This window comes from Brachionichthys hirsutus, chromosome 1 (genome assembly GCF_040956055.1).
Source record: "Brachionichthys hirsutus isolate HB-005 chromosome 1, CSIRO-AGI_Bhir_v1, whole genome shotgun sequence".
Classification (NCBI taxonomy): domain Eukaryota; kingdom Metazoa; phylum Chordata; class Actinopteri; order Lophiiformes; family Brachionichthyidae; genus Brachionichthys; species Brachionichthys hirsutus.
This window is the reverse complement of record NC_090897.1, coordinates 13,709,106-13,853,284: the sequence shown is the minus strand read 5'-3', so window position 1 is coordinate 13,853,284 and position 144,179 is coordinate 13,709,106. Positions and strand designations below refer to the sequence as shown.

Below are 144,179 nucleotides of genomic sequence, written 5' to 3'. Positions count from 1 at the left end.
AAATGTATTCAAATGTGATGAAGAAATGTACAATCATGACAACGGAGACATGAACGTAACAGGATCAGTATCGGTGGTGTCGCGTTTCTAAAATCATAGAATCCTATCAAATATGTTTTAAAAAAACATTTTAAAGATGTTGAATAAATTATTTTCTTTTTTTACTGTATAGTACAGTCCATTGTTCTTGGGTCATGTGACTGCAGCACCCTGTGTGTGCGTGTGAGCAGCGAATGGATCTCAGGGAAGTTGTGTGTAAAAGTTAACAGGAGGGAACATGCGATGACATTTTAAGCCTGATTTTTAACAACACATCCAACTTCTGACTGATTTTGCTGATCAGTGAAAAGTTTCCATCGTCAACATAAACAGCCTAATTTGAGCCGCCCGTCTTTTTTTTTTTTGTTGAATTTTTTTATGAACTAATATAAAACTCTTTAATACAAACTATTGCTGCTGAACAGAACATGAATACTGCTATTTGTATAAGCAAAGAAATATCTGAGATCAGGATTGGACCAAAGAGAAAATAAAAAGCGGTCATTTTGAGTAATTTTTTTATTGATCTTTTTGAATATGAAGGCGTCTTCTTTGGACAATCATTCCAAAAGATGTGGCAGGATCAAACCAAGCCGTGTTTGAACGGGTTCGGAGGGTGAATCGAGCTGAAGCTGAAGCTGTTCGTGCGCCACGCGGCTATTTAAGTATTCCACGTTACTGCAGGAATGAAAGGAGAGTAACGCGTTACCTTTCCCCAGCGCGAACACCGGTTGCCACCCAGCAGTGACGACGTATAGGGCTGAGGAGGCTCGGCTGTTAGACTGCAGCACGGTGCGCAGTGACTGTCTGCGTCCACTGGGGGAGGACCGCGCACCGCCTGCGTGCGCTGCGGTGCACGAACGGCTCCCTCACCGAGGCGCTCCATCATCACACACACACACACACACAGAATGGGAAGGATCGCGGAGGAGAGGTAGGGGCGACAGCGGGAGACGCACAGACGTGTGATGCCCACTCTCCACCATGGGGCCGCTTCGCCTCGTCTGTGGGAAGGGAAACTTTTACGCACGCACCCTCGCATCTTTTCGCCGTGGTCGTGGGGAGCTGGCTTTGGTGCCGTAACGCTGCTGGCGCACCTGCTTCCCCCCCCCCCCCCAGTGATTATTGGCGGCAGCGTGTCAGGAGCGATGCAGCAGGACTAAAGTGGAAATAGATCCTGTTGAATCGAGACAAGACGTCGAGACGCAGCGAAGTCTCCTCAGGTGCGTCAGGCCACGGATGGATACGCTGGATTATGGTCGCTGGTTGGATTTGTTACATTGCCCTCAAAAAAATCAAGAGGGAATTTGGGCAAAAACGATGAACTGCATCCTCACGTAGCCTTCCTCCTACTCCTCCTCCTCCTCCTCCTCCTCCTCAGTAGATCTGCTTGTGAGGAGGCTGAGACGATTTGGTTTGCCCCCCCCCCCTCCCTTTCACACGTAAGTATGAATGTCAGAATGAAGGGAGGTGATTTTAGGGGGAATTATTTCGTGCGTAATGTCTGATGTGGACCTAATTTCCATAAATTACATTCCCTCCCGATGTACTCTCATCAATACTGTGCTAAACAACAGTAACACTAATAATAAGGAGGACATTTATATGCCAGTCAAGTTGCACCACCCTTCTGCCGGAGAAGACGCGCCGCATCCAGTAAAACAACGGATACTAATCGCGTCTCCATCGCGGCTTCCTCTTCTCTCTTTCTTGCAGCTCCGGAGCGCGCCAGAGGAACAAAGTCATCCAGATTCACCGGAGCTCCGCAATAAAACAACAAAGATCCATTTTATATGTCATCATATAAAATGGCAACCAGAAATGACCACGGAGGACCGGGAGACGCGGTTGCGGGGACATTAACCACCTGATGGGCTCCGGGAAACCGGAGGGCGGCCCGTTCTGTGGTCGCTTGTTGACTTGCTGATTTATAATGCTGAGCAAATACAGGGAGCTGCAAGTTGGACACGGCGCGTCTGCGTAAAAGGCGGTGCGTCCAGCCCTCACGTGCGTATTTTGGTTACAATAATGACGTCATGAAACGTCGGCGGCCTGTTCCTGAACGTGAAGACCGGACAGTCAGGATATCTGATCATGCAACGACATGGAGCCAAACATGGACCGAACCGAGCCGTGCGTTTGATTCCTGCATTATGATTGGTTGATTGATCGACGCCTCTCTCTCTCTCTCTCTTGACCTGCAACCTTTGGCTCTCCGGCCTTGAGGCCGTTTCTGTGGAGCCCTCGGAACCAACTCACTGACTCTAAATGGAGTTCGCCATGGTGGGCGCGGACGGCGGGTGCTCCAGCCACCTGCCTTACGCGTATGCCCAGGCTCGTGCGCGGGAGCGAGAGCGCGAGAGGGAGCGCCAGGCTGCCCAATCCAGGGCGGCTGCGGCGGCGGCGGCCGCTGCCGAGGGGGGGCCCGGTGTGGAGGTCGGAGGTGGAGGAGGAGGAGTCGGGGTGCCCACCTCCACCTCCAGCGCGCATCTCCATAACAACCGCCAGCATCAGTCTCGCGCCGCCTCTTCCTCCTCCTCCTCCGCCGCCGCCTCCTCCTCTTCCTCCTCCTCCTCCTCCTCCTCTCAGGAGCCCGAGCAGCAACAGAGAGTTCTCAGAGAGCGGAGAAAGCAGCGCGGCGGGCGCTGGAGACGCAGCCGGACGACTCTGGGCGGAGAGCTGCGCCATTCGGAGCTGGCGCTGCTCGGATCGGAGGAGAACATCATGATAGAGGAGGAGGAGGAGGAGGAGGAGGAGGGGGAAGAGGAGGAAGAGGGGGGTGGACGCGGGAGCAAGAGGTCGAGTTTCCTCTGCAGCGCGGAGGATGAGGAGGAGACCGTGCGTCCTCAATCCGGGTACGCGCACGCGTACAGCGAGTGCGGCTGCTGCGAACGGGTCGTCATCAACGTGTCGGGTCTGAAGTTCGAAACCCAGCTGAAGACCCTCGCCCAGTTCCCGGACACCCTCCTGGGAGACCCCGAAAAGCGAATCCGGTACTTCGATCCGCTCAGGAACGAATACTTCTTCGACCGGAACCGGCCGAGCTTCGACGCCATCCTGTACTTCTACCAGTCGGGGGGGCGGCTGAAGAGGCCGGTCAACGTCCCGTTCGACATCTTCTCCGAGGAGGTGAAGTTCTACGAGCTCGGGGAGGAGGCCATCCTCAAGTTCCGGGAGGACGAGGGCTTCGTGAAGGAGGACGACAAGCCGCTCCCGGAGGACGAGTTCAAGCGGCAGATCTGGCTCCTGTTCGAGTATCCCGAGAGTTCGAGTCCCGCCCGGGGCATCGCGGTCGTGTCCGTCCTGGTCATCGTCATTTCTATCGTCATCTTCTGCCTGGAGACGCTGCCGGAGTTCAGGGACGAGAAGGAGTACCTGCAGCCGAGCCAGAACTCCACGCAGCCGGACGCGGGCTTCACGCCCTTCAACGACCCCTTCTTCATCGTGGAGACGGTCTGCATCATCTGGTTCTCCTTTGAAATCGTCGTGCGCTTCTTCGCGAGTCCCAGCAAGACGGCCTTCTTTAAGAACATCATGAACTCCATCGACATCGTGTCCATTTTGCCTTACTTCATCACGCTGGGCACGGACCTGGCGCAGCACCAGGGCAACGGGCAGCAGGCGATGAGCTTCGCCATCCTGCGGATAATCCGCCTGGTCAGGGTGTTCCGCATCTTCAAGCTGTCCCGCCACTCCAAGGGGCTCCAGATCCTGGGCCACACGCTGCGCGCCAGCATGCGGGAGCTGGCGCTGCTCATCTTCTTCCTGGTCATCGGCGTCATCCTCTTCTCCAGCGCGGTGTACTTCGCCGAGGCCGACGAGCCCACCTCGCAGTTTACGAGCATCCCCGACGCGTTCTGGTGGGCCGTGGTCACCATGACGACGGTGGGCTACGGCGACATGAAGCCCATCACTGTCGGTGGGAAGATAGTGGGCTCCCTGTGCGCCATCGCGGGCGTGTTGACCATCGCGCTCCCGGTGCCGGTCATCGTGTCGAACTTTAACTACTTCTACCACCGGGAGACGGACAACGACGACCAGGCGCCCGCGGTGGAGAGCGCGCCGCCGGGATGCCCGTACTTCCCGGACTTCTTAAGGAAATTCAAGGGTTCGCCTTCCGGCTCGACGCTGGGAGACAAAGCGGAGTATATGGAGATGGAGGAGGGGGTCACGGAGTCGCTGTGCGCGCTGGACAAGAGCCCCCGTAAAGGAAACGGGACCGACATCAGCAGGAGAAACAGCACGAACTCAAAGTCCATCCAGACCGACGTGTGATCAGAAGTCCCTTCATCCGTTTCTTTTCTCTCTCAAGGAATAATATGCCCTTATTACGATCTGTCCAAGAGCAGGTGGTCCCACTAATCACGCGCGCGCGCGCACACGCACACACAAAATCACGCGCGTGCTCGTCAAATGGCAAGTTCAAATTATAACTCTCTACTTGCCATCACAGCAGTTTCTAAAAGAATCCCCTCTGCGCTATCACGCAAAGGAACAATTATGACCAATATGTTGTCTTGCAGGCTGATTGATAAATCGAACCTGCGCGGGTTTTTCCCGAATCGGACAAATCTCAGATCAATATTCGTCATGAATCATGGTTATGCATTCGCACTTTATGAGTTTCATCTGTCAGCAACAGGAAAGTGTAGGAGAGATGGTTTTTGCTGTTATGCAATAAAGTTCATATTTAGTTACACTAACTAGAAGCCGCGCTGCGTTTGGCTGATCTCTTTATTTATTCAGCATCTTAGTCATCCTGAGTAACTTCCTCAAAGGGAGCGAGCTTAAGGGTATTAATAACCTCTTTCATACGCTGCCAGTAAAAACAGGGCGCCATTAAAGGTCCAACTAATATCGGCAAAAAGCTTATTGATACAACATAGCATTTAACATTCATCAAACAAACCAGGGCTAAAATTATTTCTATAACATCTGCATAAATATGCCCCCGCCCCCCCAACAGGCCAAAAAGCCTTGTGTTGTTGCGCCTCTGTTAGAGCAAAGCACAGGAATCACCAGATACATCTGGCTGGAGAGATGACTTTCCCTGCCAGGTTTTGTATGCCCCCCCCCCCCCCCCCCAGGTTAAACCACCTCAAAACGACAGTATCCCTTTACATGGACGCAGATGGAAAGCTACAGCAAAAACGACTCTCTTTTGGAATTTCCTTGGAGGGGAGTCTGAGCAACGTCATCCCTCGTCCGCCGGACTTCGTGCACAAGATCTTTTATTGTTTTTAGTTTTTTTTGTCAAGACGACAATGATTATCTCCGAGCTCAGAGAATCTCCAGGATGTGGACGTCTTCCAAGGTATGTGCAGTCTAGATGTTGTGCGTGACGCTGATTATTATCCAGTGAGGATTAAAACTATACTTTTGATGCTTTGACAGTGAGCCAAATGTTCCCGAATTCCATATATCAGAAATATAATGAATACAACAACACAGACCATATGTAGATGTACAGTATTTCTAACATTATTCCACCAAGGCATTTATTTTTAACACGTGGTTGCTCCCAAGACGAGAGAATAACGCATCATTACGCGTGCGCAATAGTGCATAAAACGTTGTCGATGAACGCTGGCCGAATGTGGCGCACATTCCAACATGCCATGTGATCATCTTATGGCCCTCCTCTGCAAATATTATGGCACTCTGATGTCTAATGTCCAACATTCCTGTTATGAATAGCCGAGAGGTGACATCTGAATGAGCAGGCTGAGAACTTAAGCCGAGTTCACACAAAGGACTATGTCGTGATTTTGTGAATGACACAATGATTTTAGAACACCTTTGAAAGCTTTGCTAGACCATCCTGACTACAAAAAGACACTTGTCTCTGCTGTCCAGTCAGTCGTCTGAGAAGCAACAGCAGGAGGAGAGGGTGACGAATGAAGCCAGAATACATTCTTTCCCTACATTTGTCATGCTAACCCATCGTTTGTCAAATGTCTTTGAAAGTCTTTGATCCCCCTTTATCAAAACATTTATCAATTTATTTTGTGTTATTTGAGTTGAATGTTTGAGCTTTTGTTTACTCTGTTTGTCATCTGCTGAAGGGCAAAGTGAGTCTGTGCTTATCTTAGAGGAAATATAGTTCCTATTTGTCAACTATGAAACTTATACAACAATTATGTGAAAACTTAAAGCCTCCAGTGAACAAACACTGAGAAACAAAAGTCGGCGATCACTTCTGTACAGCAAGTAAACTTTTGTAAGTTAAAATATTTGTAGAGTCATACATTTTGGATCAGTGATTGAGGGGTGAATTTTTGCAAGTTAAAAAAAAAGGCTACTTGTTTTATTTGTTTATTTTTTGTGTGTAAAAAACATACTGGGCAGGAAAAGCAGATATATTTTGTGTCTTAAATATAAATTGTAAAGTTTGTCCCACATGATTTCAAGATGGAAACCCAAAGTAAACACTATTTAATCCAAAGACAAATGGAAGAATGTGAATGTTTGTGGATTTTTGTATTCATTCTCATGGGAAAATATTTCTTTACAGTTTTTTGCTATGTTTTCTGATTAACTTTATTTTTTTAAAAAAAGGTAATTAGAGGTCCTGTGTACTGTATTTGTAAATAGGCAAACCATTATCACCATCAATTAATATTTGCTTTCATTGAATTGATCAATAATTACCATCAGTCACTGCCTCTCAGCATTCCTCTACACATAAACACATCAGCATGCTGCACTGTGTCCTCAGAAGAACTACACATACAACATATTTTAAACACCTGCACCCACCCACACACACACACACACACACACTCAGCCCAATCCTGGGTCGATACCTCACATTTCACACTTACATAATGTGGTTTATGGCAAGAGGCGCAATCCGAAACGTTTTTCAAGCAAAGTGTGTGGGTCAGTTATATTCTTAGGCCTGTAGCTCCTGAGCGGATGGTGAAAACAGCCTGTGTCATCCTCAGCCACGCGACAGATCTGAATGGTTTCGACTGCTCACATGGTCACGTGCGCAGCGAGTCTTTGTAGAGCAGATTTAGACCATATGTTCGGCCCATGTGTCAAAGTGAGAGCTATTTATGGTTATTTCTCAAAAAAGAACTCCATGCCTGTCAAAGGACATGAAGGCGCGGGGAAGAAATAAATAAAGTGAGTGTGCAGCACACGATGTCCCACTCGGTTGTGTAATAATAGGAAGAACAGACTCCATCAATAGACAGCCAATCACCAGTGATGTTGCTGAGCTTGCTATCCTGTTGACACCAAACATTTAGCCAGGTTTAACCTCTACACAGCGTGACATTTGTGCGTTGACGCTATAAGTGTAACATGAAGACGTCAGGGTCTTTCGGCATGCTGGTCAGGTGAAATAAAGAGTTTGGAGATGCTCTAGTCCATTGTAGATTCTCTCTCACGGAGCTGGTGAGGTGCTTTTGTCAATATTCATGTTGCATGTGGTCTAAATAGCCGTCGGATTAAAACTAACTGATTTACAGTAATAATTCACAGCTATAGGACTACGCTCTTGTGGATGGTAAATGATTAATGGCGACTACAAGTCTCCACTCTGGTACACGGTGGGCTTCAGACAGCAGAGAGCCACAAGATATAATATTTGTTGTGCAGTGAGCTCCAATGGCTTCAGAAGCCTCGGGTGTTTCATATGACAATTTTCATTACGCATTTGTTAGGGAATAAACAAGCAAAACAACAACAACAACAACAATCAGTGAGCGTTAGGTGAGGAGACTAGTGGTCGACGTAAAGAATGTTAAGTACAGTAAATTATATGTGATAATTGCACAAAAAAGATCGCGTCCCGGAGGAATCTGGCCTGAGCAGCAGAAATATATCCACATTTATACAGATATATTTCCATCTCGGCATCCAGTGGTTGGTGGTCACTGATGAACCTGATGAGGATGATGAAGTCGGTGAATCTGGAAGAATGCGTGGTGAGGGGGGGGAAGCGTAGGTCACGCCAAACAGCAGCACGGAAGAGGGAGCGGAACAAAGCGAGTGACATTTAAAGAGAGCAGCAGCAAGATACAGTAGGCTGACAAAGACTGTGCTGATGGATGGGTGCGACAGAAGAGCATGGCAATGGAGGTTTACCACAAGTGTGGTAAACCTGACGCTATGCTACAGCGCTTCATTTATTTGTCTGCACATATGATTGTAAGCAGGATAACTTGAAACGTGTTGAAAGGATGTCAAAACGTGGGCCTGTGTGAGAAAAGTCATAATCATGCCGAGCGAATCAGGAGCAGAGTCGGACTCATCATGGTCTGCTGTAGTAGAAGTTGCTACTTGGCTGAGGTATACCGGTAGTATTTAATGAATAGTGCATCTTTAATCCAACATGTGTCCCCCCCTGGTGATGAAACTAATGACACAATCATTGCTGGCATGCCTATAGCAGACCTGACCTCCCCACTTCCACAAGCTTTCTTCAAATCTTCCTCTAAATGCAGTGTTTTTTTTTTTTATTGCCTTGGATGCTTTCTGGTTATTCCACGAGAATATCCTGTCTCTGCAGTGGCCTCCTTCTTCAGATCTGGTAAACTAATCACTGCTGGTCGATGAATAATGATTTTGCTACCAGTGGGTGAAGCACAAGAAAAATACCTCAGACCTCTGTTAAAAAAATAAATAAATTCCAGTGTACTGTGAAATATGGAAACGTTTCTGCCGTGTTCGCTTTAATCTGTATTGTGTGAGATCATTGCACTCAAGCAAGGGCTTGTTTGTAACAGATGCTCCAGCTGTGCTGAAGAAGGCTCTCGAAATAAATCTATTTTAGTAAAGATACAGCACAATGACACGAGAGGCAGAACACCCCCAGACTAGAACGTCAGACTGGCCAGACCCTTTTTTTTTTTTACCAGTAATCAGGCTTTCCATTGTGATTCTCACACCGGCATCCACATTCACAAATGTTTCCCTGAATCACGCCGCTCATACCACCCTGTCCACATTTTATTTGACAGTTGTCTTGTCTGGAACAAACCAGTTCTGCATAATGGCAGCTAAAGTTGTGCGGACCACATTTGGCCAAACGTCACAGTTGACCCTGCTGACAAATGGTTGATTTAGCTGCTCTGAAAAGGACTCCTGACCGCAGCCGAGACACACACACTAACATCCACTAATACCTGTTCAGAGTCACAGCGGTTGAGCGTTCATCAACATCTGCTGGCTGAGGGACGGGGAACGCTTTGGACAGGTTGTCAGATCGCTACAGAGCTAACGTAATGACAGACACACTTACAGTCATCTTCATTCCGTAGGGGCGTTTGGAGTTTAGCGCACCTGACCTTCATGTCTTTGGACAGAAGCATTCAGGCAGTGCCGTTGCACATGACAACCACGCAGTGGTTATGACAACGCATCACCCCCCCCCCCCCCCCACACACACACACACACACCTCAACAATGCAACAATCGAGCAGTCGGCCCGACCTTCATGAAGGTTGTCAAAAATATTTGTTGAAACTGTTGTGGAGAATTAATCCATTTATCTCAATGGTGGAACACAGTGAATAGAAACAACTGTCGCCAAAGCAAAATGCAGTATTTATAGTACTTAAAAAAAGAAAAGAAGAACTAATCTCATTTATTAGAGAAATCTCTGCAAAGTTTTTTGTTTAGTCTTTTTGTTATGGTTGGATCTCTTTTATTAAATCAACTTTTTATCCCGACATAAAAATAATGGGAGTATAGTCATTAGCACATCCTTTTATAATAATTCAAGAGCTTTGCCAACCATATAGCAACAATAATACGTTCCGTTTGACTTTTATCTTTGTGGTTTCCGTGGTAACGTATTTTTTTGGTGAATCTGAAGGGTGGCCACTTTTTCTGAAGCATATCTGGTAAACTATTCGAGCACTCCCGAACATAATGCATCCAATAAATAGTGCTTTTTTAAATACTGAACTTTTCCACTAAAATCTTATAAATTCCCAGGTGGTTTTTGTTCTGCCTCTGAAAGTTGCTCATATCCTCAATAGCTTATACACAAAACTATATTCACTACTCAAGCCTCATCAAAGGAATAGAGGACATGTCATACTGATTCATTTGTTGGGCACTTCTTTGTGTGTGTGTGTGTGTGTGCGGGCGGGGGGATATGTCATCTTCCGATGACTCTTGTTTTTAATCTGGAACCCTCATTACTTCCATGTTCATCCCATTCCCAAACATAAAATATGTCAGTTTAGTCAGTGACTCGAAAGTCCAGTAAGTAAGAGAGAGAAAGGTCTGTGTCAAAGCAAGGTTGCAGCGCTCTGCTGAATCAGACAGGGGAGTTGCAATCAGGAGCTCTGAGTTTGAGGTCTGTGTGAAACCAAAAGTCAAAGTTGACGTGTTTGTGAGTTGCATAACTCTGTTATTTTAGCCATGACCGTGAAGCGCTGCATATGCTAAACTGGCTCAGGAACACTAGAGGGGTAAATAAAGCCTGTCTTATTCCAAGCTGCTGAATCTGAGGAATTGGGACTGAAACTGTTTCCAGTGTTTGCTGGCTGTCTGGTCCTTTGCTGATTTTTCCGTGCTTTGTGGTCAGCTCCAGTAGATCCCTGGACCAGTGTGGATCCGGTGGGACGTTCGGTTCGGTAACCTGCACGCAAACATGCCTTTTCTGCTTGTGTGGCTTCCAGACAGGAAAACATTGTGGTCAAAATGTCTGCGGGGGTACGTCTCACGTCAGTCTCCTTGCTTCTTCACAAATACATATTCCTGCCGTGAATGAGCATTATAACTTAGTGACCTGATCTCTTTATGCAGAATGCTAAACAGCAACTCATTGCTCATTTCTGATGCTTGTTCCATGTGAAGCTGAGGAGACACTCAAAACGGAAATGTGGACTGGGTTTTTTTTTTTTTATCTTAAAGGAGCGTGGTAACAACCATGCCAATAAATGTTAAGTACATCCTCTCAACATTTAGAAACATGGCGAAGGTATAAGAAAAATGGATCCAATAACCCAAAATAAGTCAAAATAAGAAACGGTGTGTCGGATTTTTTAATATTTTCTCAACACATTACCGCTTCCTATATTAAATATTTACATTTTAAGAATTGAAGGTTTTGGATTGTCTTCCGGTTTTTCCACTGATCCAGGCATTTTTCTGATACATGTTCCGTAATGTAAAACTATTAATCGAGGAATGTTAGACAGAGTGGGCCAACTTAATAATGCCTAATGTGTTTTAGAAAAAGTATATGTATTGCTTTAAGAAGACTGATTGTATTAAATAATTGACTCACTGTCTGGCCTCAGCAATTAAAACCATTTTTTTTGGAAGTAAACCAAAGCGACACTAAAAGTGGACTTTCACGAGGGCAGAATTTGCCTCATGTCATTAATCAGGCCTGATAAAGGGCTGCCAGCAAACTGCAGTGATAACACACACGACAGCTGCTGATGTATTTCCAATAAGGGAAGCTAACTCAAATCACATCGCTGTGAATTTGGGTTAGGGTTTGGGTTATGAATGATTGTCTGTCTGTGTGTGGCCCTGCGATGAACTGGCGGCTTGTCCAGGGTGTACCCCGCCTCTCTCCTGTAGACTGTTGGGATAGGCTCCAGCACGACCCGCGTACCGGGAATGGACAAAAGCGGTTCGGAAGCTGAATGAATGAATGTTTCAACGTGAACTCCTTTCATTAAGCTCGTCTCGCTAACTATATTCCCACATTTTGGAGTTGGGAGGAAGTCGGGAACCCGCAGAGAACCCACGCAGGGTTTTTATGGGCTTTTTCCTCACCTGCTTCGAGGGTCTCAGGGTAGAAAGCGTCACTCTGACAGTTTGTAAAGCCCTCAGAGGCAAATTGTCATTTGTGAATTTGGGCTGTACAAATAAAACTTGATTGATTAAACATCTAAAATCCAAAGAGATTCCTCTCATTATAGTATATAATTAGCATAACATAACATAACAGAATTTCCCTCTGGGATTAATAAATGACAAATATCCAGAACACATCAGTAACTGAGTATGTTACAGATTACATTAAATAACATGATGAACAGTAGCACAACTACTCTGCATCGTTACTTCTCCATGTGGCAGCTAGTCCTGGATGCTGTCAGACTTTAGGCGCCGTCATCCTTCACCCCTTTCTTCTGTCAGAGAAAAGTGAAATATGTCTGACAGCACAAACAACAGGGCTCGAATCCTGCTTGAAAAGAAAAATGTTTTCTTTCTTCAGTGGGAAGAGGCTGTTTAAAAGTCAATTTGACAACTTGCCCTTTCACTGTCCAATTAACTGTTCCACTGTAACGCCTTACTTCGTTCAGGCCGTCATGGGATTTGAAAAGACTGTAACTAACAATTTTTCACAGTAGCAATATTTTCATAGCCCGATCTTACAAAAACAGCTAATGCAGATACCGTGGGATCACAGGCCCAGTGTAAAGTTAAACCGGGCCCTCCATTTCCACGCAGCGCTTATATAAGGTGTCCGTTCAACAGCAGCAACCTGGTTCGTTGCTCCTTCGTTATAACTGGCTGCGGTAAATCCCACAGTATCACAGGCTTTATTGCTTCATCCGAGACGTGTAGACTGCATTGCTAATTGCACACATAACTCAGTCGACATAAAAAAATAAAAAAAATCAACTGCTACTGTATTCATACAGTATTGCTGCATACTTATAAAAAACACACACAAAAAAAAATCAGCAGAAACTTCATGTTTTGGATTTCAAAAGGATGCAGAGTTTGTTTTATCACTTCTGAATTCATGGAAATAATGGAAATAGATTACAAAATCAATAATAATCAGTCGAAACGCTTTGTACACGAAGGCAAGGGTACGACGAGTCAAAATGTTGATGAAGTTTGCTGTCACACAAACACAATCTGGGGCAGCAGGGGATTACAGATTTGTTATGGCGCTGGGAAAGGTAAGCATTTCAAAGATTTGTCCCATCAAGTTTAGGCTTTTTCTCCCTCATTTTCCAGAGTGCTACCTAAAAACCACACAGCCTGCAGATTTTCATGAACACGGTGGAGATTTGATTAAATGGAGCAACTGGTCAGCCGGAAAAAAAAAACGTTTTCTCTGCAGCTCCTCGTGAAGAAGGGCTGGTGAGCAGAGGATGGCCGTCCCTCTGGCCCAGCAAACTTTGAGCAGCCTCAGATGTGGCTCATGCTGTAGGAAATCCACTCAGGACTTGATCGCCATTCATGCATTTCAGTTTGTTATCTGGCTCTCGAAAGACTTTTACTTTTACTTTGAGATTCTTGGTTGTGTCTGTATGCAGCGGTGTTCCCCCTAGGTTTGTTGGTCGGGGGGGCAGACTGGTCCAGAGGTCGCCATCAGCGGCGATGAAGGCGTATTTCTTAGTTTACACCAATAACTGTTTTCAGTGAATCAGGAGTGCGTTATTCACATATTCTATTTCTATAGAGAAAAGAACAACATTTTCTCAGACAGCCAAGATGAGTCAAAGCCGGCCTTCCTGTGCTGGTTGGCGGCTGCAGCCGTGTCTGTGGCTCAGGGCAGGGCGAGCTTCTATTAGCAGGTTCATTTTGGCAAGTGGTTTGAGTCATAGCAACATGTTTGAAAAACGCAGGTACTTGGGTTTCACGTTCAGTTGGGATGCTGTTCAGCAGGACTCATTTAGGATGTGCAACTGAATACGTGTGTTTTTCTATGTGCTCTTGACTAACATTTAATGCTCAATGCTGATAGGTAATAGCCGGTTATATAAGGGCCACGTGTGCAGTCAACAACTATTACAGGCAGACCGCTTCAAGTTTCACCCCGTGGTCAGTCTCAGCCGGCACGGACATGGAAAACACAACTCCGAGAGGAGGGCGGATGAGGGGGCGTCTCCTCCCGTACCTCCCGTATCGATCACGCCGGCCCGGCAGTAAAGCTACCTCGACTTTTGACCTAGTGTTGGAAAATGGCTGCCTCATGACCAGACCCCCCCCCCCCCCCCCCAGTCCTCATCTCCCACTCATCCTCCCTGCTCTTCTGCTTCGGAGCTACGAGATGCTTTTATGTGGAATGACTAACGCTATAGCGCTGAAGGGCCTGGGGTAGAGCTCACTCTGTCTGTGCACGCATTTGTGTGTGTGCACGTGAACGCTGCACTCAACCAATCAGCATGCAATGGCGGGGCTCGCTTACATGAATATGAGTCAACTTTGTAGTCCGCAAAGATTGAGACATACACGCACGCGCGCAAGTTATCTCCGTCCATGTATTTGTGTGTGTGAGTCCGACTGGGTTCTGTGAGTTCACTCGCATTGAAGGAAAGCAAGGCCAGATGAGAGCAGGAGGCGAGACCGACGTGGGTATCTTTGTTATTTGCCCTTTTTATAGCAGAAGAGTCAGGAAATGACGTTAGACTGTCGTCCATTGATGACAACAGAGATCTAGAACAGAAGTAATAAAAAATGAGGGGCTGCTTGCATACACACTTTAAAGAGGTATCTTGTGTCATTCAGGATATGTTGTTTTTTAAAGTCCTTTTTAGTGTTCATCTTGTCACTGAAACATCAGTCAAATGAAAACACGCCTCAGTGTTAACATCTTAACTCCATGTTTTGTTTTACCTCTGCCGAGCAGGTCATGTTTTTGGGCCTTTAACCTCCTGAGTCCTGAACTCTATTGCATGGCATGCATGTTTAATTTATCTTGGCTATGTGGGGTGATTGGGACCTGATGAGTCTAAAACTATTATTATTATCAATATATTATATAAGTTATTATTAATATCGTATTATTTAGTCATTACGTAGGTACTGAGAAAAATGATGGCAACATTAAGAACATTCATTTCAACTTTTGATAGAACAAATAGTCACAAGTTACTGAGGAATGATCTGCAGAACTCTTTATTTGGTGCCAGAATTTGGTATTGGGGTCTGGACGACCTCACGATGTCCACATAAGTGGACACAAGGTCCCAGGAGGTTAAGGTGTTCTATTTGGGTGATTGCAGAAAACCTGCCAGCGGATTATGATGTGAAACTGTCTACTAATATCGAGTCTAAGCGTCTGGACAGCGGTGGGACTGCGTCTGGACAGCGGTGGGACTGCGTCTGGACAGCGGTGGGACAGCGTTGACTCAAGCCCCTGGGTCTCAAAAAGCCTGATTGTGTCTCTGACACCGGATGAAAGTTAACTTTGGCTGCACATTAGCTTCCTTTAAGGTCAGAAATGCAGTCATTTTTTCTTATTTTCTGCGCTGGCATAGGTAAAATGAATCCCTCTGGGGTAAATACATGTAGCCTGTTTAACCACACTGTTTAATTGTGTGTGTTTCTAGTTAGATTTAGCTGACACTAGCAAATATGTGATGTATGAAAAGTAGAAGCATAAACATTTTCAGAATTTTGAATCATATACAATTTGACTTTGATTTCGTTTATTTAGCTAATCCTTGATCAATTTGACATCAGCTATTGATTAGGCAGAAGGCCAGTGCAGACCTACAGTACTCCTCCTGTGAGGAGTGATGTTTTTATACATTTGCTAGTTGATTTTGTAAATTCCGTGAAAGGATAAATAGGATGTGGGAATAATTCCACCAGTGGGCCGCTGATTTGCTCCGACCTTTGAGGATGAAAAACATCTTTTATGTTCATGAGACTTTGCCGTTTGATTTCCTTGGGCCAGATCCATGCTTCTATTTTGGAAGGCTTTCAATGACGTCTGTTGGACGACGCAACGAAACCACAACGTCTTCTTTCAGGATTTTTTGTTTTACTCCTCAGATCACTGACAGTAAATCCTTTCACCCTGGTTGGATTTCTGCCTTTTCATGAGACGCTAGACTTTGCAGTTGGCTACTTAACTGACCACAGCACTGACGGAAGATTCCATTTAATTATTGCTGTTGAATAGCGGCGGATTTTTCCTGCAGCTGCATTCTCTCTGTGTCGGCCATGGAGCTTCTCTCTCCGCACTCAAAAGGAAGCATCCACATAAGAGCAGCTGAAAATAGCCGAGCAAGTGGAGGATTTGGCTTAAACAGTAGATAACCGACCCACTAATCCATTAGAACAAGTTAAAGGTTTTGTTTTACAGTTTTTCTCAGTTGTCTACACACGTTTCCTGAAAGAATACCTCATGTTGCCAGACCTCTACACACATGTCCAAAAACACACACACAAAATGCTAAATGCTACAAATCCCCTGTTCAAATGACACACAGACGATTGAACACTGATGTGCTGAATGGAAAACACGACCATCAATGGAACCCACTGGTATGAATGGCTATCAGGAGATTACAGTGTTGCCTGTGCAGCTCCGTGTTACACCAACTCCTGCTGCAAGGTGTCACAGTATGTCCTCCTCCGCCTCTCCGATCTCTGATCTCTTCAATGTTGCCATCCATTGCTCTCCAAACCAGGCGTCCATCTCTCAGCATTTTATTGCTGAAACTCTGATTGCAAATTGTACTGCAGGATTTTTAAATAGGAGTTGGAAATAGGAGTGTTGCCATTTGAATGGCTGTGTGTTCCACGTGGACACACAGATCGTCTATACATGAAGATTGTGCAAACTACAGAAAATTGTGTGTAGTGATCTGAAAAATGTGTGCTGTGCTATTGAGAATTGAGTGAAAAGCAGGAATTGTGCTTGTGGTTCTGCAGAATTGCTTTATGGAGTCGATGCATGAGTTAGAGGTTTCAGTGATTGTGTTTCAAGTTTGGATTTTTCTGTGTAGGCAACACTGAAAAACATTGACCATCATGAGTTCACTCTAATCTCTTCTTCATTATTGTTATTGATTAATAATATTAAATGTCTTAGCAGTATTTAGGAGTGGGTGAAGGAATAAGTATGCATATGCTATAAAGAAAGAAAAAAAGAAAGAAAGAAAGGTTCTTGTGTGAATAAAGGAGTACCTGAAGATCAGCTTGTGAATGAGCATGAAAGAAAGAAGTCAGTGAATGAATGACTGAGTGTGAATGAATAGATGAGACAAAGAATGAACGAGTCAAACGGCGATGAAGGAGTTAATGAGTAAGCCTGAAATGATTTAATATGAACAAATGAATTCAGCAACATTACAAACAATATTTTATTTTTGTCTATTGTCTCCTAAGGAATCAAATACTCAAATTCTACTTGATAAAACATAACATTGCTCACATAAGTATGCATGGCCCATTTTCTTACTGGGCCATCAGAACCCAGCCAGAACTAGCTGAAATGTTTCTTGACACACCGAGCTGTGTGTGTTTTATTTTTTTTCCTTGTGGTGCAGTGTGTCAGCGTGCGGGGAAAGACGCGTTATTAGTAATCTTGGTGTTTGCCTCTGCGTTTCCTGCGAGCTAATTGGAGCCCTCCCCCGTGTCTCAGCTGGAAAAATGAACGTCTGTGGTTAAAAATAGGTGCAGCCTTTCCTGCTGTGCCAGGGACTGGATTCACTTCCAGAAGTCACCACGGTGGCTCTGCTTGTTAATTCTAGCGAAGGTTCTATCTCTCGTGCACTCATGCATAAACACAAAATAAAGGCATAGAATTAAATAGGGTGGGTAATTCCATCCCTGTAACACTAGATTTGACTCAATGTTCGAACCCTAGACTGACGATGAGTAATAAACCAGACTTCACTCGCATTTTTTACTGTTGCATCACCTTCTGCCATATTAAACCACGAGTAGCATTTTACCAGATGCACCTGTTTCCATGAGCAACAACCAAGTAAAGCGGGATTACATGAGCCTTTGTGTGACAGAGAAGCTGATTTTGGTTCCCTTTACTTTTCCTACTGCATCCCATGACAAACTAATCGCTGCAAAAGCACACATTTTAACAAAACAGTTCAGTTAAGCTCATCCAGATATGCAGAAGGCAGAGAGAGATTATTACTTTTATTGATCCTGAGGGAAATGTTGGGGTTTGGATGTTCCTTACTAACATTTCATCCTCCCAAAATGAGCTGTTCCTTGAATCGTAAACATGCTTTTATTTTGTTTATGTGACAATTGCAGTCTTCCCGGCCACACCCTTTTCCTCACGAGATCTGGCAGATGAAGCCTGGAAGTTATGCGTTTTCCATGTTACAAGCAACAAAGTCCAAAAACCAGTATATGTTTGTTTGTTAGGGCTGACTGAGGAGAAGTCCAGTTTTGCACCTGGTCCAGTTTGTGTGCATCACCCGCTGATATCCATGCTTTAACCAGGTTTCTTGGTATTTAATAATAATAATAACAATAATGATAATAAATCTTATTTATAACACACTTTATATTCCACAGAATCTCAAAGTGCCACATGGTAAAACAAAACAAGATAAAAAAAACAAAGTAAGCATCATATAAAAACAGAAATAGGCCAGGCATAAAAAATATATATTTATCATTTATTTTATTCATTTATTTACTTATTTTTTTGTTGTTGCTCACAGTAAATAGATGAAAGTGGCACTCGGGATAATTAAGCAGTGTGGTGACAAGCTAGGGTACATAAGCTTTATTTTCCTCCATGTGCGGGTTCAGGAACCTCAGGGGCCAGGCCTTCAGATGGAACTTCCAGTTATCGTATGAAGTTGTTCAGTATTGGCAGAGTTTTGCAGTTTTTGTTTCTCTTTTCACTTTTTTGTTCCGTTGTTGTCAAGCCTCCCACCCCGAACGCAGCAGGCTCTCCCCGTGGGTGCCAGACGTGATCAAGCGGCCGCCTGCAATGTTGTTCCTTCCTTGCATTCCCATATATTATGTTGATAAGTCTCCCTTAGGATGAGATGGAGGACAGCATATGACATAAGAAAGTATGTAATCATTGCTATAGCAACAAGGACTGGAATCTCTGATAGCGGTTTTTTGTCTACGGAAAACACTATCCTCAACATCTTGTGGTTCCCTGTGTGACCATCTGTTTGTGTTTAGTGAATGTGAGTGTAAGATAATAAATTAAACATTTGAAATTCTGCACTTGATTCAATGTGTCACCCTCAGTTCGGAAAATGTCTGTTTTGAGGCGGAGATGTTTGCCAAACAGAAGAACTAGAAGAAAAAGGCTTGATTTTCATATGTGACCCAACGTCCTGAATCTTCAGGAGTAAAACTCAACGTCCGCAGAGCAAAGGAGAAGCTCATGATATCGGTTACAGTTCTGGGACTTGGCTGTCATTCTGCATGATGTCTTTAAGTGGATCAGTGTAACAGCTGGGAAGCAGGTTTAATCGGAGTACGGGCCTGAATTATGCATTATATTGTGAATATTGCACCGTGTCTATTTAAATGCACTGCTTACCCTGTCCTGTCACCGAACACTGTTCCTGTTGCTCAGATGTCACATGGAGGAGAAAAGAACATATAAGATAAAGATAGCAAAAAAAAAAAAAATAGCACATTTTTATTTTTTTATTTATCTGTGCTGAGCTTTATGTTTAATTTAATGGGCTGTTTATTTTCTGGGCTGGTTCATTGTGTATTGTAGGCTGATTATTTTGTATTTCCGTCAGCCTGACCTGTTTACTCAGCAGCAGTTCATCTCCCAGTGTCCTCATGCATTTGATTTGTATTTATTTGTTTCCGATTAATGTGAGAAGTGATGTCTTATTGTTTGCTGCAGCACATTCTGTTTGAGCACAAATCTACAAAATTAGGCCTTCTGTAACATTTGACCGTCAACATGTTAAATCCACCTGCTTGTCTGCCTCAATTCTCCACGTATTGAGGTCTGATAATATGCACGCGTAATTGGAGCAGCTTATCTGAAATGCTAGTGAGTCTCAGATCACATTAAAGAAGCCAAACAGAAGCAACATGGCTCAGTGAAGCAATGAATGCAGAATTAGAATGGTCTTGTATTCAAAATGTGTGAATAAAAGCGTTTCACTTAAATGCATCCACTGCGTGGTCTGGTCACATGACCACATGAGTGGAAGCACTCTAATTGTAGCATTGGTAGCTTTTTTTTTTTTTAGCTTAGCTCTCAAAACCACACACACACACACACACACACACACACACACACATACATACATACACTGGATTTGCCTGACACTGAAATTCAGACCAAATCTACATACACCAACCATCTCTGTGAGGTAGTTTGCAGACAGAGGAGCAGCTGTGGGGATTTAAATGAGATGTTACCGGCTACATCAGAATCAAAATGCTAATTATCTCTGCAGGTACCCTGATCTTGTGATATTTTCTGTCATGGATGAGTGTTAGTTCGGTCCCAGAAGGCTGAGAATCCAGAGACAAATCAAATGAACTATTGCTTCCACCACAACGAACCTCCTCCTGTCAATGCGGTTGGACACAATTTGTGCAACTACAGTTTGGTCTAATGTTGGAAATGCATTGTCTTGACTTTTGCAGATGTATAGGCTGTTGGAAACGGTTGTTAGTGTTGTGTTAATTCTGAGGCAATATGAGTGCATGTGTGGAGGACCCAGGAAACAAATCTAAATGTTCATTTTTTATTTTATTTTAAGAACAGAATGAAGAACAACATTGATTAGATACGAGTGACTGTATGTATTTTTATTGATATTTGGTAGAGTCAGATAAATAAGGGGCTCTTTACTCAACAAATCAAGCAAATACCTTATTATTATATTAGATGCTGTCATATTTTAGAATTTCATATCATAAAATAGAAACGACTGAAATATTGAATAATGTTTGCAGCAACCAAATAAGTCCTTGTTAATGTTTCGTTCTTGTAAACCTTGTAATCAGTGATTTATTCTCCAGTAACGACATTTGAGTCCAGACTAAGGAAACTATTCTCTAATCGATTCAGTAATCATGTTTATCTCTATCCTGCCGTCAACCTCAAGTGTCTAATCAAGCCACATTGGAGCAAACCGAAAAGAGACCTTTGATCATCCTTAATTTCTTGTTGAGGCAGTCTTCACATTTTCTATCTTGTTTGTGGCATCCAGACGTTTCAGCTTCCTCAACCTGACGCCAACCAAGTTGTTCCTTTCTGCTTTAACGGCAAGAGAAAATTACCACCTTCTGTCCGGCTTGCCAAAACCTGCAAAAAGAAGGTGGCAGAGCATCAAAAAATTACAAACAAATCTATTTCTATGATTTAGACGCCCTTAAGCATCTGAAACATCTCTTCATACATCTCCTGCACACCCTGCCGTGTGAAGTATTCCTCTTCGGTCTCGTAAGCAAAAGTGAGAATATGGGTTTCAAAGTTCGTGTAGTTTACCTAATTGAAAGTGAAAGATGTTATCAAAATATAATTGGCATTTATTGGGATATAAAATACAGTCTTATTTCTAGAACTGTAGCAGCACATTAGTAATCCCTTTACCATCCACCCGTGTTTATATACATCCCGTCCTTTTGAACCATCAAACAGTCTATTGAGTTTCTGTAGCCTCTCCTGGCAATGTGATAGTTTGTGAGGAGAATGGTGATCTTACTTCATCTTGCACTGCAACCCCCCCGGGTAATGATTTTGTCGATGCTACAGCACTGTACCAGAGCTGGAATATAAGACGATGCTGCAATATTAACATTAAGCACCGTCCTCTTCTACTGCAATGATCTAATGCCGAGCTCCATTTTACCCCCTGACCCCCTTTTCCTTCTTGCACCAGTAGCTTTTCCATACTGCAGAGGTAAAGTGCGTCCTCTTGTGGCATGCAATACAAAGATTATATGTCACTGCATTTTTAATTGGTTAAAATCTTGACAGCAGTTCATCAATTAGTGATCAGACATTAACATCCCCAGTGAGAAGAGAGGGCTGGGCCGCTGTGGAATCATACACCCGGTCGCTGCTGCTGTTCTTTTCCAAAAGGAAATCCAGCACATCCAAATATTTACACAAATCATTGAAGTGAAGTGGGATAGGAGTACCGGTAAAAGCATCTTCCGTTTGCTCCACATTGGTGGGTTTAGTTGCATTAAATTTAATGTAGCTTGCAGATTTAAAATAAATAAACCAAACAAGTGCCCTTTGTTTCTGCGGTGGAGCAGCCAGCTTCATTATCACAGGTCCCCCCCCTGTCATTCTGGGGTTTCACAGTAAGCCTGTCAGAATTACAGCAGGACAGAATCTGGTTTATTTATGCGTGCGCAGTCAAGCCAAACAAACTCGCATTGCTTTAATAAAGAAGTGACTCAATTATTGGATTGCTTCCATTTAGGCCGCGAGCAGCCGCAATCTGAGTTGACGCTGCACGCATGCAGGGGTTGCTTCCACACAACAGCAGGACACGGTTGTGTTGTTACCTTGCTGCTGGAAGTGTGCAGCCTGTCGCCTGCTGCGCCATCTAATTTTAGAATTCCTGTCATGTTTTAAACTGATCAGATGATAACGAATACAATCACTGTTGTCTTGTTTCAGTATAACAAATATACTCCATTTCCCGTGGCATCTACAAAATTAAATGCTTGATCAGTTTCACTCCTTAATGCCAAGTCGAAGCAGACGGTGTATGTTCCTATTCTATACTGAAGCTCTGATCTACGGATGCTGGTGCTAGATTAAGTGCATGTTAAGACAATTTTAAATCTGCTTCATGATGGATGGCTCACAGTACAAACAGCTAAATTTTAAAGGTTAAACATACCGACAGTACATCAAATTGCTAAATTCTTATATTTTGAAGGAGCCCAGGTTACTAAATGTGCAATTCTTTCTGATCAGACAAAAAATATACAAAATACATTTTAGTGTTGATTATTATTACTGTGAATGTCAGAAGTCAGATGTAACAATGAGGCAGATATTGTCTTAGAAAGTTCAAGACCCTTCAAGGAATCAAATGAATTAGAGAGCCTACAGAGGAGGGAGAGGTTGACGCAGTAAAAAAAAGAAGAAGCAGGAGGTGTTCTGAAAAAAATAACCTTTACATTTGAATCAAAGAGGCTTTTTTGAAATAAGAGCAGAAGGAGATCTGCAATAGTTCAAAGAAACTGAGGTGTTTGTGAGGACCCGCATCTCTCATGAAAGAAGCCCAGTGTCTTCAGTCCAGATACAGTTTGAGGCTTGCACTGGAAAAAAACCAAAAACAAATGAAAGGATTATAAGAAGGCGGCCTAACCAGAACAGAGCCATTGAAGAGGTGTGCAGAAAAACACTGAAGGATAACTGATTGTCCTCTACTCACACAATGCAGGACCTATTCCCAGCTGACACAATAAAGATCCCTTATCTGAAAAGAGCTTAACAGAACCTCAGCGTGACACTCAGAACACAGCGACACTGAAGAGTGAACAAAGTGTTCAGCTATGAACCCAAACAGAATACTGCCGTCACCAAAAGCATCTTTATTGCCATTTAAAGCAGTGAATAGATTAAAAGAGATCACAGCATCGTCATCAGTCGCATCATTAGCATCAAGGTGACCAAGATGGCGCCTCCTACGGTCACCCTGGTGCTATCGTACGCTCCGTTTTGTTAGTTTTTTCACCTCAATTGTGCGTCGCGTGCTCTTACACCCGTGAATAGCTACTGAACTTCAGGCCAGCTACTCCCACAGAGATTTTAACATTTTTTTTGTAGTTATTTGTTTCTGCTGCGGAATTAGTAAATCTTTTGGCAAAAAAAGTGAGTGAGACGCCGGAGAAGAAGTTCGGCCGCCGGCGTTCTGGTACGCCTTCGCAGGTGCGGATCACGCACACCCATTCCTGGAATATTTCTCGCTAATTTCCGCTCCCTCAGCAACAAGATGGACGAGGTGACAAGAAATAAGGAATTTTCCTCCTCTTGTGTTTTGTGCTTTATGGAGACTTGGCTTTGCAGACAGATCCCGGACAGCGTGCTACACCTGGAGGGTTTCCGGCTCCTCCACAAGGATCATGACTCGGTGCTCGCCGGCAAAACGAAAGGTGGAGAAGTTTGTTTCTATATTAATAACGGCTGGTGCACCGACGCGACTGTGATCTCCCACCACTGTTCTCCTGCTCTGGAATACTTCTTCATGAACTGTAAACCATTCTACGCCCCGCGTGAGTTCGCTTCATTCATCCTGGCAGCTGTTTACATCCCGCCAGCCGTCAACATGCACGAAGCTCAACGTGCGCGCTTGCGGAAAATATTTAATGTTTGGAGCGGACTTTCCCCAGATTCTCTTGTTATTGTTCTTGGTGATTTTAACAAGGGACATCTGAGCCAGGAACTTCCCAAAATGCCCCAATGCTCACCAGGGTGAGTTGTGCTAATGACAAGCCCTGGTTCACCTCGTAGCTCAATCAGATTAGACGAGCGAAAGAGGCAGCACGCAGGAGTGGGGACAAGGTCAGCTACAAGGAGACGAAATACAGGTTTAGCAGGGAGCTGAAGAATGCTAAATCAGCATATTCACACAGACCAGCAGCAGTACGGAGAGGCCGAAGGGCCATTACCAACTGCAAGCCCAAAGCCCCTCGAGCTCTGAATGACCTGCCGCCTGCTCAGTGTTTGAATATGCATTACTGCCTCTTAAATCGCTCAGCCCCCCCCCCCAACGTGGAGGACACTCCAATCAAGTCTTCCACGGACACTCCCCCCACCCAGACCCTCTGCATCCAGGGGCAAGATGTGCACAGACAGTTCATGAAGCTGAACCGGGGGGCTGGACAATGTTTCCCCCTCCACCCTGAAACACTGTGAGCTGACTACTGTCTTCGCGGACATGTTTAACACCTCCCTGGAGTCTTATGTGCCAGCCAGCTTCAAATCCTCCACCATTTTTCTTGTCCCCAAGAAGCCAAGGATCACAGGAATTAATGACTACAGACGGGTGATTCTGATGTAGTCATGAAGTCTTTTGAGCAACTGGTCCTCCACCACCCTAAGACCCTCACCGCCCACTCCTGGACCCGCTTGTGGATCCATGTGGATATCGCCAGTTTACTTCATTTAAAAGTTAAAGAGCCCAAAATTGTTAGAAGTTGCTGCTAAAATTAAAATCCCCCTCCAGGTTATAGATGTGTTAATTTGCTCATTTCAGCTTCAAAATTGTGTCACATTATACAATAACAAAACAATTCACAGTGAAACTAACTTCCACAGATTTAATACCCATGCCCTGTGCTGTGCTCTTGATTATTATTACTTCACTGCCCAGCCAGGTTGAGAGAAAATGTGTTTCTGTACCAGTCGGATGCGAGGAATGAACACATTAATTACAAGCATAAAAGTCCTCCACCGGATCAGGGATGGCATTCTTAGAAAGAGCCAAACACAGTTTCAGAAACATAAACATATCATTAAGTCCGAACCTCAGAGCGGCATTGCTCTTTTCTTGATTTTCTTGAGAAAACAAACAAATCAAGATGTCTGAGGAAGGCATGATTTAGGTCAGACAGGAATGGAACCGAAACTAATTTAGCAGTTTCACCAGACTTGTGGTCCATGGGAAGACTTACATGCAGCACCACAGTAACCATGTGAAAGTTGCCTAGCATCAACGTCCAGCTTCTCCTGGTTGAGTGTGTTGGAATTTGAGCTTCTCTCCACATTTACTAGCTTTGATGGTTAAAATCACTGCAATACAGAAGAATCAGAGCTGCTTCTTGCCTCTGCAGAACAACTACCGGTAGTCTGACTGACTAGACTGCTCTACATGTGTCTTTATCTATTTCATTTCATTTTCTCACCGCTTATTCCGCTATCGGGTCACGGGCCAAGCTGGAGCCAATCCCAGCAGTCAATGGGCGAGAGGCAGGGGACACCCTGGACAAGCCGCCAGTTCATCGCAGGGCAACACAGAGACAGACAACCAGCCACACACACACTCACACCTACGGGCAATTTAGTGTCACCAATCAGCCTAGGCTGCATGTCTTTGGAGGTGGGAGGAAGCCGGAGAACCCGGAGAGAACCCACGCAGACACGGGGAGAACATGCAAACTCCACACAGAACGGCCACAAGCCGGAGACGAACCCGCGACCATCTCGCTGTGAGGCAACAGTGCTTACCACTGCGCCACCGAGCCGCCACGTCTTTATCTATTATTTACTTAATTTTTAATGTACACGTCTGTGACATTGATGTATTTATTTGTCTATTAATCAATTAGTAAATAATACTAACACTGATTTTACTTTGAAAGAATAAGTATATATTTTTTTGTCCATTACCGTGTCGTGGGTCGTATTGGAACTTATCCCAGCAGTCAACAGCTGAGAGGCGGGGTACACCCTGGACAAGCCGCCAGTTTATTGCAGGGTAACACACAGACAGACAATTCACACACACACACACACACACACACACACACACACACTCACACCTATGGGCAATTTAGTGTCACCAATTCACCTAATTTGCATGTTTTTGGTGTTGGGAGGAGGCCAGAACCCGCAAACTCCTCAGAAAGGCCGCAAGTCGGATTCAAACCTGCAACCTTCTTGCTGTGAGGCAACAGCTCTTGCTGCACCACCGTGCAGCCCCAAAAACATTTCACGAAACTGTTTCAATCGTCCGTAGTGTGTGAGTGAGTGAAAACCTGTCTGAGTACCTGAGGCTCATCAGGGAGCAGCAGTTCAACAATGTAGCTGGAAGCTGCAGCATGACATGCTTTAAAAGCGATCGGAAGAGTCTTCACATCCATTCTAAACCTGAAAGGTAACCAATGGCGTGATGCTAAAACAGGGCTGACATGCTCTTGTAATCTGCAGTTTGATAACAGCAGAGCAGCTGTATTTTGTTCCTGCTGAATGCCTCAGACAGTTTAATGGCTCTGCCCTGAATACAGAGTTACAGGAGTCTAAACGGGACACAACAAAGACATGGATGATCTTCTCCAGATTGGGCCAAGAGAGGAAAGCATCTTTTAAAATTTGAAATGAGCCAGTTCAACTTAACACAATTATCTGCTTGCTTTAAAGCATATTGGACAACTGCAATTGTGCATAAAATGGGGTTCTGAGTGGGCCATTAGAGCAGTTTACGCCTGTTAAAAACACAGCTGCCAAGTCACCAGTTGTTTTTGCTGATGGCTGTTAATTACGTTAGCGCAATGTGTTGTGTTCAGAATCTCTACATTGGCCCTTTGCCCTTTTAGCTGAAATTTGTAGCGTATTTTTTTTAATTGCTTTTTAATGCCCCAAAATGTCTGCATATGATTTTGCAGAGCAGACGATGAGTGGGTGGACATTATCCTGATGATGTCTGGTTTCATTAGGCTACTGGAAGATGACTACAGAAGGGCATCAAGGGCAAAAACATCAGTTTGGTGCAGCTGGAGTCAAGTTAAAATGAGTTAAAGACTTGTAAAGGGCTGCAGAGAGGCCTGTGGTCACAACATGCACTGTTTCCGATTTATGACGCCAATTTCTTTTCTCAGTTGCTGGGAAAGTAATCAGACATAGGCTAGCAGAATTTCCACTCCCGCAGCTAGCCATCCATGCGTGCATATGCTCCTTTAATCACTCCAGCTCCTCCAGCACTACACAAACACATTTGGCAACGTTTGCAGGTGGATGATCAGAGATTGTCTCTGTGACGTTTCTTTGGCGTTCCATGCAGGCAGGCCTCTGGCAGCTCCGTGTGGTTGTCATCAGTCTTCCCCAGGCCAACAGAGAGTTTGGCAACGACAAGAAGTCGACATATCACTTCTATAAACGTGAGAGGGAAGCTCTTCTTGCAGGGCACTGCATGTGGTTGAGAAGCCTTGAATTAAACTCGAATCTTGAGTTGCAGAGTTCATTGGAGTTGCCGGCTGCCTCCGTTGTCGGAAACACAACTTCCTTTTTGAAATGCATCACCTTTTTTACTGCTGCTTCATGCTTGTCCCTGTTCTAAAAAAAAACTCTCGGAAGTGACCAAACCTCGTCTTGATGTTCCGCTCATGCAGTAAAGTAACGGAACAGATTTGTCTCTCCGCTGCCGTATGTTTCGGGCTGCTTGATAAATCAGACCTGTCTGCTGATATGCATGATCTCCTGCAGCTGTTTCTAAAGTAATTGCTTTTCACTGGTGTATCGAGCTAACCAAATGAAGCTTTAATCCTGCATGGTTTCATTTAAAGGGTTGGGCAGGAAGTGTTGCTCTGTCCGTTCAGAGGAACAAACTCCTTCAGAGCTGGCCAGAGTCTTAGGACTAAATAATTGCCAATTGAAACCAGAAGAAATCCTGAATTTATTGAATCAATGAAATATGAAGAAGCAATACGAACACCCTATACTCTCCGCAGTCATTCTCAATGTGTGGAGATTTCTGTTCACAACTTTACCTCTTCAGCTTCGAAAATTGAAATTCTTTCACCGACATGTAATACCGCACTTGTGTTTACGGATCACAGGCTGACTTACATTTGTTCAGTGTCACATTCTTTTCTTTACATTTGATTTACTGATTGTACTTCAAATAAAAAATGTCTAACACTAAAAAAATAAAAGAAATTGTGATAAATACACATTTTTCACAATTAGGAAATTATTATGTTTTCTGATTAATCTGTTAATCTGCCTTTCAAATTGAAAGATGTCAGCAACATTAATATATTACAGTGTTTCAAATGCCTTCATTGTATTATAGAGCTGTTATAGTAAAGTAACAACCCTTTAATTTATGATCAACCATTCCTGAGATTTACAGCCAAATAGCCCAAAGAAAATTGTTGGTTGGTGAAAAATGAGTTCCAGCTTTTAATGTACATGTTAGGGATGTATAATCTGTGAATTTATTTTTATTTTTTTAAACAGATGTTTTTTTTTAAATACTTGGCAGCACGACCAACATCCGTACACATCAACTTATTGGGCACTTATTGTGACCTATTTGCTAAATGGCAAAAAGAAAAAGTAGCTTTCTGCCTTGTTGTAGCCTAATGGCAGGAATCAGTCTTGATATTGTCATCTCTTTTAATTTACCAATTGCAGCATGCCCAGAAGGGAAATAATTAAAAGAGACAAAGAAAGGGAGCCACAGCAGAGCCCCCCAGGGAAGCAGCTCTCTGCTCTGGATTAAACAACATGTCAGGAGGATGAGGAGACTGTAGATCATGATCAGTAATGTTACGGTACAATGCTTTATTGACCTTTTGTGTGTTATTTAATTCCGTTACAGAAAATGTGTTCCTGATTTTTTTTTTTTTCAAATCTCACACTTGTTCTATGAAGGCAGCCAGTGATTCTACGCGCCGCACAAGGTGCCCTTTTTTCCCACTGTGCATCTGCCCCCCAAAATTTCTGTGCACGCCACTGCTACATCTTAATAATACTCTTTACCTGAAGATAGTACAGAAAATGTCCACTTCTTATTTCATATCTTTGGCACAAGTGTGTAGATGACATGAACATGAGGCGATGGAGGTGTGAGACTCCATTCTGTTCCCACGTACCTACATGGAGAGATTGATTGTTAGTCTGAAAATTAGGGTTGTGCCAGATTGGAGAGAACATGCAGGGTTCCAATTGGGAGTTGGTAATTTCTAACACTTTACATCAGGCGGACAAGGTGGAATAAATCATCGGGTTTTTGAAACAGTTATGCCGTTTGATGGTTGTTGTGATAAAGGAGAGGTCTGAGAGTCCAATGTCCTTGCAGTCCTTCTGTTCTAATTCTCACCAGCAATTAGAGTCTCTATTATGGTGTGTAATAGAATAAGATATTGTAGCTGGTTAGCTAAGTAATAGTGCACACGTGCACCCTTTGGATTTACTCCTCTGAAGAGCAGATAGACTAATTGTTGCTTTTTTATTTTTCCAGTAGAATTGTGTGATGGCCACGTCCAATTGTTGGAACTAATTGGATGTTGCTTTAAATGGAATCATAGAAGAGAAATAATTCATTTATGGTAAAATTTTCATTTTAATAGGGGCTATTCGTCCCAGGAGAGATACGGGGAGATTACTCCAATGCTTCGGATCACGACTGATTTTATCCACAAGTGGGGTGAAGTTTAAGTTGGTCAACTCAGACAATTTAGGTGGAATGTTTATGCCCAGGTATTTTAAATTGCCCATAGGGAAAGAGTAGTTCGGGTCCTGGTCTGCAGGATTTCATGAATTTTCTTTAATGGGAAGTAATGTTGATTTTTCTCCAGTTGATGGAATAGTCTGAGTCTCCCCCTTTTGCTACCGTTTCTAAGAGAGCTTTTTGAGACAGACAAGAGGGACGCTGTCCTGCAGCATCTGTTTGCTGTTTTGACCAAAGACTGTCACAGATATTTCATATAAGTGCCTGCGTTATCTGCGTTAACTTGTGGAAAAAGGGTGTAATCTTGTCATGAATCACGCTGAGGATGTCCAGCTTTTTATTTATGGACTCCAGAACATTAACCGGGATGTCTGTGTTGATGAGGCCATCTGGAAGAGTCATTTTTTTCTCTTCTTGGATGGCTTGTCAGGGAGTGTATAGGATCCTGCATCGCGCAGCTGTAGAAGTATCCGTCAACGAAACCCAGCGTTTTCCACGCTGGGTTATATTCCAAATCGTTGGTTGTAAAAAGTTCCAAATCTCACAGTCACATCAGTCACATCAGTCCATCAGTCTCCTGGCCTGTCATAGGCGTTTCATTAATCCGCTGTTAAAGTACGTGCGTGAGTAATGTCTTCGAGGGTGAGGGAGGGTGTTTTCAAGGTGGGACGACGTGATTGACGGGGAGGAGCAGATAATGACAGTTTTCATCTCGTGTTTTTTTATTATGCTTAATGTACCGCAACCACAGTTAAGATCTGCAAGTCAAACGATTAACAGACAGCGTGATAGAATCCAATGATGCATCTGTGCCGTGAAGGAAATGGGATAAAGCAGCAGCAATTTCCAGCTAAGGGTACTCAATCAGCACTGATCATTTAATTCATGGTGATACAAATCACACCCTTAATGAAAATATTTATTTGATGCTTTGTCTTCTCTCCCGTGACACAGATGCAAAGATGATGAGTGAAGATGAACCCTTGGAATAATTTCTGATCACTTTCATATTTCAGTCCAGACTTCAGTTCTAGATTACTGCCTGTTTGTTCCGTGCCTTTAATCTGCAGTGACAGTCCGTCGTGGTGTCATGTGACTTGCTGTGTTGCACATCTGCTCTCCAAACTCCACCTTGCAGCCTTAGACAGAAACATAAACAAACGCACAACACCTGAAGTTGACTCTTCATGTAAATTACATGTCTAATGAGCGCTGTGAGAGCCGACCATTTAACACTCATGGAACTGCTGGCGTGTGGGTTTCATAAAACACATTCATGGACAATCTCACCTAAATGAACAGCGTCAGGTGAGCAGGTGTATGAGACTTTTACTCAAAGAAAAGTGCTGAGAGCTCAGTGGCAGGATTGAAACGAGCACGGTATTTGCTATGTCCCCAGCGTGCATTGTGCTGCGCATACCGCCGGTCTTGGCTGGAATATTTATACTCTATTGTGTGTTCATCTGTGCATATTTGTATGTGTGTGTGCGACTGGGAAAGCCGGTGTGGATGTAAGAGCTCTGCAGGGGTGTGAGGCAAGAAGCAGCAAGAGGCAGAAAATCCCTGCTGTTTTTGGATTAGTGTCAGCAAGCAGGAAGCGAGGCACTGCGCTACATGTGCACCCTCATAAAGTAAATCTGTGCTGAATTATTCTAATCATTTCATATTTCTATGGCATCTTTTCGGATGCTGCATGGTGCTGACGTGCTCATTTAGTAAGATTATTACCTCCGCAGAGGAGGTTAGGTTTTCACCAGCATTGGTTTGTATGTCTGTTAGCACGATAACTCAAATAATTCTGGACGGATCATATATGAAACTTTCTGGAAATGTTGGAAATGCTACCAGGAACAGTTGAATAGATTTTGGTGATGATTCACAGGAGACCCTGGATTCTGGATCACTTTGAAATATTTGCTAGCATTTCAGCTAACCCTTTAAGCCCAGATGGTTTGGGCACATTCAACTGCCATTACGACCGTGACACCTGCTGGTCAAAGTCAGTCTCTGCGACCGGAGCACCGGCGCCGGTTCCCGGTAACATTGGTGCATATTACCGTAAAACCGGGCAAAGACAACAGGAGCGCCGGCGACCCGTTCGGGACAAAAGGGTTAATGGAGCTTCAAAATTTGTTCCTCAATATCTCGGTTGATTATTGACCAATGTTTATGAAATATGGAACCGGATTTCCTCTGGATCGGATCCGGAATGCGGATTTTCCCATTTATTTATAATGTACGCTTTTTAAAAAATCAGATCTTATAAAATATGCATTCAATTCACTCACCAAAAATCAAATGTTTTCTCGAGCTGATCCAGAATGTGGTCAGGAAAAAATAGGACATTTTAGCATTGAAACCCCCATTTGTGAGGGTTGCTATGGTGACTGTTACACGTCTCACCTTGGGCGGCAATGTGGCGAAGTAGGTTGAGCTGTTGCCTCACAGCAAGGAGGTTGCAGGTTCAAATCCGTGTCTGCGTGGGTTCTCTCCGGGTTCTCCGGCTTCCTCCCACCAAAAACACGTAACTTAGGTCCAGGTCTTCATTGCAAATGAGAATTTATTTCTTAATTAACTTACCTGGTAAAATTTAATTAACCTGATCAGCTGCTGCCTCTTTGAACCCCCCTCTCTGGCCAGTTCTCTGCCAGAACATCCTCTCTGTTTCCTCAGTATTTTCAGGTTCTCCCGTTCTGTGTGTCATCCCGTAATCCCTAGTTCTATCTTTAATACCTGAGAAAACAGATCCAGTTGAAATCTGGGTAAATTTGTTTTTGGACACTTTCATTAATATCTCTCTGATTACCTCCACACTGGAGGCTCTGTTATTGCTGACCTTTACCAGGACACTCTGGAATTAGCAGTGGACAAACGTATTTGCTGTATCTTCAAAAGCTCTGGATCTAGATCCAGAAGAATCTGCCATTACTAAAACTGTGCTCTTTTGTGATTAACTTCTAAAGTAATAATTATATCAAAGTGAATCCAGCTGCTAAAGGTTTGTTTTCATGGTTAAGGAATTTAAAAATATAGATAAATAAATGATGGGCCATTATTTGTGTTGTAAATCTCAATATAGGGAGACTGAGGAGCTCGGCGTAGGTCTGCGCTCTGAGTGCTTTTCTACTTTGTTATGAATATTTTTTTATTTTAAGATGTAGCAATTCTCCTTTAAAAAGGGATGTGAACCCCTTTATTTTCAAGCTCCATGAGAAGCTTGTAAACAGTTATTGTTGTGTGGTGATTGCAGTCGTCCACACAAACACTGTGCTGATGAACTCATGATAATGTGCCTGAATTCTTTGCCCAAAGCCAGTCATAGTGGGTTCTTAGCTTAGTTTCATGGACAACATCGAGACTTCCTTTGTATGAGGTGACCTGCCTGTGGAAGTTTCTTTGGGGTGATGACGATAATTCGGAGTACTTGTGACTATTAAGAAGAGGGTTTAGATGAGTGTTAAGAGAAACGCTTTATTGTCAGAGTGGATACGCTCAAATGAGGCAGAGCTTTACTGATGTGTCTCATCATGCAATTTTAGTTGAAATTAAAGGGTGAATGGTGACTGGACAGTTTTCCTCCTATGGTCAACCGAAAGTAGTTTTACTTGGATGTGTTTTCTGGATACCGAGGCACGTGGAAATTAAAAAGCAGAGTATCATTGACGTGAATTGTTTGTCAGGTCAGGTTATGGTGATAAACGTAGTTCATTACGTGCAGTATTTCAGAAACCAGATATTCAGTCCGACAAGCAACAGCATTGATAAGGAGCGGGGGAAGAGACAGAATCCGAGAGGCAGGCGGGGTCAAAACACAGGAGGAGAGAAGGAACGCTGGAAGGTAGGAAACAGCACTAACAATCTGGCAGCGACACGAGGACGGCACATGGCATTTGTGCTGTGAGGCTGATGGGGAGATGAGCAGCAGGTGTCCTGAGCAGCACAGGTGATGTTGACGATCTGATTACGGGCGTGGCAGGCAGAGTAGAGTGATTGCTGTTACAGATTTGTCTTAATTCGGTCTATTAGAAAATACTCAACACCTCAGAGTCCGAGGATGATGCAGCTCACAGTGACAAATAACGAAAGGCTGTTATGTCTCTTCTCCTCACATGAACTAGCGGTAATAGTTTCTCGCTCCTTGACCTCAGGAGGAGCTTGTTCTGGCCTGAGGAGCAGATGTGATCGCTCTAAGAAATGCACTGTGCTTCACATGTTTCTGTAGGGACCAGATCAAACTTTGACCCATTGTGTTGATTAAATATCAGTCCTTGTGAAAGGTGCAGTGTCATGTTTAGTGATACTGTGTGCCGTTGTTCCACTTTACAGTAATACCTCGGCGTACGAGTGCTTTAAGACATGAGCAGAACTTTGAGACACGAGCAACTTCCAGATGCTGATGCTAAATGTCCGAGCACTGCAAGCGCTCTCAGCGCGCTTCAGTCGTACAGTTCAGGTATTCACCACCTTCCGTACTCGTCTCCTGCACATCTCCGGTGTTGTTTCCATTTTTGACGTGATTTTGGCTGGATCTCTGAGTATTCCTTATAAATGACGGGGCCAAAGAAAGCGAGCGGTAAGGATAGCAGTAAGAATGATGACGACGAAGCATGAAATCATTGAGTAACATGGTGTCTATATAGCAATTAAACTAGTTTTTTTTCCATCGTTATTAGCGTTGATTTGAGCGTTGTTAGATGGCCGGAGTGGATTAAATTGTTTTCAGTTATTTTATATTTGAAAAATGTGTTTGACATACGAGTGATTTGAGTTATGAGTTCAGTCCAGGAACAAATTATACTCGTATGTCAAGGTATTACTGTATTTTCCATCATAGTATCTAGAGGTTAACCCTTCACTACTGTGCTTTTACTCTGAATGCCCGTATATCCCTCTACATATGTAAATGCGTACATCCAGCCATTTCCAGAGGGCTTGCTCCATTCAGTCTGTATCTGAACGCACTCTGAAAATCCCCAAAATCCCCAAATACGGAATAAATGAATTTATGTATTTCCATCTGTATCGATGTTTGTCTCCAAAGAAGAGCATAAATGGGCCTTTAGATCACCAGGACATCGACCGGGATATGTTCCGAACGGTAGCATCGTTCTTTAAACTAAACTGTTGCCACACACCCGTTTTTGCTGCCGATTTTTAGGTGTTGTACTGTCCTATTACTTATTCAGGATGGCGGCTTGGCGGCGTGGTCGAAGGAACACGGTGGGGTCCAGCAGCATCGTGAGCCCAGCGTTTTTATTCCACACCATAGAAGACAGAGTTTCCACAAGCAACAGGCAACCTCCCACAAAATGACCCAGTACTCCTTACCCAGTCGCTAAAATATACAGTCCAAATTGAGGGGGTGGATTAATTCACATTTAACAGAGACTTACATTTTCAAGAGGGTTATTTTCCCCAATGCATTTTAAAAATAACAATCAACATTAAAGGGAGACAATAAATGAAGTTACCCCAGGGGTGGGCAAACATTTTGACTCGCGGGCCACAATGGGTTCTAAAATTTGACAGAGGGGCCGGACCGAGAACAGATGGATGGAGTATTTGTGTGAGCTAATATAAATGACACATGAAAGCTATTGCATTAAATGATTTGGCCTTTTACAGGTAGCATTACAGGGAAAAGGTCAAATGAATGAGGTTTAATTATAATACAATTTTATTTAATGATATAATTTGGACAAGTTTGGCGGGCCGGATTAAATAGCCCAACGGGCCGCATATGGCCCCCGGGCCTGGGTTTGCCCATGCCTGAGTTACCCCTTAAACTGTAACTTTAAAACCACGACCCCATACACTCCACAGTTTAACCTCCCCTCCCCATGAGGCTACTTGGAACAGTCCCATTAGGGTGATGATGTGCACCTGGCCTGCAAACACATGGCCCCGCCCATCACCTCAAAGAAAGGAGAAACTGATGAGAAACAAAGAGCAAACTGATAAAGTCTGTGTGACAACCAACTAAATAAGGATCTAATCATTAGCACTAAGAATAAGAAATATAAGGTATTAATTAAAGTGATCAATATCCAGGTGAATGAAATAGTGAAATATTTACAAAAATGTTAAAAATAATGAAGGTGTAAATGATCAGTGAGGGAGGAGGGACAACTCCCTCGCAGCGTCACTGCCTTGCTTCTCCATTTTGGGGCATGAGTAGATGACATCTTGAGCAAAGACAGAAGCTACTGGGCATTGAACAAAGTTGGGAATGCTCAAGCGAGTTTATCATATGCACAAATGTCAGTGGTACTTTTGAGGGATCAGAGAGATGGGAAAAACGTCTCTGAACTGTGGAATATAAATCATCCATCTGTGCTCAAAGCATTTTTAGCTTTCTGCGTCACAGTAGTGCATCAGTACAGCTTCTGGTTAAAATGCAGCAATGGAAAATGATCAATAATCTCGAAGGTATCTGCTGAATTTCGCAAGGCTATTTTAATCCCAGCCTCCTAAACTCGGATTGGCCAGGTGCTTCCCTGTCAGCTGAGAACCGTTAATGGCCGCAGCTACAGAACTATACAGTATATGATACGCTGAACAAGTCCGTGCAACCATTAGGAGGCCCAGACAAGGATTGGCTCTGATTGCGTGGAGGAGACCCTGCGCAGGGTAAGATAGTCTGATGCCGACTTAATTACCCTCGCCGAAGGGGAGGCGAGGGTATTGCAATTGGGTCCGTCTGTTTGTCTGTTTGTCTGTCCGCACGCATAACTCAAAAACTAGTAACCCAATCGACTTGAAATTTTTACAAAAGCAAGGTTCTGTCCTTGGCTCGGTCCTCCCCGAGAATGGCGTTGATCCGGATCTGGATCCAGATTCTAGAATTATTTTTTACATCTGGAATTGTGCCTGTGCTGTAACATGGGGGTGTCACTTTAAGATGGAGGGACACGAATGGCATGATGGGAAAAAGAGTCCAGAAGGTGTCGTGTAGTACGTTCCGGAGCAGCAAGCTAGAGCAGGTTTGGCCCCTCTGATCCGGAAGCCCCGTTTACTGTCTCACAAGATAGAATAGTCTATTGGAGGCGAGGGTCTGCAATCTCTGATTGTCTTTCTAGTTGAAATCTGAAGCCAAGAGTAAAGAGTTTCAGAAACCAAATGAAATAACGGTTGAGTAATTTGAATTTATCAGCCCCATCAACCCCCCTGCAGTTTAATTAATAACACACACTCACACATTATATCATGTCTTCAGGTTGCGCCTCTTCCAACTGGCTGATTTCTGGCAATATCACAATGATTTTAAATCCAGTGTCATGGAATGAAACGGCTCCTGGGCTTTTAGAGTGTGAGAAATGAAAGCTTTCTGGTTAGCAGATTGCTGCGCAGCCTTAAGGCGGCTGTCTGTCTGCTCAAGTGGCAGGGTGGAGGATTAATGGAGATCTGCAAAAGACGCTGAAAACAATCCTGCTTGCATTTTTGAGTTAGTGCGGCCAGATGTTTGCTGTGTCCAACGTCTCATCCTGATGAAGAGGTCTCTGTAGATATTGATCCTGTTTCACTTGCAGCCGTAGAGAACCTGTCCGCAGGTCTGGAGTGGACTTGTCATCGTGCAATATTTTTGTCTTTCGTCAGAGGAACCTACATCCAAGATGAGCCTGCAGAGACTTAAAGATTTCAACAAGATTTTATCCTTTGCTCTGACTCAAACATTTCTTATGAGCGTTAGACAGACGATGGCTTGACTTTAATCTAAAATAACTCAAAAGAACTGACAAGAAAGCACTGATTAATGATTTAACTGTTGAAATATGTCCAGCTGTGTTTTATACCAATCACTCTTTTACATTTGTAATAACTGACCATACACCTCTGCTAATTGTAAAAAAAGCTCATTTAAATCCTACATTCTGCTGTACAGTATTTTGTATAAATTAATGTTTGCCAAGCGGTCACTATTAAGCCAGTGTTTCCCAGAGGTAGCCTTCACTTTGGCCCTGGAGGAAAACAAACGTCGCTCTGTTCCTGCTACATCTGGAACCTCGACTATAAAGGTTATGTCTGCTGTGCAATCATTGCTGAAAACGAAGCCCATCTTCATTTTTCGGATTCAGCCGAGTGCATCCTGCTCACAGCCACCCCTCGTGTGTGTGTGTGTGTGTGTTCAGGTGTGAGACGGTGGATGAGGAATGAGTAGCCTATTTTTATTTTGGGCACAGACACTCGCTCGAGTCCAGAATGATCTAAATAAACACGACTATTTTCTATCTGCAGGTCTACTTTTAGTCTTTAAAATAAAAAAATAAAATAAAAAAAATGTACTTAGTATTTGACTGATCATTAATAATCATATAACTTTATCTGCCCATTTATGGGAATTACACGAGTTAATTAAACTGGAATCTTCCTTTAAGCTATAGGCACTATTGGAATAACTTCACTGAACATTTATTACGTGAAGGAATGTACCCCGACTAGTGATGGAGTGCTATCAGTCATAAACTGTTGGACTTTCAAGCCAAGTTTACAATCAGAACTGCCATTTACTGCTCATTATTTTCAGCAAACCCACAGAACAAATGACTCACTCAGATATTACAGCCTCCCATTAGAAATAAATTAAAGTGTAATTAGTTAGCATGATGTCTGCTCATAAAAATCGCAGGACGGCCTGCTTTATTGTGCCTATGCAATGTACTGTGCCGTGATAATGGCCTTGAACCGCAGATCGCAGCATGGGTCACCTGTTCTCATGTGACTGCAGCACCAGGGTACATTTAAAATGTCATTCAGTGCCTGATTTATCGAGTGGTAGCCTGAATCAGTGGTTAGCGCTGTCATCTCGCAGCGAGAAGGTTCTGCATTTAGATCACTCTCAAAATGTAATGTCACGTCAGATATCAGATGGGATGGGCTCCAGCTCCTCCGTCATCAGCTGGCATGCGTGGTTATAAAGAATACGGCAGCCACTCCTCATGTCCTGTGGGTTAACAACGCTGATGGCGGTCGTTGTTAACCCAGCAGCCGCGCTTTCATTTTCAAGCAGCTGCACTGATCTTAGCTGCTAAGACTGTTTTAGCTTGCAGCCTGAATCATGTGATTTATAGAATAGAAATGGAATAGAAAGCCTTTATTGTCTTTGCATAGTGGATATACAACGAGATTAGGAGTGCTGCTCCGTTTGGTGCTTAGGTACAATATAAAATACAAATAGTAGTAGAAAAAAACAACACGAATTGAAAGTGATAAATAGTGCATGCAGATCGATTGTCCAGTACTTTGCATTTAGTACTATATTTACCCAATATAGTAGTTTTAGGCTTCATTTACGGAATATGCTGCTGCGCTGGCAGTCGACCCTTCCACGTTTAGAACGTGCCCGTGGCCACAAAGACAAACTTAAAGACAAGATAAGCATCATCGCACTTATCATGTCTTTTGTTCGGTTGAATTCAGCCAGATAATGGAGATGTACCCTGAGTTGTCTGAACCAGGTTAATAGTCTCTGAGCTCACATAATGTCATCGCTTCAGTGGTTTCTAACTCTGTATATATTTTGTAAATATTACGAGTTGATTTGAATGTCATATTTGTCCTCTTATCATCTTTGGCACAGGGTCTTTCGGGGGCAGACGGAGGGGGGGTAAATACAGGATCCCACTACCTGTTTGTATTTATGTAGCCTCGCAAGCAAACATGAAATGAAAACAACCGCGGGTTTAGCTGCAAAGTCTTAATAAGGGAATTAGATTTTGTTTTTTAATACTCAGTTTGTTTGTGGTAATTGCTGTGTGCCTGCTGCAGCTATGATTGCGTACAGACGGTCTGCTGCTCCAGGGAGACTACGAGGAAATCCTGAAATTATGGAGGTGGAGAATTATACAACAGCTGCTCTGTTCAAAGAGGACGCTTGTCTTAAATAGTCTGCATCTTAATAAGCACAAATAGACGGGACACAGAACAGTTATTCTGTGAAACGTTTCACCCTGCAAATGGGAGCAGGAATGGAAAGGAAAGGAATTTTAAATTGAGCTGAATCAACAGTACAAACACACACAGAGGGCAATGGGATGCTGAATGTCACTTGGCTGCACAGGTTTGTGCTGCGTGTGCGTCACTGAACAGACGATTCTCCTCACCGCCGCTGTTTGCCCGTTAGCCGCAGATTGTCAGAACCTCCCGGGGGCCCATTTACTGACAAATTCATCCTCGGTGTCTCGGTTTTCGGCTGTTTTAAGGCAGCAGATTGGCCACCGATGATTTGTTCTGCTGGAAGCTCTGACTCCATGTGCTGCTAATTTGCAATCACCCAGATGTGTGCAGTGTGTTGCCTTTGTAGCAGCGATTACGTCCGTTTTAATTTGTTCCGTGCATTCTGAGCCTGATGTGAGCATTTAAGGCACCAAATTGTGAAGCGCTTTGGGTGCCGTCTAATCCAAATCTGCTTGTTCACTGACATGAATATTTCTTGTCGCTTTATTTGCATGAAGCTATGAAAGCTCGGTTATGGCTTACTTTTGATATAACTGTATATCACTGTGTATCCTTTAATTCTGTACTCCTGTCTCTGCTGTATTACCACAGCTGCTGGAATTCACTTTCATTTATAATGCATGTGAAATAGCATTCACACATTCACATTCAGTCCATACTCATAACTTGACCATTCATCCTATTCCGGGGGTCAAGCTAACAATAAAGATTCTGTTCAGTGCTTCATTCTGTGTTCAGTCAGCTAGAATATTTAGTTCTGATGGAAACGTGCAGCCACAGAAAACAGACTGACTGGAATTCCGATGCCTCCATGTTATATGTCTGCAACGAAGCAAGCTGATAGTGAAGTAGTAGGAAGTTATCATATCAAATAAAATGGCAACCTTTGAGCTATTTAAGGTGAAACAGAAGGAGAACTGTATGTTTAGGGATAAATATTGCTCATTAAAAATTCACAAGGGGTAAACATTGATCAATGATTAATCAAGCTACGCCTGTGAGTAATATTCTGCTGTTGTTGTGCGAATGCTCCAGAAGGAATTGCTGCTTAATGACTTCATGATTACCTTTTATTGGGAGGCTTCTCGTCCAACCTCTGGGTGAAAAAAAGATTTGCAGCATCAGCCTGGCAATGGGGCAAATCGTTCCATGTTCAGTTTGACATTCTCTCCCAAATGATGATGAATCTGCATTGGTTTCCTTTCTCTCTCTCACTCTCTTGCTCTCTCTCTCTCTCTGTGTTGCAGCGCTACCAGTTACAAGTAGAGGGAATACCCCCCCCACACACACACACCTCTGGAAAATGCCACAAAACATTGTGACTGGTCATTGTGAGCACGAGCGGAGAACGAAAAGCAACAAGCGGGACTCGCCGTCGGGACGAGAGCTGCTGTCATGACACAAACCCTCGAGGGTTGAGACGGGAGTTGACAAATGAGTAAGTCGTGGCCCCAAATGATTGCCTTAATTACTACACATATACAGAGATATGGCGTGATGAAACTTCAGAGACTTATCAGAGTTTTAAAAATGTTTTCTTTACATGTGAAAAAAAAGTGTCTTGTAAGGAACAGATGTGAATATTTTAATATGATAGAGATAACGTTCGGTCGTACTGTCAACATGTTTTAGTTGGGTCGGCTTTGCTAGATGTCATTGGTTACTAAATGGTGAATCTGCTCTCTGCCTCTGCGCAGCCGGCACTTTGACTCAATCTATTTTTGGTCTTTTTTCATATTGTCAACCAAACACAGTTTGGCCTGAGCAACTCACAGACACATCCTGTCACAAAACACATGAGAGTGTTCATTCAGAAAGTGTATAGCGGGTCGGGAGACAAATGTGATTGACTGGCTCAATGCAACATGCTGAAAGACATCAGATGAATATGTTCTTACATTAAGATCCAACACTTAAATGAAGATGTCAGGCACATTAACACCGTCATAATATCTGCCGCACTCGTTTTCTGTCACAGAAGAAACAGAGGATGAATCTCGCCGAGCCGTCGCTGCCCGAGAATCATCTACGTCAAGATGAAATATCTTGGGCTTTTTATTATTTTTTTCTCCTCAGATGCAAATTTAGAGCTGACCAGCTGCTTTGTTGATATGTTTTCACTTTGAATTTAACTGTATGCAAAAGTAACATGGACGTGTGTTCTATATTTTTTTAAAACCTAGCCTTGATAATTACATAACCAAAGGTGAAACCCTGAAATTATTGTATGTTGTGGACTTCTGGAAAATGTCGTGGTGTAGATGCACACTGAATAGGAAAAAAACAAAAACAAATGTAAATAGCAGACATTTATACTTGTGTGTCCTAAGATGTGTTGCAGATAAAGTACTCTGAGACTTTTTTTTACTTTCTTTGACTGTTATGACCATCAATCAATCCGAATCACTTGTCCTTGCTGATACAATCATTTTCCTTGTATTGCTGCAATGCTGCTCCAACATTCGTCATTTTCATTTTTTCCCCTTCATCCTCTGCCCATTAAACGTCCGCCTACACGATGACTTGGCAAACCAAAACCTGCTGTTCTTGGAGCAGCTTTATGAGAGAAGCATTGGATGTTGTTAACTCTTTCAAACCTGCAACGGCGTCCATTAATTTATTGATTAGACGTGTCCAGTATCAGTTATGTTTGTTTATGGAAATAGGGAGTCCTAATCACGTATTATTAATGCAGACAGTGTTATAGATTGCTGTATAATCCTTCGAGAAACACCGTTTATGCTGTCAGCTAAAACAGGACAGTGAAATATAGCGCTCCTCATCTGTTTTTCCCTCTTCCCCTCCCAAAACAATCCCTTCTGTTATCATATTGATAATTACCTCAGTGTTAGTGTTCCTCAGAAAAGCTGTGGAATGATCCAGACGTCGGTGTCAGCATCGCCTAGCCACAATATCTTTAAAATCGATGTTGATATAATATTGGAACTTTTTCACAGCAGCCACTTTGACATAAAACAGCGGGGCAAACACGTTACCGGTGATGGTAAATCAGTTCTGATCGTTTCACGTCAAAGTGAGCGTTGCTGTTCTTGCATGCTGTTTCAATCTGAAGGCTTTTGCTCCACTTAGTGGAAAGAAACCTCGATTTTTACTTCATTATATGAACCTGACATTGCTTGCTGGTTCAAGTCAATATGGCTGCTGGGACAAAGACGCAAATACGGACATTTGACCAGGAATCCCAGAAACTGGCGATGTTTAGGGATTGGTTCAGATGTTGCTTCTATCAAAAGTTTAGAAAAAATTTCTTCTTGGAATCTGTGGCCCCAATCCAATCTCCCTGTGGCACCCCTTCAATAATGGAGCTCAGCTCCACACATGGCGCCCTCTCCTGGTAGGAGGAATACAGGTGTATCGCTTCTTCACGAACATCCTGATGAACACCCTGATGTGTGGACCGTTAATGATCCAGATCACCACGGAAATCTAATAGGTTATGGTCCAAAAATTAAAAAAAATCTATCTAAATATATATTCCTGGCGTTTTAGTTAATCCATCTCACAGACAAACTAAACTTTGTGTATTTGTATTTATTTTGTGCTTTGACAGATAGTGGAATTGGATCTTTTCATCACTCTTCTTGAAAACAGAATGGAAAATGCTTGATATCATGAGGACTAATTAAAATATAGAAACACATCAAAACAGTAGACATTACTTTAACTTTGAAGAGGACGGTCAAATACATGAAGGTGAGGGAATGATAACACCTCAATATTCAACAGAAGAAGAAGATCGGACAAGGTCACTCGCTCCAAGAGAGCGCGTCTTTAGTCCAGCGTGTTCCTGTAATGGCAACGCCGTCCTTCACAACACAACCATACTTGTAATTTCCCTCGGTATTGAGGCGGGAAATCAATGAAAAAGATTCCCCTGGCTATTGATCTTTGCTCCTTTTCACACATGACCCCATTTCAGGGACAGATTGGACCAATGAAAGGGGCTTAAGATGAGCAACGGATTCCACTGTAACTGTGGTCCAGCAGTCAACTTAGCTTAGCATGAAGACACCCAGGAAGCCAACCAAGAAGTGGTTTTGCACATAATCCAAAGTAACGACAGATTAGAATTTGACACAATTGTCTAAATTAGATAATTTAGCGTGTTTATTAATAAGCTTTCAAAGCTGGTTGTCAAGCTAAGATTACGTATTTAGTATCTACCGGCAGGGTTTGATCTTCGTGTGAAGGAAAACACGATTCCAAAAAATATCAGAACAATTACAGATCAAATAAAAATATTAGCAGCGGTTAGTATAGCATTAATCTTGTATGATTAAGGTCCTCAAGCTGCTCACAAACCTGAGCCGTCAGTTCTGGCTGGATGTTGCCAGCACCAATGAACAATTGCAATGCCAGCAGGCAATAATAGCCAGAAGCTACACAGCTTCGATTCAGATACTTAGAAAAGAGGCAAATTCATCTATCTTGCATTATCACAGCAGAAGAAGACGAGCCAGGGACTAATATGACCACACATCACAAGAGAGAAGAAAGGACAGGGTCAGTCCGAGAACTGATCCTCGAGGTCAAACAAGGACAGGACAAACACGAGCCGAAGGGGACAAAGAAAACCATTAAATGGGACTAAGCCATCTTCCTTAATAAATGAAAGCAATTTATTGGATTAGAGGCCTCAATTATGTCAAGTTGCGCTGATGTAACTTTTAAGTCTTGTGGTCATTGAAGATCAGTAGCGGCCGAGAGAAGGGTGGTGTTCACAAATGCGATGTGAGAGCGGGTGATGTCTGAAGCCCAAAGGAGAATACTGATGAGCGACCCCAATGACTGTTGAGCACTGAATGAAGAGTCGTCAGACGGCAACAAGGATATTCATCAGGAGGCCGTCCAGGTCGCATCCTGACTCGGTGTCAGTTCTGACGGTAATCTAAAATAATTTTAACGTAGATCTTGGGGATTGATTTCACACCATGAAAAGCTTTTTCTGAATGAGGTCCTATTTTTCTGTCACAGTTCATCCTTCTGATTCTGTTCATCTTACACGAAACAGCCTGATTGTGTTCCTTAAGAATTAATTGAAAATGTATCTGAACCAAATGATGGTGATTGAATATTTAAATATTTACGCCTAAGTACAAGTAGAAGATTTGACTTGTTATTTATGAAAGAGTTGTTAAGGGACATTTAGATGTGACAGTCGAGTCAAAAGGTTACTTTATCGTCCAACTCTTTTTGGGTTGGTGTTGAGCTGCAGCTGGAAAACACCCAAATTATATTACAAATCATCACAAGCTGCCAAAGACAACATTTGATCTACCCAACCAAATCAAAAGCAGACGAACCTTATGAAAGCCAGTCCAATACGGAAAGACAAGCTCCGTTTGTCTGCAGTCAACAGGATGGAGGTGTTGGTAGGATGAAACTCACGCAGACAGAGACTCACGAATCGAATTTAGATAAAAAATACTCGCTTTTAAATGTTTGTCTTGTAAACCCAAGAAGCACCTTTAAAGAGAAAAGATAGTGACTGAGCTTAGTATTATCAAGTTATCCCCACCTTGAATGGTCGACGTAAAAACAGCCAGGGTGTGTTAGATCACTCCAGGAACCCATTTGAGGTCTTAATCTCCTTTATTAACAAGGTGGATCACGATGAGTGCCATAAAGCTGTTAAACAGTGACGCAGTTTGTTTCCCTTTAACTGTGCTATTATATGACTGGCTGGATTTTACATTGTTTTGCACCATCTGGCTCCTAAAGCAGCGCTAGTAGTCGAGACGGAGGTGTGGTGGGAATGCAGCATTTTGCCGGTTTACATTTGTGTTTTTGCACCTGTCCGATAGGAGACAAATTAAATGCTTGGCAGAAACCGCACGTTTCTTGACGGGATTTGCGAAGACAGCTAATGTCGGCATGTCTCTTAAATTAATGGGTTGATAACAGCACTCGAAGAATCCTTGATGCTCGGCGCTTAGAATAATGAGGAAGGCTCCTCTCTTTCAGATGCTATGACATTGAATTCGTGATGAAAGCCGTCCTCACCGTGAAGATCACCCAAATTTAATTTGTCACACCTTTCATTTTCAGAGTCTTGGTGCAGATTATGATAAATCAAGAAGGGATTAGGCCCCGCCCCCATAAGATTATTGGCTGAACAGTTGGCAAAGTGCAGTGCAGTAACAAATACATGTGGCAGGCATGTGCAATCACATATCTATTAAACCTGCAAAAGTCAGCTTGGGGAGTAAATGTAGCATTTTAGTGACAAATAATCAACAAAAGAAAGGTCTAAATATCTCATCATCCCTCGGAGCCCTAATGGATGGTTCTGTAAACAATTATCGCTCAGTGATTATCGCAATTAAATGATTCATGTTGTTACATAATAAGAAATCCAATGCGAAACATCTGAGGAACTGAATGCAACATGCAAACAGACATAAACAAATAAAGTGAAACTAACAGAAAAGGAAAAGCCCACTAAACTGTCTAGCTCTTTTTTTATTTTCAAGGTTAATTTGATCAGATTTTGTCTCTTTGCATGTCTTGTTCTTCGGTTCCGTGTGTCGAGTATCAGAGATGACGGCTGATTAGACGCCCTGTGCTTCAGGCAGCAAAGGCCCGTTTCAGTTGTAACACTGGGGAAAAAGATAACCTTGAACAAACAACACGTGAGACACGGCGTCGCCTCCTCAACAAGCTTCCAAAAGTAAAGGCCAAGAATAAGTATGCATGTTTCATTTTACTGCCATTCAATGCGTAAATGGGTATTTTTTTAAATCTTAGTTTGTATTTAGATTTTAAGCTTTAAACCAGACATTATCAGTTCATTGCGGTTTTTCAACTTCACTCAACAGAGTTCAATGAAGTATGCCCCCCCCCCCCCCCCACACACACACACACACACCTACACGCACACACACACACTAAAGGAAAAACACAATTGAAGATGGGGTTCAGTCCAGCAATCCTGGGGGTGTCTATGCAAGCTGGGGTGGTTTTGGTCACCTTTATGATCCCGTGCATCTCCATCAGTTATGATTCTGTAATGTGCATGTAGCCAGCAGAGACGTTGCTGCGCCGCTGTCGTCCTGCACTTAATCAGCGTGGATGGTCGTTAGTAATGGCCGCTGCATTGTTGTTAAGCAGGTGGTGCCTGTGGTGGGGCGCTTGTTTAAATGCTGCTGCTTCACAGGTGTGTACATTTAAACTGTTCTGCCACTCTCCTGCCAATTGAAAGCGACTATTACGGTAACCAACATGTAAAATATTTCTAGTTCAGGTGTTGAGAAATATTCATGTGAATTTTGGCCAAGTTTTTATTCTGCATGATTCTTTGTTTTGAGGAAAAATGCATCCTACTCTGAGGGGTGTTGCTATTATTTCCCTGAGAGTTCTCCCGCTTGGAGCTCGTCAATCCTCACCTTAATGTTCCCTTTTCGTTTTTTTTTCTTCTTTGTTTTATTTTTTTGGAAAACCTAATGACTTCTGGATTTTTTTTACATTCATAACATTTTGTAGACAGCAATATGAGATGTGATTGAAATGGAATATGTGCAATGTTGATTAAAGAAAAATATAATATATTCAATAAAAATTCAGAAAACAGACGTGTTTTAAGTGATTTTTCTTTCTTTCTTTTTTTACAAGCACAGTAGTAATAGTTGAAATAATGTATTATTATGTATTATTAATAATGCCACCACAATCATAAGCTCACAATCCAACACTGTAATTTATTGAATGCCTTTTACATGTGATTTCTTGTTTCTTTTATTCTTGACGTTTGCACCAATCTGTTTCAAGAAGACAGTATGTTGTTTCCATAGCAACAACTCACTGTACGGATGCTCCACCTGTCAGCTGTTAGGCTTTCCTGTAGCTGTGTGTAATCTCTAGCATCGTCATGAAGTAGATCCCCCCCCCCCCCCCCCCCCAAGTGGTAAACGCTTGTCGTGGGTTGGCTATTTGCTTAAATGCTGTTTGGGGGGGCCTAAATAAAGCACAGCTCCATTCCATGCTTGACATTGTGGTTGCAGCCTAATTGATCATTTTGAAAGCTCGCATCACCTGCCAGAAGGGTGGCGCAGTGGTAGGCGCTGCTGCCTCAAAGCAAGAAGGTCATAGGTTCAAAACCGACTTGCGGTGTTTCCGTGAGGGGTTTGCATGTTCTTCCCGTGTCTGCGTGGGTTCTCTCCAGGTTCTCCGGCTTCCTCCCACCACCAAGAACGTGCAAATTAAGCAAATTTGATACGCTAAATTATCCATAGGTGTGTGTGTGTGATGAACTGGTGACTTGTCCAGGGTGTAACCCGCCTCTCGCCCGTTGACCGTTAGGATAGGCTCCAGCGAGACCCGGTAACAGACAAAGCGGTTAAGAAGATAAATGAACATCACCTACTTCTGTCCTGGCAGGCATAATACAGCATTTAAACAAAATTATTATTATTATTATTTTGCGTATCTGTGTAGATAGAAATAGTCGAAAATGTTGTTAGAGATTAAAATATATTCACCCTAATGAAATGTTAAAGACAGAAGGAGACAGAGACATAGAGAGTAACTTGGAAACCGGACCTCACATTTTTCACATTTTATTATTGTTTGTGGTGTGAAAAGTTAAGATTCCTGGACAGTCAAAGAAAAAAACTATTTGGTAACATTCTTCGTTTAGTATTAACCTGTATGAGATAAAAGTAGGAGGTCATGCCAGCTGCTTGCTATGTAATTCAGGCAACTTTGTTAGCATTCAGAGATAATGGAGAGACTCAGAGCGGTGGGCAGAAACTACTCGCATTGATCGACCTTTCTACTAAAGTAACTTTCCTGTATTGATAATTTGGAGAGAAGCTAAAAACTTTAATTTGACTTGCTGAACTCATCTACGTTTATCTGCTGTGGCTTCTGCTGCGGTCTCTACGGAGCTGAACGCTCGCATTAGGCAACAAATTAACAGGATCTTTACACCCTCTCCTATAAATGATGCAACTATTTTTCTTCACCTCCACAGCGGGGTGGTGTCAGCACCCTTATTAGTAGCTAAATTTAGTCTTCATAAAACTTGGAGGAATGCAAATAAGGTAGAAATTTCCTGCCCTCTGGTCGCACGTATTTTCCAGCTCTCTGCAGCTCTCATTGTTAAACTGTCGGGACCATGCTGTGATTATAATTTACACAGCCAAAACGAGACGATGCATTTCCAGAAATCAATTTCAAACACACTTTTGCTCAGACATGCAAACATATGGCTCTTGGTATCAGCATACAGATGATAATCAAATATGCTAAAGCCCAGCCCAGCATCTTCCTGAATGCTGGGATCACTGGCATCCCTCACAGACGGAACCAAGCATCCCAGTGACAGAACATGTTTATCCATGGTGGCCTTTCATGGTGGTTGATTTTGAAACTTGATGCCCGAGTCATTCATGTTCGACACGTCCTAAATATTTAAAATGGGTCTGTTGTGGCGCAATTATGTGACTGCTGGAACAGCACCAGTTTGTCCATCAAATGTTTTATGAAGATGCAACATGGCCCAGAACAAAATCCTCACAGAACCATGCAAAATAACAGTAATCACTATTTATTATTTGTAATGGTCTACATGCCTTAAAGAGACGCTGAAAGATCAATGACTCTGGGATTGGATCACGGTGAGGTAAGTTAGTCCAGCACTGAAGATAGATAGATAAATAGATTTACAGCTGTCTCTGCAAAACAAGTGAAGGTACACAAGGTCTAACGTCAAAAAGCAACCCCAGACATGCACCCGGTGTTAGCCACACAACCATCAGGGCGATTCAGATGAATGCTTCGCCATCCTGAGCCAACCTGAAAAAGCGACCATGCAGAGCGTCTCACTTGCTGCTCTGCAAACAATGAATGTGACCAAAGTAAACGTGCGCTAGTTGGCAACTTGTTACAAGGATTGTTGTTGTTGTTTCATCCTACATACTGAATTATAGCAATAATGTTGTTTTTGTATCGTCAGTAATTCTTACACTTCATTATCGCCCCCGAGACAGAGGTTATGTAGTCGCCGGCGTTCGTATGTCCGTCCGTCCGTTAGCAAGATAATTCAAAAGGTTCTGAACAGATCTTGATGAAATCTTCAGGAAAAGATTATTCGATTTTGGAGACAAGTCAGAAGAGATCCTGGATTCTGGATCATTTTGAAATTTTCGTTAGTTAAAAATAAACTTTAGCTCATTTACTTTTCATGGTTGGTGTATAAAGATACCAAGAACAATTTATAACCTTTTGATGATGATCCAGATCACCATGTGGATCTTGTAAATCAAATCATGGGGGGAATGAGCTGCTTGGTGGAGGTCTGCGCCCTCTGAGTGCTTTTCTAGTTCTTTGTTTCATCAAAGTATCATTATGAGATCTATTAAATTAATGGAATTGTCTACCCAAAAATAATTACTATACCTTATGTCCCAATTACAGAATTGATCACTCTTTTGATCATGACCTTCATGCATTGTATGTAACAAAACATCTAAAAAAATAAATAATAATTGACCATTCCTTGTCAACCTGTGGTCCAATTTTGTCAGTTAATGCATCCTTGACAAGAAAGATTTTGAGAACATGATGGGGACTCGATCATTTGTTTTTCCAGAGGCTTCTGTTTACACTGATACCTCCTACAATCTCCAGTGTTCTCCGGCTTTCTTTGAGTCAGAAGCTACAGTACAGCAATTGCTTCAACTTTTTGAATACATTCATCCATTCATCTTCCGAAACACTTTGTCATTCACGCACACACTCACACCTATGGGCAGTGTAGTGTCACCAATTTGCATGTTTTTGGTGGTGAGAGGAAGCCGGAGAACCCGGAGAGAACCCACGCAGATGCGGGGAGAACATGCAAACATAGAAAGGCCGCAAGTCGGATTCAAACCTGCGGGCCTTCTTGCTGTGAGGCAACATGGCTAACCACTGCGCCACCCTGCCACATGGTGTAAATAAAGTATTTCAAATCTGCGTTGATCTCATAGAGACTGGAATGACACCATATACGGTAGTTTAAAAAAATAAGCCCCCATTTTCTTCATCTATTGGATGTTGCAGTGCCATTTGTCTTTGACAGTCAGGAAATGTCACCTGACTGTTCGTGGGCATGGTCGTGAATAAATAATGAGTTTTCATTTTCAGGCGAACTGTTCTTTCGAATGTACTTTTGTCATTTAATGGCTATAACTATTTACTGTTTGAGACAAAGCATGTCGTTTGTCATTTAATTATAAACGTCACAGACAGCCAGAGCAGAACAAGTCAGAGTGCTGCAGCACAGTCACAGCTTCTGCTGCTTCTGTCAGTCTTCCAGGAAGACCCCATCACTCACAGGTGTAAGGCAACACCTGACAGGAAACAATATCTCGGCACATGGTCGCAGGCTCCTCTCAAACATTCATGCAAATTAATTTGCCGTTCACAGTTTCCCCTCTTCATGGAAACCTAATGCCACTGTTTCTGCATGCTCTGCCCCCCCCTGAAACCCGATCGCTCGAATCCCAGAAGGTACCTGCATGATGGTCCTCTCGTGGGACTGCGGATGGAAAACTTGTCAGCAACAATTGTGTATATAGACAAAGTCTTCTTTTGCGTTCAACAAATGTCTGTGAGCCTTTTGCCAGACAAATTCAGCATGACTGAGGCCATCGACCTCCCCAGGGAAACATTTACCAGCTTCTGCACTAAGATCCAGGGGCGCCGACCTTGCATTTACTCCCCTGGCATATTTGTCTCATTTTTACTTTTTTAAATTTGGCAGTTGACGACATTGGATGGATGCATTTTAAAGGATACAGCATTTTACTGTACTGTTAGCATTTTTCAAGGTAAGATTTATACTTACACAGAAACATGCAGGTGGAAACAGACCAATAACTAGACCCAAAAAAAGGGCCGATGCATGGACATTTCATTCTATGCAGAAATGTGAGTTTTCATTGTCAGAACGAAGTGTTTTCATTTGGATCAGACTCCAACTGGCCTTATCAAAAATGCCTTACATACAGGAATTGATGATGTCACATCTTAACTCAGTTAAGAAGCAAAATGTGTCTCATCCTAATTTTCCAGTGTTTGCGTGTCGATGCTGTCTGTGTTTAATTTTTTTTTCCAGTATCTACGGGGGTTTAATATTTTCTATAGAGCAGATTTGGAAGCAGTGTCAAAATGTCAACTCACAGACTCAAAATAGAGACTCTGACAGATCTTCATCAATCGCTGAAACTTCAAGGTGTGAAAAAGGGAAAGGGGTCAAGGGTCAAAGTGTCCAAAGCAGGCCTGTTCCCATCTGTACCCAGCAGGTCCGGCATCTTCGTGTCAGGGTCTCCCGCAACACATAAATGGATCCTTGCTGACAATCATCGCCGGCTGTCTCCGAGATAAGGTGGAGGTGAGTCTATTTCTGCTTGTGTTTTCTCTGTTCATGCGGTTGCAGAAGCCAAACAGGTGACCGAGTGTGTCCTCTTCCACCTCGATCATCCATCCACTTTATGCCAGGCAGGCCCTGCCCGGCTCGCTCAGACAGGTGATGCATGATAGCCCGAAGTGGCTGCACAGCTGGGTCACCGCTGAGCACCTCAAAGCTCCGGCACATTTGTGAATAGCAGCTCAATCCATTCGGCTGCAGATTGTGTGATTCTGCAAGATCTTGTAATGATGCCCGCCTGAAAGGAGAGGAAAAGCGAGGCAGAGATCTCAATGACATACCCGAGTTAGTCATGTGATTGATCCATTGAATTGTATTCCCCAAACTCCCAAGGATGCTGGGAGCTGAGAAGTGGGCAATAACTTCGGGGGGGGGGGGGGTTTCAGTGTTGAAAAGCACTTGGAGTAAGTGTATGATGGGAAATTTCTGTTTGTTGTCATGGTAACAGGGAGTGTGGTCTGGAGCACAAACATATCCCTTGCGTAGCGGCTTGATCTGGATCCAGCAGCTCCTGACAGCAGAGCTCCCCTCCTCCGTTTTCAGCATGGGGAGAGACGATTGTGTTGAAATGTTTAATGATCCACGATGCTCCGAATCACATGAAATATACACGTCGGTAGAGCTGAAGACAAACAGCCAGACCCTTGAGTGAAAAGCTCGGGCGTGTGATCGCTGGATGCATGGGATTTTAATGAAGCCATCCATAAAGGGGAAAGAAAAACACAACAGCAGCAAATATGTATTCAGCGGTGATGGTGAAGTGCTGCACATTTAAATAACGGTCTGAGGAATAAAACACAAAGGATATTAACTAGTTGTGGCTACCAAAAGGATGCATAGTGATACAAATACTCCTAGAAATATTTCACTTCTTAAGTAGAAGCAGCCAGGAGAGTTTCAGATGAGCCGCCAGATGTCTGCAGATTCCATAACACTGCCGGATTGAAAACAGCCGGATTTAAATCTTTGTCCTGCTGAATCTTCCTGACATTTTTCCTTGTCTTGATACTTGTACTGTAAGGAAAATATATAAACATAACAAGATACCAGAGGCATTCGTATGGCAGTATTTAACATGCATTAACAAGCTGGAGTAGCTCCTCTGATGTCTGAGTGACTACCAGATGGCGAAACAAAAAATGCATTATAAAGGAAGACACTGGTTTTATTATTAGTCTCATAGTTAAGGACAAAGGCATCAAATGTATTGTTGGTTTTCTTCAGGACAACAACCTTTAAATTGATGCAATTTAAATTTTAAAAAAAGTTGCAGTTGGACTGTTTGTAGACACTTTATACTGTAATTGTACCTTATACCTACGCTTACATAAACAGGATAGTTGTGCCTTTGGAAGGCTTTGTGTACTTGATAGCATCCTTCTGTTTGAGGATTGTACATCGATGTACTCTGCTCGTATTGGCGTCCCAAATCACTTACAGACACCACGGTCACGTTGATCAATGATTTCATGCTTCATCTCCGTCATCGTGCTTTTTTTATTCTCACTGCCATCCTTACCGCTCGCTTTCTTTTTGACCCATCACTTATTATATAGAATATTCACAAATACAGCCAAAATCACTGAATGAGTGAAGCACGCTTGGAGCACTTGAAGCGCTCGGCTATCTCGCGTCAGCATCTAGAATTTATGCTTGCATCTCATTGAAGACATTTTGCTCGCAGGCTGGCTCGTGTCTCTGAACGCTCGTATGTCAAAGCACTCGTGTGTCGAGGTATTACTGTACTTTTTAAACTTCAGACAGCCCGTCGTAACTCCGAGTCGTCGTTCAACGAGTACGTCGGTAAGTGAGCACCATCTGTATTCACTGGACCGTATGCCACCTCAGCAAAATCCATTCATACGATATTGAGCTATAAACAAACAAACACTGGCAAAAAAAACATCACAGAATATCACACAATATTACAATATAGTACAACACATCACAACATAACACAACACAAAGTATAGCAATATATCAAGACGTATCGCGTCCCTATCCTGCTGGCTCACTCCTGTTACAAGGAAGTCGATCCTGAGGTCTTTCTGCTTCCATGGCCTGACAGGATGTGGAACAACAATGGTTCAGCAGGCCCTTTTAAATAGGCTGCAAAAAAGGGTTTTCTGTGTGTTAGCCCGAGGATAAACTGACCGTCCATTAGTTCAAGTCTGTTTGTCATTTCCACATGCAGAGAGCACAGAGGTGTGATGTGATTTACCACAGCCCAAGGTGTTGAACAAAATACACAACTGTCACATTTACAAACAGAAAAATATATAACCGGCCTCATTCCCAGTGTGACTAGATAGATAGATAGATCGATCTCTGGGATTCTGCATTATGAAACCTTTCTGACTTCTGCACACTCAGAGACCTTGACACAATCGCAACACCTTTACCTTCAAGGTAGACGCCACAGAAACAAATCCTTCCTGTTCTCATTCACATGCAAAGACAGCGACTCAAGTCAGCAGCCTGGGGAGACTTGGCATGCGCCCGCCATTCACGCCGACTGTAATCCGCTGCACAACCCGAGCTGTAACCTGTCAAACGTCTATTCTGATTGTCTGTGAGCATTTGAGTTAAAACAAAAAGTGGCACACACAGCTAAAATTAGCACGACCTTTTTAAAAGCGCCTTTTTTTTCTTTTTACCCAGGCACAAAAATAGAAATCAAATGACTCGCAGGGAAACAAAAGCCTTCCCCCATTCCGCACATCACACAGTCTGCTCTTCGGAGCAGGCTTTTGCATGAAATGAGCATCGATAAATTTAGCTGTCCTTACGTAACTCGCACTCAGTTTGAATCTCACTGATGAGGCAGAAAGAGACGCTTGTATCAGCTCAGCTTCAACCGCTGTTGATGCAATTTTTGCGGTGAAGCCGCAAACGGGCAGCAGGAGTGGCGTCAGCACTTGATAAGGAGCAGACACAGGGAGTCACTAAGATGACGAACGCCTTGCTGTGAAGGTAATGCAGAAGTATTTGTCCGAGGATATTTAACCCCTCTCCTCTTCGTCCCCAACCTGCATCCTCAACTTGATTGCCTACATCCTGTAACCCCGGAGAAGCTCAGAACTCTCATTATATATTGTAAAAGACAATATGACAGTAATTTTTTTAAACGATGAGATTATATTCAAGCAATAGTTGTTTGACAGATAAACGAATAAACACTGTCAGTTCTGCCGGATGTGTTCCTTTCTCTTCACTGCGCCTGGATGCAAGAAGCGCTCAGAGCCACTGAGGCATGGCGGTGACAGATACCCACGACAGAGGGAGGAGACCCCGCTCTCCTCTCCGGATGGACAATTCTGCATCAATTTGAACAGTGTTGTCGACATCTGCTGTCGCTGGCTCGCGTATTGCATCAAGTCAGGAATCGGGTGACGCATTTCAGGTGACACAGAGTCCTGACTTGACTTGTGTGTTCGGAGGAGGGGGCAGGGCAGGCAGGAAATAAATCCAACTGCAAAGCGAATGTTAATTGATCTCATCACCAGGAAGCAATTACCTCTCATTGGACTGTTGCTCAGCCGCTTCTGCACAGAAAACATCCCGAGGCTTGAAGGGAGAACATACACACAATGCCTTCCAATTCTCCTCTGGCAAATTGACCATCCAGCCATGGCAAATGTGGATCAGGAGCGGGAGAGATGAGCATTACATGGGCAAAGGGAATTCTGGGTAATGCAATGCCTGCGATAAGCCTTGAGATACCCCCCTGTCCGCTTTGTTCAACGTGAGCAGACACTGTGAGGGTTGTAGGCCACGAGGTGGAGGGAGTGGCCTCTCCACCAATAGACCTGATGATGCTGCATCAACAGCGCAGCAGCGGAATGGAGCTAGAAGAGCTTTTCCTTCAAGCTGCACAGAAAACCTCAGCAGGAAAATGTTTTTAAAACTATGTTGTACATGCAGACAGTGCAAGAATTTATTAAGAAATAGACACAAACCCTCAGGTACCCTTGTTACTTCGATGATGCAGCATTATAACTGTATATTAGTGCTAATGTACATGTGGCGGTCGTTCTCTGCTGTTTATCTGCTGCTGCATCCTCATGACTTACTGATAGGACTTTCTGATTTGATTCTGTCTTTTATACTTGGGCATGATGGGATCCTTGATGAGCACAAAGGAAACTAATAGGTGACCATGAGGAGGCAATAGTTGGCAGGTATTATGTATGCGTTGGTGAGAAGCGTACATGAGAGAAGGGTGGATGACATGCAACAGTGGATGTTATTCATGAGGGCACATCTGTACAGTTTGATCTAGTTCCTTCACAGAAACATGTTGGAATTGATCAGAGATGTTATCAGGGAGTCCAGTTTTCCAGTTTTGTCAAATGTGAGTAGTTCTAATTAACCCTTTAAAAGCCGCCCCATGAAGTAATAGACAGCCTTCATGGAACCTTCTGACAAATTCATCAATTTGCCATATTGCCCCACTAGGGTCCTCCGATCCCAACATGTTGGCCTGCTGTTGTCTGCAAAAGAGTTTTCAGTTATAGAGCTCCTTTATTGTGGAATCAGCTCCCTGTTTCGGTTCGTGAGACAGACACCATCTCTATGTTCAAGAGTAGACTGAAGACTTTCCTTTTTAAGAAAGCTAGTTAATCAATAAAATAATCAATATGTTGTCATTGGCCAACACTGGTGGCATAACCTCCTATGACACACTAAGCTCCTCCTTCTCTATCTGATTATTCATTATATAAATATGCCTTGAGAACTTTCTGTTATGATCTTGCGCTATATGATTTAAATGGGACTAGAAAATGTTGCTTCTGATAAATTGATTAATTAAAAAATAAAACACTACTCAAAGTAAACATGTATTATGGTTTAGCCCTAGCGCTAGCACATGCAGTAATTAAATTATTTACAGGTTCATATTAGTTTAATATGAAATGATGCACATTCAACACTGATCAGGTGATGACTGACAGCACCTGTAGATGGACCTGTAGTAAACCACACAGAAACCTAGGATAGATGCACCATGATCACACATTGCTTATCAAAATGCTAACAAACCCCAAGGTGTCAGACAAACTGGATTCATGGCAGTAATGAAGCGGCATCCACGCAGTCTTCATTCTTCTCTACGAAAGGGGGACGTTTGTCAAAGTAAGGCAGATGGGAAGCCCGGTCCCTGAAGCCTACTTCACTAATTGAGGTCTAATGATATGTGATGTTAAAATCTACTCCCAACTATTTTTCCACCACATGTTCGGGTATATAAAACTCCTGACATCTGGCCACCACAGATGCTATTTCCAAAAAAAACCACAGGATGGCCTTTTGCTCCATCTTCTCCCTTCATGTAGACGACTGAAGGAAGTCAAAGGAACAGCAGCTTTTAGCTTTGCTCTGCGGACACATGGCTATCAGCTGGTATCTGCTCTGACAGATACGATACATCCACCGGGAAACTGAACGAGCCCAATTCACAATTTTGAAAGGAAATAAATGTAAACAAAAACCTAGAGGTGCTGCAGCATTTTCAACATGCCAACATTGCCAGCTAAAATCTACTCGCAAAGACACCAGTGGATCCACCAGTGAACCTCAAATGACTAACTTTGGAGGGGAGTCGTGAATTAAATCCTTGATGCTCCATAGTTATTCAGTCACTGAGCTCGATGTTCAGGTATCCAGATGATATTATTTATGTATTTATTTAGGAGTTTAGTACTTGGACCGAGAAACTCGGTTCAACAGTTGCTCAGTGTTTTCTCCACACAGATGAACTGGTTGTTAATCTCTAGTCGATTAATTATCATTAAGTATTTTAGCAATTTTAATTTTAATATTTGAAGTTGTGTAACTGAATTCAGGAAAAAGGACTGTCTTTTTACTGGCCTGGAGTTATGCCATGGTCCACTTCTGAAATCCATTTCTCCTGATAAATTATAAGAATTAAACCATTTATTTTCTAAAAAAAAGAATGACCTCCGCCGGTGATGATCCAGAAGAGATCCTGGATTTGAAATATTCAGTAACATTGCAGTCTATGGAGCTTCAAAATGTGTTCCTCAAAACCTGGTTTGATTATTGACCAATGTTTATGGAATATGACACACTCATGTAGGGTGGAGATCTCTATCTCACCACCGAGTTTCATCTGAGTCAGATCCAGAATGACATTAGGAAAGAAATATTACATTTTACCTTTGAAAACTCCATTTACGGATTCAAAAATGTGTTAAAAGTACACAACTCTGATTCTGGAGGGAGGAACACTAATATATAGACCAACATGAAGCAGCTGATGCAAAAAGAAAAACACCAACAAAATCTTTCGAAACACACACTCATGGTAAATTTCAAAGCTCAGGTTTATTGTATTGTATTGCGAGTTTTATTTTTAGTTTTAAATGAGGCCAAACTGCAACCTGATTGTCAGTGAGATCTTTTTTTGGTGTCCAATCATACGTAAATACACTATATAAAGCGCAGACTTGTCCTCAATGCCCAAATTCATTGTGCTGCTCTATGATTCTTCAGATGACAGTTTGTTTTATCGGTGATGAAGGGGATTCAGCAAAGGCCAGTGGCATTAAAGGAACACGCTACGCATGCCAATCAAAACTGGTCTGGCGCACGACTAAGGTTTTGAGAAGCGAGTTTCCAACTGCCTTCTGTTCACTGCTACTGATCACCAGAGCAGGCGGACTAGCTGGGCGTAGCGATGGTGTAGCTGGTCCAGGTCTCCAGAATGGTTCTGCACAATTAATATCTCTGCAAATCCAATGCACCATCTTTGTTTTTGTTTTTGTAGCACAGTGAGAAGTCTGTGAATTAAACAATACTGCATTTGTACTACATTTGTTTAAACCAATATCATCTTTCCTTCAGTATCTATGATACTATGACATGATTATTTTCTACTTTAAACGCTCCTCATCTTATTGCATTCGGCATTACCAGCATCAACATGACAATGAAAATAGAACCGTAAAATAATGGCCACATCATTGCAGGGAAAGTTCCGTCTGCATTTTTCTGTTCTCTCCTCGTAGGCAAGAAGATGCCAATCTGGAAACTGGAGGTATTAAGACAGCAAACCTCTGTGGTATTACCACTACACCACGCTTCTACTAATACAAATATTTTAACTCATTTAGTGCCATTGATGTCTAAAGACGTTTTTTATAACCCAAACATTCACTGCCAACCCTGACATTGAAATCTGCCCCTCTTCAACGGCCAATAACTCCAGAACGCAAAATGGTAGGAACACGCTTTTTTTTCCTGATGAAAGACTTTATTCTTTAATTCGGTCGGTCTGGTGTTTGCATAGTCATAGTAAAGAATATTCGGTGGGGCTTGGAATATCAGGCAAAATGAGCAAAAACCGGGGCACTCGGCATATAGCTGAGCTGAAAATGGTTGGCACTCAATGAGTTAATGCTTTAACATCGACCACCTATCAACTTCTGCAGGCTTGGAAGGATGTTGGAAGGATGTTGGAAGGATGTTGCCCATGAATGCTCACAGCTGTGCGCTTGTCTCTTCTGATTCTGATTCTGATTCTCAAGCTGAATGTAGCAACATGGAAAATACAAAACCCATTCAGGGCATTCAGGGGGTGTCTTTTAGCGTTGTTTCTCACTGCATGTGGTTCTTGGAAAAGACGCTTGTCATCCTTCAGAAATGAGGGATAATCTGAGCGCTTGCACTGTGTGTGTGTGTGTGTGTGTGTGTCGTACTTTAGCTTGCAAATACAAATGAATGTTATTACCATTAACTCACAAAGTAAAGGAGGTGGAAATTAATATAATCATGAATATTAAGATGATGTCTGCAATGCTATTCCCATGGCTATTTTTAGCCTTAAAAGACCTATTATTGTAAACACTTATTATTTATATACTCATAGATAATGGTAGACAAGGGCGTGTTAGCATAACAGCATTATCAGCTATTTATTTCATTATTATTATTTCAACTGGATGGAAGGAGATATTTGAACTCATTTAACTGTAAAAACATTTTTCAACTTTCTGCCCCTCATTGTAATGCCAACATTTATGACAAAGTCTGAGCCATCATGCTTTAAAAAAAAAAATCAAAAATATATCAGTAACAAGGATGGTTTCTGCTTTTTTAAAGAGCATCAAGAAGTCATAACTGGCAGCAATAACTGAATTCAGACTTTTTCTCAATGAATCATTCATTCCTGTGCTTTTTCCACAATGTGTCAAAATTCCATCCCATTACCTGGTGACATGAGCAGACTACCCAGTTGGGATATACTGCGAGGTTTTAATGAAACCTCAGCACCTTCGCAGCCTCTTCTTTAGTCCGCCGACATCAGACATGATTATCATTCTGAAACTGACCCACATCTGCCAGCTCTCCAAATATCACTTGCTTAGTGAAGTGCAGCAGCCAGCGATGAATGGCGCTGCCTCCTCTGCTCACCGTGATGGTGGAGGGCCAACGCTGGCATGCCTGACCAGAATCTTCAGAGCAAAACATCTCTGCAAATGTCTGCTCATTTGTCAAGTTGGTTAGACGTTTCACAGAAAAACAACAACATGTAAAATGAAGCTTTCTGCCATGGATGCTTTTCTGCTGTTGCATTGCAGAGCCTACAATAATACTTGCACTGATATAGTTGATATCATCCATTCACAACCTCAATCGTGTAGCCTGCAGCCGCTTTCGCCGCCTTGTGGGACACGGGTCTGCTGGAGCCTATCCCAGCTGACTACGGATGAGAGGCGGGGTACACCCCGGAGGAGACTTCAGCTCATCGCGGGGCCACACGAAAGACAAAAAAAACACACACACTCACATCTAAGACACAGCATTTTATGCCTCCAAAATGTAAAACAAATCGGGGACAGCGTACAGTCCATGAATTAGTGGAATACTTTGCCACAGTATGTGAAACAACAAACCTCTATTCTGAGCTTTAAGAAACACCTCAAATTGTATTATACTAAATGAATGTGAATACTGCTTCAAATGTTTGTCATGTCCTTGGATAAAATGGACTACATACTTATAATTGTTCAAAAGTTCCATGTGGAAATGGAAAGCTTGTCTGCATTAGTGTCGCATTTGTGTGAAATATGACCCCAGGAAGAGTAGCTAAAGCGGAGAACTGCTGAGGCTAATGGGGATCATAAGTTCTCGAAAAGTTCTAGAAAAAGTTAGTGAAGGAACCGTTATTTAATTTGTTTATGATTTTAGAAAAAGATCAAAAGTCAAATTGATGTTTAACGGGCACTAATTGCATATCATTAATATCTGATGTAATACAAAATCATGAAAATATAATAAATCTTCTGCTGAATAATTTAATTAGTTCTTATAGTTCTCTCATCCTTCTAACAATCCAAAAATAATAATTGCTGCCCAGCCCCATAATTAATATAAATGTTCTTGTATTTTAAGATTTGTCAGGCAGGAATGACAAATGTAATGATTGGCTGCTTTGGCTGCATTGTGTATCCTGACTCTGCATCACATGGTCGAGGCAAAGGCCTGCATGAAAACTATCTAGAAGAACTTATGTAATGAAAAGTATTTTCCCAAAAAGCGGTTTGAGGATATCTTTGATATGAACTAAGAGAATCTACTCTGAAAGCCCATCAAAGCTACTCATCCTCCTCATCCCTTAACACACTGAAGCTGAGTTGCCTATTGGATGAAGGGGATTCCCCTCAGGTAGTCGATCCACAGCGTGACTAAGACCCTGTTATTTCCTCCCCCAAATACCACAACAACAGCATTCGTCTGCTGTTTTGAACAAAGGGAAATGTCACAGAGGGCAACCCTGTCAGTGGTGACGATGCGATGATCTGCGGAACACCTGCAGGTGGTTGCCTCCATGTGTGCACTTGGTTTTTTGCTCCCCATCTTTTGGCTCTAGGAACAATGTGCATGAGATGGAACATCAAATCTCTGAAAATGCACCACAGAGGCTTCCGGTAAAAAGCCCCAAAGACGATCGCCTTAGCTTAGACATCTTCATCTGCAACACTGCCACCATAACAAAAGAAAAGGACGATTAAAAAAACTTCAACTTGGGGTCCAAACTCATAATTAAAAAGAAAAAACACTTGATGTGGTAATTACTTATTACAGCAAAGATGATTCCCTGTAGATTGACAATAATGATGAACACATTGGATGATTTATACTTAAACTATAAACTGGGAGCTGACAGGGAAAGATATGAATGCACAATTGCACAAACTCCTTGAGCTTTAAAATGTCCCACTGTAAACAGTGATGTTTGATGTCAGTCTGGATATATTTCATCTGCCTACATGCTTAAAAAATACAGCTAATAATATTCAACACGTGCATCATAAGATAATAAAAATGGAGGAGAAACAACCATCCAAAGACGTGACTGGTGATATGCACACGGTCCATTAACTGCGATGAATGATAGATGATGTTAGAGCTTGAGGTACAACTAAATGTTGAATGTAGTCTGGACAAAACCATTTCAAACATGAGTGTAAATGCTCTGATAGCATAAATTGATCTAAAAGAACATTAGGAAAGTGTGGAGTAAAACGATGTGAAGATGATGAGTCCAGGTCGAAATTTGTAATACAGGTCAAAGGTTGCACAGATGACCAACTGGTTTCCGTGAGGTTGTCATACTCGTACTAAGCACTGAATGTGCCGGCAGAATCGGGAGTCTTCCTGTAGGTGACGATTTCCCAACAAAATCTAAAATCAGCAGGACAAGCTGTTAATCATCTCCAGTCATTTATCTGTCCGAGTCCTTGTAGTGAGGACAGGCAGTGCCCTCATTGAGGTCACCCGGTCGGCTGCCTCAGTGGCTGCCGGTGTCCCAAAGCGCTCACTTTGACTGCCGTCTGTCCATTTTAGTTTATTTGGAAATCACTGGGAAGCTTAGGGGGAAATGTGTTTCTGTGAAGGGAACACAGTATTACTAAAACCAGAGCACTGTGTATGACTGTGAAAAAAAGAGAAATGATAATAAAACAAATGAATAATGCTGTGATGGCATAGCGCTCTTACAATATTGTGATGTTACACCAATCATTAATCGTCATCATGCTTTGATTCATCATAATCTAAATTTTCCATAACTTCATCCTCATAAAAATTGGATCCAATAAATATTTATAATGTTCAGGTTGAAAAATGAAACAATCTTTGAATTGTTTGGAGCAACCGGGACCCCACCATGGAGCTAGGCCTGGGGTCTGTGCTCCTATGCGAGCGTCTGGTGGCCGGGCCTCTGCCGGTCTCAGCCCCAGAAGGTTAACGTGGGCCGACCTCTGGTGGACTCACCATCCGCCAGGGATGGGTGCAATGTGGACTGGGTGGCAGCCGACGTCCAGGGGGCTCAACAACCCGATCCCCAGACACAGAGAATACCTACTGACTGCGATACATTTTGTGTGTATCCTACACAACACTGATTTATAGATGCACACTATTACATATAACGGTCAATCAAGGCACTTGGTAGTTTAAATACTGCAAAAGATATCTGTAGAAACAGATCATTTACAAATTATTTTATTAAAGAAGTAAGCGTTGGCACTTTGTGCTTGAGTATATTGTAAAGTGGCACGCGTCATGAAAAAGGTTGCCTACCCTTGATATATAATTTATACTGTACCTCAAAACATCAGTGATCCAATATCTTAGAAATTCCTGTCATTTTAAATACATAATTTATGCTGCACACATCCAACATATGCACATTAGAACATTAACAGCAAACACAAGGCTTCAAGATAAGTGGAAGAATCATTTCTGCTGTTCTGCTCTGTGAAAGTGTCCCATCCCAGATTCTCTGTGTAAGTGTTTGTTCTGGACAGATATCAATTGATTAGTGGAATGGCAAGAGTCATCATTCATAGTTTCAGACAACATCTGGATAAAAATGGTCAATCAGGCTGTAATGGCAGCATAATATTATGTCGGGCATGATATCCCAGCATCACAGATTGGCCCTGGAAGGAGGGGATGATGACAGCAGGCAGATTTCCAACAGCAACCGGTGACAGCAATTAAAGATAATCATATTGTCCAAAAACTGACATGTTTGTGCTAATTGAGTAGAGATTTGATCAAATTAAACAGTGTTTTTGAATTCCCATGTATGAAATAAAAAAAAACGTCAGATATCTGAGAAAGGATCTCCTACAACTCAGACCTAATCTACTGGACTGGGCTCATCCGTTTCCATACATCTCTCTAGTTGCTTTGTATATTTATATTTCATAGATTGGATTCTAAAGTTCAAGTCCCCGCCCCCGCCAAGCAGCTCATTCACCTCCTAATTAGATCATAGCACAGTGGCACAGTGGTTAGCGCCTTGCCTCACAGCACGAAGGTCACAGATTCAAATCCAACTTGTGGCTTTTCTGTGAGGAGTTTTCATGTTCTCCCCGTGTCTGCGTGGGTTCTCTCCGGGTTCTCCAACTTCCTCCCATGGACATGCAAATTAGGTTGTTATTGAAAAAAGAGAATTAATACTTAATTGACTTAACCTGGTTAAATAAAGGTTAGATTAAAAAAAAATTCACCAGCCGCGTGGTGATCTGGATCATCATCATCAAAAGCTTCTAGATTGAATAAAGATACCAAGAACATCAACCATGAAAAGTGAAAGTGAATCAGAGTTGTGTATTTTTAACTGAATTTTGAATCCGTAAATGGAGTTTTCAATGCTAAAATGTAATATTTCTTCCTGACTCCATTCTTGATAAGATCCGGCGGAAATTCGGTGGCAAGATAGAAGGCCCCACCCTACATGACTGTCAACTTCCATCAACATTAGTCAATAACAAACCGAGATATGGAGAAACAAATTTTGTTACCGAAAATTTCAAAGCGATCCAGAATTCAGGATCTCTTCTGGATCACGACCAAAATGTAATCACTTATTCCTGGTAACATTCCCATCATTTCATGAAATTTCATCAAGATCATCTAGAACTTTATTCAGTTATCTTGCTAACAGAAAAACAAACAAACAGAGCAACTCAGGCGAAAACATAACCTCCTCAGCAGATATTTTATTCAGGCTTCACATCTAGTTTCAGAGGTCTTTTAGTAGCAGCGCCCTTGTCTGGACCTTCCAAAAGTTACCCTGACTTCACAAACGTTGGACATGATTGTTGGCCCCCAACCCAACCTCAGCTGCCTCAGGAGGTGAAGGATGAGGAATAAATAAACCAGAGCGAGACATAACTCCGTTATGACACTCGGGGTAACAGTCAGCTACAGTTCATGTGCTGGACAGGTCACCTTAAATCACTTTGATTAGACAAGTTAACGCGATCACTGCAGAGTTCAGGGTGGACCAGAACCGTCAATGTTTACAGGTAAAGAAAAAGTGTTTTGGTTGTAATAGATATTTATATATATTGAAGGTTGACATGTTAAAACTTGGGCTTTTGAAATAATTTGACTATTTGAGACAAAAATCCAGACTGTCTGGTGAAACTAGCTAGTGAAAGGTTTTCATCGTTGGATTGAATTTCATGTCGTCACATCTTCTACATGTCACGGACCAAAGCAGGTGAGAACCCAAATGCATGACAGTAGAGGGGGAAATGCAGAAACTGAGCTTTATTGTCAAAAACCGGGCAGTCAGTGCAAAGCAGCAGAACAAGTCAGAAGAGCGGCAGGCAAAGGGAGAGTTCCAGAAATCAGGCAAGGGTCAAAAACCGGGTAACCAAGACAAAGCAAGGCAGACAGACCCGAAGGGGCAGGAAAACGGGCGACATCAAAAACAGGCAGGGCAGGTACACAGAGATCAGGATACAATGCTGGAAATGACCACGTGAATCACAACAATCTGGAAAGGGTGCGGTGTCTGAGCTGAGTATATGTAGTGTCCGGGCTGATGACAGATTAGCTGCAGGTGAGCATGAGAGCACAGGTGACCGGAATGAGCTGATTGCAGGAGGGGGGCGTTGGTGCCTGGAGCAGCAACAGGCTTTTCCATGCACTCAAGCTGTGACACTACATATTTAAATTTCTCTAGATAAGCGAGTCTGTCTTCTACTTTCTACCCAAATATAATTGCATTGATTTTTAAATGTGCGCTCTGCCTTAGCACACAGCGGGAACACGGCTTTGACAGCAAGTGGAGCTGCAGAGTGATCACTCTGTGATGGATGACCTCAGGAAAGTTTCACACCGTTAAAAATAGTTCATGGCACGGGGATAAATGGATACCAAGGTAACTAATCATGGAGTACACGTGAAATGCTGTTATCATCTGTGGACGAGCGTTTCCATTAATGTAAACGATACTGAGGTGATTTGAACGGGCAAAGGGGTTCGGTGCGGTTCTTTAAATCCATCTTGATTAACTACTACAGTCACTCAGTTTCGTACTGCAATCCTATACCATTATGCCAGATTGCATTTAGCTGTCACCCTTTATTGGGTTATATATTCATCTTTAAGAGCAGCAGGAACGGCTACATATTCCAAAACATGAAGAAACCGACAGAAGGATGGGAAGTGTGGCTTGTATGAAGTATTTGAATCACATTCTATACCAATAAATAAATCATTATATAACGTGTGTTAAATAAGGTGTGCGGTTTGTGCACCTTTGTTTTTTGCTCAGGTATGCAGGCGTTTGTTAGTTTTGTGACAGTCGAAGCACCAAAAGCAGGACGGCATGCCCATATTGATCTGTAATGAACACACCCCCCCCCCCCCCCCCCCCCTTTCTCTCTCTCTCTATCTGTGTTTTATATATGAATTCTCTGTTTGTAAAATTCAATAAAAAAAGCAAAAGTGGTGACTCAATAGCCGCATGTTACCGGTAGTTGATTTACAAATAGACACACTACTGCACCCTGCACAGCGTGCATGAAGTACAACCATCCACTCGGAGTACATCACCATGAAGGCAACTGCTTTCTGATGCACAACGTCTCCCGCTGTGCTGTGAATACAAGTATTAAAGTGGGAATGGACCTCTCCTTACTGAAACCTTAAAACGAACATTTTGCTCCGACAGCTTCATGCAATGATGTCAGGTCCTACCCAGCGTAGCGCTCCTTGTGTCGGCTTCCCTTCCGTGCCTCTCGCAGTTACATCACAGCATGGTATTCAACCTGATAAAACTGGACCAAAGTGCTCCAACTGACTGGGACTGTGGCTCGATGTGTATACGCATTGTACCATGCAAGAGGCTTCGATGCCCAAAGTGGCCTTAAAGTATTCATCTTTAAAGCGTTCACCTGAGCTTCTCCAGGTTTCTACATTGCACAGCTTACGTGTGTGAAAAACAATCAAATGTCACAGAGAGAAACTGTCACAACTCCTTTAAATGCAAGTCCATATGTTTGACAGCGCAGCGCAGCAGGGAACAATCTGTGTAGAAAATAGGTATGCCAATTGTCACACCCCCCCCCCCCCCCCCCCCTGTCACATTGGGTTGACATTAATGAGCTAATCTAAATGGGGAGAAAACAGCCTCCATGCCGATCGAAGCCGCGGCCGTGCCACCCACAAACGGAGCGATGCAGAGCGAGACAAGCATCCTCTCAGATCCATCTCCATTGAGTCACTGATGCAGCCATAACCCATTTCCCAATGAGCGTCTGACCGTCCGGCAGGAGCCTCCTTGTCACGGCGGATAGGATGACTTTACTGAGTGTGTGTGGACAAATGGTGAGGGCGGCGAGCGGAAAACAGAATGGGAAATGACCGGGAGAGACAGAGGGAGATACCGGGGGAGGCACCGAGATGGTAAGGAGCCGCATTGTGCTCCAACAGACTCCACGTCCCGATGTTGCTGCATTTTTGTTTATGCGAGAATGATTTCGCAGTGAATCACCATGTGACCTACATCTGAGCGCTGAGCACGGCTTGGGGAAAAATTAAATAGATATCACTGGTTGGCAGCTCCCGACCACTTGTTCAGAATTGCAGCCCTTTAATAGTCTCCTGCGCTTTCAGGCTGCTTGAATGTTCAGTGAAGGATGAGCGGTTGCTTATGTGCATCTTGGATGAGGGCGTTGCTTTGTTTGTCAATGTCTGCATGCAAATGGGGGTTTCAGAGATTTTCTCTGAGTCTCTCTTTCTTTCTTTAATTTGTTTGGAACAGTCACAGTACAAAATCAAAAATACTTTTTAAAATAAACACAAGTAATACAAACGTACTGTTCAAAAAGGAATGAGATCCCGCCCTTCACAAAAATGATGCAAACATAATACCTCCTGCAATTCTGTACCAAAACACCTGGAACTCCAAGCAACATTTTGAAGCAGTAAAATTCAAAACACATTAAGATTTCGTGCTCAACACGTCATTGTACTATATTTAGTTAACAATTTTGTTTCTGTATTCATATTTGAATTGTTTTATATTCACACACGTTATTCCACAGTCTTACACCAAAATAAGAAATACAAAAATACATACAAAAATAATTTTTGTATGTTTGGTGGCAACATATTTTTACTAGCCTTATATGTAATTTTAGCTGTTAAAAGTTCCACAATATCGGGACATTTTAACAAACTGGATTGAATAAACAAAGGACGTTCTCTGAAGCCAACTTCATGAATTATTCTGATTGCCCGTTTTTGGAGCATGATAAGTGGATTTAAAGTGGTGCTATAATTATTTCCCCAAATCTCTGCACAGTACCTGAAATAGCGTGAAATAATGCAACAATAAAGTATGCGGAGTGATTTATAATCCAGGACAGGTTCCACTGTAATACATGTCATGTCAGAGAGGATTTGGCCAGCAGCTTCTATTGATTAAAAAAAGAAAAAGAAAAATTTCTGTATTTTCCCTTCCCATATCTTGAAGAGACTTACATCTGGAAACATGACTTATTTTAATAGCTTACAATCAAGGCTGGTCTTTCCAATTTTAAATCAAATCCAAATGAAAACAAAGAGCAAGTGAATTATCGGCTGATTTAGAAGGAATTCAAGAAGAAAACAAATCCTGTTCCTCTCTAAGTTGCCCCCCCCCCCCCCCAAAAAAAAACATGACAGCACTTGAACCAATCAGTGTTCTTGGCACCCAGAGAAACTAACATTAAACTGCTGTGAAAGGCCAGCAAAGACTCTGCCTTGAAACATACATGGACGTCGATGTGCATGTATAACCAACTTGCTGCTGCATGCTTTCCTGGGGAGCTGTGCACATGCATACACTGTCGCACAAGTCCATTTCGCTGCTGACTGAATGATTTGGAGCAAATGGCACTCCGAGAAAGTCACTTTTTGTCAATACTGGGGAGGAAGCTGAACGCAGAAAACCCAAAGACCCAACGATAAAAACACAATAAAAGTGTCAAGCAGTCAACTGATCTTTTTTATATTAGGCACAGAATGCCCATACAGCACAGCCCCAGCCAATGACAGCATGGGATGTTCGCCTTAACTGCCCTGATGTATGCTGAAAGGGATTTCCACACTGATGGCACTATGTGATGAGTATAATTCTCCTGGATGCTGAAAATGTAATTTAAACTGCTTTAGGTCAAAGACCTGCCTGCACGGCTCCATCGATGCCTAATAGTCCCTTTTAATTCAATTGCACATATAGCCCCGTAACCATAATTAAAGATTAGAGGATTTATAAAAGTCCAACATTAGAATTCATCAATCCAGATCTTTATTTGATCAAATCACAAACTCAATGATATCATTGTCACAGATAGGCCAGATTGTATTTAGCAATTTACTAAAATTAAATTAAATGAATCTTTTAAACGCCCCATCTGTCAATCTTTTTTTTTATGAATCTGTAGTCTGCCCCTTAATCTGGATTCACACCAAAACGGGATCTACTCTAGGCCCAGACCCATCGTCCAATTAATCTATCCATCATCCATCCATCTTCTGGATGGGCAATGGAGAAAACATGACCTCATAGGCAGAAGCAATTAAAATACACATATCGGATAAAAACGACAAAATCCCAAATAATGCCCATTTTATTAAAATAAATGTTAAAAAAAAGTTGCAATTACGTTTAACCCATCTGTGTGACAAGACTTGTCCTGTCACTGTAAAAAAAAAAAGAAATGGCAAGACTGTTTGGGACAGACGCAGCGTGTCCAGCGTGTTTTAGTGTCCAAGAATGAAATGAAGTTGATTCAGAGGAGGCCGTGATATTTGTCCAACCGCTGCATTCAAATGAGCTTTACTGAATCGGTGAGACACAAACAAACCCTCGTTTAGTGATGTTTCCCTCAACATTCTTCAAACACAAACACAGTTGCACGCTTTGCAGTTGCACGCCCCCCCCCCGCTAGTGAAGCGACCGGGGGAATGAACAAACAGCACACGCACACATGCAAGCGACAATCCTCCCTCCTGCACATGCACACGACACAAGAGCCTCCCATCAGATAGAGAGCAAGAATCACGACGACTCCATTAATGTCAGGAGGAACAGAATACAGGAGCTGCTGTTGCAGGTTTGGGGCACTTTTACAGTGAGTTAATAGGATGTGAACACACTCAGTCTGACACATGTGGAAACCCCAAGCTGACCTACAAAGAGGCAAGGACTGAACAAGCGCTAATAACGCTCCAGTTCGCTTCAACACAAGGAGATAACAGTTGTGGATTACAGCCAGAATTAAAAAGATTGGTCCAATATTCCGGCCAAATTTAGCACATAAACAGTAAAATGGGTGAAGCTCCGTGATAAAGAAGCAAAGATATTTATACAAAAACAAAAGAACTGGCACAAAACAAAACGACTGAAGGAAAAGCAATCAATTTCTCAACGGACCAACGACCATATTTATATTTACTTTTTCCCTTTGCCTGGAGTTTTGATGCTGTGGGCTGTTTACATGGTTGGCAAAAAAATAAATAAAGCATGTCTCCACATGCTTTATTTTTTTTGAGGCGAGGCGGTAGATTATGTTGCTTCGATAAAGACTCAGAGACTCTTTAACGATCTTTTATTTATTCTCTGTGACATCAGAAAACGAGATTGAGAATCGCTCACAATCGCCCTTGGAATACTCTTTGACGCCATTTGCCACCTCCATAACTCTCAGAAGAACAAAGTCAGAATGCAATTGTGAAGAAAGGAAACTGAGCCTACACCCACATTGATACACTTGACGCACACACACACACACACACATGCATGCAATACAATTACTTTATTGGTTAAATACTAAACATGCTGCAAATGTGGGCGGCATGGTGGCGCAACGAGAAGGTTCTGGGTTCAAATCCCTCCTGTGCAGAGAGTGTGTGTGTGTTCTCCCCGTGTTCGTGTGGGTTCTACTCCGGGTCCTCCCACCTCTAAAAAACATACAGCTTAGTTGATTACTCAAAATTGTCCGTACATGTGATCGTGTGCATGAGTGGTTGTCTGTCTACGTACGGCCCTGCTATGAGCTGGTGACGCGTCCAGGGGGTAGCGCACCTCTCGCCCGTAGCCAGCTGGGATAGGCTCCAGCAACAACCGTGAACAGCGCCTTGGATGATTACGATTACGATCATCTTGTCTTTAGGGAAGATGAATGAAGGACATTTGGCAGCAAATCCAGCAGGTTAGCAGCAGATTAGCAGCAGGTTAGCGGCAGGTTAGCAGTAGGTTAGCAGTAGGTTAGCAGTAGGTCGCGCATCTCTCAGTCGAGGCTTGCAAACAGCAAAAAAGAGGGAAACATCGTGAAAAGCTTGTTTTAGTATTTGATGAGAAGTTTGTCAACTCAGCGTTTTGATGCATCTCTAATTAGTACCTTTTGATTTTGTGCCTCTCTGCACCCGTCATGTTGATTGACACATATGAATCCAGTGAATGTTTTCTGCTCTTCATCATGACAACCGTTGAGCTCGTGGTGGACGAGTGCTGTAAGTCAATTAGTGTATTTAACCGTGAGGAATAAAAGACAACCTGGTTCAGTGTTTGCCCAATAATCCCGAGTCTTACTGAAAACCGAGAATATTCTGAAAAGTGGATTTTCACACATATCTTGAACCAAATAGATTCAAGGCGGACACACACACAATGTGAAATGGTTAAAGCCTCCCCTGCTGTTTGAGACTCTTACCATTGTGTTTGTGCAGGACATCAGTGAACCGTTACCTTTTGGATGTGAAACATGATCAATATTTTAACTTATCAGAAAATTTAGTGAAATTTAGCAACGATAATTAAAAAAACAAAATCAGGAATAAATACATTTCCCTAGACTTCATCCACCTGAGACATTTAATGCCTCTGGCAACAGCCATCGCTGAGGAGGAGAAACTCGAACGGACTACCAATCAACACCTGCATGCATCCACATGTCCTTTACGTCAGCATTGATGCAACTGCAGGAGGCCGGAGAATAGGAGGAGAAGAGGAGACCATCATGTGCCTTATACATAATATAAGCTAAAACAGTCTCTCCCCACTATCTGGCATTATAGCGTCACGACTATTCATGAGGTCCAGAGAAGCCTGAAGTCGATAAAGAAATCGCCTAGCTCTATTTTTAAATTATCGTCCACGCAAGCTTGCGTTGCAGGTTGTAGGCAGTCCTCTAGTCTGACACAGGTAGCTTCCTCTTCTGCACCCTCCCAATCAGAATCACTTCCTGTCGTCCCCCCCCCCCCCCCCCCCCATGCATATGTAGCAGCAGGCAGCCAGGTACCTGGCTTGCAGATACACTGGTTCAAACACAGAGGCGTGCAGGCAGAACCCACCGACAGCCAGCCAGAGCCGACGGTGACAAATAGTCGTGGACTTTTTATGCCCCAGAAACTCACAGGCCCTCACCTCCATCACGCACACCCTACTCTGAACATCAATGGCACATACACAGAGATTGGAGGCACATCCAATCTCCCTGAATCTGTTAGTCTGTAAGCAGCTGACAAGGCAGTTTTGCTCGTGCAAGTGTCACATTATTAAACATAGCGGTGTAATTTAGGATCTTATCTGATTTATGTTGATGTTGTGCACATTAATCAAATTTATTTTTTGAAGAACATTTAAGCAACGGAGCTCCATTTTTGCTTATCAAACAGACACACCTTCGATGTGACTCATGGTTTCCTCTCCATATGATTGATGATATTACTAAATTACTAAATACTTTTCACTTCTGCGCTTTGCTCTATCTGTTTGGTGGAAACTGCTACCTGTGGGTAAAACGCACCAAGCACGTAGCCGTTTTCACATCTACCAGCTCCATCCATATGTCACCATTATCCCACTGAGCACACACGAAGGCGCAGAGAATTGTGCGTACAAGAGTCTGGAACAAAGAAAACATTACTTGTTTCAACGTTTCATCGTACCCGTCATTTGTGCAACACCGTAAAACGTTATAGAAAACTAGGGCCAATCTCTGGGCTGGATATAACGATTATTATCACAGACGAGGCAAACGCCACAGACAATCAGCAGAAATGGAACGCTGGCCAGTTGTTATCACTGCAGTGGATACAGATACAGATACAGATACAGATACAGATACAGCACAATGACGTGGCATAAATAACTACAATAAACACCTCATATATCTATTGACCCCTGTGTTTGGCTCAATCCTTTTAAATGCTGTTTACGTTTCAAATCTATATTTTACTGAAGATCCTCAGTTTTATATTAAAATTATCTTATTTGAATTGAATGACGTTCTATGGCTTTTTTTATATTCTGTTAGGTCATTCATTCATTTTCTTAACCGCTTAATCTGAAGTCCAGGTCACAGAGCAATCCACACAGATACGCAAATTAATAATAAAATGCTGTATTATGCCTGCCAGGACAGAAGTAGGTGATATTCATCCATCTTCTTAACCGCTTTGTCCGTTACCGGGTCGCGTGTAGTGCTGGATCCTATCCCAGCAGTCAATGGGCGAGAGGCGGGGTACACCTTGGACAAGCCGCCAGTTCATCACAGGGCCACACAGTCATTCTCACACGCACACACACACACACACACACACACACACACACACACTCAGACCTATGGACAATTTAGCGTAACCAATTCACCTAAGATGGAGAATGGAGGAAGCCAGAGAATCCCAGGAGAACCCACGCAGACACGTGGAGAACATACAAACACCACTCGGAAAGGCCCCAAGTTGGATTTGAACCTATGACCTTCTGTGAGGCAACAGCGCCACCCACAACTTCAGTGTGAGGAAAATAATGAAAATAATAAATGAGAATTCATCTTTTCACAGCTCAAACCGGAGGGAGTGTGTCATGTTTGGTGCGTGTGTGTGTGTGACAAACTTATGAGTGACACTCGCCTAAATTACACAACCTATATTTCATCCTCTCAATGCACTTTTCCTTGGACGTACCGGCACATCCGAGACGCCCGTAATGGTGTGTTCAGTTCGGCTGCTGCCTCCTCCACTCGGCACTCAAAGCTGCAATAATAAAGCAGCAACCTTATTGGCCACTGGGCCTACCTGTAATTATGATTTTATCAGCATGAGCACATTTTCTGAAGATTATATTAAAATATATTCCTACAGCACCGCTTCACCCTGCGACCTCAAAAAGAGAATGTTGATAAGCATTTTATTAACCACATTAGGAAACCCTTTAACACACTTTTAACGCTCCTGGTGCCTCTGATCGAGTGAGTCATTGCCCTCAACCCTGTTAAGATGTTATTGATTAGAAAAAACAAATCTAGTTCACCTGCGGCATTTTTAAATATTCAAAACACACACATAGTCACAAATAAAATGTGTCGAATTTATTTCTCACTGTCATAGACACAGAACTACTACTGGCTCATTCTGGGGGGGGAGAATGCGACTTTACTCAGTAAAAGCTGATTAAATCTGAAAGACTAAAAGTCACAGAGATAAGGAGTGATGAAGTTAATTGCATTCTGTGTTGTTATTTATCAAACTTGGTCTGTTTACTGCCTCCAAAACTCAAACCACTTTGAACGTTGATCATTGTTCCTTTGTTATTGGACAGTATGACATCTAAGGCCATGGCCTCCACAGCTTCTTCCTATTCCACATCTGCAGCTGCAGAACTATCCCAAACCCTGGGGGGGGGGGGGGGGGGGCGACAACTCCCACCGCCTCAAGCAGATATAGTCCCTCAAGAATCAAAAGCAAGCTGGTCAAAATACTTTTGATCGGGTCGGGACACCTGAGGATTCAGAATGTATCTGCCTGAGTGACATGTGACCCAGACGAAGGAGAGGATGGAGAGCCAGATGTTGAGGCTCTACCCTTCAGGGAGCAAGCAATGGTGGAAAAATAAGCCCGGGTGAGCAAGCGAGTGGCAGTATGTGGCTTAGGCGACTGCATCTGCATGCGCAGGGATGAGAGTCACATGTGAGCCTCATGTCAGCACACGGGAGGATTTACCGTGATGTGCACACTCAGAGCGACTCCACCCTTTAAGAGATGCACCGGCGACGTTCTCCCAAAAGCTCCGAGGCAGCTCAGCGAGAGGTTTTATTTCACACAGCTCCTCGGAATTAGGCCGAGGGGAAGCTGAAAGTTACCAAGGCTCAAAGTCTCTCACTTCGTTGAGCCAGTCAACTTTCAAATTGGAGGAAATGTAGATGACTGACATAATCAGCACCTTCCCTGCACAATACACTCCCCCCAAAAAAGTGAACTCAGCACTTCATAGGACTGTAGATAGCTGAGAGAAACGTAATTACGCATGTTCAGAAAATACATTTACAGTTTGAGCAAGTGAGCAGAATGAGGCTTGTCCCTGGCCGACAGTCAGAATCATCATGTGGGTGATGATGAAGATGTTAATCTGCATTAATCATACAGGATTAATCTACGTCTGCAAGGCATTAAATAAACTCAATACATTCACCTGTACCCAGGAGATGACCTTGGATTCCGCATACACCAGGCCAAAGAAACGACTCGTGAATTTATTCCACACATCACAGTGTATTTATTTGTTCTCCTTTTTTGCTGGATTATTCCAATTAGCTTCCGTCTCAGTTCACAGCACTTTGACCACGGAGACAATAAAATTTTTCTTTCATTTTATTGAGACAGATTGTCTCGGAGCGCTGCTGCCATCTACAGACTCCAGACCCCCCCCCCCCCCCTCCCTCCTCACACATACAGCACGTAAACACCCGCGGCCTTGGAGGAAAATGAAATGACCTGACACGTCTTTGCCTGCAGCCGAGGCATTTGGATGCAGAACGTACGTACAGCTAAGCATGAGAGCGGATTCCGCTTGAATGTCTTCCGCTCACCTGTGGTGACAGCTCTGGGTTAACTGGCCAATGGCCACGGCTGGAAAGTGTTAACACAAACAAACAAGGTGGCTCAGTAGAACCTATCCTTTTTGGATTGTCACATATCAAACCAATGCAGTGCCTGTTTGTGGTGACGTTTCAAAGGATGTTTTTTTATATTCAATGTAGCTTCGACGGTCATTTATCTTTTCAGGTTGATGGATTTGAATTTTTACAGGTGTGATGAGGTTAAATCACACACAAACAGCCATAGATTGGAGACCACTGTGGCGTTTACGATCACTTCCTTTGTGAGGTTAAACACGAATCCTGCGTTAACCTCAACCCGACCCCGGCGAAGACAGCAGCCACTTCAGCTATTGATGGATCTGGAACCAAACCAGAAGCAACAAGCCGTCAGCGTCAGCAGACGTTGAAGCCACCCCATTCGAAGCCGTTTGAGTTGACACTAATACAGACTTCCTCTAAAAATAAACTCACACACAGAGGCTTCTGTCCCCTCGGAACGCCCCCATGCTCCTCCTCCCGTCTCCAGCTGCAGACGAAATAGTGCACAGCTTGACCGTTTGTCCTGTATGCAGAGAAATCCCATCACCTCCAAGGAAGGAGGAGGGGAGTACAACCCCCCCCCCCCCTCCGCCCAGACCGAAAATAGCACACCTCTCCGGAAAGACGGGCCAACAGGCCAAGGCCCAGCAGGTGATATGTGCACCAAATAGGCGACTGCTTAGAGTACTGCAGATATTTTGGAAATGTCATGCACTGGCGTTATTAGCATAAGCCTCGTGCTGACCCACATGAGGACTGGCATCGCGAGAAGGCTGCAGCAACCAGCGGCCCTCAGTCAGGCAACAGGTAAAGCCTGTAAAGAGCAGGGCAGACTCGCATCCCACAGTTGGAAAACGTGTCCTATTGAGCGTACTTTCACTCAAATACATGGTACATGTTAACTGCTGAATCACCCCGATGGGGGGGGGGGGGGGTCATTCTGTCAGGGCTGACGCAACCTTTCTGTGAGAGAATTAGGGCAATACACACTGATCCGTTTCACCCTGTATTCCTGATTAATAAGGGAACTGAGTTCACACCCTAACAGGCAGAGAGGCGGCTTCATTTTAAACTGGCAGCTAGAAACCTGCTGATTGGAAGTTGACTTTCTTGCTGCTTTTCACGCCAACAGGCATATTTGTTGATTTTTATCGGGCTGGTGAGATCCAGTGTGCATTAGACATTTGTCTTTTTAAGCCTGCCCCCCCCCCCCTTGAATACTTTCAGAACCCATATAAAAGATTGAATTCGGAATGCTTCTCTGTTTAGGGAGGGGGGGGGGGGGTGACCTTTATTAGTCTCTGGGACCTATTTATGAACAGCCTCACCAGGCCGTTCCCATCAGTGCTGTGCTGGCAACAAAGGCCTTGTGGGTGCTGCCTCCCTGTGTTTGCACACAGGAACTGTTGCTCTGTGCAGCGCCAACGCCGATGCAGTCCGTCTCAGTGAACCCAGGATCAAACAACACCCAATGCCGGCCATAGAGATGTCATAGTAGAGGCTACACATGACAGCATTAACCATCGCAAATGTGTCTCACCGTAGTAGAGCAGCTTTAGGGAAATTCACTAATGCAGCTGTAAGCTGGTACCAATTGTTTGAGGGCCACTGGCTACAGGCGAACGATTTCTCTTCACACACAATGTTTTTTGTCAGATGATTTTGTGAGCCAATAATTGCTCAGCATTTTTTCAGTGTTGCTGTTTAAAGTTATTGCTGATTCGTAAAGTTGTTTTTCAAATCCTAATTCGCCACACTTGAATATTCTTCTTCTTGTAAATACATTATTGTTAATCAGCGCTACCTTACTATTTCCCGAAAAATCAAACACACCAGAACTGAACTATTGGAGTTTATTTATACTAATAATTATCACAAACAGAAACACAGCAGATTAATTCAGTGTTTTCTCTGAGGCACATAGTAAAAAAACCAAAAAGAAAAAAATCATTAACGGCAAGTGAATATTATTTCCAGTGTGGCTGTTAAATACAATAATATATTTATTGTGTACAGTAAAGTAAAAAAAGAAAATCATTCATAAAAACAATCTAAGAGTAACATCAGTAGATGAACGAGTGAGGCTGGTTGAGATACAGTTAGGTCCTTTACACAAAGTTAGAGTGGACGACTTTGGCATCAGTGGATAAAAAGATAAGAAGTGTTCTCTTGTGAGCAATAAATGTTGGCACTGCTTGTATGTAGAATTAAAATATTAACAAAATTACTTCATTGCTGTCAGCCTGGACCCCCCTGGATCGACACACGGTAAAAACGTTGATGCCGATTGGTCAATTGGCACAGCTACAAACGCAACACTCTGGAAGGTACCGCCTCCGCAGTGTCCTCCTCGGGTGTTTAAGATGTGATAAAGACCCCGACGTCTCAAAGTCTTACTGCTGAGAAGACACCCCCTCTAGTGCTACGATCATTTTTCACAAAGCTAATATTTTATAAAAGGCCACTAGCAAGTAAATACCTTTCAAATAGATAAAAGGCGAGGGAGGGTGGGAAACAAAAATGCTGTTGAAGTTTAAGAAACTCTTAAAGTAGACTTATAAAACATGATGCCAGAGAAGGGAAGCTGCTGCAACCAGGATGAATGTTTTCTGAGAAGCGCCAGTTTTTCACCCCTGATCTTTACACAAGCACTTCGCCAACAACGAGGGGAACAGGGGGGTGGAAGAAAACTACAATGTTTTAGTCCCAAGGAGGCTGGTCCGACACTAATTTATACAATCTGTACTGACATTTCTGTCACTTTTTCTCAGAGGCGTCTCTGACAGCTCCATGATCTCGATAGCATGGCTGAGACGGCAACTTGTAGTGTTTTTCCACCCTGAATTTACCAAAATGAGCTCCTCTGATGTGCATTTTCATATCTTGCCAGATTTCCCACCCCGTGTTGCAGGACAAAGGAAAAGAGCCGATTGGCTGTTGGAGTCTGACATGTGGCGATCACGTTCCATCCTTCACCACATGCGTAGATCCTTTTCTTAGTATGGCTCTGCCTTGAGACTTCGATATAGGCAGCATGTGAACACCATCCCTATGACCTGGTGGTTGAACACACAAGAAGCGGAAACAGAATTTAGCAAAACTTCAATCCACCCCCAAAAACACACATTTATTTAATGCTGCTTTCATGCAAGGCAACTGTTAAAAACGGAGGAGCGTTCTGGGCTCACCTGCACGCAGGCTATCCCAACACCAACTGCCCCAATGATCTTTAGATGCTCCAGGATGAAGTTCTCCAGTTTGGTTATGCAGCCGCCCTAAAATTCAACAAAACAGAGATATATCAGCTGACCTGGGACCAGTGTTGCTCAAGACTCACATCACACAAATGCAAGGCACAGTGGAACCTCGGTTCTCGAAAAATAATTTGTTTCGTAATACTGTCCGAAAACTGAAACTCTATTTCCCATTAGAAATAATGGAAACTGGAAACTCCGAACTCCAAAAATCCGTTTGACTTCCGAGGCATTTTAAACTCCATTTCTTTTGTTTTGTTCGAGAACCGAGGTTCCACTGTATTCAGTCAGAGCTCTTCTTTCTCACCTCCACCTTGTAGATGTTGGACGGGTGGTCCCTCCGCCCACAGAGCTCGGTGGGGGACTTGCAGCAGCTGTCGGGCACGATTCTGCCGTTTGCCTCTCTGGAGCGAATCCAGACACTCTCAGACCAGTCGGATGAACCGTTGCTGCCGCAGCACTTAAACTAGCAGGAGAGACGAAGCAGCATCTTATGATAGTAGCTGTGATGCTTGCAGAGAAATATTAAAAAGGAGGTAGATGTTTTAGGTCAATGGGTGAAAATGATAATATAATATAGGGACGGTTGTGGTTCAGTTGGTGGAATAGGTCGTCCAGTGATCAGTAGTTGAAATCCCGCTCAAATCAAATCCTGCTGAGAAGCTTTGATTCACTCATCATGCTGTGAATGCAACCTGCCTAAATACACGTAGCTGATTGCCTGCACCTTGGAGTGGCCCACAGAACCATCGACTGCATCAGAACTGTCACACAGCAGTAGACAATAGCCTGAAATAGCCAGGCAGGGTGAGTGTTGACTTGCTAAACTCCACATTTCCGGATGGCAGCTATTGCCATTACGAATTTGTTGGGACGCAACATAGTCCTGGTGGAAGCGCAGCTTTCCACAAGGAATCTTTATTTTCTCACGCAACCGTCTCAAGACAGTAGTGGAGGGTAAAGAAACACGCGTGATCCTTTTCCAGACAATCTACAGGTAACACTCCTTCACCTTCATCTTCGCTGCAGATTTGTCCTTCTTGGCAGTCAGAGTCTCCGTTTCGATTTGTTCTTCCGTGTCTGGGCTGAAATAGCCTCATCAATGGTTACAAATTACCCGAGTGATCTCTCGGGGTCCGACTGAGACGCAACAAGACCGAGACTTGTCCCTTGACATGTTCTGATGAATTTGCTTTCATCGGGTCCAATGAATTGTTGGACCCAGCGAGGTGGAACTTGGTGTATTCAGCAGCTCTTTTCTTCAGCAGGCTGTAAGAAGGGGCAGTGTCACCTGTTCTTGGCAAGCGTGCCAAAACTAATTTCCCTTAAGATGGAGAACCCAAGATCACCAGCTTTCACACACAGATTAGAGTAGAACTAAACGCACATCAATCCTGCCCCCACTCTCCGTAGCTGTATCCGATCAGCATCTTCACGTCCACACTCACCTCCTGCTGCAACTTGTCTACAGCCTCGGTGATTTGCTCATGGGATTCCTGCCGATACATCTTCGTCATGGTCTCCCTCAGATTCTGCTTTAGCTCCTCATTCAACTGTTCAGACCAGACAGAGAGACAGACACGCTCACTAGCACCCAGCTGCAAAGCAACACAAACATTTCAGCCGCAGACTTTGACCAAGAGATAATCCGGTTGTAATTATTGACTCTCTTGGGCGGCAGTTTTGACAACAGAGGAGCAGACAAAGCTGCCGTGAAGACAGAGGAAGTCTGTTTTCATTCTCTAGACCAGTGGTAGAAAACACCTCATTGCTTCGAAGAGCAAGAGGTCTGTGGGCTCGGTTTCTATGGCAACAAGCCAACAGGGGAGTCAAAGTAAGTCAAAGCGTGAAGGAGAGCGATATCAAGGGACTGAATGATGAGGAGAGGAAGGGAGGTCGAGAGAGATTACGGATGAGAGGTGAACACAAGGGGGGGGGGGTAGAAGTGGTGATAAGGGGAAGCTTTTATTCTACCTACTGGCAGTCTGGGCAATACTGCAGCAGCATTGTGCACAACAGGAATTTGAGGATTTAGAATAGCACAATAATTAGAGATCTATTTGCGCTAACAGCATTAGCCACATATAAATAAGACCCAACATCGGTCCCATCATCAGGATTCAGCGGATGTGAATCCAGATCCAGGAGTGGCTCCAATCTGGACAAGTATGGCTGGAGATTACATAATAGCAGCGGTTCAAATGTACAAATGGGACGTCTACGGGTCAACAAGGAACCGCCATCCGTTGCTTTGACCACGCTGTCAGATGAAGGGAATGAGAGCTACAGCTGCACCAGCTTCCATGTTTGGTACGTTTCATGATTAGTGTTTGAGATCGTTTACGATTTAAACTTGCAAAATGTACATGTTTGAAGAATATTATTGAGAACGGTCCTTTTCATTACTTCAAAGAGCACCAGTTCCTTCCGCCCACTGACACTGATGACAGAGAGTATTTCCTGCGTCGTTTATGCAGCTCAAACCCGTGTCCACAATTGTTAAACCATCACCGCCATGTCTTCTTACTGAGGCGCAGGTGTTCCCGTCTTTAGCCGATGAGGACGGCGAGATGTGTGAATGTGCTGCGCTGAATACGATGACACGGCAGTTTAGCATGTTCCTTCCACAGCCCGGCAATCAATGGGTTTGCTGTTACCAGACAAAGTAAGTCTGATGTGAGACATTCCAAATAAGCTACAGCCGTCATCCCACAAATAAGAACTTTCATTATAAATTAAGACGTGATCACTGTGTGTGCATCAACTATCTGCCAGCAGCCACAAGAATTTGGGGAGGGGTGAGGAATTACATTACAATTTTGAAATGATGACAGCTTGTTTTCTCTGTCAAAAAGATCTGAGGAGACACAAAGACATCCCCAACAAAAGCGGCAAAAACCCAAAGCTGATGTAATGGAGGGTTATGAGACTGAAAGATGCTCCATTTTTGTGAACAGCAGAGCAAGAACTAGAAGTAAAAGCTCACACATGGAGAACGGCAGCTAGAAAATGGAAACAAAGCAGTGCTCATTGCCTGAAGGAGGTGGGGGAAGGGCACGGGTCATTGCCTTTGTTATCTGAAGGAGGCACCGCTGAAATATGCACGGTAAGCTGGACACCTAAAACCCACGGCCTGCCTTTTCTTTAACACACAAATAAACAGTGCAGCAGCAGTGTTAGACACTCGGTACGACCAGTTGACCAATAAGAAGACTGAGATTTAGAAAGCAGGTCGGAGACATGGACTCGCTGACTCATCATGTTCATACCAGCCACGTGAAATCAATTCCATCAGGCAGTTTTATTAAAAGGTAGAGACCAACTGGGCTGAGAACTACAAGCCATGCAGTCAGTCAGAGAGGGACAAACTTTTAACATTAAATTATTTATATTTCCTTTTAAATGATGTGATAATAAACACTTTAATCTAGTAAACACTTGTTTTTGCCTTCCTGAATCAAGAATAATTCCACACAAACATCCTTACCTTACCATCCCAGGGTGCATTATACCTTTCCATTCCATAGGAACAAGGGGAATTACCTGCTGATAGTAGATATAAGCCAAGACACCGGCCAGGATCTCCAACAGGAAGATGCACAGCAGCAAGACGAAGTACTGAGGAAGAAGAGGAGAGAAAGCAATCAGAGGAAGGCAATGTGACCAAACACGTGGCTTAAAGACAAGTGGTAGTTCGAACTATAATATTAGAAATGTCTGCAAATAAATTCCACAAAGGTCTGCCCACTCTCGGTTTCTGCAGCAGTTCACTGAACGGAACGGAACTATTGACTTCTGCTTTCATAATTTCAAGATACTTTCAAAAAACGCAAAAAGATGTTTTGTTTATAGTCGCTACAGCTTCTTCTTCTACTACTATTTCCGGTATATTTGGTAAAATCGCGCATGTCAAAAGAATTTATTCCAATCGAAAGTGTGATGCATGAACACGCAAGTCCTAATCAGATCAATATTTTTAGGGTCCAGTGCATCCGATCATAATTTTAATCCAAACTCTGATCGGATTAATGACATTCTGTCCATGTAAACGCAGCCAGTGATGCTGAATGACATCCGGGTTAGAGTATATGAATAACCCTCTGAAATACAAATTCATTTCTTGGAGGCAGTGGAAAACAGCATTAATATAAACTACTGCTTTTAAATAAATGCCAAACATTGTCCTTATTATAAACTCTAGTAATTTAAATATGCAATAAAGTCAGAGAAACTTTGGCCTAAAGTTATGTTTGTCCACATGATGATTTCACCTTCACACAAATAAACAAAGACACACACGATGCAACAACCGCAGCAACAGGTAAAGCCACAAAAGCTCGAGAAGAGCCAGCCTGAGGTGCACTGGGAATCGTAGTCCATGTTGCAGCTGAAGCGGAGGCCTCAGCGCAGACGAGGGAAAACCGGAGCTGGACTTGCGTCGTGTGAAGCCGTAAACCTCGAGGACGCTCTGTGCCTTGAAGCGAGGTTTGCTTTTCAGACTTTATCACTGCCATCTGATTCGTGACCGGGCCCTTAGGAGCTGGAGGGGAGGGGTCTGCTTTTCATGCCAAGTTTCATCAGAATTGAAGACACGAACTGGTACTATCAGACCAAAACCTTGACCCGAATTCCTGAGGCTTGCTGCTATCAGAGGGAGAAAATCAGCCGGTTGAGTGGACTGGCTCTTTGATTTGATAGCTTGAGGAGATTGGATGCGAGTGGCGCCGAACCTGAATGCCGAGCAGAGCGAGATGCATTCTGATGCAGCGACGACAGTTTCAAGGAAAGCATGACGACGGATAGAGCACATAAAAAGTCCGGCTATAAGAATCAATTCCACAAACAGCAGCTAAACGGACTGAACAATAATTAAACACATCTTAACTCTGTTTCTGGTCCCAATTATTAACTGTATTTAGGGGACACACTTGGATGTGTGATTTTGAAGCGTTTTCATGTATCCATGAAATGTTCCTTTCAGTACTCTTTAATTGAACTTTGTTAGCAAAATAATGTTTATCAAAATATTAGCGATTAATAGCTATAGCCGCTAAATTTCCAGGTCTGTCAAGAAGAAAATTCTATTCAATTCTACACATACTTACATAATACGTATTTCCTCACACTCCGACTGGGGTCGGGTTTCTCACGTGAAGCCGTGCCCTGTTCTGTGACGCAAGACATTATGGACTGTCAATTACAAATAAAACTTTGAAGTGTCGAAGAGAAATCTCTTCAATTTCTCTCAATTCGTGTCAGCAACAAGTTTAGTGAAAGAAGAAGTCTTCACTGAAGACCAGCTTTGGAAAGCAGGCTAACATGGTATAGTTTGGTGGCGGCGTCGATATAAATGAAACGGACCGAGCCGCTATTTTGGAAAAGGTTGCTGGAAAATACTTGAATGTTTCCTTGGCCTTCATCCTGCTTTCAAAACAACTGTTTTTTCTGCAGCTTCTCCACTCCCATTCAGCGTACATAAAAGAACCAACAAACCAGGCTCTAAATTTCCCAAAACAAACTCATTCGGTTACTTCTCAATCTGGGGCCCATGACCCACCTTCTTCCTGGACATTTTGCTAGCCTAAAATGGCTCAGGTTAAACAACTCAAAATGAGATTGGCATTTAAAATAGCCAATGCAGCTCTGCCCTCAGTCCCCTCAATCCCTGCATACCTGAATAAACACCTCCACAGATTTAGTGACACCCACAGCCACAACACTAGAGGGAGCTCAAACAACAACCTGATTACCCCCTCCTATAGGACTAACATGGGTAAATCATCTTTTTACAATACGGCCACCCAAGGGTGGAACTGTTTGACTCCTGCCCTCAAAACATGCACCTCTTTGGCCTCCTTCAAAACGGCCCTAAAAATACACCTTTCAGGGGGGCAGAAACGGAGATAGTCATCACGACTCTCTCCGGATCAACCCCCACCCCCTTTTTGTCCACCTACGTTGCACATATTAAGTGTCTTTTTAATTTTAATTTATTGTTATTTTGCATCTGTGGCGTAATTTAATATTAGTTTTATTTGTATTGTTAAATGTCGATGATTTATGTACGAAGGACTTTCAACAGAAACAAGGGCTTTTTTGAAATGCTCCTCTTAGACAGGATGTTTGACCATACTTGTACTGCTCTAACATTCTCTCTAATAAATATATTCATCATCATCATCATCATCATCACCACGCTGAACTGCAGAGACGACACACATTTGTATGCAGCTCTGGGTTCAGATTGTGTTTGTATTTCAGACTTCATTTGAAGAGGACGACCGTCTCTCCAATTCCAGAGAGCAGAGTCCCACTGAAGGCGTCTTTAATCAGATACATGATGGCAGGACATATTGGTTTTTGCACTGCAACTGTTTGGCTATGGAGGTGGAGTCTCTGCCCTCAATGCAGCTCAATCAACTGAAACTTTGGACTCCGGCTCGATGAGGAATCCATGGAGCCGTGCCAGCAGTAAAAAGGAGTCTCTGCAAAGTGAATATTTAGAACGGTATTTAAGTAAAAAGCAAGTGTGGTCATAAAACCTGACTTTAACATGCTGTAGAAAAAAGGAGGCCTTTCTGGAACTGAACAACTGCTGTGCAAAGAATAATAAAATGCAGCATGCAATGTGCCACAATAAATACAGACAACGGGAAATAACCACGAAGAAATGACACTTACATCCCCCGACCAACAATCCCTTCCTCGTACAGATTGTACGTGGTTCTGAACTGTTGTTGTACTCAGTTATGTACCTCTGACCTTTCCAACTAAGGTAAATTATAAAAATGGAGGTGCATAAGAAGCAGCTGGGACGACGCACGTTTCACCTCCCCGGCAGAACAGACGCTGCATCCTAATGGGATAAATAAAGCATTCATAAAATGAAGTCAAGCTCTCCACGATGAGCAGAAGAAAACGGGACGAGTCCAGAAGACTACGGGGGGGGGGGGGGGGGGGGGGGGTGATATTCCTGTTCTCAGGCTGAAAGGTCCACTGAATCACGTGTCTCCTAGCTCTTGGTTGGACAGGCAGTAAAGTAACACAATCTTGGGCCAATATCTCAGCATTGCCTTGTTACGTTTTACTCAGAGTTCAGAAAGGCACCCCTAGCTCCTACTCCATGAGCAAGCAGGGGGAATAATTGCTGACCGGCCAAAACTAGCAAAGTGAAAGAACAGGAACCAAGGGAAAGGCAGAGAGGAGACGGAGACCCACTCGGGTCCAACAGCGTGAGGTCAGTTTCTCCACAGGCGGTTCCAGCCTCTGCTCGGACTGTTTCCAGTTGGCCGTATAATTTAAAGGAGACCGTTTCTTCCTCTGCTCCCTAAATCACTGTACGTCCCGTTATTATTGTCTCACAATACAAAGACGCTGCTTGTTTGTAGACACACACACACACACACTATCCACCCCCCTGTTCCTGAGGCAGAGCCTCCCCTCTTTCTCCTTGTCCTCCTCACGTGTCTCGGACCGAGACAAATACCACCACCTCTAGAAGAGACTCCTCCGTTTAATCACCCGAGGTTTATTACAGCTGATCCTGATTCTGGGGATGCTCCAGCCTGCCCGTCGTTCCAGCTGCTGACCTTTAGTCTCAGCAGGTCACACAGAGGAGAACAATTACTTTACTCCTCTACCCCCCCCCCCCCCCCCCCCCCCCACCCCAATCCGCGCCGCCGCCCTCTTGAACAATCCTGAGAGCATCTCTCCTTCCGTCAGGATCATTTCTTTGCTGTGATTCATCGGCATAATCTCAACTCTTCAGGAGCCGCCAAGCATCTCTAGACTACGCATTTTGATTCACACTCAAAACCAAGGTATAAATGAGACGCTCTCTGAGACGATGGGACTTTGTCACATATAATTCAATAATAATAACAACGGCATATATAATCATAGTTTTTTTTAACATTCCCTCTAATCAAGAAAGTTTTTTATATATTTTATGCTGCTTGTTTTGACATTTTTACACTGCAAAAAAAGGTTTGTCGACTTTAAAAATCTCTTTGATATTGTAGAGTTTACATTAATTCCATACCGTGACACAACAGGCATCAAAAATTCAGTCATCAGAATAATGTCGTGTTTTTAGCAGAGTGCAACTCGTGTAATGAACCCCAAACAATGAGCATGTCATACAACTGAGTCACTAAACGACTGTTTTAGTGTTTTCCTCCACATCTTCAAGAGCCTTTAATGAGCTTAAACTGCACTTTTCCACGTGGATAAAGAAAGTACTTACCACCCGTGTGTTCATCATGTACGTGTATTATTGTTTATTTTCATCATTTTAATACGCATCACACATTTTTCCCACGTAAATACACACGTGCCGCATGCGTCACCTATTTTCTCCTCATGCTGACGTCAGCTCTTACCACTCGCAGTAGCCTCCTCTGCTCCTTGAAGGTGGCACAGCAGCCCAACACGCCAGTTACCATGACGATGGCTCCAGCCACAACCAGTATGTAGGCGGAGGCAGCGTAGGTCTTGGAAGAGAGAAGGCTGATGTAGTCGTTCTTTTCAACCAAAGTCCAAACACCCACCGCCATCACGATGCCCCCTGCCAACTGGGAGAAGAGGACATGATAAGAGTCTCATCTCAGCCTGCGAGTCTCTGGTGCCCAAAACCAACTGAGTGATGAGGACGTTTCAATTATTCATCACCTAAATCAACTTCAAAGCCTTTCTGCGGTTACGTGTGACTGGATGAAAACCGTTGCCACATGAGACGCTCTAATATGAAGTAAATCACTCAATCAGGACTAGATTAGAAGTGCTGAGGTCGGTCATCCTCCGGTTTCAGGCCGTGACTTGGACAGAAAAAAAAAAGCAATAAATAACATCACGAAGTGCTTAAAAATGTTACATTCAATTATTCAGGAACAGCTGCATCAGATGGATCAATCGGTAAATCACTCAATAGTTCAGTCTTATAATCCGCACCACAATTTGTTTGTTGTAGACATAAAAAAAAAAAAAGTGATTTAAAGACAACTTGATAAAGCAGCATCAACTGAGATCTGAATATGATGACTCATCGGATGCTGCTGTCCATCGAACTGATTGGTCGATCTTAAACGTACCCACAGTGCCTCATCAATTGTTAATAGCAGCTGTAAATATAGCTGGAGTTACAACAGTCTCTGTTCATCGCTGTAGTGTGTTTGGTTTTTAACCCTTTCCATGCTCCATAGTTCACAGTAGACAAACATGCCCACAAACTCAATGACTCAACATTGTGTTTATATAATCCCTCTCAGGCCTCTTCTGAGCACAGAAGGATCACGTGTTGAACGGAACGGGTTCATCGCTGGCGGCCGTCATTCCACGTGGTGAAAAATGTTGCTCACTGTTACTCCATCTGCTGAAAACACTGGATGAACCACAAGACGTGACGTTCATTTTCCGTTTCAGTTGAAAAAAAATACATGCAAAAGAGATATTCAACCTTTGGCGCCCTCTTGTGGCAGAAAGGAGTGACCCTGAGTAAGTGAAACACAAGAGACACAAGCGTGTGTCCCTTTCCCAGGAAGCAATGGGGGAGGATGATGGAAATAATACACGAGGAACGACACGGGATTTTGTTCTGGAACACTAAATTAATTCAAAGTGGATTATTAATTAGCCTAAATACAATTGAAAACTGGCTGGGTGACAATTTTTTTGTTTTCCTACATTTCATTATCCTGCATTCTCCGTTAGTGTTGACTATCTTCGGTGCAACAGCAGCAGCGATGTTAAAATGTGTGGCGCACAGTTCAAAGTTAGTCCTTGGTTATTAGGATAAGGTTTACGAGTGTTTGTCCTTCACAAACATCCTCGATGTGCCTCAGGAATCTCACGGCTTGTTCAGATTCTCAATAGTTTATTCAGATCAAACAACTAAAGTTCACACTGCTGATGTTCAAATGGTCAGCGTTTTAAACTGTATAAATAAGAGCAACAAAAATGTTGTTCTTATTTATTTTTTATGAGTTGCAGCTGAAGTCACTAACATGATAGAATGTTTATTTTGAAATGCTTCTGATCGTTTTGTGGTAACGTACACCCCCTTTAGAACTGGGCTAAGTTGATGAATCTAAAGTCAACATGGTGACACCGATCCTTTTTACCAGGTCCTCTAATATTACGTGTGAAAGGATCAGAGCTGTCCTCACAAAAACATTCCTGACACTGAAGCAGCAGGTTATTGTCCCAAAACAGGCAACCAGGGACGGGACGGAGAGAATTCAATCTGTTCCTGCTTCAACGAAGATGTGAAGCCCTCCATTTAATGAAGGCTCACGTTTTCCTCTCAAACAGTGGTCTGTGTGGTCAGAAAACGGAGAGCTACCATTCAGGGAAAGCCTTCACAGGTTTGCAGTGCAATTATTTAATTTTCCATTCAGACCAGAAATAACGGCAGAGACACGAACAGGTAGAAAGACGATCATCGTGAACGGACACAGCTCTCAGTGGAGCGGGGAGGAGACGGGGGGGCTGCAGCGACGATGTCAACGCTGGAAACTCTTGAGGAATTAGGCTATGAATGCATCTTCTGTCTTCTGTAAAAGTATGCGACTCTGCTTTAATTCAACGCCCTCGCATAGCAGCTGGTATTTACCAGCTTCTCGTTGAAAAAGAGCCTTGTTAAAAGGTTCAGACACAATTTCAGCGTTTTAAAAGTTCACTTCTAGCTGAATAAACGGCAGTGGTTTGCCAACCTCCAATTTATGGGGGAAAAAATTACTATGCTGAGAAACAGTATTGGCCCCTCTCCTGATTTCTCCTGTTTCGATCGTAGACTAAACCATGTCAGATGTGCAAACACAATTCAACATAAAACAAAGGCAGGCGAAGTATGAAACTTTTAATATGGAAAAAATGTTATTCAACACCTACATCTTTGACAGTAAATCAATAAAACCACGAGAGTGGCTGGTGTCTGCGAGGATGATGCAAAGGACGGGGTTTGCTGTGGCGACCCTTCACGGGACAAGCCCAAAGTGCAGCAGTAGTAGCAGTAGTCAATCCCTGGATAATACGTGTCAAAGCATGCAGGTACTTAAAACACTTTAGAAATTAAACGTCTCCACGACAGAAGCTCACCCAGAAGAGGAAGTTGAACGTAAACAGGAGGTATTTCAGGCAGATGGTTCCACATGTCTCGTTCTTCTCCTCGTAGACGCCCATGCTGCAAAGAACAGCAGATGTTAAACATGACATTAACATGAACGGGCGGTTCAGCTATCACAATCAATACACTCGACTTCTGATCAATAGAACACGCAGCAGTACGGTAAGTACAGAACGGAGAACTGGTAACCTCCTCGCTAGCATTAGCATTGTTTGAAGTTTAAATGACAAATAATGTGCCGATATTGTGTAACACTTTTTCCCCCCCAACAGAATAACTATATGTATATTTATAAAATAAATACACAAATAATAAATCAGGGAATACTTGATGCCGCCTATCGCACATTGTCAGTTTTGTAACGACACACAAGCAGAGAACCCAAATACATTAAACTAACCTATAGGGGTTCAGCGATCGATCGGTGCACCCCCACTAACCTATATGTAAGACATGAAAGCAGATCCTTATCCGCAATGAGCTGAAAGCAAAGAATAGTTTTAGATTTGTGCTGATAATTTATTGAAGCTATAATCTTGTTGTGGTAAACGGACATCGCCGAGGGCTGCGGCTCAAAGTTCAATAATCCTCCATGACCTGATTGTCCAATAGAACAAACTCCAAGCAGGCTGGCGGCCGCCGTTAAACGGCAAGCAGCTTAAAATAAAACGCGTTCTGTCATTGTCCGGTGCTTTTAATAATGAACATGTTGCTGGGCTTTTCCACAGCAGGGGGTGTGACCATTAAACGCGCCGTGGAGGCAGGCTCAGTGAGCTGAGTCACGTGTACAAGCGTAGTGATTAGTGATCCATGACTAAGCGCCGAGCAGGAGCCGAGGGTCGGCTCGAGGCCGGATTGAACTGGGCCTCATCCAAACAGCAACTGAAGTGTAATCTAATGTGTTTTCACAGCAGAGAACCCAAAACTAATTCTCTCTCCATCTCTCTCTATCTCTCTTTCGAGGTTGTAAAGATTTCCAGACTCCATACCAGAACACTGGTCACATCCATTCCACAAGTCTCGTCCTTTTTTTTTTCACCCCTCACTTTTGTTGGCTGACTTGCCAGTCAAGCCCAGACTCGCCCTCCTTTGACTACCTCTCCTTTAACTACTCCACCACTCCTGAGTCTCCTTTCTCTCCCCCCCCCCCACCCCACTCCCACAGCATCTCCGGTCAGCTCAGACGGGAGTGCCGGGTGAATGACTGTGCGTCTGCTCTGGCTGGCTGGCGAGCGTCTGGTAATGCACGCCTCGCCTAGTGTGACCTTGTTAATGAAATACAAACAAAGCTTCACTGACAACTTCTTAATTAACTGCTTGGAGACAAACAGGACCAAGTTCTGCATCACAGACGTTTTGAAGATTAGTAAATTAACTTTAAGAAATGTTCAAATCGGTTGAAATTTGACCTTAAGACTTTACTTGGTGCTTTATATTAATAAAATGTATTTCTGCTGCAATGTCACAGGTATGTACAGAATTTTCTATATATATATATATATAAAAAAGGAACAAACTAATATTGGCTAATATTACGCGAGAGAAACGTTCTAAGTCAAACAGCATGAATTAATATGGATCAGCAGACGTACTTCACTGAGGAAAGAGGGCTTAGATGGCATTTAAAGAAGTTCTCCATGTCAATTATAGTTCTGGGACAAACCCCAATGCTCAAAAAATATATTTAATGTTAAAAAAAAAATAAAAAAATAAAAATAATAAAAAAAACTAGACATGTAATTACTCCAGATTTAAGAATGCACATTTCCTGTCCACGTTTTAAACACTTGCTGAACAGACGGACCCCATTCCCTAAATTTGTTCATGGTAGAGAACTTAGATTATTTAGGATATTCTAAACTCTCCTTTAAATTGAACCGAACAACATACATGGTCTCTTTTTCTGCCTCTTAGTGTCTGGGGTCAAATGTATTAGTAAGAGATATAGCATTAGTATGCTGCTATTTCGTACCAACAATATTTTAATTAAAGCTATTATTACATTTATGAACAATTTAGTCTGAGGAAAATGAACTATAATAGAAGCATTCACTCATTTACAGAACAACACCTGTTTACAGGTAAAAGCTTCGGACGTCCTCAGTGACGTCACAGTGCTCGTCTTCGGCAGAGTAAGCTAACGCTAAAGTTACGCTACGATGTACTTCTGCACCGCTACTGGAACAAAATGCGTATTCGATCAATACCTGAGTTTGGAATCGATAAAAGCTCGGTAAAAACTAGTCGGGCAGGTTTACCGTCTTAAAAACGAATTAAAAGTTTCGCCAAATTCTGCCCGGTCCGGTCGATGCGACGGCAGAACGGGCTAGCAGCACGGATTTATAGCGCAGGACGCTTCCGGTTCGTCTCACCTGCTGTGTCTTCGGACCTTCTGTGGTCGCAGAAAGATGAAACGCGTTCTGATGGTCTTAGATGTGTGTGTTGTTGTGTTTCCCCGGCACACCGTCCTGAAATAAAGGCCTCTCCGACGGTCCGGTGGAGCTGGAGGCTACGAAATCAAGCCGCTGAGCTCACGTCTTCCGCGGGGCAGAAAGAAGATGCAGCTGACTCCGCCCCAGCCACCCCCCACTGACTCCGCCCACCTCTGTCTCCGGGGCAACGACTCTGTGATGAAATAAAGCGTGTCTGGATGGATGGAGTCTAATCATCAGTCATATTCCAGTACATGTCACAGGGAATGCTGGTTTTTATCATTATATTATTTGTTCCGTTGCAGATTCATATGAAATGAAGTATTAATTGATGGGAATATAATAAAGAAATTGTGCTGCATGCATGTTGGGTTGGATTAGATCACACGCATCATTACGACATGTATGATTTCATCCTCAGGAAAAGATCTTCTTTCACCGAAACACACATTTGTCTCTTAGCTGGAGTTTAATAGTAATAGTTAATAATCTTAATATTCAGATAATGAGTGAAGCTGATGAGATGCCATGTCGCGTGAAGCATCAGGTAAATACAGAGATTTGTATTTATTTATCATGCATTTATTTTTATTCTCATGTCAAGGGAAAGCTAAATATTTGATTTTCCTATTGTTGATAACTCTTTGTCTCTGGTTGAAATCCACACCACTGGAAGACAGTTAATTTACTTCAACCTTGGTATTATGTTCTCTCTTCTCAGTCTCTTCCTGACAAACCCAGAATCTCAGTTGGGCAGCGTTCAGGAACAAGAGGACTTTTGGTTAACGCTCCACCGATTTGAAAGCCGTCTTAATCTTCCCAGCACCTGTCACAGCCGTGCCAAGCTATAAATACGAGGGTCATAAGAGGATCCATCTGATGTCTGCGTGAAGAAGCCTGTTGGGTTAGCGATCTAACAGATGCCAGAGGTGCCAAGACAAAGGTTTACTCAGTCTGCAACAAGCAACCAAAGGGGTCGCCTTCTATAATTAATGGACAAGAAGAAACTTGAAGGATTACATCAAGATCCGTCTGCCGTCTTCCTGATTTCTGGGAATTCACTGAGAACAAGGCGAGAGAGAGAGAGAGAGAGAGCGATGCTGCTTCTGGCTCAATGGTAAACTGTCATTTCAGCGTGAAGGTTCTGGTGTAGAGTTAGCATTACGCTTGGCTTCATTAGCGTCCAGCTGCACAGATCGTACGGGCCTTTATTGGTTCAGGTTGTGAGGTAATAGAAGAGGTTCGGGTTCTTTGGTGCTCTCAAAACGTACAGCGAGTGAAGCTAAATGTAGGACTTTCCTTTGCAGAACTGCTGTCATTGTCACTCTGTAGTATTTCACAGGGACTATTTATGTCACTAAATACCGGTAGTTGTTCCCTCAAAATAAATCAGAACAATTGAGAGACAGAAGTGCGTGTAAGTCACAGTTTATGTTCCAGCACCGAACAAGTCTGTGTCCGCTGTCTCCGCAGAGTTGCTGCTGGATTTCCTCGGGTGCTGTGACGCTCAAGAAAGCCTTTGGTGCCGCTCCTGGCCAGTGCTAAAGAGTTTCACTGCACTGCACTACCACGTTCTCATGTCGGACCACTGTGCCGTGTCGACACCCAAAGCAAGCTGTTCCCTATTCTGAAAAGTCTTCAGGCCCCAAAGCAAACAGGGAATGGAGCCCTAATGTTGTTCCAATCCTCCCGTGCCTGTTTGAACGTCTCAGAGCCTCCTGGACCGTCGGGTTTGGATTGATGCTTCCAGGTATAGTGTGTGTGTGACTGCAGAGCCGCCTTGGATCCATCGAGGAGCAACAGCTCACCTGGGCACCCAGTCTTGGGGCCGGGAACACTTCAAACCAGGAATTACCTTCTGGTGCTGCTCATTCAGCTCAGCCTGCTCTCTTTCGACCTGTTTGTTAACTCCTTCAGTGAACTCCTGAGGGAGGAACCGGCTATCCAGCTGGTGCTTTTCATGTGAGTGAAAATAAATTCCTCACTGCTTCAGCCTCAGTCTACTTTCGTCATGCAAGGAGAGCTATCATTCTGGCTTTCTGCCGTCCTTGCTTCTGTTCCACACATATTTCATTCAATCTGTCTTTCTTTCCCTCGACAGCATCCAGGACATCGCCACTCTATTTAACCTGATCATCATTCTGCTGATGATGTTTAACACCTTCGTGTTCCAGGTTGGCCTGGTTGCCATATTGCTGGAGCGGTTTAGAGCTCTGTTAATGCTCTCTACGCTCTACTTGACCTTCAGCATCATACTCCATTCCTGGCTCGTGGTACGTGCTTGCATACGCTCAAACAAGAGAATATATGTTCAAGTCTCAATCTGATTTAGTTTCTAACTGTATTCAACAAATACAATGTAATGTATTCATTCAAAAACGAAAATCTTTGATAAAATATCCAATGATTTGACTAAACGACTGATAATATGAGATTGGGAAAACATTTAATTTTCTATTTATAGCTTTGATTTCAATAGAAATCCCATCTTGTCCTGCTTTCTCTCATCTCGTGAAATATGTGACAGACTTTTGCCTTTAAAAGCTGTGGAATTAAGAATGGCTTTTAATGTCATACCTCTAAATGTTGCAGAATGTACGCTGGCAAAATACCAATGGATTCATCTGGACAGATGGCCTTCAAGTGCTGTTTGTGTTCCAAAGAACCGGTAAGATGACTAATGCTGCATAGTTATTGTATTCAGAAATAATTTCAAGTTAAAGAAGAAGCAGCACTTTTTATATTATTTTAAGCATTCATTTTAAAATGAATCAGAGAAGCCTTTTAAATCCCAGTTAATTATATGTGAAATAAAAGACAATACATTAAGAGTTCTTATCTAACTATAACTTTTTACCTCTCGCTTTGCCCTTTTATTCGCTGTCTGACACGTTTGTGCACAGAGCTGTCAGGCCTCTAAACTGTAGCATGCATTTTAGTGGGGAGAAAAGAAGTCCGTCCATTGTACTCGTCTAACAGAAAGCTTATGGTGCTGTCTGAGTTTCCTGTGGGTGTGTTAGTCCCTCCTCTCCACCAGCAGAGTCCAGCCAGTGATCCCAATTCACCATGGGGGTGTAATTTTCACACAAGTATAAGCTCATAATTGGATGAAAGAATTTACTGTCTGGTGATTATTCTCTGCAGATGATCCCTTATTCAGTATGAGGACAGAATGGAGCTGGGTTTATTCATCTCTCTGTTTTGCCTGCCTCTTAAGACACACCCAAATGGTTACAATGCGGTGATTCAGCGTTCTTTTTTCCCCCCTTTGTGAACCCTCCATAAGGCAAACTCTGCTGGGATGATTTCTACTTTTCTAAACATAAATTAAAGGATTATAGGAGTTTCCCATCGCTGTCATCTCTCACTAATGTCCACTTAGGAACCTCCAAATATATGAGTCACTCATTTAACAATAGCTACTAACTGAAAACTTAAAAACAGTCCATTACTATTTGTACTTGCATTTATATTTTCAATATAAAGCTATAATTCTTCTGATAATTACCATTGCACACAGCTGCTTTCATTCAGGGTGAAGTAGCTTCACAACGCTAGCTGTTGAAAAACTGCACATATTGTACGACTGTCTGTGGGAGATGCTAGCATTGATGCTGGCCTATATAAAAATGCATGAAAAAAGTACAATTACCTACATATATTTATTTCATGTAAATTCTCAGCCTATTTTAGTCATATTATTTGCATTTTATGTATTTATTGAAGAAAAAAAGACATGGAAAAAAACTGTAACATTTTATTTTACAATGTAGAACTCATTGAACAACAGAGATCAATAGAAATGGTTGAACCCACCACCTGTGTTGAAGTAATCCCTGACTTTGGTCTGAACATTTTCTGCCCTCTCTGTTATCATACTGTACAGAAACAACCCTGATACAGAATATGAGGGAAAATTGGGATGTATTTTCTGTATATTTTTGTGTTTTTACTGTCCACAGCTTCTGTGCTGTACTATTACTTCTACAAGAGAACGTCGGAGTACTTGGGTGACCCTCGCCTCTATGAGGATTCGCCGTGGTTGCGAGAAGTCTTTGTTCAGGTCAGGCAGTGATCCCATTGCCATGGAGAACATGACACCACACATCAGGAATAAAAATGGAACAATAAAGAAAATGCCTATATCAATAAGAAAAGCATTGGAAGAACTGCAATACAATGCATTTTAAAGTGTTATGATTTTTGAACAAGTAAGATCAAATGCATTTTGGAACGCTGCTGTCCAAATTTCAAATAAACATGTACATTCATTTCCACATTTCATTTGAATAGGTATTTGGCAGGAATTATAGCCAAAAATACATCCATAAAACATTTTCCTCTGCGGGGAGGACCGTGCCAAAATCTGCTGAGGTGTTTGAGAACCAGTTGCCAGAATATTTGTCTTGTTTTGCTGTTCAGATAAAACAAATGCTGAGTTGGAAGAAAATGAATTTATTTTATTTTATATTCTATTTATTGTCACTGAATGCCCATTTACTATTTGTAAAAATACTATGTGGCAGTTGTTTTGTGTACTTTTGGGACTATATGTGATACATTTGATCTTATTCCTCCTTTCTTTATTTAATCTTAATATGGATTGGTCCGTGTGTATTTTCTGTAAACTTTGACCTATCGCGTGCACCTGAACTGACATGCTAATACATTAACATACTTAAAATAAAATAAAATGGTTTTAAATATAGTGGTATTTTAGAGACTATGTCTGCATGCATGCAGCTGTGCCTCACAGATTATTCCTCATCCTGATGCCTAATGGCTGAAGAGGAGCTGGTGCCTCAGGTCTGTGACCTCTCGGAGGAGGGACTCCTTCTTCAGGTTAAACTGTTCCAACAAAATACAGGATTTCATTAGAATGGAGCAAAACATGACTTTCAAATTGGTTTGGGGTGGCAGAGATATATTTCTTTAAATTAATACACTGGGGCAAAGTTCATTTTCTATAGAGAGACTCGCATTCGCTTTCCCAGTCAATAAAAGCTTAGTTTTATGCTTAACAGAGATTCTAGTTCATGGAGGTTTATTCATTCACTTTAACGTGTTCTCTTAAATATTGTATATGTTTCGCAGCCTTATTGATTATTAACAATAATATTATTAACAATAATCAATTACTATTCCCGGCCCAAAGTGAAACTCCCCATGACCGAAGAAACAAAAAAAGGACTAACTCACCCGTCTTGCATATTCATAAAAATGTTCTGCTTCCTTTTTTCTGTCAGACTGAAAACAAAAGGGTCATTATATGATGCGTTCAGTTTGCTGCAGCCTGCTTTCATCTGCAGAGTAAATATATATATATATATATATATATAAAATGAAGGGGTAAGAACGTGAAGTAAAGAAGTGGCCAAACCTAATTTAATGGGAGCATCATCCTCATCTTCATCACTCACCCTGAGGCAGATCAGAGACAGGTAGACCCACACCTCTGGGTTCTGGTTGTTCAAGTGGGCGGCCTCAGTCAAAGCATCCTCAGCGATTGAGAGCTCCTCCAGCTACACAGACAGACACACAAAAACAACCACATGTCTCTCATCAGCTACACACTATACAATTAACCATCAATCCTGATGGATACTTATACAGTAAATCCAGCAATAAGCTGCACGCTGTTCACCTGAGCATTAATTCAGTACTGCAAACCTTTAACTGGATCAAAGGTGGAGTCAAATCTTTGAGTTCAGAAATTGTTTTATTTGTTAAAGAACACAGGAAACAGGATGTTAATAATTCTGCTCTGAAGCCTTTCATTAATAAACTTCATTTAAATATACATGTATTTATGTCATGTACTGTGTATATATTCATTCATTTTCCGAACCGCTTTTGTCCGTTCCCGGTACGCGGGTCGTGCTGGATTCTATCCCAGCAGTCAAAGGACAAGAGGCGGGGTACACCCTGGACAAGCCGCCAGCTCATCGCATGGTCACACACAGACAGACAATCATTCACACACACACACCCTCTCACACCTATTAGCAATGTAGTGTAACCAATTCGCCTAATTTGCCTGTTTTTGGTGGTTGGAGGAAGCCGGAGAACCCGGAGAGAACCCACGCAGGGGAGAACGGGGAGAACATGCAAACTCCTCACAGAAAGGCAGCAAGTCGGATTCGAACCAGTGACCTTCCTGCTGTGAGGCAACAGCGCTAACCACTGCACCTCCATGCCACTTCACTGTGTATACAACTATTAGCGTTCTGGAGGTGGAGTTTTACCCGGTAGCAGGCAGCTCCCAGGCCCAGCCAGGTCCGGCAGGATGGCGACTGCTCACAAGCCCGCAGGTAAACAGCTCTGGCTTGCTCAAACTGAAGGTCACAAATAAGAGATTGAAAAGTCAAAGAAAACCTATTCCTCTCTCAGCTTATAACTAATTTATAGAACTTCCTATTCTTAATTTGTCCAGGAAATACAATCTTAATACGTTCCTGTAAATCTGATTTGAGAGAAGTGGAGCTTGTCCCAATGTCTGACCTTTTCCTGCTGTAGGTAGATGGATCCCAGTCGAAGGAAGACAAGGTGAGAGTCTGATGGCTGCGGCGGAATGTTCAGGCTCTGCTCATAGCATTCCCGGGCATCACTGAACGCTCCTTGCAGGTAGTGACAGTGGCCAAATAGAGCCCACACATCCGCATCCTGCCAACAGGTTCAGTTATCAGGAAACCAGTACGTCTTTGCTCACTTGTGCTTCCCGTTGGACTATTTCAGACGTCATTTAAGGCAACATGGGGGAATCACACCATACATATAACAATCATGATGCAGACGGTAGGAATGCATGCACTCTTCATCCTCAGTGAAGTACTTTGAACCGCTATTAAATGTTCTTTTGATCATTATGGTGGACCGTCGGTGGTAAAGTAAAATGCAATATGTGGGCAAATATGCTCTGTAATATGCAAGTGAGGGACATAAATCCTGTTTCAGTTTGCACTTCAGCTAAACAAACAGTGGCCCAGAGGCAGTGAGTTCCCCGTCATGTTTTCCACAGCCGTCAGTGCGAGTACCTGGTTGCTGTGAAACAGTGCCTCCTCGAGGCTGGTGGCAGCACTGCAATAGTCATCACTGAGCAGCTGCAACTTGGCCAAATGGTAAAGGAAGGGGACGCTGCGACCACCGCCACCTGGACACAGCAGCTCCTGGGACAGAGCCTGCTCTGACATCTGACAACAGGGAAGTGACTGCTGTCAACGCTCAGCAAAAAATGAAGTTTCATGTTTGTTTGTTTTATTATTTATGCACCTTTCATACGGATAAAGAGAAATTCCGTTTGTTGCTGCGTAAAAAAAAAAGAAATCTAACATTTTTCTCGACAATAGTTTAACGTTCGGCAAACAGCAAGCTGTCACTTTCTAGATAATTAAGCATCATCAACGGTTATCAATCACTTTGACCTTTCAGCGCATCGTTCTGAAGCTGATAAAATCACTTTACCAAAGATCTGTTTTCAGTCATATTAGACCTGCGTGAGTTCAGTTTGCAGATGAGCCACTAAGCGTGTGTCTTTACCTGCAGGGCACAGTTCTGCAGCAGAAACTGAAGCGTCTCTGTGTAAATGGTGGTGCAGAGTTTAGCTGGAGGTGATCTGCCGCTGACGCTTTGCGCTGGAAGTTTATCTCGTGCCCTTGAGTCATGGTCTGCATGCGCTGGGTCTGGTGGAAAATATTAACACCTGTCAGGTAGCATTGGCTGCTGCTACAGCCCATAGTCACTGCCACTGGTCTGCAGGCTGAAGGATCTTAGGAGAATTTTGGGTCTTATGACAGAAAAACAAGACTTGTTTTTAGGGGTTTTGAGGCAACTGGACAATGCATAGATAAATTATGGCAATGTATATTGATTGCATGTGAGGAATCACATCAATGTTTTATATATAGACAGAGTTTTTCTATCCTGGCAGATTAAAATATTAAAATAATTGTCATTCCATTTCAATCTGCTTCCCGATTTACCCTCGTGTGACTACACAAAACGAACACATCCCATTCAGATGAAGAGACAGCACACCATTTTCTGATTGCATTTACTCCCACTGAATCTCACCTGGCTTCACAGTGGGATCCATCTCCTCTTCTTCCTGCTGGTCTCGCTCTTTCTCATCCTCCTCTCTCTGTGCCTGGTTCTTTGCTTCTTTCACCTTCAGCTGCCCTCTGGCCTTTACAAAAGCCCTCTCAGCTAGGATGGACTCATTACAGCGCTGGAGGAACAAACCTGGAGAGCGGACCCAAAAGTGCAATAACCCTCCTGCTTTATTCCTGAGAATCACTCAGGGTACGTTTTTGACGGCTGATATAAATGGGTTTTTTTAAATTAAATGTGGGTATTTAATATCTCTAAACTTCACAATTTTTGTGGGTTCCTGATTTTCATAATTACACATTTTCTTTCAATAAAAAAATAATTATCTCAAAAACATAATTTTGAAGATTAAACCTGTACTGAAACTAGAAGAATTATTTAAAATGTTTCAGAGACAAACCCCAGGAATATTTACTGCCTTAAAAATCCTAATAGAAGTAAAACTGAAAATAAATCAAACAATTTAATCCCACACATACAATTCCTCTTAATCTCTTTCTCGCAATAATCTAAATGCGGAAAACAACATTTACTGGTTTATGTGTGTGATATTTGACAAAACACTGTGGCAGCAGTCTGTAAATGCATTGTGCTAGCTAATTATGCTAAAATGGTTAGTGGTTATAAAGACATGAATCTTACCCAGCAGAGTCCAGGCCACCACATTGGATGGGTCTGCAGTGGTCGCTCGTTCCAGGAAGGTCTTAGCCTGCTCATGATGCTCCAACATAATTTCCAGGACCCCACACATCATCAGGCTGGTGAAAAGACACACGGAGCTTCTTAGATAACAAGCATAGGAACACGGAGTTCTGGTTTAACAGGAGTTTCTCTGACCTGGGTTGGTGTGTCTTCTGGATGGACAGGCAGTCATTGAAACAGATTTTAGCCTTCATGTAGTCTCCAGCGAACATGTAGAAGCCTCCCAAAGCAAACACCTGAGAGGGCTCACTGGGGTACGTCTCCACCAGCTGCAGGGAAACACATATAAAAGTCACATATAACCCATAAAAAACACAAATAAAAGTCAGTGGGCGCTGAGATTTCACAGCTGCTGTCGAAATCTGCATAGAGATAATAAAAACAAACATAGTTCACCAAATCAAAAAGTCCTCTGTAGTATATTTGTATTTACACGGCTCAAACGAGTGCATAGTCTGACTCTTCTTCAATCATTGTAGTGCCGATCTGAAGTGTTAGGACAGGCCAGCATGTTATCTTACCTGTTGGTAGTACTGAGCAGCCTGCTGATAATCCCCAATAAACTGAGCCTCGCTGGCAAAATGTCGGAGCTGAGAACAATTGGACCGGATCTCAACTGGGTCGGCATCATGAGAATGCATCTGGTGAGATGTGGAGATAAAAATGAACATAAATATGTAGCATATAGATACAGTATGTGCAATGTGTGTGTGTGTGTGTTCTACCTTTTTTTGAGCTACTTCTATCTCATCTATCAGGTAAACATAGAGCTTGCTGGTAAAAGTCCTTAAATCCTGCCGGTCAGTGAATGGATCCCCAGGATTCATCTTATCACGCACAATCCTCATCACTGCATGCTATAGAGCAAAACACACACACACACACACACACACACACACAGCATTCCCAAATACAAAGTTGAGTAGTGAAAGAAGAGCCATCATCAAGGGAAATCGATCCATTAGGGATGTGGCGGGGGGGGGGGGGGGGTTGGTCCGACCTGCATCTGTGCCTTCCAGGTGAAGTATCGCCCAGAGTCATGAAGCGCCCCCATTAGCTGAGCCATCACTCGCTCCTCGCTGCAGTTTTCTGACATCTCCCATGTTGCCCCAAACAGTTCCTTAAGTTGGTCTGAAACATGAGCCGTCACATTGCCCACCTGCCTGTGGAAATCTAGCACCGCCTGGAGGATCGATCACACACACCAAGTCAGCGCCTCTCCTCTGGAGACGGGTTCATTTTCTGATGTATGTAAAGCTGTGTCTGTCTTTTACTTTGTCTGCTCTGCTGGGGCAGGGTGGAGATGAAGGTCGGTGTGGGATCATCTTCTTCACTCTGCAATAAATGGAGACGCGTGTTTGTCCATTCACACTCATTGATATTCTGCAAAGAGGCAGTAACCAGAAGTAGTTGACAGCAAATATTTTGCTATTTGAAAGAAACATTTTCTTTTATTTAATTCATTCTAATAACCTTTTAACTTCAGAAATGAGCTTTTTCGGGGCAAAGATCTAACACAGGCACGGGCAAACTACAGCCCGTTGGGATTTTTAAATCCGGCCCGACAAACCAAATTATATAATTAAATTACATTTTATTATAATTAAACCTCATTAATTTTTCCTTCTCCTTGTAATGCGACTTGTAAAAGGTCAAATCCTTTCATGAAATGGCTTTTAAATGTCATTTATATTAGTTCGCACTTCGCACATCCATCTGTTCCTGGCCCAGCCCCTCTGTCAAATTTTAGAACCCGTTGTGGCCGCGAGTCAAAATGTTTTCCCACCCCTGATCTAGCAGGAACCGGAGCGCACTTAGTATATACTTCTACCTTCGGGCAAGCTCTTCTGGAGGTATTTTGGGCACCAGCGGCTTCTCCAGGGCTATCTCAATGATGATGTAAGTTCTGGCCTCCACATACGCCTGTCATTAACAGAGATATGGTGTTCATGTGCTGAAGGCTTCCCAACATGCTGCACACGTTGGGTTTAAATTATATCAGCCTATAACTGCATTAATGCCTACTTTTCCCTCCGTATTACTGTGCAGCAGCTCCGTCTCGGTCAGGCTATTGACTCTGTTGCCAGCTGCAGAGGTTCTGTTCTGATTTGATGAGAGGTTTTTTAAAAAAAGGGGAAAAAAGCAAGAATTAATGAACAAAACTTTCTGTGAATTAAGAATCTCTGATCATCGGGGCCTTGACCTTTCTGACTGTGTCCTTGGAATCCTTGGCTGCCTTGCTGCTTCCGTCGGGGTTCTTCCCTCCCTTCCCCTTGTAAGAGCCTGCAGCGGAGCCAGGACGAGCTTTGACCTGAATGGCTGCAGCCTTGGCCTGCTGCTTCAACACGCTCACACTCCGATCAGCCTTAAAGCACGCGGTCAAGACAAACACTGTGAGTGGCATGCGGTGAATGCATCATGTGGTTGACCTTCATTTATGTATCACACCTGACAGATGTTCTGTGCAGTATACAATATATATATATATATATACAACATATACACATATGATCTGAATATAACCACGGTGCAAACAGCGCTAAAAATGATAAATCATCACTTCCAATTCTAGTTTAAAACCCAACAACAATTCTTCATGGGTCATTCCTGACAGTAATACTTGATTCATTAAGCACCCAGCTCAATCTAAGATGATGGATGAGTCAGCAGAAATGAAAGCAAGCGAGTATTTTATGTATTTTGTGTGTATTTTATGACCTTTTTCAGCAACTCCTCCTTGGAGAAGGGTTGAATGCTGTATGCTCCTCGTATTCGTCTGACTCCGGGATACAGCAGTCGCCTCATGTCCACAAACGCAACACCATGAAAGGGTATCTCTGGGGTCTCCTCAGCTTGCTACACGCACACACACACACACACACACAAAGAGAGAGTATTGATCAAAGAAGCATGCATGTCCCCCAGTCTTCATTTTCTATTCAGGCTAGAGACAGAGACTTCTGGGTCAAAAAAGAAGAGCGAGGACACAGATTGTTTTTAGAAAAGAACCATCTCACCATTTTGGTCTCTGCTGCTTTTCCTTGTGGATCCATCAGCCTCATAACCTCCACTGGCCAGAGTCTGTTCTTGCTGATTTTCTGCCGTAGCCTGGAATTAAAGTCAATAGTAAACATTTTCTCTTGGCACAAATTCAATCGTGTTTTCAAATAACTTTACTCTGGCCTGAAATTCCTGAAATCCAGGCAAAAGAAACTGACTTTTCTTTTCTACAATTCTTCATTCAAGGTGCATGGCAAACAAGTAGCCTGGTGGCCAGACATGAGGAGGAGGAGTGTGCAGCTCACCTGGCAGCTCCTCCTGCATCCAGAAAGCAGTGCATCTCCGTGTCCCAACTCACTCTACTCTTTCTGGTCTCGGCTTCATTGCGAAACGTCCGATTCTGTTGGAAGATTTTAGACCTTCAGCTCACAACTGACTGCAGACAAGGAACTCTGCTGAGATTCACTTTCTCTTCTGACTTTTAATAGTTTAAGGAACATTGCAGTGTTAACTTGAAGTGTTTGGGACTGCAGCCATGTTTAATGTTGTTTCAAATGAAAGACTAACATTGCCAGACAAAAAAACATTTGGAGAGAGCCATTTATCATTCTACAAGATCAATCAGCTGACTGAAGCGGACACACGCGGCAGCTGGTGCAGACTGGACCATCAGCTACCTCTGGACCGGTCAGCTCGCCGTTCTCCTGCTCGATTGGCTCTGGGTTGAAAAAGGCAGGCAGGAAGTGGTTTCCAGGGATGAGCAGGGCCTGATGTGGCCTCTTCCTCTGCCTGCCCGCTTCCTCCCTTTGCCCCCCCACCTTCATCCTCCCTTCACAGAACTCCAGGATCTGATCTTTCTGAGAATCAGAGAAACAAGACGGCTCGAGCATTGAAATAGTTTACTCTGGTCTGCTTTTATCCTGATGCTGCAGCAGGGCAATCTTAGAGATGTCCCTTAGAGGGATATCCTTGCCTTGAACAATGACATTAAGTGGACACGATTATCACGTCTGCATTCAGAGGCTACATAAAAGCACTGGGTAAGACTCACCTCTGTAGTGAGGGGGACCTCCAGGGCAGCGGTATACACGCACGGGGAAGATTCAGATGTCTGTAACCACGACTCTGGGACAGAGTACGCCGTCTCCACGGTAACTTTCAGCAGGTTGGAGTCTGAGAGCACAGCCTCAAAAACCATCGGGGCTGATACTCGGACATGCACATCCAGGGTCGGCTGCTAAAACAGGGACAAATAAAAATCCAATTTGAGCAATTACAGCATTAATTTCAAGGCTGCAAGCCGTATAAATGCTTTAAACCTAAAGCTGAGGTCCATCATAAAAGATTCCGTGTACTTAAGTACACTAAGGTTGAATGAACTGCACTGTGTGCACTCAAAAAAAGCATTTCAGAGGGATAAAGCGCTCTTGAAACTACTAAATTATTGGGGTGCGATCACAGAACCATCAAACGTTTTGTTGCAAACATTCAACAGGGTCGCAAGAAACGTGTTGAAAAAATGAACTGGATCAGTAACCGGAACAGGGCTCCACTTCGACCCAGACTCCAGCAAGGTGGAGGTGGGGTACTGGTTGGGCTGGTATTAGTAGAGATGAGCTAGTTGGACCTCGGCGGGTTGAAGGTGGTAGACTCAAAATCTACTCCCAAACCTACTGCCAGTTTTTAGAAGACACTTTCTTCAAGCAGTGGTACAGAAAAAAGACTGCATCTTTCAAGAAGATCATTTGTATGCAGGACAATCCTCCACCGCGTGCATCAAAGTACTCCACCGCTGGTTAGCCAGCAAAGGCCTTAAAGATGAAAGAATAATGACGTGCCCTCCTTCCTCGCCTGACCTAAAGCCTATTGAGAACCTGTGGCGCTTCACAGTGAAGAACAGTCCTCCTCTCTGAACGGTGTCGGGAAGCTGTGGTTGCTGCTGCAAAGAAAGTAGATCCAGAAACTGCCTCCATGAATGCAAGGCTTGTGGCTATAGTGCTCACTGATTTATTTATATTTCTCAACTATCAGAAATTTTCATTTCTAAAATTGAGTTTATTTTCATCTGTTAAAGGGAGAATAATAAACACGTTAGATGGAAAAAAAAAAAAATCACTTTTCACTTTGTTGGATAATTCTGCACGCTAATAGTTGCCTAATAATTGTGCGCAGATATTCTCAGAAAAACAAAGCCTCACTTTTACCTTCTTAAATACTTGGGTTTGAGGTTTATGAGCATTTTCAATGGACCGAGAGCATTGTGTTATTATTATAGCGATGACTTTGTGATGCGACAGACAGTCACCTTGCTGCTCAAGCCCAGGAGCTCTAGTGCTGGGGGTCTGCTCACTGGATTCAGTGGGACTGTGGATGAGAAGCTGCACTGGCCTGAAGACAGATGAGAATATCATTTCACATTTTTAAATCCTGCCCAGTAAAGAAGCGTGAATCAACTGATATAAATGCTTTTATAGTATAAAAAGGCATTGCATAGCGTACCTTGTAGCAGTGGCAGCAGGTCAACCACAGCTTGGCCCCACGTAACTTGCTTCTCCTCAGGCAGGAGCTCTGCCACTGTCACTGACCCGAAACAAGCCCATTCATTAGTGCTGTGCAAAGCGAGGACTGAACAGAACAGCTCAAGAGCTCCATGCTCTGATGGACGAATGTGTTTGCTTCACTATTGATATCAGAAGTGTTGCTACAATGAATGAGCGTTTAATCATATAGGACTGGACCTGCAAAGTAAAAAGGCAAGTTCTATTGACAAGAGCAAGTTAAAGGCCATCAACGTGAAAGATGTCTGTTAAAAGAGCTTTACATTATGAACTCTACAGCATCAACACGTTAATGCTCCCAAGCTTACCAATGATTGGCTTATTGGCGATGTCACTGAGAGCCTGAGCATCGCTGGGGCAGTGGAAGCTGCAGGTGAAGTTGTAGTCGACGCACTGCCTCACAGGCTCAACCAGCGTCATGGCTGATTCCCCCAGCGAGGTTTGGTCCCTTTCGACCCGCAGGAAACTCTGGAAGTTGTCTGCCGTTTTTGCTTTCTGAAAAGGTAAAAAAAGACAAAGAAGAAGAAGAAGAAGCAATATTTAATGGATGCTAACCCGCTGAGCCTCTGTGCATCTTCCTACATTGTTAGGACTTTTATTTGCTTTATGATCCTGATACCGAATAATTAATTATTTGAAAATAATTTGTAAAGCGAGACCCGTAAACTGGATGCTAAATAAGCTTTGTTGCTCAGTTGCAAAATATGACAAACAAAAAATAATAATAAACAACCAGTAACTTTAAGAAAAGTTAAATTACGATTTAAAGCTTAAATATTGTTTATTTATTTAATATTTAATTATTGTTAATTCGATAGCCAAGATTTACAGCGTATCTACTCCCGCCTGTTGCTGAGACCTGTACTTTAGTTATGTTTTATTGGTTTGCTTGGTGTCAATGATAAAAGCAAGCTGCTGGTTATTTGTGTTCATTTTTAAACATAATCCGTTTTCACAGCGGTGAATGAGCTTACGATCTTATTTCCACGGACGACAGTTATTTCCACGGTCCCCATTTCTCCTGCAGTGTTTTCAGATGTCTCCATTGTGTGTAGACTCAGCGTCCGAGGAGAGCAGGGTTGTTATGGCAACGGCGCGGAACACGAGATGACGAGTTCAGGCGCAATGCGAAATTATAGAATCGCAGTAGGTTAGTAAGAATCAATCAATCTAAATCAAATAGTATGATTTTTAGCATATAGCAACAGCAATTATTTTCATGTCGGTGAGAAAAATATATTTCGATTTCTGACATTAAAGTTCACTCTGAAAGGTAAATCAGAATTCTGAGATGAAAGTTGGAATTCCTTTTCCTGACTTTAAAAACATTTTTGGACTTGGAGATTACTGAGAAGCGCTGGAAAGTCAAATGATGTGTGAACATATTTAGAAATACTGTAGTTGACTGTTTTCAGTCTGATATCATAAAGTGAATGTTTCTCATACAGAGTGCAGCAGATGTCACAGCTTTCAGAGAAGGTTTTATTTAATTTATTTCCTCAGTCAAATAAAAACCATAAATAATGTGATCCTAATATAGACACTAACACAAATTTCTGAAAAAAATTAATAAATCAGGATATTTGTGTCTTTTGAGTTTGTCTGCCTATAAAGGAAATCTTTAGGGAAAGGTGATATTCCATATTTCCTTCCTTCCTCACTTTCAGCAGTCACATTTATGAAATCAATGTTGCAAAACCATCATATCTGTATTCACTATCTTAGAGCACTAGTAATGCAGTGATTAACGCGATGACGTTCCTTTGCCCTTTCACGCTGTCGTCGAACGCCCTCCACACCACAGAGGGCGCTCTAAGCGAGCGTCACTGCCCTTTACGTCCCATGTTCGCCACCAAAACGGATCCGCTAACTTCTTCCGGGTCTTTTTTTTTTTATATTATCTATGATTTTGTCACTGTGGAGAGATTAAAACACTACTCTGGTGTTTTTCTATTTTCGTTGTCAAGATGTCGTACAATTATGTTGTAACAGCCCAGAAGCCTACGGCGGTCAACGCCTGCGTCACAGGTAAGTCGCCCGCTGTGTTTTCTCGTTCCGCTTCGCGGAGTGATGGACATTAGCTACCTGCAGGCTAACCGGAGCTCCCGCGCTGACAGTAGAGAGAGCTCCGGTCGGGCCTGCCGCTAGCATTTGTTTTGCTGCGTGAAATGCGTTCTTCTTATACAAGGCATGCGTCCCGGGTCTTGGCAGTTTGTAGCATTCCTGCTGTATCGCGCACAGGCCGGCCGGCGAACCTTGCATCGAAGCCTTGACTGTAGCGTCGGCTTTCGTCGTGACCATTTTGGTAGCCCAGCTTTGAGTTGTTGATAAACATTAGCATGTTGCAAGAAAGTGTTTTTCACTTATGCATAGTGCTGACCGTATTCTTCTGTCCACACTTCTTTTTTTCTTCATAGTAATATTGGAGCTCTTTCTTCTTAACAACACACTATTGGGGTGGAATTAAATCTGACATTTTCATAGATTGAAACTCCTATAAACTAATTATTGAGTTATTGAGAATTATTGATCAATAACATGTTGAGGAAATACTGCTCAAAGTGACGACCTAAATCACTCTACACAGCCATCCACTATTCAATTACTATTTTTAATGATTGCTGAATTATAAATGTTGATACAGTCATCTGATTCTTGTACTTGAGTCAAATGGCTGTGCTCTGTTGACCTTTCCCCCCAATAATTTATCGCCTTCATAAAGTTTGTTGTTGAACAACAAACTTTTTGTTGAAATGTGCAAGTTGAAATCTGAAAATTTTCAAATACCAGAACAAAAGCCTTTAATTATTTTTGTACATTGTCATCATTCACAATTGAAGCAACACATTTTGTAAAGTTGGTAGAGTGTCATTTTTGCGTCATCTGTGTTTGTTTTTTTAAACCCTGTAAGCTCGTGGAAACTGAACAGACCGTTTGCTGTCTTTTTGAAAGTGGACTTGTTTCTGAGGGTCTGAAGATCAAAGCCGTCCAATGTTGGTTCTCAGCCTGTTTTCTTGCGTTCAGGTTCCTTTAGAGTCCTTTGACTTTTTACCTCCGCCGAGGCGGTTTTTATCTAATCGCTGGCGTTCGTGTCTGTCCGTCTATTGGTTAGATAACTCAAAAAAGTTCTGGATGGATCTTGATGACATTTTTAGGAAATGTTGGAAATCTTACCAGGAACAGATGATTACATTTATGACTGGTTGATGGTCTAGATTCTTATACTTCCTGTTGGAGCAGAAAACAAACTTTGTTTGGATTATAAGTGTCTGGATCCTCTAGCAGTCACACACATACTTACAGTTTGAATTGTATGTTATTGTAGGTGGGAGGCAACCAGAGAAAACCCAGGCGGATATGGGGAGAACATGCAGATTGTTTGATTGATTCTTGCCTCTCGCCCGTAGCAAGCTGGCATAGGCTCCACTGCTCCAGCAACTCCCGCAGCGCGGAAACAAATAAAAACAAATTCCTAGAGCCACCTGGCGATCCGGATCATCATCAAAACGTTATACATTGTTCTGACCTCGTGCCCTCGTTTAGCCAACGTTCAGCATTGACGTTTAGTGCACGTGAAGCCTAAACGTGCCATCTGCTCTGGCGTATGTCTACAAAATGAAAAGCTTTGTGGAAAGTGAGTAAAAATGTAATCCTGGGAGGAAGATTGTTCACTGCATTCAGAGACATCCCGTCACAGACTGGGATCATCTCGGAGTGTAACAGCTCGGAAATCTTTATACACCAACCATGAAAAGTAAAAGTGAATTGGACTTGATGAGTATTTATACTGATTTTTGAATCCATAATTGGGCTTTTCAATGTTAAAATGTAATATTTTTTCCTGCCCTGATTCTGGATCAGATCCAGAAGACATTTTGCATGGTAGTGCATATCAGAGCCATTTATGACTGTGATTTTTGGTGAGTGAAAAGCCTCCATCATGGAGGCTTAAATGGAGAAAAAAACAAAATAATTGTATGCAGACGGGTATTTCTGATCGCTCTGAAAACATAATGGGATGCAGGTTAGACCCATTTTAAGATTTCTTTTCTTCAAGATCCATCCAGCAGTTTTTCCATATTCCTGCTATCAATCAGACAGACAGACGGACGTCTGTCTCAGCTCTAAGACGACGCTTGTTGATGTTGTCAGCATCGTACTCTTTGCCCCATTGCTGATATTTCTCTTTCAATCTCAACTGCCATTTTGTCCCCATTCTCACTGCAATAGCGTTGTAATGAACAGAACGTAAATGTTGTTTCTTTCATGCAGGTCACTTCACGTCTGCAGAAGACCTTAATCTGCTCATTGCTAAAAACACACGCTTGGAGATCTATGTGGTCACGGCAGAAGGGCTGAGGCCCGTCAAGGAGGTCGGCATGTATGGAAAGATTGCCGTGATGGAGCTCTTCAGGCCGAAGGTGCGTGACAGAACTGTCATTGATCGGTTGTACTGAAACAATGTGCAGTTAAATATTTCTATATTAAAGTTCAACTGTTAAATTGTATAAAAAAAAAAAAGAAAATTGAAGGAGTGCAAGAGAGGAGGAAGTCTAGGAATAAATATTTCATTCGTAATGTGTTGTTGCACAGTGATCAAGGTAAATGGTTTTGGGGCCTGGGAAGTCTGTCCCTGCTCATTGGTGATTGGTGAATTAGATTGCTGATCAGTGCCAGGTCAGTTTGGCTTCCTCTGAGCGTTGGGTCTGTGATGACTCCAGCTTCTTTTTGTCTTTTGGTCAGGGTGAGAGCAAAGACTTGCTCTTTATTCTTACATCCAAGTACAACGCCTGCATCCTAGAGTACAAACAGAACGGGGACAGCATCGACATCATCACCCGTGCCCACGGGAATGTGCAGGTGAGTGAGGCTGCTGCGACGTTTCCCTTACATTTCTTGAACTGGGTGAGACTGTTGTTGTTTGTTTTCCACTTTGTACATATTATGTGTCTTTATAATTTATATAATAGTAATTTATTCTTATTTGTATTGGTATTGTTACATGGCGATGAACCGCAAGGGCTTTTTTGAAATGCTCCTCGTAGACAGGGTGTTTCACTGTACTTGTACTGTAATACATTCTATTGTTTGGCTGTACTTGTACTGCTCTAAACTTCTATCTAATAAATATATTCATCATCATCAGAACACAGTTAATCACAAGTTAGTCTGATGTGTAATGCATGCTCTACATTTCTCCAAATCAAATATCTTCTTGATTCTTTTCTTCTTCTTAGGATCGCATTGGCCGTCCGTCGGAAACGGGCATCATTGGAATCGTTGACCCAGAATGCCGCATGATTGGTCTGCGGCTGTATGATGGTTTATTCAAAGTGATCCCATTGGACCGGGACAATCGCGAGCTTAAGGCCTTCAACATTAGGCTGGAGGAGCTGCAGGTCATTGATGTTCACTTCCTGTATGGCTGCCAGGCTCCAACAGTCTGCTTCATCTACCAGGTGTGTGGTAGGATGATTGTTTGGGGAGGGGGGGTTGCTGCATGTGCACATTTTCCAAACTAATGTCATATACTCATTCAAGACCTCCTTTGTAAATGCAAGCCTGTGTTCTGATGTGTGTTGCAGGACCCTCAGGGCCGCCACGTGAAGACCTATGAGGTGTCTCTGAGAGAGAAGGAGTTCAACAAGGGCCCCTGGAAACAGGAGAATGTGGAGGCCGAGGCCTCGATGGTCATCCCAGGTGATCACGGCTTATATTATTACTGAAATTATCTATCCGTGATGAGGTATTTGCTTTTTTTTTATTATTCCCTTAAAATTTAGCTGACCAATGTCGAGAATGAATTCTGCCTGTTCCTGATGGAACAAGTAGCTTTAAAGGTTTAAATGTTTACATTCAATGCCTCCAGCTATCGCAGAAGAGAACCAGCCTCCCACAGCGAAGCAGACTTTTGTCATTCCCTCAGCGATGTTTGAGAAACAAAGCAAAGAAACTGGATCCTCACACACACTAATTACAGTCCTGATTAAATATGAATGAAGATTTAATCACCCAACCCACGTCTCACTTTGAATGCCTTTGAATGGCAAGTTCAAACAACTCAAATATATAGCATCGCTTCAAATGTTTTTTTTTTTAACTGTCCCGTCGAGCTCATTAATGAGAATGTTATGACAGGCCGGTCATTAATTTCATAGCAGTGTTTCCCAAAAACTGTTATTTAGGAGGCTCTGAATGGAAAAACTGTCTGACTCAAAATGCTTAAAGGACGGTTTGTTAGTGAACCGTTTGGCTGCGATTGGAGGGAATTACTGTCAGGCCACCAAACGCAACACGAGGAGGACAAAGAAGGACTCGCATGTGGCTAAGTTGAACTCGTGGACTTCCTGAACACCAAAACAAGACGTGGAGAAGCTCATGTCTCAACGTACGCAGATGCAGCGTCAGCGTTCACAGATTAGGACGCCATTACTCCCGATGTATTTACATTCCAAGTGGTTGTACGCTTCCATATTTATGTTCAAAGTAATCCGAGCCCCATGTAAACGTATAGCTTTGAACATGCAAGTTATTTGAAGCTGTATTCATTTAGCACTCTCTTTGCCTGCTTGCATTTTAGTTCCGGAGCCATTTGGTGGCGCTATAATCATCGGACAAGAGTCCATCACCTACCACAATGGAGACAAGTACCTGGCCATCGCTCCTCCGACAATCAAGGTAAAGACATCAAATCAAATGTAGAAATGTCCCTATTTTTGTCATCCATCTCACCGACGGGTTGCAGTGCAAAATACGTTTACGTAGCGTCTGGTGACGATCTGAGTCGTGATATTTTCACAGTGCAATTATATTCTTCTGTGTTTTTCCTGTCATAATTGTGACTCAAAGTAAAAGCCAGAAATGAGTTCCCATCTTGTATGAATCGCCAGCTCTGCACAAAATGGCTGATCTTTGTTTAATAGATAGCATCCTGCTGGTATCGTGACACACGCACACACACACGCGCACACACACGCACACACACACATGCACCAGTAACCCCTGAAATAAAGTTAAAAAGCAAAGCAAAGGGATTTGTCGAGCAGATGCAATATGCAGACGGGGCTTCATACCCTTATCTAAGGGAGCAGTACCGGTACTAATATGCAATGCCAGGATGCAGTATTCTTTATAATAAGTGATGGGTCCAAAGAAAGCGAGCGGTGAGGATGGCAGTGAGAAGAAAAGACGCCTGATGATGACGATGGAGATGAAGCATGAAGTCATCGACCAATGTGACCTTGGTGTTTGTGTAAGTGAATTGGGACGCCGGTACGAGCGGAGTCCATGGATGATATGTACAATCGTAAAACAGAAGGATGCTATCAAGAACACAAAGGCACAACTAGTAAGTTTATGTAAGAGTACCTGTCAAGGTACAATTACTGTGTAAAGTGTGTACGGTATAAGCCCCCTCCACGCCGTTGTTCATTGCTATTGTTAATCTCATAATAACAGTAATACTGTATCATTTATTATGTCATTTTGTGTGTATCTCTATAGCCATTAACTGGGGGGGGGATGCGATGCGCGAAAACTGAGGCACTCCGCATACAGCTGAGCTTTTGTTTTACATTATTAGCATTGATTTCAGTGTTTTTAGACGGCTGGAACAGATTAAATTGTTTTCAGTTATTTTATGTGGGAAAAAATGTTTTTGACATGCGAGTGATTTGAGCTTCGAGCTCGGTCCAGGAACGAATTGCACTCGTATGTCAAAGTATTACTGTGTTTGTGGAGTTTAGTTGGCGACTCTGTAATGTTGACCAGTCTTCTATATGAAGATGCATTTGTGCTCCGTGCTGATTCATATCTTGTCTTCTGAATAACTCTGTTTGATGTTCTATATGACGGGTTTGTATGAGATGGAGGGTCGGCAAACATATTGATGGATTTAGCTGCACATACTGAAACAACAAGCTTCACAAGATATGAAGAGAGCACTTCAGGGGTTGTGGGAGACGGGGTGAGTTCGACTGTGGGGATAGATAAGAAGTGACAGAGTTGCCAGAAGGGGGAGACAAAGATCTGCAGTTTTCAATCATGAGATTTCACAAAGCAGTGGTTTTATTGCAGTACAAATACTGGGTGGTATCCACAAAAGGTTATACATACCAATACTACACCAGAAATGAAATTAAAAATGTGTTTAGGTATCACCAAAGCTTTCATGTATTTGTTTTCAACATGTAGTTTTGCTGAACCACGAAGTCGTTCTCATCTGATCATTGCAAATGCAAGTGAAGCTCTGGGTGTTTACAAGACATCTGTTCTGTTGTTGTCTCCTCACAGGCTCACAGCTCAAAGCTTTGTCTTTACAAGCCTTGAACGTCCTGTACAATTATGCCAGCCTCGCCAGCTGTTACGGTTCCTTTCTCACTTCGTCCCCACCGTTGCATCAGCAGACGTGTTAGGGAGGAGTCGGTGATGAAGCCACGCGCAAAATGGAGTATTATTTTTGGCTTTTCGGACACCTAATGAGACGTTGGTATTCACGCGGGCTCCTTTCAACAATTTCATGACAACTCAGGAAAATGTATTTTGATCTATAACTACATTTTTGTTGGGGAAGCTAATTAATAAACGGCCCTCTGAGGCACAGAATTGAAAAATGAATGTGAAACACAAAAGGCTTTACAAGTAATATCTTTTTGAGACTGGTCCGTGGCAGACTTGCGGAATGCAGCAAGCTAATTTCCTGTCATTCCGTTTACAGAGATGCTCCAGGACATAAAAGTGGTTCTGCACTTCTCGACAGACGGCAGACAGCATAATTGAGAAATTAAATGTTGTAAATGCTCAATCAAGTGGGAAATTGACTGGGCTCGCACAGTAGATGACGACGAGAACACTGCCTTCCGTTGAAAGAAATGTAGAGCGAGCTTATTTGTTTGTTTTGTTTATTGTTCCGTTCCTTTCACAAAAGTGGACACCTTAATTTCTGCATAATGCTTTAATCAGCACTTTCTTTGGAGCGGAAGCTGCAAGAAGAAAACAATTCTTATTCTGGCTTGCCCCTATTTAAACCACACCCCTTACCATCGATTTGGCTGGGCGACACCATCAACACTTTGATTTTAACAACGGAACAAAAATATGCAAATGAAAGAAAATAGTCCATACAAGTAAACGGCTCAAAACAATTGATCACTAACATCCTGTTTCAGTTGCAGAGTGGCACTTCTGTCTGTTTGCACTGTGTTTTTACATTTCTAAGAATCTGTGCAACATTTTTAAACCTTTTAGTTGGGAATTCCATATTTTTACACCAACAACCGAAATGCACGTGTTCCATCTTCGCTGTAAAGCTTCTGGCGTTTTCCTTTTCTCTTGTGTCCAAAAGGCTTCATTCAAGTGGGGAATGGAAGAAGTCTAGATGCAGACTGCAGAACTTTGATACCCTGTAACTATAATCTGAGTTTAAGTATCTCGGCCAGGTTAATACAATTGGCCAATGTCATCTCATCACACTAACACACACACAACATATGTACGCACTGTATATGTAAGTTGATTATTCTGTATAGAAATACAACAATATGTTTCAGATCATTTTGAAGCAGTCTTGCTTCTGCAAATTGAAAGTTTCTTGGTCAGACATATTGTTGGTCGTAATACCTTCAAGAATTCATCGTCGTAGGTTTTCAAACATGGAACAAAACTGTGGCAGAGTTCGAGTACAAACCTTTACCCACATTGCGTCGATCATTGTGGCTTTACTTTCAGATGCTCGTGTGGCACTGATGAGATATCGGAATGGCGAATCCCCCCCCCCCCCATTCGTCTGCTGTATTCTAACAGTAAGCATCATTTTACTGATTTGTGTATGTGGCCCTCTGTTTTGCAGCAAAGCACCATTGTCTGTCACAACCGAGTCGACCCCAACGGCTCGCGCTACCTGCTGGGGGACATGGAGGGCCGTCTGTTCATGCTGCTGCTGGAGAAGGAGGAGCTGATGGACGGCACAGTGGTGCTGAAAGACCTGCATGTGGAGCTGCTGGGAGAGGTCTGTTTGACTGTTAGCAAGATAACTCGAAAAGTTCTGGACGGATCTCGATCAAATAATCAAGAAATGTTGGGAATCTTACCAGGAACAGTTGATAAAATGTTGGTGATTATCCAGAAGAGATCCTGGATTATGGCTCAGTTTGAAATTACTGTTAACATTGCAGTCGATGGAACGTCAAACATTGTTCCTCAATATCGCGGTTGATTATTGGCCGATGTTTATGGACTTTGACACGATCGTGTAGTGTGGGAACCTCCCATCTCGCCATCGAGTTTCATCCGGATCGGATCCAGATTGCGGATATTGTCGCAATTGATTATTTCCAAAATAAATGGGGGTGCATTGTGTTGCGGCCTCCTGTGCGTTTCATATTAGAGCTAGAGATTTCTAACAAGCGTCGTCTCATAGCCGAGTTAGTTCCGCATCAGGGCATGGCAACGGATTTGTCATGTACACACGTAGCCTCCGCTGAGAATTTGTTATTTATTTACGCGACCGAGTTTTTATCCATCCACACCGAACCGCACAAGTGTGTTGTTCAGCATGCCAAACCATTCTTCGACAGTAATCCTATCCAGTGTTTCTATCTCTATCTCTATCTGTTTCTCTTCCCTTTCTGTTGCTTGTTGATTTTCCTCCTGCTGCCTTTTCCTCTCTTTACACCTTTTGTTAACGATTGACTGTCTAATGGTTGACGTCTCTGACAGAAGCTAATGGATCCGTCCACACGTGCAGAAGATGAGGAAAAAAATAATTGATCACACGCCTGCGTTGTTTGCACGCCAGGCTGCCGCTTAACCCTTTTCAGTTGATTTAGAGAATGACTGAACGCCAGTACTCTATTCTTAGATCTAAAGCTCATTTTAAAAGCACATAGCTTTGGCTTGGGGGGGGGGGGGGCGCCTTTCTCTAATGACTTGCCAAGGAGTTTTGGAGAGGTTTCTTGTGAGTCGGCCGAGTGATGCTGGATTTAGAAACGATCTAGTAGGTTAAGATTGTTGAGCAGAAGACGGATTGCTTTTCAAATATTACTGAACTTTATATTTTAGAGATGTCTCCAAAGACTGCAGGCAGGCATAGCCATTCATTAAAATGTCAGACATTCATCTTGGTTTTAGGGTCACATGCGGTGTAGAGCCGAGGTTTCAGCACCGCAAAACATGTGACATTAACGTTTACGTCTTGTAGTTTGGTTGACGATGCAGCCCCGTCAAACAGCCCGACTGGCAGAGTCCAGTCACTTTAACCCTGAGCAGGGACACGCAGTCCTGTAGCATTAGCTCGGGCCTGCATCTACTGTGAGGCGTCGCCTAAACGCTGCGGCGGGGGGTCTCTTTTTTGACTTGTTCTGCTAATCTCAGAAGTTTGAGACGTGACTTGAGACTGTAGTTTTAGTTAAACCCCCACTGCATTCATCTTACTCTGTGTAATTGCATCTGAAATCAAAATAGTAGTACACATAGTAAACGTACAAATGACGTCAAACTGATTTCTGTTTCTTTAAGTTACTTTTTTTTTTACGTCTGAAAGTGAAGTGTTAGTCCAACAATTGTTTTCATCTTGCGGTTGAGCATTAAAATATTTCAACTATTTGTATTAAAGTATGCCATCCAGGCACTCCTTGTATATTACATTTTGGTGTTCTAATGTTTTCTGAGAACAAACAGGGCATTTTAATTGTTCAGTTATTCGATGAATGGAATTTTGGCCTGATGTGGATTCATATCCTAAATGTTCTAACAGTCTTTCAGCGGTTTCTAGAGACACGTCAGTAACTGAATGTCGACACTGTGGAGAATGAGCTGTTTTTGTGTGTCTCTCCATCGTCTGCAGACATCCATCGCCGAGTGTTTGACGTACCTGGATAATGGTGTAGTCTTTGTTGGTTCCAGACTGGGCGACTCCCAGCTAGTAAAGGTAAGTGGTAAAAGCCAGTTTCCTACTTTCTACAGTAAATATGTTCAGTTTTTGATTTGTTTAGTGTGGTTTTTTTTTTAGAGCATTGATTTATTGTTTTGGAATTTTAATTGATTTTCCACAATTGTAACAAAAACAATAGAAACAGCCGTTCAAAAGTCATTCAGAGTAGTTTCATCTATTTGTTGCTGGTTTGTAAAGAGGGTGCCATTTGTTTTTGCAGCTCAACATAGACAGCAATGAGCAGGGCTCCTACGTGGCTGTGATGGAGACGTTCACCAATCTGGGTCCCATTGTGGACATGTGTGTCGTCGACCTGGAGAGGCAAGGCCAGGGCCAGGTGAGAGCCAGTACTTGATTCCTTCATTTCTGTGAGAAACGTTTTTAGTTTGGCTGCTGTCAAATCAGCAAATAGACAAGAGGCCCCGTCCACAAAACATTAACTTCTAGTGGCCTTCGGTTGTCTCTTGTTCTTCAGAAAACCAGCCATGCAGTGGATAAAATAAGTATTGAACCAAGTCGCCCCCTTTTTCTCAGTAAATATATCATGCAGAGAAATCCAACCTTGGATGTCCATAAATTATGTGTAATAAAATGGAACGGCACAGGGAAACACGAGAATGAAGGGAGGCAGAGAAATCCAAGACACCGGCCAAAATCTGTCAGGAATTAGAAAGCAATCCTGCCGCTTGTCAGTGCAAATGAATATCAGCTGATTCAGGTACAACTGATGGCCTTTAAAAGAATTAAGAAAAAACGGGTCTCATTGACAAGAAACGTCTCATGGTGGGTGAAAGCCGAGAGCTCGCTCAAAACCATACAGCGCGACAGAAGAAGCATCTCTTCTGTAATCATCTGTTCCTGGTAGCATTCCCAACATTTCCTGAAAATGAAATCAACATCTGTCTGTGACGTTTTGAGTTATGTTACTAGCAGACAGACGCAGACAGACAGACAAACAAATAAAACCAATGCCAGCGGAGGTAATAACGTGTTTGTTTTATGTTATTACCTCCACCAAGAAGGTTTCGCTTTCGACGGTGTCTGTCTGTCTGTCTGTCTGTTAGCAGGATTACGGAAAAAAACGCAACATTCATTTACACACACCCAGACTCAGTTTGTCGAGGCCAAGAATGAAATGCAATGGTGATTGTGTTCGTTTTATGCGGTTAATCACAGAGTGTTTGATCTGTGTAATTAAGTTCACACGCACACAATGCTCGGTCAAAGCTGGAGCATTATTGTACACACACAGAAGTGCAACAAGCCGTTTTATGAGCGCTAAACCCTGCACAAATAACAGAAACACAAACACGATGTGTGCATGTTGCCTGTGGAGGCCGTTGTTGAATGTGTGAGGGCATTTGGGAACATGCTCGGGGGAGTAAGGTAGGTTAAACGCAGATTCACAATGGTTATTTGCATTAGGATGAAGCCGCTGTGTGGCAGGTGGTTGGAGCTGAGATTATACAGCCATTAATCCTGTTAGTGGACCGTGTCGGGATGATGATGTTCTCCGCTCAGTCCGCACACACACCGGAATAATTTACCGGCAGGATTTCTCAACACTTGCCGTATTTGAAAGCAACAATTTCAGCAAAAATCTACTGCAGACTGATTTACAAACCCAACACCGCTTCACCGAGTCCTGCTTTGACAGTACCAGTAAATTTGATCTGCGATGACATTAAGCAGCACTGTTTTAAATGACATTTCAAAATGCACAATGGGACCCAGGTCAGAAAGAAGGAGGGTAGCACAAGATGAAAAGATGTTCAGGAGAACACAACAGAATCAACTCTGATGTTAACCTTGATAACTGAGAGCTAAGCTGAATCTTTGTGTTTGTTCTTTCTTGCGGCTCTCAGCTAGTGACGTGCTCGGGTGCGTTCAAAGAGGGCTCTCTTCGGATTATTCGCAACGGCATTGGCATTCATGAGCATGCCAGCATTGACCTACCTGGAATTAAAGGTTTGTGTGTGTCTCCATGTACGTATGTATGAACCGGATGTGTGCGCGCATCCGTTTCTCCCGCCGCCTCCCTTTCCCAGTGGAGCCCCCCCCCCCACCCCCCGCGTCTTCTTCTGGCTTTGCCGACGTGCCAGCTGCTACTCGCTCGTACACGGCATGTCGAGTGTCGGCAGATGGCTCAGGTGGCTTGGAACATTGCTATGGTTAGACTTGGAAACATTTATGTTCATTTAGCAAACCAGACAAACAATGCAATGCCTGCTGTCGAGTCAAAGGATCCCGTCAGATGTCACAGTGGCACCTGACACCTCTTAATCTCAGAGAATTAGCTTCCTTTCCCGAGAATAATCTCTGCTTCTTAAATGAGACACAGAGGCCGGCTAAGTTCTGTTTGCACTTGTTAGGCGTCAGCCGTTTATCGACCATCTCTGCCCTAAAGTCCCAGCTGCTGCCTCCTTCCCCCGGCAGCTTGATGTGAGGCAATTATTCACTCGCCCAATAAATGGCTCCCCGTGAGCGGCCTGCACCCGGGCTAATGTTTGACTGACGTTTGACACGGTAAAAGATCGCTTTGCGTAATGGCTTCATATTGTATTTCTCCGACTCAGACTGCTGCAAATGTGATCGTCACTTTTTAATGCATCTTTTGAATTCCTTTCCAGGCTTATGGCCCCTTCGCTCCGAGGCAGGCAGAGACACCGATGACATGCTGGTGCTGTCTTTTGTGGGCCAAACACGGTGAGTGTGCTCTGAACAATTCAACAGATGAACATAGAGCCAATTAAGAATGTCAATTTTGATTTTTAAAGTAAATTTCCCCCCTAGAGTGTTGATGCTGAGCGGAGAGGAAGTCGAAGAGACTGAACTACCAGGATTTGTGGACAACCAGCAGACATTTTACTGTGGAAATGTGGCACACCAGCAGCTCATTCAAGTTCGTATACATGACATGCACAGACTTCTCTTCTCTCGGTCGAGTCCATGTGGCCTTCACCAGAACTGACTTCATTTGACTCAACATTGATGCTGAATGGAGGACTTTATCTCGATAGAGATAAAGGCACATTTTCATACATCTCAGTTCAATGCAGAATTATCATCTAATTTTTTTTACAAATTGATTCTAATATGTTTTCATCACCTTTGGCCAATCTCCTTTTTAAAAGATTTAGTTTCCTGAATGCGACTAAATGAGACGTTATTTAAAGGCTGCAGAAGAGTTTGATGCATTTTTTCTTTTTACAAGATCAATGCGGTACTTTTTAGTCTGCAGTAGTAGAATGAGGGTGAAAATCTGCCATGAGCTTCTTCAACCAATTCACAACCAAATGGTTGCTATGACAATACTGCTTGTCTTTTCTCTCAGAGTCATGCTTGCATTGAATATATTTACAACGTTTTGCTAAACTAGAATTGGAATACTTTCAAAAGAAAATTGAGTGCTGCACTCAACAAAACTTAGAGGAGATTAAAACTACTCAGAGTGCAGTGATATAAATATAATCGAGAAAATAAAAGGTCAAGATGATGCATTGTATTATTTGATTGCCACAGGAAGGAAAGACTTTCTATGGTCGTTCAGTTTTTGAAGGGGGTGGGGGTCTCAGTCTCATTGTCCGAGTGCTCCTTTGTTGTACCAGGAGCTGATGGTACAGCTCGCTGTCTCTAAGTCTGCTGCCCCAGCGCACCACAGCAAACAGGATGGACTAGATACCCTCAGTCTGCTGCCCCAGCGCACCACAGCAAACAGGATGGACTAGATACCCTCAGTCTGCTGCCCCAGCACACCACAGCAAACAGGATGGACTAGATACCCCCAGTCTGCTGCCCCAGCGCACCACAGCAAACAGGATGGACTAGATACCCTCAGTCTGCTGCCCCAGCACACCACAGCAAACAGGATGGACTAGATACCCTCAGTCTGCTGCCCCAGCGCACCACAGCAAACAGGATGGACTAGATACCCTCAGTCTGCTGCCCCAGCGCACCACAGCAAACAGGATGGACTAGATACCCTCAGTCTGCTGCCCCAGCGCACCACGGCAAACAGGATGGACTAGATACCCTCAGTCTGCTGCCCCAGCGCACCACAGCAAACAGGATGGACTAGATACCCTCAGTCTGCTGCCCCAGCACACCACAGCAAACAGGATGGACTAGATACCCTCAGTCTGCTGCCCCAGCACACCACAGCAAACAGGATGGACTAGATACCCTCAGTCTGCTGCCCTAGCACACCACAGCAAACAGGATGGACTAGATACCCTCAGTCTGCTGCCCCAGCGCACCACAGCAAACAGGATGGACTAGATACCCTCAGTCTGCTGCCCCAGCGCACCACGGCAAACAGGATGGACTAGATACCCTCAGTCTGCTGCCCCAGCACACCACAGCAAACAGGGTGGACTAGATACCCTCAGTCTGCTGCCCCAGCACACCACAGCAAACAGGATGGACTAGAGGCCACAGACTCATAAAGCATCCATCGTCCGACCGATGTTGAAGGACCTGAGCCTCCTCAGGAAATGGAGACGATTCTGGTCTTTCTAATAAAGGGCTTCAGGGTCCGGAGCCCAGTCCAGTTTATTGTCAACGCGGAGTCCCAGATATTTATGAGATTTATAATCTTCCTCTGAGTCCACGTTGACTCCCTGGATGGAAGCGGGGGTCATTGGAGACTTTGTCCACCACCAGGTCCTTTGTCTTTTTTTCCACGTTGAGCTGCAGGTGGTTCAGCTCACACAATGATGACAAATGTCATCAAAATCCATTCATATTTTTTTTAGAACCGTAGTAACAGCCAGACAGACGTGCTTTGGCTACAAACACAACCTCCTTGGCGGAGATAATGAATTCCTGACGCTGCAACTGTTAACTGGTTGTCGCTCATTATTTCGGTCCTCGGTCCTCCACATCAATTGTGTGCCTGAGCTTTGCCGCTCCAATTAGCCTTACTATGAAAAGCAGTGGGTGGAAATGTCCTGCCAACACGCTCAGACATGCCGAATGTGTGCAGGACCTGCCTTCCGAAAAAATGGTGAGAATCAAATAAACGGCAGGTAAACAAAATCTGAAGATACGAGGACATGCTTCTCAGGAGAGAGAGGATCAAACGAGAACCAGAAAAAATACAAATACAATGAATCTTAAAATGAATTGTTTGCGGCTCAGAGGTGGAACGTTTCTGTGTTATATAGAGCAGCGAGGGACAGTGAGCGCTCAATAGGCCTGCTTTGAACAGGCTGTCAGAAAGCATTTATTGTGAGCATGTTGGGCTTCAAGCAACACTGTGTTCAAGTGAAGCCTCACTATCGTGCTTGTAGATGCCGGGTGATTCAACTTGGTTCTTAACAGTGTGTTGCGACTTAAAACTCACAGGAGCTTGATAACGCAAAATTACAAATGTAAGCGATTGATAATTTATAAGGAGAGATTTTCAGTGACTAAACAATTACTCCGCATCTCTCCTTTTTTCATTTTTGTTGCGATTAACTGCCGTTTTTTCCATTAATAAATGGAAATTTTTAATGTTTTGTAGTGAGCAAGATTGCTGTATGGCCTTCACTCTTCTTCAATGTCTCCTCTTTAAATGGAAAACGCCTTATTTTACTCAGGACTAATGGATCTGTGAAATTAAATTGCTCAAGTGGATTAAAAGGAAAATAATTATCTCTCCACTTTCAAAAAAAATGGACTACAGTAATTAAAGGCTGATTTTGAAAAATGCAAATCTTGGCAGGGGGGAAAAACCCTTGCAATTAATCACATTTGTTTTATTTATTAATAAAGTCCAAACAAAACCTTGTGCAGAATCAAATATATAAATGCATATTTGACACATCTTCAAAGGCCAGCTCAGTTTGCTGCATCTTCATCTCTGTCAGTAATAGATTTGAAATAAATCTGTGTCTCTCCAGATCACGTCGGGCTCGGTGCGCCTGGTGCTCCAAGACAGCAAAGCATTGGTGAGCGAGTGGAAGGAGCCACAGGGCCGGAACATCAGCGTGGCTGCCTGCAATCACACTCAGGTGGTGCTCGCGGTGGGAAGGGCTCTCTACTACCTGCAGATCCTGGCTGGAGAGCTCAAACAGATCAGGTAGGACAGAGATGCTCCCGCAGCCACAAAGAGTTAACCTGCTGTCAGTTGACAGGCAATATTTGACTTTACTTTGAGTCATGCTGATATGCCGTAACTCGAGTTGTTTTTCTTGACGGGTAATGAAATAAAACCTAAATATTAGCTACCGTAATACTCCCAACTTTGGGTAACAGATGGCTCCAGTTAATATAATATACTTGAATATTCAATGTGACCAAATGCAGTAAATGAATTTACATATGACTGTGTTTACCCAAAAGAGCTGCGGTATAAGCTGAGAGATACGTCATCATCATCATCATCATCATCACCATTGCTGTTGCAGCCTACCTGTCTTTGTAGCCTTTTTGTGCAATAGGAATGCTTTGAGCCATTTCTAGGGGTATACCGTACATAAAAAAGATTGATATACACACATCTATATATTTTTGTCATAGCGAGACACGGCTTGTACGAGGGGCCGCTGGAAGCACCAAGTGTTTGTGTGCAGCCCTGAGACTCGAGTGCTGCTAGGATGATCGAACGGTGGAGTTCGTCACCCGAGCTGTGAAATGGTGTTTGTCCTCCATCAATAAAAGGCTGGTTTCCTGTGTGACTGCCAGGATTCTGGACACACGAGATGGTTCTATTAAAGGTTCTTGCATGCCTGAAAGGCTGTTCTGTACTCGACACGCTGATCCACTCGCTATGATTTGCATAATTGAGTACCGTAGGCTTTTATTGTTTTATTTATTTTATTGTTGCAATGATGGAGGTTTATATATATATACATGGGTTTGTTTGCCTTAAGTATTTGAATGTTACCGCTGTGAATCCAGTTTAAAATGTGTAACATTGATCTAATGTCCTTCTGCAGAGAGATTTATGAAAGCGTCGCCTCTTGAAAGTGTCATTTGAGCCATTTTTATCATTTCACAGCATATTGACACATTTAATTGAAAATTACATTTAACTGATAAAGGAAATGTATATTCTTGTCCATCCGTCTCTAACAAGAACATAGACTCACAAATAAATTTGTTGAATTGAGTGCATTTTTGCACGAGTCATTTTGGTGTGACAAAGGCTTTGCTACTTTAATTTCGTTTTGATTCGGGCTATTAGCCGGAATGTCCGGATGCGATCGGCTGATTAATCTGTCACCCAGCTCCTCTGATCCATTGATGGATGCACCATCTGCTCATCATCTGTCTACACACACACTAGTTTATGTCCCCACACATTTCAAGGCGTTTGGAGACTTGAGATAGTGTGATCTCGCAGTTTCGCTCTCCAGATAGCAACGATAACTCAACAAATCAGGCAAATCAGATACAACTCAAGCGCTGTCACGAACGCATTTATGCCGTCAGCCTTCTTGTGCCTCTGTATGCATCCAAACTGATGGCGTGCAGTCTGGTCTACCTTCACACGGGAACGTTTGCTCCTGACCTTCTCACGCCCTCTGCTCCTCCTTCAGCACCACTGAGATGGAGCACGAGGTGGCCTGCCTGGACATCACGCCGCTCGGGGAGGGCGGCGGCGAGTCGCCGCTCTGCGCCGTGGGACTCTGGACCGACATCTCAGCACGTGTCCTCAAACTGCCCTGCTTCACGGCGCTGCACAAGGAGATGCTGGGAGGAGGTGAGAGAAAGGGAAGGAAAGGGACAGGGTTGCAGTGGCGGGAGAAAAGAAAAGCTGCTTCTGGCTTGTGGATAAATCAGTAATCGTTTGCTTTCTGCAAAGATTGCTAACCTAATGGAGGTTATCTCAAAAAAGCAAAGACTTAGTCTGAACACAGAGCAGGAGAGGGGATCGTTAGCCTCTGAGAGCGTACGGCTATTGAATCTCCTCTCAGCCTTGACGAAATACAAATTGACTTGAAGCACAAAGTGTCACTTCTCTATCCGTGTGACTAATTTCAATTTCAATTTGGCAGTGTGTTTATGTGGCAACACATATTGCCAGAAAGATAATTGCTAAAGGGACAAACACAGTTTTACAACAACTTTACTGATAAGTGTTTTATATCACTGAATTATTATTATTTTTTTAGGTCCCACAAAAGCACACAGTTGTTTAGTCATGATTTGTTGCACAAGCCTCATGCACATGGAATAATTCAGCGAATGAGCGCAAAGTAAAAGCTGCCATGTAAATGATTGAGTTACAGTTTAAAAATGAAATAAATAAATCTTTCTCTGAACTGATGCTGGTGAAAATCCATCACGCTTGAGGAGGAAAATGAAATGGAGCTTGCCTGTCCTCAAATGGCTCAAGGTGCTCAAGAGTTATTCAAAAATAGTGAGTTTGAGCAGCGGTCGTGGTTCTAAATCTGATCATGAAGGAATAGATATTAGTGTTCATAAAACAATACATATTCACACAAAGCCCCATACCTGATTATGTTTGATTCAACTTTGGATTGGACAGAACATGAAACTATTTCTTTGACACCTCTTTGATAAGTGGCCCCGCAATATTGCAGCTTGAAGACACTTTGGCTCCAGTTCTGATGTCAGTGGAAGATCCCATTAAGTACTTAGTTTTGTTTTTACTGGAATATTAACGCTGCTGCCATCCCAAATGCATTTAGTGCACCATTTAGACACTTGAAGAGTATTTATACACGTGTTGAAATATGCAGGAGGAGGACTTGACTAGTTTTTTTGGTTAAACTGATAAAAAAGTCAACAGTCACCGGAGAGAAGTTTCATAACATGGTAAACCGACACAGGAAGGTCTCCTACTTTCCAATTAGAATTCTTCACCCGTAAAGAATATTCTCCCACTCGCTACCAAAGTGCCCTTGATTGACAGCTGCTCAGTGGTGAAACTGCACTCTCTGCCTCGCCTCTCTAATAAGAGCAGTCGAGCCGCAGACGCATAAGAACAGGAACCTTCTTGCAAAGAACTAGTATGCTATTCAGACATTCAGAGTTTTAATTTAACTCTATCTCACTAGAAGACTTAGAGCCGTGCAGCACACTTGGACCTATATTATATTCGGTTTGTTAACCTTACATAAGAACGTAGTTTATTAAACGTTTCTGTGTATTTCAATAGCACTAAAACACATTATTATTATTCCTGGAGCTTCTGTTTAAAATAATTGATCTACAAGTCCATGGAAACATGAAACCTTTCAGATTTTTATTTTTTGGCTAACACTTTGTGGAGATTCCGGCAAGGACCAATTAATATATATATATATATATATATATATATATATATGTGTATATATATTACTGCCCTGCGGACAGAACACAGCGTTTACTAAATAGAAGAGTCAGAATACTTTATATTTAACCTGTCACATTCAAATAATTGTATTTATTTTTTCTTTACTCCATTTTCCAGAAGGTCTGGCTGAGAACCCCGTATTGATTTTTGTGACAAAGACATTCTTGCAGACATTTATCACTGTGGTGTTCGCTGATTAACCTGTGACTCCAGAGCACAGGAAAAATAAATCATCTTACTGCGTCCTCAGAGATCATCCCTCGCTCCATCCTAATGACCACCTTTGAAGGCAGCTACTACCTGCTCTGTGCACTGGGAGATGGAGCCCTCTTCTACTTTGGTCTGGACCTACAGACAGGTACAGTATGGCCCTTATACCAGAGTCCCCCCCACGACTGATGGCTCCTCAAAATGTCTCAGAGCGAGGAAGGCCTCCAGTCAGGCTGTCCGCGGGCAACTGTCAGAAAACATTAGCATTTTTTACAGTGTAATTTCGTGAGAGGACTGTGGAACTGCCAGAGCGATATTTGGATGCAATGGAAGAGAAATGCGGCAGCCTCAGAAAAAGTATTGCAATGAACTTGATTTAAAGGTTGTTGAAAATAATTAATATAAAGGATTACAATTTAACAACATTGCTGTTTTGAAAGATTTAATGACAAATTTCTTTTCACAAAAATATTCAATTTAGAGAGATGTTAGTTTTGTCTTTCGTCTTTTTTAAACTGTTGTCTCATTTAAAGAACCAAACACACTTGTTTTGAAGCAGTGATCTTTTGTTCCATCTTCTTTTAATGGACATCTAAAAATGCTGTAGGTCCCCCCCCCACACACACACACATACACACACACACACACCCATGAATTCTGAACATTTCAAACATGACAGATGTGAAAGCCATGAGTCTGGCCTCTTTATTCTGCTGTACGCAGCAGCGACACAGTGAAGCTCCAACAACAGCTGGAGTCTCTCAATCCACCCCATTTCAAGCAAGTGCTCGTTGTTCTTTGTTCTCACCTCGATGCTGAATGGACTGCACTTTAAAGCGCTTTTCCACATTGTGCAGTGCCCAAAGCGCTTTCTAATTTTGGCCTCGCATTCACCCATTCACACGCCCACTCACCCTCCAGTGGGTGACTGCGGCCATGCGAGGCGCTGCCAGGCCCCCTGGGAGAAATTTGGGGTTCAGTGTCTTGTCCGAGGACACTTCGACATGGAGCCGGTCAGAGCTGGGATTGGAACCGGTGACTGACCGATCACTGGGTCACGGTCACATAAAAAAAAAACAAATTAAGTGCATGAAGCTCATGTTGCTCGGCGATGAGCTTCCGTCTTATCTGGGGTGTACCCCGCATCTGAGGATGTCTCGTCTACAAATAATATTATTGATAGATGAATGGATATGCAGGGCTCAGCAATTGACTCTTTTGATCCCAACAATGATTAGTGTTTGTTTATTTATGATTAGGTCACCTTTCAAACAGGACAGCTGTCTTGTGTTTCACCTTTCCCTCCCCCCAGGCGCTTTGAGCGAACGTAAGAAAGTCACCCTCGGGACGCAGCCCACCGTGCTGAGGACCTTCAGATCCCTGTCCACTTCCAACGTCTTTGCCTGCTCTGACCGACCCACCGTCATCTATTCCTCCAACCACAAGCTTGTATTCTCCAACGTCAACCTCAAGGAGGTCAATTATATGTGCCCGCTGAACTCTGAGGGCTACCCTGACAGGTCAGAAGCAAGCATTTCTCTCATCAGCGGCAGCTCCTGCTGTGTTTCGGAGACTTCACGCAAACAGGATTTGCTTAGTTTTGATGTCACAGACATGTTTTCATTTTCTGCGTGATTCTATTTCTGCTCTGTCTTTATGGATAAACAAACAGTCTGGCTCTGGCAAACAACAGCACGCTCACCATCGGTACCATCGACGAGATTCAGAAACTTCACATCCGCACTGTCCCCCTCTATGAGTCTCCCAGGTCAGTCCCCTTGTCAGGCATCGAGTTAGAAATCACCTTTTAAGTTAACATTTTAGATTTTAGATGTTTGCTTTGACCTTTGATACTTGGCTTTGCTATTAGTCGGCCATCTTTTTGCTTGCGAACGTTGAACTACCGCCTATTTGTTACTGAAAATATTAGAAGGCTGACTGTTGCGTTATCATCAGAAAACGAAGCGGGCCCTCAGGTCAATTCCTTTGTTCGGCTAACCGTGTTTGCTGTAAACGCATTCACCCGTGCTTTTCCTCCCTCTCGCTAGACGGATCTGCTACCAGGAGGTTTCCCAGTGTTTCGGCGTTTTGTCCAGCAGGGTGGAGATTCAGGATGTGAGCGGCACCACATCCGCTGTTCGCCCCAGCGCGAGCACCCAGGTATCAGCTCATTGTGTTTGGATGAACCCCCCCCCCCCCCCCCCCCCCCCCCTGTGACTTGTTTGATTTTCACTCTTATCTGATCTGGCATGCTGAACATTATTTATAACATTCACTCAAAGCTGGAAGGACAGCAGTGTCCCATGTTGTTAGGGACTTAACCCTCTACCTACGGATGGCGAGGGCGCACCCGGCACCAGCACCACCTGCTGGTCAACGTCGGTCTCTTTGACCGGAGCACCGGCGCCGGTTCTCCATGTCCGGTGCATTATTACTAGGGATTTCCCGATCGGGTTTTTTTGACCCAAAGTCTGAGTCATTTGATTTTGAACTGATCCCGAGTCCCAATCCGATACTGAAGAGTGAAGAAACGGATCCAGGATGTCCCTTATTTTTCATTTTATTCATCTTATTTCAACATTTAACTCTTAAACAGAGCACTTCTGTGGCGTAGCTCGAACATTCAAGCAATAAATAAAATACTTTTTTCACTTTGGACTTGGACTCGTGCAACAGGAAATATTAAAAACGAATATTTAGAATAAAATGAACAGCACCTCAATCGTACGGGTTTTCTCATCCACTTCAAAATACTTCCACACCGCAGACGTACTGACGAGACAAGCTTCAAGCTGCTTCCGTGTTTAGTCAGCATTCAACCAATAGTGTCACAGGAAGTGACGTCATTCCGCACACGTTACCATCTCTGTCTGTAGGAGAGAGGTCTCACTATGTGCCACAGCGTAACTCCAGATCTGACAAGAAGTAATGAACATAACGATCCATATATATCCGAGTCCTGATCGGGAGCTAACGTCCGATTCCGATTGAGTCCGCAAGCTCGTGATCGGGCTTGATTTCCGAAACAAGATCTGATCGGGACATTCCTACTTGTTACCGTAACGCCGGGCACAGACGAGGTGCTACGTCCGTAGATAACGGGCCAACACATAGGAGCAGTGTGAAATGTAAACCATCATTTCAGTGTCATTTACTTTCATGGTGTTTTTATCTGAAGCCATCACAACAGTTTCTCGACCCCTAATTTTACTTGATTATCGATGCAGCAGAAATATTTTTGTTTAAATATAAGTGTAATGTACAAGTTCAAGTATGTATTGCCATGGTTACTGCTTAATGTTGGTACCATGCGAGCAAACCAAGTCCCATCAAAAGCTCATTTCAGCCAGCGTTTTGACGTGTGCGTCTGCTCAGCTTGCCGTTCTAGACCTCCCATTCTGACCGGCGTGTACGACGATTATTATTTTTGTTCCTATTCATGGCTGCGGTGTGACTCTTTGGAAACTAAGCCAAGGCCGAGCCTCCCATTTGTGATGACCAGATAGATGTTTATCTGATTTTTAACTGCCAAACATCTGGTGCTACAGATGAGCGACGACGACGTTGAGCCCCGGCAGAACCGCAGACTTGAAATGAATCATACCCTTTATTGGGTTTCACGTTCTTTCCACCTCTATCCGTGTCCTGTCTCTGTCTCATGGGTTGACATTTTTCCAGGCTCTCTCCAGCAGCGTCAGCTCCAGCAAGCTCTTCCCCAGCAGCACTGCTCCCCACGAGACCTCCTTCGGTGAAGAAGTGGAAGTTCATAGTCTGCTCGTCGTGGATCAGCACACCTTTGAAGGTGAGACCTCTTGGATGTACATTTGTATTTGATCTCACAGGGCTGATGCTTTCATGTTGTGTATCCGATGGTAGCATATTGTGCTTAGCTCCAAGAGCAACCAGACAGAAGCGGGGAATTCTGTCGGGAGCCTTGTCGTAGCGCTGACTGATCGAGATCACCTGTCTGATCTTTAAATGGATGCTCGATCATTTTACTGCTCAGACTTGCATCTTGCTTCTTCATTTCCCGTCATGTGATCATGTAAATCTGCTATTTTTAAGTAACATTTTCTACTTGCTGCTCCATAAAATATGGTTTGCTTATAGGATTATTATTAGTCTATATCCAACACCCACACAGCGTTTTTATGGCGTGACTAAATAATTGAAAGCACGGTGCGTCATGCCGATGACTTCCGCGATGAAGCCCACTGAACGTGGCAGCCGTTGCCTCCCATCTGCTTTGCAATGCAGATTTTACTGCAGCAAATGTTCCTTTTATAAATCCACTGGCTCCCATTCCTGCATAAGTTACTGTATGGCTCTTAAAGAAGGAGTGGTGCGGCACACCTGCATCCGGTTCATCAGAGTGCCATCAGATAAGAAGCCCTTTATATATGTGGCCCTTTCATCCCGCAGGCGTTGGCACCTACATAATGGATGGGTCTAGTTGTGCAATTCCTGCTTTTCAATTAACACTGAGTTCCTGGATATATTTTAATTTAATTATTTTTAGCTTTATATATTTCATAAGCGCATTATCTCATCAGTGCTGTATTTCCTGTAGCTTTCATTACGGCTCATTATCTCCACATACAAACTTCCTTGTGAGGAGAGAAGCTGGAGATATGCAATAAAAGTGACAAGGGAGTGATGAATGTAGTAGATGCACAATTATTATACTAAAAATACATGCAGCCTACGGGTAGAGTGGGTCAGAAGTTATTACATGTTCATGATTCGACTATATAAAAAGAGTTGGCTCGGAGATTCTATAGAAAATACAAAGACAAACTATTAAAGCACTCAGAGAGGGCAGACCTCCGCCGAGCAGCTCATTCCCCTCCTAATTGGATTTACACCGTCCATATGGTGATCTGGATCATCATCAAAAGGTTCTAAATTGTTCTTGGTGTCTTTATACACCAACCATGAAAAGTAAAAGTGAATCAGAGTATTTTTAACGGATTGTTGAATCCGTAAATGGAGTTTTCAGTGTTAAATGTAATATTTTTTTCCTGACCTCATTTTGGATCAGATACAGAATACATTTTGTGTGACGGTGCATATCGGACCCTTTTATGTGTGATTTTTTGGTGAGTGAATTAAATGCATATTTTACAAGATATGATTTTTGAAGTAAATGTGAAAATGTGGATTGTTTTGTATCCAGGCGGGTATCCGGATCGCTCTCAGAATTTAATGTGATCCAAATTAGACCCATTTTCAGATTATTTATTTATTTATTTATTTATTTTTTCCACCAAGATCCATCCAGCAGTTTTTCTGTAATCCTGCAAACAGTCGGACAAACAAAAACACAACCTCCTTGGTAACGACACTGTTGTGCATGTAAAAGGTGTTTGCTGTATGTCTGTTGCATTTTGTCCATTTAAGAAGGAATATACTGAATTACACTCATTGAACAACTGCAGGTAAACAAACAGAGAAGCCATTAACTGAGTGATTTATTCTCCTGTCTCCCCGTGTATTTGTATTTTGCATCTCTCTTAGTTCTCCATGCCCACCAGTTCCTCACCAGTGAGTACGCGCTCAGCATGGTGTCATGTCGTCTGGGGAAAGACCCATCGGTGTATTTTATTGTCGGCACCGCCATGGTGTACCCGGACGAGGCTGAGCCCAAGCAGGGACGCATCATCGTCTTCCATTACACTGACGGTCAGTCGCCGGGCTTCTCTTAAGCTTTTCTAGTGACGCTCCTCACCTTATCCTGCTCATCCAGCACATTATCTGTAGCCTGGTTTCCCTTTCTCCTCCCTGCTTCCCCCCCCCCTCATAGACAATCTGTCCTGTCATTCTCTGGTCTTGCCTCTCGTTTAATATTTTTTTTTAATCATTTCTTATCACACTTTCCCGCTCACCATTAAGGATCCCCCCTTACTTCCTTTCACCCTCTCTCCTTCTCAAGGCGCATTGCTCTCCTTTGATTTTTCCGATCCTCCGTTATCCTCGTTCCGGATGTCGCCCCTGCTCTTGTACACGTTTCCTAACATTTCCGAGCTCTTTCCACTGAAGCCTTTAAGTGCTAGTTTGGGTTGACTCGAGCTTGTAACACTCTCAGAGCTAACTAAATGGACAGATTGACAGCCTGTGCTCTTTTTTTTTCTTCTGCAGGTAAGCTCCAAACGGTGGCTGAGAAGGAAGTGAAGGGAGCCGTCTACTCTATGGTGGAGTTCAATGGCAAACTGCTGGCCAGCATCAACAGCACAGTGAGTATTTATCAAGTGCATCCATCTCCAGTCATGTCCATGTACTTGAACATCTTGAAGTAAAAAGTATTACATGCTTTTAGTTTAAATACTGCAGTCACCGAAGCCCAGCTTCTTTATATGAGGGTTAGCATTTTACCTCCACCAAGGAAGAATTCCTGAACGTCTCTTTAGCTCACCTGCGTTTAACTGCTTGGAAGCATCAGAACAACTACTAATACTTCTAAAGAATATATCTGATAAAACAATGAGGCAATAATCTCGCCGGTCTTTTGAGGTCATATTAACTGGAATCCAGGTTATTGTATTTTCCAGTCTGGTCCACGGGTCCTCCTCTGGGATCGGACACCTCGGTGGCTTGAGGCTACGTTGGTTTTTTTCTCACCGCTGATCCAACCTCCAGATGACTCGAGTGTTTAAGAGGTCTGCAATGTCTTCAGGATGAAAAATGCCTCCTCGGTTATTTTAAAGCCCCGCGTCTGAGCAGAACCATCCCGAGCCGATTGCTGTGTGAAGGAAGCAGCTTCGGCCCGGCTGTCCGATAACACGACGCTCATCCACACTGAGCTACAGATGGATTAAAAGCTTTAAAAGGCAGCTTGGTTTTAAGGTATCAAGACTCAAATCATGGGTATCCACGGTTTATGGTATTGATCTCACAGTACAATGACCCTATTCTTAGTATTTTCCCCTTTTGAACCCCTTTTTTTCCCCTCACATTTAACTTAAAGCTAATCCAACAAGTAAAGGAACGATCGCCTTGACTGTCTGTTGTAGGTCCGCCTGTATGAGTGGACGGCTGAGAAGGAGCTGAGGACCGAGTGCAACCACTACAATAATATCATGGCCCTTTACCTGAAGACCAAAGGAGATTTCATTCTGGTGGGAGACCTGATGAGGTCTGTCCTGCTGCTGGCCTACAAACCCATGGAGGGCAACTTTGAAGAGGTGAGATGTGAAGAAGACATTTTGAAAATGCACTGGAATTATTTTATTTTATTTATTTATTTTGCGCAGTGAGAAAGCCGCCTTTGTTTTAAGATTTGGTTGTACAGCAGTATGAAGGACAGACCAGTTTATTCACACATCAACATATCTAGCATATGAGAATTGAACGCGGACCATGTTATTGCCTCAAAAACACAGCTTTTAGGGAAATAGCCAAGATGATTTCATCGAGCTATAGTCTCAATTGGCCAGTTCTTTATTTGAATCGAGTCCTCTCCTGTAGCGATAGAGAGAGAGAGAGAGAGAGAGAGAGAGAGTGCTGAGTGGCCACAGCTACAGCAGCAGAGACCGTCGTTGGCCTGCGACGGAGGAAACAATAAATTCTTCCTAACTAATTACCGGTAATGATTATGTAAACATTTTAAATAGTCCAGTTATGTAACCATGAAATTCCCCAGTTTATGGCATCGTTTTTTCTCATGTCTCTTTGCATTTTCTGCTGATTAGATGAAGATAATTAATACATATTAACTCTTTCAGTGCCAGCCATTATCAGCTCAGCTATAAGCTGTGTGACGGTTTGTTTTGCTCATTTTGCCCTATTTTTCAAGCGCTACAGAATATTTTGTACTTCGACTATGCAAACACCGAAACTACCAAATGAGAGATCAAATTATCTTCTTTCATCAGGAAAACAAAATGTGTTCCTACCATTTTACGTTCTGGAGTTATCGACCGTTGAAGAGAGGTGGCAGTGAATGTTTGGCTTTAGATAGACGTCAATGGCATTGAATGAGTTAATTAATAAGAAAACACAGACGTTATAACGAGTAGCCAACAAATGTGCGGATAAACACGGCGTGTTAGAATCTTCGGCGTGTGTCGTGTTGTTACTTCTCTCATGGTCTCTGCTCGCTGGCATTTCCACTGAACACTGTTTCACGATGTGCTTTCAAATTGGTTTGTGGTAAAAAGATGAAGAGATGTGATGAAGAGTCGCACGCTGTTGAAGGCATGCTGTGCTGCTGAGCTAATGTGACGCGGACGCTCGGCATTTGCAATTGAAAATGTTTCTTTGGACCAAACTAAGAATTCAAATGTGTCCCCCTTCCAAACCAAGTCCACAACATAAAACGACAGCGAAGGAAAATGAAGCATTTTCCCCACAAACTGTTTATCTGGCAGGCAAGAATCCCTGCGAACAACAACAAGACCAAGACCGTACACATGGATGATTTATGTACCGACGGAACTGCCGCTTTCTATCTGTGTGAACTGCGTCTCCTGCTTCACATCCTTTCCCCATCGTCTCCTATAACCGTCGGCTCTAAGGAGAATAAGCCATTGAAATGTAGCGGCGTGTGTGGCCTGTACTTCGCCGCCTGTTTTCCAAAGATTCAAAGCAACAGGAAGCCGTGGATATTGCAGCAATACAGGCTTGTGTTTTATCATCGTCCCAAGGCTTCCCCTTGCTAAGGTTCTCATCGTGCTGAAGCTGCAGAATGTAGGTCGCAGCCAAGGCGCATGGACTGGATTTTGGGGGCTTTTTAAAAAAACAAAAAAAGAACGTCTTCATAATTTAGTATGTGAATGTCTTCAAGCAATGTAAATTATGTTGTCCTGGTATGAAACGTATTGACTGTGTTTAGATTTCAGCACTTACTTGGTGTCGGCAGCTTTTTTTCTCTCTCATAGATAATGCAGTGTTTACTTGGAGAGAAGAACCACCTCCCCTGTTGTTTGGGTTTTATCTCACATATTTCAAGAGATTATTTTATATGTTTTTTCCCAATCAGATTGCTCGAGACTTCAATCCTAACTGGATGAGCGCGGTGGAAATCCTGGACGACGACAATTTCCTGGGGGCAGAGAACGCCTTCAATCTGTTTGTTTGCCAGAAGGACAGGTGAGGGGGAACATTAAATGCGATTGTATGTAAGACTGATATTCTATGCGCATGAATTTCCTGCATTCATTACGGTCCTCTGAGCTGTTCTTTCCCAGTCTTTCTAAGTCTCCTGCGTTTCTCGTCATTAAGTCTGATGATGTGTTTTCGGGAGCAGCAGCTCTGATTTGAGCTCTTTACACTTTGGGGGAATTGTGAGCCACCTTGCTGCTGAGCTTTTAGCTGCATTTCCCTCCTCAGTCATTTTCTATCAGGCGAGCGTTGATTTTGAGAAACGGAGAGGGATACGGTCCGACAGTGAGTTTTACATTCATGCCACAGCTTGTTATCCTTCTAATAATTCAGATCGGACCTCTTAATGCTTTTGACCTTTACTTTTGTATCACATCGTGCTTCCCGTTGGGCGCGCCACTTTTCCCAAGCCCCTTTTTTCCATTCCCCCTCGATAATTGACCTTTTCCAGTGTTCATGCTATCTTTGCCTGGGCTGCTTTTCTTTTCTGTAATCCATCACTCTTTTTCTCTTCGTGTTGGAACTATTTGATTTGATATCTCCTGTTTGCGCCTGTCTCGACCCTTCTGCATCGCACACGGCTCCCTCGGGATCCTCTCTCCCCTCTGACTCCTCCTCTTGCCTTCTTGTGGTCAGTGCGGCCACCACAGATGAGGAGCGACAGCATCTGCAGGAGGTCGGGGTCTTTCACCTTGGGGAGTTTGTCAATGTCTTCTGCCACGGCTCACTGGTGCTGCAGAACCTGGGGGAGAGCTCCACACCCACCCAGGGCTCCGTGCTCTTTGGCACCGTTAACGGCATGATCGGTAAGCACACAGGAAATACGACCAGTATCTAAACTCAAATATATGTACCGGTACCTGGAGTTTAGTCCATGCATTTAAGTAGTACTGCTATCAAAGCGTAAACAGTCCATAAATCCTAACACTAACCCCACTCCTCTTATAAAAGTGAGTCTCTCTATTTATGACTGACATCCTATCAAGCTGCACAGGCTGAGCTCAGCCCAGGATTCATAAAACTAACAGACGAGCAGGAGTAAGTATTCCTCTTGATGATCGGTCATTGGTTGGAGATAATTCACATACGTTGCAAGTAACAACAAGTACTCAAAAGTATGTACTGCCCACCCACTCTTTGAAACCTCAATTTTGAGTTGTAGGAAGATCACACAAATGTTAAGAGGAGGACATGACAGGTATTTCCCGTCATATAATGTCGTAGTTTTTTTTTTTTTTTTTTTTTTTGCAAATGCAAAATGTTCTAAGAGTTGTTCTCGAGTTACTATAGGTGTGCAATATTTATTTTAAACACATGAACTCAGAGTAGTCAATTTCTTTTTTTTATTTAATGGCCTTGCTAAAATGAGTCATTTCCTGGTTAATCGATGGGTCTGTCATATTAATCAGAATTGTAATATTTAAGACATTACAATGAAAAAACGTTAAACCACGGAAACACGTCTTTCAGCGACTGTTTTCGTCTTTTAGAGACAAAAACTAATCAATGAAGAGCCACAATTAATTGGCAGCTTAATCAATAATGATACGTGTTTGCAGCCCTACTATCCTCCAGACTGCAGGGAAAAGCTCCTTTCATAGGAAAAACAATCCCCTGCATCGCTGCAGTGTTCACGAGTTTGCTTGTTTTCTCGGTGCGTGTCAATTTCAGTGCTGATGATTTCCCCAGAGCATTACAATAGAGCACTCACTGTCACAGAGCTCGAAGCTTTATGGGGGGAAGGCATTCTCCTCCCGGAAAGCTCCGGCTCTCACATCTTACCAAAATCACTGTCAAAATAAAACATTTTGGGATGGTCCTGAATTCCTGACGTTCATGAATCCTGCGGCTTCGAGCCAAGCATTTCCAGTATACAGTATGAGCATGAAATGTACGCCAGGAGGAGAGGACTGCAGTCACAGTTCAATTATGAATCCACCCCTAAAACAGATGTCTGCCCTCTTGTAGATGAATAAATATTTATTTACCATCTGCTGCAGAACAGTGCAAAAGTGTGTGGTTTATTTAGGTCGTGGTTGTGTGGCTGACTGAGTTGTCTGTGTGTGTGCTAGGTCTGGTGACGTCCTTATCTGAGGGCTGGTACAGCCTCCTGCTGGACCTCCAGAACCGCCTCAACAAGGTCATCAAGAGCGTTGGGAAGATCGAGCACAGCTTATATCCTTTAGACTCGATGGAAAGTAAGGAGTGGACTTGTGTCGGTCGCTTTAATCGGCTTGGTGCACAAGTAACGCGTGAATAGCTTTGAATGTGGCCGTTCTTGGGATCTGATTCGATGATCTGGTTTCAGCACCTCCCGTGTGAAGCTTTTAATTTAGTCCTCTTTGTCTTTAACTTTTAGCTAAATTATTTTTTTTAATTGGGGAAAACAAAATGAAGAAATAATGAACAATTCAAAGGAAACTGTGTTTTTGAGGTTTATTGTGCAGTAAAAGCTGAACTATTTTTATATCTAGTTAATGTCTCTGCAGGTTCTGCAGTACCGGTGTCGGATCCAGACTGATTGATGAACTCTGCGGTTGTGAACGTTGCCCTTTCACTCGGCGTACTAGATGTGTGTTGCCCGTCCCTAAAGTCAAATGTAATATTGTATCTAAAGTGGGATTGTTACAGCTTGGCATCGATTCTCCTTGACTCTGCTGCACCTGGAGGTCCTTCCACACGGAGCGGAAGACGGAGCAGGCCACGGGATTTATCGACGGGGATCTGATTGAGAGCTTCCTGGATCTCGGCCGAGCCAAGATGCAGGAGGTCGTCAGCACGCTTCAGGTCGGAGCTCATGCCTATGCCTCGCTCTCGCATACCCCCTGAAACAGAGCGGCCCCTTTTCTGTGCATCTTTATCTTCTTCTCGACTCCCCAAAACAGAACTGTGGACCAGAATCTGCTGAGTAACGTCTTCAAATCTATTATTTATGTCTCTTGCTTCGACAGAGTAAACAGAGCTGCGTCGTCCTCTTAAAGGGGCTGAAGCTCTGAGCGTTAAACTTGCAGAGTGACCTGTAATATTTACATTCTTCTAAATACAGGAATAATTAGGCTTGTTAACAGAGCCAAGACATTCTGCGTCTCCTGATTGGACGAAGCCGAACGGTGCTGTGTTGTTGTTTTTGGTTTTGCTTTAATGTGATCAACCTTCACAAATGCTGTCAGTCACTCCAGCTCTGAGAGCGAGCACTGGGAATAGCTTTAATGGCAGAACAGGTGGCGGAGGCACTTCTGGCAGAAGGAATAAGGGCATTCTGGTTTGTCTCTCTTTAATGTCATTGCATTAAAAAAACAAAAAACGTTTAAGCTCTTAAACAAAAGCTGTTCCATGTTTGCGCCTCAAGACCAGCTGATTAAAAACACTCCGGAAAACGTGGACGTTTTCTTTGCCAGGAAAATCCTGTTTGAAAGCCAAGTTGGAGCATCGCTTTAAAAATATAATATCTCTCTGAGTAGCTCCATTGTACGCTTATGAAAATAAGCACTTCTGAAACGTAGATCCAATCTGTAATCTTGTCTGAAAAGTTCAAGATGATGTCATCGAATATCTGGTTTTGTTCCCCCAAGACTCTGAAGTCTTCAAGAAAAAAAAGAAAGTTCGATTTAGTAATTTATAGACTTTATAATGAGATAATACTTTGTATTTGTATTTTTTAACAATTAGAAAACACCTTAAAGAAGTTGAACTCAGTAACTCTCTTAAGGTGCGATAAAAAAAAAAGCCAAATCAAACTGGATGTTTGGGTTTTCGTTAACATTTTAAATATTTGAAAAATGAAACGAATGGTAAATTAAATCAATTAAAATGTATACTGTATATATATTTTTTTTACAAAAATGTAGTCCGTCAATCTCTACAGTTGAGACAAAGACTTTCTCGGGCTTTTAGAATAATCTCAAAACTACGCAAGTGAGTGCGTGTGAATAAATGACTTTTTAAAACAATTTTCCTTCCTTTCCATGTTTGGAAATGGATATCTGTGTTGGAAGCCCATCTGTGGACAGGTGCTGCAAATTAGCTTCAGCTATAAGCGCTATAATGCAGGCATCAGATACTTGTGCTACATGTGTCTATGTTTTGTCTTTGTCCACATTCAAATAAACCAGAAATAAATAAATAAATGAATAAATAACATTAATACCAAAATCCTTTCGGCTGCGGCGCCGTCGGGTCGCTCATCGTCTGTCTCGGCGTGGAGCCTCACGGTTTGGTGTCGTTCCCTTTCAGATTGACGACGGCAGCGGCATGAAGCGTGAAGCCACGGTGGATGAGGTCATTAAGATCGTAGAGGAGCTGACGAGGATCCACTAACGCCAGGAGGACGGGCAGAACGGAGAGGAGGCGGTCTCGGCTTGTGTTTGTAAATAACTATAAATAAACAGTGCGCCCCGTGTTCATCTGCCGACGGTTTTGTCAGGCGCTTGGGGGCTCAGGAGGTGCGGCATGATGAGTGTGTAGCGCCTTCTCTGGGTGAAGTGTTCGGCACCGTGTTTGAACAAAAAAGAAAAGAAAAAGACCAACGCAAAGTGTGTGGACACGTGTGTTTTGCATCTGTGTGGGAATGAAACCCGCCATTTCCCTAAATATGTTCTGGGATTATTTGTCCAGGCAGGCTTGAAGCGTAGCAGATCTGAGACGCCCTGCAGGTTGAATCTGGTTCCTTGAAACTCTAAATAGTTGGTCGTTCAACTCTGGAATAAAACATGCTGTATGAAAAAAACAAAATGCGGAACATGATGGATTTATAGCTATTTTGTCTCTGTGATGTTTTCTTTCATTCTAATAAAATTCACTCATTTGTCACAGCAAACCACATTTCAATGCTTCTTCAGTTCACGTGGTAAAGTCTGAGCCAGCTCTCGGAACGATGTCTGGATGCTCATCGTCTGATAGAAACGTTTCCTGTGGTTCCAGCCATTTGGAGCTTTTCTTCCGGTCCTGCCTCCTACAGTACACAAAGCTGGCAGTGTTCATGTTATTTATAGTGATCGTTTGATGCAAGCTTTTCTTTATTCAGGATCAATTGGAATTCACACCGCGTTCTTTCGTCAGCTCTTGAACAAGTTGCCTTCGGCCGTCCAATTAAAGCAGCGTCCAGGGGTCACGCCCTCCGTTAATGCAGCCGAATGGGGGAGGAGAGCCCTCCATCTTTCTGCGTCAGTTGATCGGCTTGTCTGCATACCAAAAGAAAAACGGGGAGTTTCTCTGTCGGGCCTGCTGAAATGTCAAAATCTAACAAGTCTGTTGTTTTCTCAAGTGCCTCATTAATTTCTGTTGGTGCACATTTCTTTTCATCTGCGGTAAACAGCAGCGATTGGAAGATAGCAGCTCTTTCAGTAGAAAACACAAAAGGTCTTCAAGACTGAAATACCGTACTGACGAGGTAATTCTCTCAGCTTCGTGGTGTTTTTTTTAGCGCAGGGTTTGCGCTAGAAACCGGCAGTGGACTTCCACCACTAGTTTCCCCGAGCTATTTTTGTCCTGGTTGTCACCATCCTGAGGCATCTTCAGCTGATCTGCCGTTCACTCACTGTCCTCACTTATCCTTACTCTTTTCTTATAAACAATCAAAACCCCGTAGATGGGAGAGGAAATGAGCTATAATGAGTTATCTTGTTGAACGCCGTGCTGCGGAGGTTCTGGAAAGGATTTTAGTCAACGAAATGTGGACACTCCCTTGTGCTTCTGCACACTGCAGAGATGCCAAACCAAGAACACGAGTTAACGGCTGCACTGAATGCAACCATACTCACAACTGCATGAATTTTCTATGTCAATGCATCTAGGAAGTCGCTGTTTGCTGTGATAGAGAGTCAAGAAAATCTGCCGCCGCGTCATCGGACTAGGGTTCAGCCGTTTGTTAGAGCAGGTTCTTGAACAAGGGGTTCCACGTGAAGCATCTTGTCTTCCCAGCACATGAGAGACTGGCCACCAATAACGAAGTCGCAGAAGGACTGTTTCTGGTGGTGGGAGGAAGCCGGAGAACCCGGAGAGAACCCACGCAGA

The 144,179-nt window shown here is 43.1% G+C and overlaps 5 protein-coding genes across 5 annotated transcripts; 3 read left to right on the top strand and 2 right to left on the bottom strand.

Annotated features, from left to right (window-relative positions):
• Positions 1-2,307: 2,307 nt before the first annotated feature.
• Positions 2,308-4,314, top strand: kcna4 (potassium voltage-gated channel, shaker-related subfamily, member 4). The gene has a single exon (XM_068760700.1). It carries the CDS (start codon positions 2,308-2,310, stop codon positions 4,312-4,314), a length of 2,007 nt encoding a protein of 668 aa, XP_068616801.1.
• Positions 4,315-78,318: 74,004 nt separating this feature from the next.
• Positions 78,319-93,311, bottom strand: LOC137914229 (CD151 antigen-like). Its single transcript, XM_068757868.1, has 8 exons — positions 93,215-93,311; positions 90,815-90,899; positions 88,102-88,293; positions 83,264-83,338; positions 81,169-81,273; positions 80,028-80,186; positions 79,655-79,741; positions 78,319-79,522 (listed from the first exon to the last, which is right to left on the bottom strand). Exons 2-8 carry the CDS (start codon positions 90,896-90,898, stop codon positions 79,463-79,465), a joined length of 762 nt encoding a protein of 253 aa, XP_068613969.1. The 5' UTR covers position 90,899; positions 93,215-93,311; the 3' UTR covers positions 78,319-79,462.
• A 491-nt stretch (positions 93,312-93,802) lies between these two features.
• LOC137896328 (transmembrane protein 138-like) lies at positions 93,803-97,349 on the top strand. The gene is made up of 6 exons (XM_068741805.1): positions 93,803-93,821; positions 94,748-94,853; positions 95,048-95,236; positions 95,376-95,547; positions 95,867-95,942; positions 97,237-97,349. The coding sequence occupies exons 1-6, from the start codon at positions 93,803-93,805 to the stop codon at positions 97,347-97,349; spliced, it is 675 nt and encodes a 224-aa protein (XP_068597906.1).
• Positions 97,350-98,050: 701 nt separating this feature from the next.
• LOC137896311 (cilia- and flagella-associated protein 70-like) lies at positions 98,051-108,686 on the bottom strand. The gene is made up of 26 exons (XM_068741804.1): positions 108,615-108,686; positions 107,949-108,135; positions 107,582-107,662; positions 107,388-107,470; positions 106,134-106,319; positions 105,760-105,939; positions 105,388-105,482; positions 105,118-105,190; positions 104,801-104,938; positions 104,295-104,447; positions 104,108-104,185; positions 103,914-104,005; positions 103,357-103,417; positions 103,083-103,265; positions 102,808-102,939; positions 102,604-102,723; positions 102,218-102,351; positions 102,023-102,138; positions 101,367-101,512; positions 100,811-100,951; positions 100,309-100,464; positions 99,776-99,937; positions 99,520-99,609; positions 98,695-98,796; positions 98,474-98,521; positions 98,051-98,122 (listed from the first exon to the last, which is right to left on the bottom strand). The coding sequence occupies exons 1-26, from the start codon at positions 108,684-108,686 to the stop codon at positions 98,051-98,053; spliced, it is 3,081 nt and encodes a 1,026-aa protein (XP_068597905.1).
• A 921-nt stretch (positions 108,687-109,607) lies between these two features.
• ddb1 (damage-specific DNA binding protein 1) lies at positions 109,608-142,983 on the top strand. The gene is made up of 27 exons (XM_068743478.1): positions 109,608-109,668; positions 111,913-112,061; positions 112,384-112,500; positions 112,878-113,099; positions 113,226-113,340; positions 114,221-114,318; positions 117,488-117,646; positions 119,483-119,566; positions 119,790-119,906; positions 121,435-121,537; positions 122,200-122,275; positions 122,363-122,471; positions 125,455-125,633; positions 127,096-127,259; positions 129,109-129,216; positions 130,381-130,588; positions 130,741-130,836; positions 131,117-131,228; positions 132,747-132,870; positions 134,586-134,750; positions 135,207-135,301; positions 136,079-136,249; positions 138,046-138,155; positions 138,804-138,973; positions 140,240-140,342; positions 140,831-140,954; positions 142,401-142,983. Exons 1-27 carry the CDS (start codon positions 109,608-109,610, stop codon positions 142,482-142,484), a joined length of 3,423 nt encoding a protein of 1,140 aa, XP_068599579.1. The 3' UTR covers positions 142,485-142,983.
• The last annotated feature ends 1,196 nt before the right edge of the window (positions 142,984-144,179 follow it).

Excerpts from the sequence above, each read along its gene's own strand:
- ddb1 (XM_068743478.1), top strand. The coding sequence starts at position 109,608 with ATGTCGTACAATTATGTTGTAACAGCCCAGAAGCCTACGGCGGTCAAC. Across the intron at positions 117,647-119,482 it reads ATGTGGAGCTGCTGGGAGAG|ACATCCATCGCCGAGTGTTT; the intron begins GTCTGTTTGACT and ends CATCGTCTGCAG. Across the intron at positions 122,472-125,454 it reads CACACCAGCAGCTCATTCAA|ATCACGTCGGGCTCGGTGCG; the intron begins GTTCGTATACAT and ends GTGTCTCTCCAG.
- kcna4 (XM_068760700.1), top strand. The coding sequence starts at position 2,308 with ATGGAGTTCGCCATGGTGGGCGCGGACGGCGGGTGCTCCAGCCACCTG.
- LOC137896311 (XM_068741804.1), bottom strand. The coding sequence starts at position 108,686 with ATGGAGACATCTGAAAACACTGCAGGAGAAATGGGGACCGTGGAAATA. Across the intron at positions 104,006-104,107 it reads ACAGTAATACGGAGGGAAAA|GCGTATGTGGAGGCCAGAAC; the intron begins GTAGGCATTAAT and ends TGTTAATGACAG. Across the intron at positions 99,938-100,308 it reads CACTGTTTCACAGCAACCAG|GATGCGGATGTGTGGGCTCT; the intron begins GTACTCGCACTG and ends ACCTGTTGGCAG.
- LOC137896328 (XM_068741805.1), top strand. Across the intron at positions 94,854-95,047 it reads CTGCACTACCACGTTCTCAT|AGCCGCCTTGGATCCATCGA; the intron begins GTCGGACCACTG and ends GTGTGACTGCAG. Across the intron at positions 95,943-97,236 it reads GTTTGTGTTCCAAAGAACCG|CTTCTGTGCTGTACTATTAC; the intron begins GTAAGATGACTA and ends TACTGTCCACAG.
- LOC137914229 (XM_068757868.1), bottom strand. The coding sequence starts at position 90,898 with ATGGGCGTCTACGAGGAGAAGAACGAGACATGTGGAACCATCTGCCTG. Across the intron at positions 83,339-88,101 it reads AGAGGAGGCTACTGCGAGTG|TACTTCGTCTTGCTGCTGTG; the intron begins GTAAGAGCTGAC and ends CTTCTTCCTCAG. Across the intron at positions 79,742-80,027 it reads CCAACATCTACAAGGTGGAG|GGCGGCTGCATAACCAAACT; the intron begins GTGAGAAAGAAG and ends GTTGAATTTTAG.